The following is a 116,907-nucleotide window of genomic DNA, read 5'->3' as shown; positions in this document are numbered from 1 at the left end:
AGAGGGATAGGTTAAAAGAGAGAAGGTGATGGTCAGAGAGGGGGAATTGGCAATTGGAGTAATCAGAAATATCACAACGGTGCGTAAAGACCAGGTCAAGTGAGTGCCCACTCACATGGGAGGGTGAGGAGGTCCATTGGGCGAGACCAAATGAAGAGGTGAGGGTAAGGAGTTTAGCTGCAGAGGATTCTGTGGGAATGTCAATAGGAATATTAAAATCACCTAGGATAATGGAGGGAAGATCTGAGGAGAGAAAGTGAAGGAACCAGGAAGCGAAGTTGTCAAGGAATTTGGAGGGAGAGCCAGGGGGACGGTAAATGACAGCTACTCTGAGGTTTACTGGTTGGAAGAGGCATATAGCATGAACCTCAAATGTGGGGAATGTAAGGGATGGTTCAGAGGGTATTAGCGGGTAGGAGTAACTGGTGGATAGAAGGACCCCAACACCACCACCATGGCGACCCCCAGGCCGGGGGGTGTGGGAGAAGATGAGGCCCCCAGAGGATAGAGCAGCAGGAGAAGTGGTGTCAGAGGGTGAGATCCAAGTTTCAGTGATGGCTAGGAGATTCAGAGAGTTGGAGATAAAAAGGTCATGGGTGGGGACCAGTTTATTACAGACTGACCTGGCATTCCAGAGGGCACAGGATAGAGAGATAGCATTTGTGGGGGAGATGTGAATAAGATTATCCGGGTTGCTGTAACGTGGAGGTAAGCTTAATTTGGAGGACCGATATGAAGCGAGTTTAGTTGATGGGGAGATGCTGCTGTTGCCAGAACCAGGTAAGTGACCACTGGGCCCCCAGGGATATTAAGTTGAATGTGACTGGATGTCCTCACTCCGGCAGGTGATTACAGATTTTTGACATGATAGAATAGAGGGTGGTTACTCCACTTCTCCTAGGGATTCCCTGCTACTCATCAGTGACCAGGGCTGCCATATAAATTGAGGAGCCTGGGTCTGACAAATAGTCAGCCCCCACCCTCTTCCCCAGCCCACTACAATATCCCCACACAAAAGATTTTTAGTCAAATATTTTGACCAAATACTTATCTTCTTCTTTGGGTGGTCTTTCTGTCTTCTCCTCTGCAATTAAATCTTCAATGAGATTGGGTGACACCTGGCGTGAGGACAGTGCTCATATGGGGTGATGGCTGGGTAGGGGACAGCGCTCATATGTTGTGACAGCTGGAAAAGTGACAGTGCTCATATGGGGTGACAGCTGGGAAGGTGACAGTGCTCATATGGGGTGATGGCTGGGGAGGGGACAGTGCTCATATGGGGTGATGGCTGGGGAGGGGACAGTGCTCATATGGGGTGATGGCTGGGGAGGGGACAGTGCTCATATGGGGTGACAGCTGGGGAGGTGACAGTGCTCATATGGGGTGATTACTTGGTAGGGGATAGTGCTCATATGGTGTGACAGCTGGGGAGGGGACTGGGCTGAGATGGGGTGAGAACTAGAGAAGGCACAGTGCAAATAAGGCATGGAAGCTGGGGAGGGACTGGGCTGAGATGGCATGGAAGCTGGGGAGGTGACAGTGCTGAGAAAGGCTGTGAACAGTGCTGGAATGAGTTGAGAGTTGAGGATAGGACGGTGCTCTGTAAGGATGACAGCAGTGTTGAGATAAGATGAGGGCTGGGGAGTGAACATTGCTGACATGAGGTGAGAGCTGTGGAGGAGATAATGCTGACATGAGGTGAGAGCTGGGGAGAAGATAATGCTGACATGAGGTGAGAGCTGGGGAGGAGATAATGCTGACATGAGGTGAGAGCTGGGAAGGAGATAATGGTGACATGAGGTGAGAGCTGGGGAGGAGGACAGGGTTGAGATGGGATGAAACAGTGCTGGCTATGTTGCTGCTCTAGGCTAAAGGCACCCACAAGTATGTAGTCTGGGAGGTGGAGCTTCCTGTATGATTGACTAGTTGGAAGAGAAGGGATGGGGGCCTCTCTGTCTGCTGCACCAGGCATAAATAAATGATTGTGATGGGGCAGCCAGGCAAACAGACCAAGTAAAAGAAAGCCATGCAGGGATGGCTAACAAGATCCATGGCTGCCACAAACAGTAACTATGTAGTAGACCCGACCATGGGTGCTCCCAGTTTGCATTACACAGTGGAACACAAATCCCAGAAGTACAGCAGCCAACAGATAGTGTGAGCAGAGGGAACTATTGGTGGTCAGAGCCAGGGTTGGGCTCCTCCTCTCTATCCAGGCCCAGCACTCCAGTCCCGGCAGTCCCCTCCCTGATGGTGGCCCTGTCAGTCACCGCTCAATACTGACTCCACCTCCCACTGCATACCTGGTGGTAAACTCGATGCAACCAACAGGCTCCTACACGGGTACCTGTAAACTACTCATTCTACACAAGCTTCTACAACAGGTACCTGCAGCCACCTACTTCTGGGTATGTGTGGACACTGCTGCAACACTTACTGAATAATATTGGCTAAATCCCACTGATCTCTCATTATGTTCCAGTCTGCATGGGTTAGCTAGCAGGGGGTTTCAGACTGGAGACATTGAGGGCCAGATGCAGAGATGGACGCCTAATGCGATCACATTTTCATATGCAATGCAGCTGCGAAAATATCTCTGCAAAGATGACCTGAGCATAAAGACGCCCACCGCTGCCTTCATACTAGGGGTGTGCACCGGCCACTTTTCGTGTTTTGTGTTTTGGTTTTGGATCTGGATCTTTATTCGTGTTTTGGATCTGGATTGGTTTTGCCAAAACCACCCTTCCGTGTTTTGGGTTCTGGGTTTTGTGTTTTGGATCTGTATTTTTTTGAAAAAAAGCATAAAAACAGCTAAAATCACAGAATTTGTAGGTTTTTCTGCTCCTATGCTATTATTAACCTCAATAACCTTAATTTCCACTAATTTCCAGTCTATTCTGAACACCTCACACCTCACAATAGTGTTTTTATGTCCAAAAGGTTGCACCGAGGTAGCTGGATGACTATGCTAAGCGACACGAGTGGGCGGCACAAACACGTGACCCATCTAGGAGTGACACTGCAGTGGCAGACAGGATGGCAGTTTGAAAAACTAGGCCCCAAACTGTGCATAATGCAAAGAAAAAAAAGAGGTGCAAGATGGAATTGTCCTTGGGCCCTCCCACCCACCCTTATGTTGTATAAACAGGACATGCACACTTTAATAAATCAATCATTTCAGCACCAGGGTCTGCCACACAACTGTGGCTGAAATGATTGGTTCGTTTGGGCCCCCACAAAACAAGCTGGCAATTAATGTGTCCCTGCACAAACTGGCTCTACGGAGGCAAGATGTCATCCTCATCCTCCTCATCCACCGATTCCTCACCCTCTTCAGTGTGTACATCCTCATCCTCACAAAGTATTAACTCGTCCCCACTTGAATCCACCACCACAGGTCCCTCTGTACCTTCTGGAGGCTGGTCTCCCTGGAAGAGCTGATAATTCATTTTGATGAACATCATCTTCTCCACATTCTGTGGAAGCAACCTCCTACGCCTTTCGCTGACAAGGTTCCCGGCTACACTAAACACTCTTTCGGAGTACACACTGGAGGGGGGGCAACTCAGGTAAAATAGAGCCAGTTTGTACAGGGGCCTCCAAATTGCCTATTTTTCCTGCCAGTACAGGTATGGACTGTCTGACATGCCTACTTGGATGCAGTCACCGATGTAATCCTCCACCATTCTGTCAATGGTGACAGTATCATATGCAGTGACAGTAGACATGTCAGAAATTGTTGCCAGGTCCTTCAGTCCGGACCAGATGTCCAAACTTGGTCCTGCCTGCCCTGCATCACCGCCAGCGGGTTGCTTAGGATACCTAAGTTTTTTCCTGGCAGCCCCAGTTGCGGGAGAAAATGAAGAAGGAGCCGTTGACGTGTCACGTTCCGCTTCAGCTGACAGTGTGTTCACCAGCAGGTCTTTGCACCTCTGCAGGCTTGTGTCAGCCGGAAAGAGAGACACCACATAGGCTTTAAACCTAGGATTGAGCACGGTGGCCAAAATGTAGTGGTCTGATTTCAACAGATTGACCACCCTGGAATCCTGGCAAAGCGAATGAAGGGCTTCATCCACAAGTCCCACATGCCGAGCGGAATCGCTCCGTCTTAGCTCCTCCTTCACTTTCTCCAGCTGCTTCTGCAAAAGCCTGATGAGGGGAATGACCTGACTCAAGCTGGCAGTGTCTGAACTGACTTCACGTGTGGCAAGTTCGAAGGGCTGGAGAACCTTGCACAACACGGAAATCATTCTCCACTGCGCTTGAGTCAGGTGCATACCCCCTCCTTTGCCTATGTCATAGGTGGATGTATAGGCTTGTATGGCCTTTTGCTGCTCCTCCATCCTCTGAAGCATATAGAGGGTTGAGTTCCACCGTGTCACAACCTCTTGCTTCAGGTGATGGCGGGGCAGGTTCAAGAGTGTTTGCTGGCGCTCCAGTCTTCGGCACGCAGTCGCTGAATGGCGAAAGTGGCCAGAAATTTTTTGGGCCACCCAAAGCGTCTCCTGCACGCCCCTGTCGCTTTTCAGAAAATTCTGCACCACCAAGTTTATTGTGTGAGCAAAACATGGGACATGCTGGAATTTGCCCAGATGTAATGCCCGCACAATATTGGTGGCGTTGTCAGATATCACAAATCCCCAGAAGAGTCTAAGTGGGGTAAGCCACTGGGCGATGATTTCCCTCAGTTTCTCTAAGAGGTTGTCGGCGGTGTGCCTCTTACTGAAACCGGTGATACACAGCGTAGCCTGCCTTGGAACAAGCTGGCGTTTCTGAGATGCTGCTACTGGTGACGCTGCTGCTGTTGCTGCGTAAGGTGATACATCTACCCAGTGGGCTGTCACAGTCATATAGTCCTTAGTCTGCCCTGTTCCACTTGTCCACATGTCCGTGGTTAAGTGTGGTTAATTGTGTACAACGGCATTTTTCAGGACACTGAGGACACTTTTTCTGACGTTTCTGTACAGTCTCGGTATCGCCTGCCTAGTGAAGTGGAATCTAGACGGGATTTGGAACCGGGGACACACTACCTCCATCAATTGTCTAAATCCCACTGCACTAATGGCGGATACCGGACGCATGTCTAACACCAACATAGCAGTCAAGGCCTCAGTTATACGTTTTGCTTCAGGATGACTGCTGTCGTACTTCATCCTCCTCGCTAAGGACTGTTGGAGGGTCAATTGTTTAGTAAAAGTAGTGGTGTTCCTACTTCCTTTCTGGGATGATGAACGACTCCCAGCAGCAGCAACAGCAGCAGCGGCAGCAGTAGGCGTAGCAATGCAGGATCCTCCGGAGGAATCCCGGATAGGAGAGTCAGTCATGCCAGTGACATGACCTGCAGGACTACTTCCGATCCTGACTAAGGAGGAAATTGACGAGGAGGGAGTTGATGGTGTGGTTTGCAGGCGCTTGGATACAACAGGACAACGGGATTTAGGTGTCCCTGGACTGCTTACGGTCTTAGCCAAAGTTTCTGAACTTGACAGTAACTTTTTATGAACGCGCTGCAGGTGCCGTATAAGGGAAGATGTTCCTAGGTGGTTGACGTCCCTACCCCTACTTATTTCACCTTTACATATGGTACATATGGCAAGACAGTTGTTGTCCGGATTTGGATAGAAATATTGCCAGACCAAAGAGGTGGAATGTTTGGTCTTCTGCCCAGGCATGACCGTGATGGGCTTTTTCATCCCACGGACAACAACTGTCTCCCCCGGAGCCTGATTTAAACAAACCACATCACCATCAGAATCCTCCTCGCCAACTTCCTCCTCAGCGCCAGCTACACCAGTATCCTCATCCTGTTGTACTTCAACAGTGACATCTTCAATTTGCATATCAGCAAGTGGACTGTGGGTGCTCCTTTCAGCACTTGCAGGGGGCGTGCAAATGGTGGAAAGAGCCACCTCTTCCTGTCCAGTGCTGGGAAGGTCAGGCATCGCAACCACCACCACACTTGGACTCTCCTTGGGGATTTGTGATATCTTCTTAGAAAGCACAGTTCTTCGCTGTGCTTTTGCCAGCTTAACTCTTTTGATTTTTTTAGTGGGAGGAGGGCTTCCATCGTCATGTGAAGCTGAACCACTAGTCATGAACATACTAGGGAAAGACCTTAGCCGTTCCTTGCCACTCCGTGTCGTAAATGGCATATTGGCAAGTTTACGTTTCTCTTCAGCTGATTTAAATGTCTTTTTCAAGGTCATTTTCCTGAACTTTGCCATTTGGGATTGTATGTGCCCTCTACTATGACATTGGGCATCGGCCTTGGCAGACGACATTGATGGCATGTTATTGTCTATGTCATGACTAGTGGCAGCAGCTTCAGCACTAGGAGGAAGTGGTTCTTGATCTTTCTCTATTTTATTTTTATCGGAGAAAGTTTGGTCCTCCATTTATGTTATATCAATTTGATATATACGTGCGGCTAAACACAGAAAATAATTTTTTTTTTGGTTTGGACTGGAGTGTACTTTCGGGGGTTACAGCACCCTTAACGGTCAAGCCAGCCGGCCCTTTACTTATGACACAGGCGCACGCTTGGCACTACTTTGTTGATGCACGTGCGGCTACTGCGCACACAATTCACAAACACAGAAAATAATTTTTTTTTTGGTTTGGACTGGAGTGTACTTTCGGGGGTTACAGCACCCTTTAACGGTCAAGCCAGCCGGCCCTTTACTTATGATACAGGCGCACGCTTGGCACTACTTTGTTGATGCACGTGCGGCTACTGCGCACACAATTCACAAACACAGAAAATAATTTTTTTTTTGGTTTCGACTGGAGTGTACTTTCGGGGGTTACAGCACCCTTAACGGTCAAGCCAGCCGGCCCTTTACTTATGACACAGGCGCACGCTTGGCACTACTTTGTTGATGCACGTGCGGCTACTGCGCACACAATTCACAAACACAGAAAATTATTTTTTTTTTGGTTTGGACTGGAGTGTACTTTGGGGGTTACAGCACCCTTTAACGGTCAAGCCAGCCGGCCCTTTACTTATGACACAGGTGCACGCTTGGCACTACTTTGTTGATGCACGTGCGGCTACTGCGCACACAATTCACAAACACAGAAAATAATTTTTTTTTTTGGTTTGGACTGGAGTGTACTTTGGGGGTTACAGCACCCTTTAACGGTCAAGCCAGCCGGCCCTTTACTTATGACACAGGCGCACGCTTGGCACTACTTTGTTGATGCACGTGCGGCTACTGCGCACACAATTCACAAACACAGAAAATAATTTTTTTTTTGGTTTGGACTGGAGTGTACTTTCGGGGGTTACAGCACCCTTAACGGTCAAGCCAGCCGGCCCTTTACTTATGACACAGGCGCACGCTTGGCACTACTTTGTTGATGCACGTGCGGCTACTGCGCACACAATTCACAAACACAGAAAATAATTTTTTTTTTGGTTTGGACTGGAGTGTACTTTCGGGGGTTACAGCACCCTTTAACGGTCAAGCCAGCCGGCCCTTTACTTATGACACAGGCGCACGCTTGGCACTACTTTGTTGATGCACGTGCGGCTACTGCGCACACAATTCACAAACACAGAAAATAATTTTTTTTTTGGTTTGGACTGGAGTGTACTTTCGGGGGTTACAGCACCCTTAACGGTCAAGCCAGCTGGCCCTTTACTTATGACACAGGCGCACGCTTGGCACTACTTTGTTGATGCACGTGCGGCTACTGCGCACACAATTCACAAACACAGAAAATAATTTTTTTTTTGGTTTGGACTGGAGTGTACTTTGGGGGTTACAGCACCCTTTAACGGTCAAGCCAGCCGGCCCTTTACTTATGACACAGGCGCACGCTTGGCACTACTTTGTTGATGCACGTGCGGGTACTGCGCACACAATTCACAAACACAGAAAATATATTATTTTTTTAGCACTTGGGGGGAGCACCCCTGATGGACAATGCACCCCCTGGACAACACTACAGCACCCCTTTAGGACTGGGACACAGCACAGGACTTTGGAGTGGACACAGCCCCTATGGAGAACTGACTGCACAACACAGTCCAGCCAGCCCCTATGGACTTTGAAGTAGTGGACACAGCCCCTATTAACAACAGCAGCACAGCACAACACAGCCAGCCCCTATGGACTTTGAAGTAGTGGACAACAGCAGCACTACACTACACTACACTACACAGCCCTAACCCACCCTCCCTCTTCACTGTCCACAGCCGAGTGAGAAAATGGCGCCGACGCGGGTACCTTATATAGGATCCAAAACCCGCGAGACTCGGAAGGCGGGATGATGACGTTTTGCCTCGATTTCAGATCCGAGTCAGGCGGGAAAAGTCGAGCCTGACTCGGATCGGACTCGGATCGGTTGGCTCGGGGGGGTTCGGATTTCAGAAATCCGAACCCGCTCACCCCTACTTCATACCTGCGCACAACATGGCATACCTGCATAAATAATAGTAACATTGACGCAAAACTGTCAGTCATCTTACCCTTGCAGTAGGCCTGACCTGCCGGAACCTTGGGGGCCCTCCTGACATTCACAGCTTATACACACACACATGATACGGTGTTCAAATGGAAAGTCACATCTGTGTTTTTCTGACCACCCCCAAATGCTAACAACATGTCACTCAATTTGCAATGGATTCCTATATGCATGTGCAATCGCTGAGCATGCGCAGTGCAGCTTATACACATGAGCGATGGCAAACAAACTCTCGATCAGCGTGAAAATCGCATTAGCGTCCATCTCTGATTCAGGCCCTGAGAACAGAGTGGCATGTGGCGTTCCTCTATCATGCACAGGATACAAGCAGATGCAGGCATCTTAAGTAAAGAATTATATTGCTCATAAGTCTTTGGAAAGACTAGTCCCTTTGCAAAATGTGCTTGTCCCAGCTGCAGCGGCTCTGTGCTCCCGCTCCTCCAGTGCAGCGCATCAGGGGTTAATACCTGCCTCAACGAGCTCATCTGGGGCTTGTTACATTGATTTGCTGCACGTTAGCATTTCACCCATTTCTACATTGACATGTCACTCTAAAGCGTGTCGACGTAACATACCACACCATAATAGCTGGCCTCATCTGATTGGCTGATTGTGTACTGACTCCACTAGTTGAACTAATTCATTATCACTGCAGCTACATCATATGAAGTTGTGGATCTCTATTCACATTACTTACAGTATCTGCCCTTTCTGTGTGGACTACTCCATTTGTAGTTACTCTATATTGTATTATGAATTTGTGCTTTTGTTAAAAAAACATTTTATACAGAATATATGACTGCAATGTTGTTACAGCATTGTTAACAAAATGTTATCTCTAATGTATATGACATTTCATTACATTACTTATAAAAATGACAGCTTTTCGGAATAGATAGGTATGGGGAGGAGGAATGATGAATTCCTCCGGTAATTAGGTAGAACTCCATGCCAGTTCTAAACCTAATTACCTCCCTAGATATTTTAGGTATGATGAATAGGCCCCTGAGTCTCCCATATCTAAAATGATTGGGACCAGCGGTATTTTGGATTTCGGAATATTCTGTATTTTGGAATATTTGCATATCATAATAAGATATCTTGGGAATAGGACCCAAATATAAACACAGAAAGCATTCACAGTATGTTTCATATATGCCTTATACACACAGCCTGCAGATAATTTTATTCAATGTTTTCAATAATTTTGGGCATCGAACAAAGTTTGTGTGCATTGTACTTTCAGAAAGCAAAGGTGTCACTGTCTCAGTCGTGCTAAAAAAATTCTGTCATTTCAGGAATATTCCGTATTTTGGAATATTTGGATATGGGAGACTCAACCTGTATTATTCTTTTTTTGTAAGACAAATACAATTTTTTCTCTTTCTCTGAACAACAGTGCAGTCTGCCACTTCTTGCCCCAGGGCCCTGAAAGACAGTGGGGTAAACGCATCAAGCCTTGGAGATATATAAACTAGAGAAGTTGCCCAAAGCAACCAATCAGCTTCTAAGGCTGGGTACACATTAGAATGATATCGGTACGATGTGCCATATCAAAATGACAAATCGTGCATAGGATCTAATGTGTATGCACAATTGCGCTCTCCCATGGACAATATATGAGTTTTTTAAAAAGTGAAGAGGTGGTACCCAACAGATGGCCCTGTGGTTGGAAATATAGAACTGCTACAATTGCTGAACTTATTGAATCTTTAGATCTCTCCTGTATTGAAGATACTTGGATAGACAAACCTGCAGCACCTATCTTGGAAGCGCAGTGAAGGTAAAGCGTCCATCTGCTTTAAAAAAGCAATTATACTTAGGGTTCGCCCAGTGGAAATGACTAACTTACTTGAGTGCAGAATTCTACATGATTAGTGCCCCCTGCAGATAGAAAGACATTGTTGCTGGCCTAACTATGAGCATCAAAGATGGCTCATCCTTTGGGATTTCAATTCATGGGTTAATGATGAGCTCTTACACCTTGGCCAAGACCTACTGTACACAATGAATGTTCTTGGCCTCACACAAGTTATTCCTTCTGCTATACACTCTTGATCTTGTCTTCCAGATGGGATTAGAAGTCCCTGCCCTCAAAATAAATTTAGTTATGTTGTTAGACCACCACTCAATTTGATTATCAGTCACAACTCCTCAAAATGGAGTTGATGGAGTTAGCCCGGGTCGGCACCACGGTGTAAAATGGTGTCTGTCCCAGGTCTGATCCGGGTTGGAAATGTATTCCAAATCCCGGGTCAGACCTGGGACTTTGGTGTAAAAGCAGTATTAGTGAGCTCAAGAAAAGGGAATGTAGACTTGAAAGACAATGGTAGAAGTCTCACCTGGAAGAGCATAAGCTAAAACTAATCAAGTGTAATGAAGAATTCCAATACAGAGTCAACTTTCGAGTAAGATCATGGCAGCAAACAATAGGCCAGCTCAGATTTTTTGTACATTGGAGATGCTTTGCAAACCAGCATGCCTGCAGCCTGATAAAACCCTCTCCCAGTCAAGAAGCAATGAGTTTGTAAACTTCTTTGCCAATAAAGTATCCTCCATACACAGCATGAAATTCTCACCGTGCTAACAAATGAGTGGCAAGATTCCGAGTCTGCAAATGTGATCCCCCTGTCTTCATGGACTAACTTTTACACAATGGATTGAAAATACATTGCTGAAATTACCAGAATTGTTGCATGCACCCACTTGTGATGTGGACCCTGCCTCAACCAAGCTTCTAATAGGGCGTATGGACATAATTGGGTTTATAGTTGCAAAAATTGTACAATGCTCTATGCAGACTGGCATTTTTACTGAACCACTAATGAAACAATTGTTAGATCTCTCCTCAGAAAACTAATTGAGATCCCGACTGTATGACCAACAGGGCCGGATTAAGGGGGGGGCGACAGGTGCAATTGTCCCTGGGACCCCACATATGGAGGAGTCCCCACTAGCAGCTTGCACCCGCTGGTAGTGTCCCTGCCACTAGTTTAGACCACATGGAGCGCGGCAGAAGCTGTGTGTTTGTTAGAGCAGCCGATGAGAGTCAGACAGACTCTCATTAGCTGCTGCGTCAACGGAGGGTCTCACTCATGAGCTCCGCCTTCTGGCTCCCCCAGCAGTGGATGATGATGTGAGAGACGTCATGATGCTGATGTCTCTCCCATGGTGCAGTGGAAGAGCCGGGACTCGGAGCAGACAGCGGCAGTCGCATCAGGAGCGGGGATTCAGGTAAGTTGTGATTTTTTTTGTGTGTGTGTAAGGGGCACTACATAAGGGGTGCCGCTACAGGGGGGCACTGCATAGTGGGGGCCGGTACAGGGGCCACTGCATAGAGGGGGCCACTAAAGGGGGAACTGTATAGGGGGGCTGCTTCATGGGGGCACTGGGGGGGCGCTGCAAAGGTCAATGCATAGGGGGGACAACTACTGGCCCCACTGTATAGGGGGTGACTACTACTGGGGGCACTATATAAGGGGCACTGCATGGGGGGGACCACTACTGGGTCTGGGGGCACTATATAAGGGGCACTGTATAGGGTGACTACTACTGGGGGCACTGCATAAGGGGCATTACTACAGTGGGCACTGCATAGGGGGACCATTACTGGGGGGCACCGCATAAGGGGCACTGCTACTGGGGACATTGCATAATGGGGCCCCCACAAGTTTGTTACCCAGGGGCCCCCAAAGACCTTAATCCGGCCCTGATGACCAACCACAGACCAGTATCAAACCCTCCTTTTCTAGGAAAGGTTATTGAGAAAGTGGTTGGAACTCAACTGGAAACCTGTCTGTCAACTCATGATATTTCATATTCATTCCAGCCAGGATCAGGAGAAGACATAGCACTGAAACATTGTACATAGGGGGTGATTCTAGGTCTGACGCTTTAGCTATTCCAGCTGCTACCATGGTAGTAGCTGTGATAGTACTATTATGGTGTTGCAGCAGGAGGTGTTACGCCTCCTGCATGCATTGCTGTGCCGAGCTGCATCCATGAAACATCTGTGTGATCCTCTGCCAGCTTGAGTGACCATGGGGTAGATGCAGTGAACACAGTATGCTGCAGGAGGCACCATGTATTAATTATTCTGCCTGCTTGTCTGATCCTCTCCTGCGTTCCAGGATGCAGCACTGGATCACTTTTGAGAACATCGGCCATCTGAATATCTCTCAGGTTACTTAGAACGGCTGTCTCACATCCGTAGCCAAGACCAGTACATCTACATGGGACGATGCATTCACTAGCCCTCATTTCCAGGATCTCCGCCTGGTGCCACTCCCTGCCCACCCCCAAATGGCCCCAGCTAGTCAATCCGGCAGCAGCTTAGAGGGCACATGTGCAGAACGGATCATGCACATGCACAGTCACCCCACCATCGGAGTTTTGTGCAAACCATCGGGATTGTGTACAACTCTGAATCAAGCCCTTAATAGCTAACATTGGCCATACTAAGTCTGAGAATCTGCACCTACTGTAATGTATGGCCAGGGCCGTACCTAGGGTAGTGCGACCTGTGCCATGGCACAGGGCACCGCAGGTCAGGGGGCGCTGTTTGGGCCTGTCAATTTTCTGTTTATTATCATTCTCACTTGTAGCTTCCTCTTTTATCCCCAGCATCTCCTGGCCTCCCCTATCTCTTCCCTGGCCCTTCCCCATGAGGCCATGGCCCTCTCTCAGGTGCACTATATTATGTCCCTATTTATCCCCAGCATCTCCTGGCCTCCCCTATCTCTTCCCTGACCCTTCCCCATGAGGCCATGGTCCTCTCTCAGGTGCACTATATTATGTCCCTATTTATCTCCAGCATCTCCTGGCCTCCACTATCTCTTCCCTGGCCCTTCCCCATGAGGCCATGGCCCTCTCTCAGGTGCACTATATTATGTCCCTATTTATACCCAGAATCTCCTGGCCTCTCCTATCTCTTCCCTGACCCTTCCCCATGAGGCCATGGCCCTCTCTCAGGTGCACTATATTATATCCCTATTTATACCCAGCATCTCCTGGCCTCCCCTATCTCTTCCCTGGCCCTTCCCCATGAGGCCATGGCCCTCTCTCAGGTGCACTATATTATGTCCCTATTTATACCCAGCATCTCCTGGCCTCCCCTATCTCTTCCCTGGCCCTTCCCCATGAGGCCATGGCCCTCTCTCATGTGCACTATATTATGTCCCTATTTATCCCCAGCATCTCCTGGCCTCTCCTATCTCTTCCTTGGCCCTTCCCCATGAGGCCATGGCCCTCTCTCAGGTGCACTATATTATATCCCTATTTATACCCAGCATCTCCTGGCCTCCCCTATCTCTTCCCTGGCCCTTCCCCATGAGGCCATGGCCCTCTCACAGGTGCACTATATTATGTCCCTATTTATACCCAGCATCTCCTGGCCTCCGCTATCTCTTCCTTGGCCCTTCCCCATGAGGCCATGGCCCTCTCTCATGTGCACTATATTAGAGTCCCTGTTTATCCCCAGCATCTCCTGGCCTCCCCTATCTCTTCCCTGGTCCTTCCCCTTGAGGCCATGGCCCTCTCTCAGGTGCACTATATTATGTCCCTATTTATCCCCAGCATCTCCTGGCCTCCCCTATCTCTTCCCTGGTCCTTCCCCATGAGGTCATGGCCCTCTCTCAGGTGCACTATATTATGTCCCTATTTATCCCCAGCATCTCCTGGCCTCCCCTATCTCTTCCTTTGCCCTTCCCCATGAGGCCATGGCCCTCTCTCAGGTGCACTATATTATGTCCCTATTTATCCCCAGCATCTCCTGGCCTCCCCTATCTCTTCCCTGGCCCTTCCCCATGAGACTGGCCTTTTTTCAAGTGAATGTCTTATGTCCCTAGTTGAATAATAGGGGGGAAGGGGGGGCGCCACTGCTTCCCTGGTCCTTCCCCTTGAGGCCATGGCCCTCTCTCAGGTGCACTATATTATGTCCCTATTTATCCCCAGCATCTCCTGGCCTCCCCTATCTCTTCCCTGGTCCTTCCCCATGAGGTCATGGCCCTCTCTCAGGTGCACTATATTATGTCCCTATTTATCCCCAGCATCTCCTGGCCTCCCCTATCTCTTCCTTGGCCCTTCCCCATGAGGCCATGGCCCTCTCTCAGGTGCACTATATTATGTCCCTATTTATCCCCAGCATCTCCTGGCCTCCCCTATCTCTTCCCTGGTCCTTCCCCATGAGGTCATGGCCCTCTCTCAGGTGCACTATATTATATCCCTATTTATCCCCAGCATCTCCTGGCCTCTCCTATCTCTTCCTTGGCCATTCCCCATGAGGCCATGGCCCTCTCTCAGGTGCACTATATTATGTCCCTATTTATCCCCAGCATCTCCTGGCTTCCCCTATCTCTTCCCTGGCCCTTCCCCATGAGGCCATGACATCTTTCAGGTGCACTATATTATGTCCCTATTTATCCCCAGCATCTCCTGGCCTCCCCTATCTCTTCCTTGGCCCTTCCCCATGAGGCCATGGCCCTCTCTCAGGTGCACTATATTAGAGTCCCTATTTATCCCCAGCATCTCCTGGCCTCCCCTATCTCTTCCCTGGTCCTTCCCCTTGAGGCCATGGCCCTCTCTCAGGTGCACTATATTATGTCCCTATTTATCCCCAGCATCTCCTGGCCTCCCCTATCTCTTCCCTGGTCCTTCCCCATGAGGTCATGGCCCTCTCTCAGGTGCACTATATTATGTCCCTATTTATCCCCAGCATCTCCTGGCCTCCCCTATCTCTTCCCTGGTCCTTCCCCATGAGGTCATGGCCCTCTCTCAGGTGCACTATATTATGTCCCTATTTATCCCCAGCATCTCCTGGCCTCCCCTATCTCTTCCTTGGCCATTCCCCATGAGGCCATGGCCCTCTCTCAGGTGCACTATATTATATCCCTATTTATACCCAGCACCTCCTGGCCTCCCCTATCTCTTCCCTGGCCCTTCCCCATGAGGCCATGGCCCTCTCTCAGGTGCACTATATTATGTCCCTATTTATACCCAGCATCTCCTGGCCTCCCCTATCTCTTCCCTGGCCCTTCCCCATGAGGCCATGGCCCTCTCTCATGTGCACTATATTATGTCCCTATTTATCCCCAGCATCTCCTGGCCTCTCCTATCTCTTCCTTGGCCCTTCCCCATGAGGCCATGGCCCTCTCTCAGGTGCACTATATTATATCCCTATTTATACCCAGCATCTCCTGGCCTCCCCTATCTCTTCCCTGGCCCTTCCCCATGAGGCCATGGCCCTCTCACAGGTGCACTATATTATGTCCCTATTTATACCCAGCATCTCCTGGCCTCCGCTATCTCTTCCTTGGCCCTTCCCCATGAGGCCATGGCCCTCTCTCATGTGCACTATATTAGAGTCCCTGTTTATCCCCAGCATCTCCTGGCCTCCCCTATCTCTTCCCTGGTCCTTCCCCTTGAGGCCATGGCCCTCTCTCAGGTGCACTATATTATGTCCCTATTTATCCCCAGCATCTCCTGGCCTCCCCTATCTCTTCCCTGGTCCTTCCCCATGAGGTCATGGCCCTCTCTCAGGTGCACTATATTATGTCCCTATTTATCCCCAGCATCTCCTGGCCTCCCCTATCTCTTCCTTTGCCCTTCCCCATGAGGCCATGGCCCTCTCTCAGGTGCACTATATTATGTCCCTATTTATCCCCAGCATCTCCTGGCCTCCCCTATCTCTTCCCTGGCCCTTCCCCATGAGACTGGCCTTTTTTCAAGTGAATGTCTTATGTCCCTAGTTGAATAATAGGGGGGAAGGGGGGGCACCACTGCTTCCCTGGTCCTTCCCCTTGAGGCCATGGCCCTCTCTCAGGTGCACTATATTATGTCCCTATTTATCCCCAGCATCTCCTGGCCTCCCCTATCTCTTCCCTGGTCCTTCCCCATGAGGTCATGGCCCTCTCTCAGGTGCACTATATTATGTCCCTATTTATCCCCAGCATCTCCTGGCCTCCCCTATCTCTTCCTTGGCCCTTCCCCATGAGGCCATGGCCCTCTCTCAGGTGCACTATATTATGTCCCTATTTATCCCCAGCATCTCCTGGCCTCCCCTATCTCTTCCCTGGTCCTTCCCCATGAGGTCATGGCCCTCTCTCAGGTGCACTATATTATATCCCTATTTATCCCCAGCATCTCCTGGCCTCTCCTATCTCTTCCTTGGCCATTCCCCATGAGGCCATGGCCCTCTCTCAGGTGCACTATATTATGTCCCTATTTATCCCCAGCATCTCCTGGCTTCCCCTATCTCTTCCCTGGCCCTTCCCCATGAGGCCATGACATCTTTCAGGTGCACTATATTATGTCCCTATTTATCCCCAGCATCTCCTGGCCTCCCCTATCTCTTCCTTGGCCCTTCCCCATGAGGCCATGGCCCTCTCTCAGGTGCACTATATTAGAGTCCCTATTTATCCCCAGCATCTCCTGGCCTCCCCTATCTCTTCCCTGGTCCTTCCCCTTGAGGCCATGGCCCTCTCTCAGGTGCACTATATTATGTCCCTATTTATCCCCAGCATCTCCTGGCCTCCCCTATCTCTTCCCTGGTCCTTCCCCATGAGGTCATGGCCCTCTCTCAGGTGCACTATATTATGTCCCTATTTATCCCCAGCATCTCCTGGCCTCCCCTATCTCTTCCTTGGCCATTCCCCATGAGGCCATGGCCCTCTCTCAGCTGCACTATATTATGTCCCTATTTATCCCCAGCATCTCCTGGCCTCCCCTATCTCTTCCTTGGCCCTTCCCCATGAGGCCATGGCCCTCTCTCAGGTGCACTATATTATGTCCCTATTTATCCCCAGCATCTCCTGGCCTCCCCTATCTCTTCCCTGGCCCTTCCCCATGAGACTGGCCTTTTTTCAAGTGCATGTCTTATGTCCCTAGTTGAATAATTGGGGGGAAGGGGGGGCGCCACTGCTATTTCTGGCACAGGGCACCAAAAAGTCTAGTTACGGCTCTGCGTATGGCTGGTTCAAGTTTTCAAGGTACGACCGATGGTGGCTCCTAATGATGCACCAAGCGTAATTGCAGCATCAGATGATGCTCAAAGTGGGCGTCTCAGTTGTTGCACAGTCAGACCCATGGATGTACCCCAGGTATAGGCTTATAGCAGTATTAGAATAAAGGTACAGACGTGCAACAGCTAAAAGCCATAGACATAGACGATGTAGCGTCCAATTCAGAAACAGGCCCATTGTGTACATATGTGATACATTTTTATTTCAATATACAGTATTATGTGTACTTGTTTACCATGTCTTATATCATATAACTTTATCATTTGCATAATACAGTCTGTACATTGGATCAGTTTTCTTTTTAACTCATTTTTTACTGGTTTTATAATTACAACTGTAATGTAATGATAAACACATTAAACATAAATCTTAGTAAATACATACAGTACAGTGTCCAGTAGATGGAACATTATATAACATATTTATATTTTTTATTATAATACAGCAATAAAGTACAAATTGAACTGTTCATGTCCATTGATTTATGTCATCACCTGGAATTCCTTAAGCCAAAAGCAACATTTAAACATGGTTTGGATCATACAGATGAAGCAGAGTTTATTGCAGAGGATGATGCCGGATGGCCCTTAATACACTTTGCAATTAGTAAATTAAGTATTGTGGAAAAACATGTTTAATTTAAACTTCAGCACAAAGGTCAGGGAATAAAGGGACCATTTATTAATTATAGAGACCGCAGGGGTGTCATAGTATCTGTCACTGGGGTCCTGGTACTCCAGGAGGGAGGCCGCTGTGGCCTGGATATAATACAGACAAGGGATCTACAGAAAACTGTTTCTTATTCACAAAAAATAGACAACATAAAAAACTCAAAGATCTTTGAAAAAACAAAATGTAAAAAATGATTTATACATTTCATCAGATCAAGAAAGAAAATGATGAAGATATTGTGCACAGTAATCCACCGTGACCATGCTCTCACTGTAACTCTCTCCTAACCCTATAAAGCTAATACCCTAACCCACTCCGCAGACACCGGGTACCACTGACCATTGCTGGATGACTCAAGTCTTGTTGTGCAGCTAACCAATCAGATATACAGTATGTGAATGGATCCTCTGTGTGTGCGTAATCGCAAACCAATGGCTGCACGGTGCATAGTGCGGCTTACATGCATGTGCAGTGACAAACAATCGCTCAACCTGGGTAAAAATGGGCATTGCGTCTATGTGTGAATAAGGCCCTATGTCATATCTAGAACAAGTACTGTATTTCACTGACTGAAAAGTGTTAGTCTGCGTTACACAGATGTGTCCACGTACACCTAACCTCAAATAGCACCAAACAGCCCTGCTTAGCACGCACATGAAAACGCGACACAGCCGCGCCATATGTCCGGTAGCTCAGTTGTTGTTTTTTTACTGAATTCACACTGCGAATGTACTAAAAGCACAAGGTGCATTGTACATACCCTGTACGCTGCTAGTGTATGCTATAGCAATGAGACAAGAACGCTAATCTGAGGAATTGGCATGAGACCGTGAGCCGTTACTATATGAGTCACGTCATGCGTCCTGCCATGCATCCCACCATGTGTCCCGTCATGTGTCCTGTCATGCATCCCACCATGTGTCCCGTCATGTGTCCTGTCATGTGTCCCATCATGTGTCCCGTCATGTGTCCCGTCATGTGTCCCGTCATGTGTCCCATCATGTGTCCCGTCATGTGTCCCGTCATGTGTCCTGTCATGTGTCCCACCATGTGTCCAGTCATGTGTCCTGCCATACATCCCACCATGTGTCCCGTCATGTGTCCTGTCATGTGTCCTGCCATGCATCCCACCATGTGTCCCGTCATGTGTCCTGTCATGTGTCCCGTCATGTGTCCCACCATGTGTCCCGTCATGTGTCCTGCCATGCATCCCACCATGTGTCCTGTCATGTGTCCCACCATGTGTCCCGTCATGTGTCCCGTCATGTGTCCTGTCATGTGTCCTGCCATGCATCCCACCATGTGTCCCGTCATGTGTCCTGTCATGTGTCCCGTCATGTGTCCCGTCATGTGTTCTGTCATGTGTCCTGTCATGTGTCCTGTCATGTGTCCCGTCATGTGTCCCGTCATGTGTCCCGCCATGCATCCCACCATGCATCCCGTCATGTGTCCCGTCATGTGTCCCGTCATGTGTCCCGTCATGTGTCCCGTCATGTGTCCCATCATGTGTCCCACCATGTGTCCAGTCATGTGTCCTGCCATGCATCCCACCATGTGTCCTGTCATGTGTCCCGTCTTGTGTCCCACCATGTGTCCCATCATGTGTCCTGTCATGTGTCCCACCATGTGTCCTGTCATGTGTCCCGTCATGTGTCCCGTCATGTGTCCCGTCATGTGTCCTGTCATGTGTCCTGCCATGCATCCCACCATGTGTCTCGTCATGCAGCGTCTTGCGAATTACAGAACACCATGATTACGAGAACAGTACAAATTGTACGGCCACAGTGCATTATAACAATCCTGTCTGTGTGAGGCTGTGATACGAAAAAGACGCAATTCCACATCGATGCTGTATAGTATAAAAGGCAGAAAAATACCTATGTGTGGTGTCTAATTCACACTATGCGAAATGCAAGGTGCAAATTAGACACCACATATAGCGCAGGATACTGGTGAATGAGGATGCATCTGTCCTGTATGGAAGAAAATTATTTCTCCAAAGTATTTTGTAATAAAGATTTATTCAGCTTGGGCTGTAGTTTGTTTAAATACCATTTACTTTTATGAGAGTTGCTACATCGGTATGCAATCGGGAAGCCGACTGCCTAAATACCAGCAGCCGGCTTCCCGTCTGTCATATCCCATCAAGGGTGAAATGCCGGGCGTCTAGATGTAGACGCCTGGCATTTCCCCGACGCCGGGAGACCGGCGCCCGGCATCTCGATCGTAGTGATGCCGGGCGCCGCGAGCGGACAGCCGTGGGGGGGAGGGTTAGGTTTAGGGCTCCCGGTGGGGACTTAGGGATAATCACCCCCCTGGGAAGGTTAGGGATAGGCTAGGGGGAGGGAGGGTTATTTACCCTCGGGGGGTTTTAGAGTTAGGCACCCACCCGGGGGACTTAGATTTAGGCAGCGGGGAAGGGGGTGGTTAGGGTTAGGCACTTAGAGGGGGGATTAGGGTTAGGCACTTGGGGGGGAGGTTAGGGTTAGGCACCCCTAAGAAGGGTTAGGGTTAGGGGGGTTAGGTTAGTAGATACTCACCTATCCACTATCGGGATTTCCAGCGCTGTCAGGCTTCTGCTGCCGGGATCTCTGCTGATGTCGGGCTGCCGCTGCCGGGAATCAAATCATGCGGCCGGCGGTATTTCATACCAATTCCGCTACATCTTTCCCTTTACTTTAGTTGGGGGGAGAACTAGACACCATGGGCCAAATTTAATTCAGTGTCATGTTGAATAGCCGTGGGAGGGAGCTCCCAAAGCTGTTCAATACACAGCGATGTTTGGGGAGGTTAAAGGATTTCTTCTGACACCCCCTTGGGGATGCGTGGAGAAATCCAACAAAAGTACCGGGCGTGCAGCTGTTTGCCGGCTTAGCATGGCGCTAACAGCCGCATGCCCGGCACTTTAGTCAGAGAATACCGCCTAAACACCCAGGTTAACTTGCGAGAACCGGCATTCTCTGACTGAACCAATTCCTGACAAGGTACACAGCGCATTGTATTGAATAGCTACCGAATCTTCCTCCCTCAGCTATTCATCTTCGAATTGAATTGAATTTGGCCCCATGATGTAAATACCCCTTGTCTTCAGTTCAACTCTTTAAGGTGGCGTCCTCTTTGCTTGATGAGTACAAGTGTTTTTCAACATAGACAAGGTCACCTCGGTGGGGAAGGAGGGTGCGGGTGTTATTGACCATTTATAACCTCACTACTGGCTTTCTTGTTATACAGTATATGTTGTCTGGACTTGTTGTCTGGAGATAGGGCTGGTACATATTTCTTATTTTATATTTTATCTATTTCTATCACAGCACTGATCTTGTTACTGGAGCAAGACCAGCAAAGTGCTCAACATGTGGACAACACTGTTCAATAAACTACTCATTTGCAAATTGCTAAAAACAGTGAATAACTATAGTTGTTAACTAGACATCATAGTAAGGAGATAAAAAAATAAACCCCTATTAGATAAAGTCATTAAGGATAAACCAATGTGTTCTCTTTATGGTCACATTTTTATTTTACACCATTACTTTTTCATTCTGTAGACTAAAGCCAGTATCACCAGAAGGAGGATGAGGAGTTTGATCCCCGCATAAACCCCAATCACTACAGCTTGTGGACAATGATGTGATGGAAGTTGATCTGTAAGATATGAGAGAAAATTAGAGAACAGACACAATTTGCATCATCACTCAATCACCCCTGATGGGTTCCTCACACAAAAAATGCTGCCTCCCCACCTATCTATGGGCCACCTAGATGGTAATCAGCCCCAGTATGTGTGAAGGCCAGGTGTGCTATTGTACTGTTCACCACAACAAGGGTGGATTCAATCACAACAGTTACCATTTTGACATCCTTAATGTCGGCACCATGATGCTGACACAAGACTGTCGGCATGGTTCAACATGTCAATAGGCAACATGTTGACATCCTCAGAATGTCGAAATTAACGACATCTGAAATGTCACAATGAGAAATTAATGCTCAGAATGTCAACAAAACAAGAAGGGTTGGGGCGGCTGAAGTGGGTGGAGTGGGGGGCGTGTCCATGCAATTGCATCATTGCAGCCCCGCCCCCTGCTTTACAATGCTAATATTACCGGCATTAAAAAGCAGGGGGGGGCTACAATGATGCAATTCAGCGCGAATAGCGTAGTTGACCCCCAAACTGCCCAATTTAAGGTGGATCAGGGGGGCCGGCTGACAATGCAGGTGACTTGCCTACTCTTGCAGAGTGGCGGGAGCGGCACGCGATTTTCAGGAGGCTCCCGACAGTCCTGGGAGAGTAGGCAGGTATGCTCTAACACTTTGCAGAGCTGTAATTGATACAGATATGATGAAAAATATCAATTAAATAAATAACATATACATACACCATAACATATACTGGAAAATAAAAATATTATTATTACATCAATAGGATAAAATATCTGTTGCAAGTCACATATGTGAAATAAATAGATTCCTTATTGCCCCATAGCAAATGGATCCATTAGAGACCTAAGAAAATGATGTCTCAATAATTCATTAGAAGACCTAGTATAATTATATATTCTTAGATAATGTTTCTGTAAATTGGCATTGATGTTATGCCAAATACTGTAACTTAGTTTAATTAGATGAATACATATAGTGGTCAAGCTTTAAAAAGTCTACAGCATAGACGAAACGCGTTGCTGTCTCTGTTTTCTTTATGGTTTTATGACCTACAGTATATTTATGCTGCTATTGCAGCTTTTACTAAACCGACTGATTGCAGAGACTGTATTATTGCAGGCAGACCCATCGCAGAGTGATTGACAGGAAGTACCGTTTGGGGGTGGTGACGGGGTGGTGGTTGGCAAAACGCAGGCGTATCAGTGCGTTTCCACACGACTATAGGGGCATGAATAATTAAGCCCCTGCGACGGCATATGCAGCCTGAGCTCTAGATACCAACAGGAAGTTTAGCAGTCTGTGAGTTAGGTCTGACCGGCCGTAATTGTGTGTGAGGCTCTGATGGTACTCGATGGTACCAATGTTTTTGCAGACTTGCAGGGTATTACGGATGTGAGTAAAGGGAAGTGGGTGCCTTTATGTTGTGCAGCGGCGGCATTGCGATTGTATTAATTTGCATAATTTCACAGCAGAACTGTGAACATGCTTGCTGCAGCGATCGCATCAGCGATCCTTGCTGTATCAGGCCCTGTATGCAATCAGGACTGTAAGCGACCCGCACTGTATCCGATCTCCACTGTATCTGACCCACACTGTAACCTGCACTGTATCTGACCCACACTGTAACCTGCACTGTATCTGACCTGCGCTGTATCCAACCCACACTGTATCTGACCCACACTGTAACCTGCACTGTATCTGACCTGCACTATATCCGACCCGCACTGTATCTGGCCCACACTGTAACCTGCACTGTATCTGACCCGCACTGTATCCGACCCGCACTGTATCTGACCCACACTGTAACCTGCACTGTATCTGACCCACACTGTATCTGACCCACACTGTAACCAGCAGTGTATCTGACCCACACTGTATCTGACCCACACTGTAACCTGCACTGTATCTGACCTGCACTGTATGTGACCCACACTGTAACCTGCACTGTATCTGACCCACACTGTAACCTGCACTGTATCTGACCTGCACTGTATCTGACCCACACTGTAAACTGCACTATATCCGACCCACACTGTATCTGACCCACACTGTAACCTGCACTGTATCTGACCTGCACTGTATCTGACCCACACTGTAACCTGCACTATATCCGACCCGCACTGTATCTGACCCACACTGTAACCTGCACTGTATCTGACCCACACTGTTACCTGCACTGTATCTGACCCGCACTGTATCTGACCCACACTGTAACCTGCACTATATCTGACCCGCACTGTATCTGACTCACACTGTAACCTGCACTATATCTGACCCGCACTGTATATGACCCACACTGTAACCTGCACTGTATCTGACCTGCACTGTATCTGACCTGCACTGTATCTGACCCACACTGTATCTGACCCACACTGTAACCTGCACTATATCTGACCCGCACTGTATCTGACTCACACTGTAACCTGCACTATATCTGACCCGCACTGTATATGACCCACACTGTAACCTGCACTGTATCTGACCTGCACTGTATCTGACCCACACTGTATCTGACCCACACTGTAGCCTGCACTGTATCTGACCCGCACTGTATCTGACCCACACTGTAACCTGCACTATATCTGACCCGCACTGTATCTGATTCACACTGTAACCTGCACTATATCTGACCCGCACTGTAAATGACCCACACTGTAACCTGCACTGTATCTGACCTGCACTGTATCTGACCCCCACTGTATCTGACCAACACTGTAACCTGCACTGTATCTGACCCACACTGTATCTGACCCACACTCAGAGATGCCTACCCTCCCGATTTTAGCGGAAGGCTCCCGGTTTTCAATGAAGCCTCCCATTCCCCCGCAAACTTTACTTAAACTCCTGTTTTTCAGAAGCAATGGGACTGCGCATGCACGATTCCTCAATGTTGGGGGCGGGGCCTGCGGAGGGGACCTCATGACGTCATGACGGCCACCGCGGGTTGTGGGCAGCGGTGGCCGGTGCTAGTCAGCAGGGCGCACTGTGCACACAGAGAGTGCTTATGCGCGGCAGCATCAGGAGGAGCGGAGCCTGGTAACAGCAGCGCTGCACTGTTTGGGACAGCAGCTCAGGTGTCGGGCATCAGTGAGTGGTGTGAGGTGGCCTTTTCTCCCCTCCCACAGTGGCCTCACTAAAATGTAAGTCAAACAGAATGGTGTCATATATATATATATATATATATATATTTATATATATATATATATATATATTAGGGGTGAGCGGGTTCGGATTTCTGAAATCCGAAACCCCCCGAGCCCCCCCGATCCGAGGCAGATCCGAGTCAGGCTCGACTTTTCCCGCCTGACTCGGATCTGAAATCGAGGCAAAACGTCATCATCCCGCCTTTCGGGTCTCGCAGGTTTTGGATCCTATATAAGGTATCCGCGTCGGCGCCATTTTCTTACTCGGCTGTGGACAGTGAAGAGGGAGGGTGGGAGTTAGGGCTGGCTGGGCTGGCTGGGCTGGGCTGTGTAGTGTAGTGTAGTGCAGAGTAGTGTTGTGCTGTGCTGTGCTGCGCTGAACTGCTGTTGTCCATAGGGGCTGTGTCCACTACTTCAAAGTCCATAGGGGCTGGCTGTGTTGTGCTGTGCTGCTGTTGTTAATAGGGGCTGTGTCCACTACTTCAAAGTCCATAGGGGCTGGCTGGACTGTGTTGTGCAGTCAGTTCTCCATAGGGGCTGTGTCCACTCCAAAGTCCTGTGCAGTGTCCCAGTCCTAAAGGTGTGCTGTAGTGTTGTCCAGGGGGTGCTCTGTCCATCAGGGGTGCTCCCCCCAAGTGCTAAAAAAATAATATTTTTTCTGTGTTTGTGAGTTGTGTGCGCAGTTAGCGCACGTGCATCAACAAAGTAGTGCCAAGCGTGCGCCTGTGTCATAAGTAAAGGGCCGGCTGGCTTGACCGTTAAAGGGTGCTGTAACCCCCAAAGTACACTCCAAACCAAATAACAAAATATTTTTTCTGTGTTTGTGAGTTGTGTGCGCAGTTAGCGCACGTGCATCAACAAAGTAGTGCCAAGCGTGCGCCTGTGTCATAAGTAAAGGGCCGGCTGGCTTGACCGTTAAAGGGTGCTGTAACCCCCAAAGTACACTCCAAACCAAATAACAAAATATTTTTTCTGTGTTTGTGAATTGTATGCGCAGTAGCCGCACGTGCATCAACAAAGTAGTGCCAAGCGTGCGCCTGTGTCATAAGTAAAGGGCCGGCTGGCTTGACCGTTAAAGGGTGCTGTAACCCCCAAAGTACACTCCAGTCCAAACCAAAAAAAAAATATTTTCTGTGTTTGTGAATTGTGTGCGCAGTAGCCGCACGTGCATCAACAAAGTAGTGCCAAGCGTGCGCCTGTGTCATAAGTAAAGGGCCGGCTGGCTTGACCGTTAAAAGGTGCTGTAACCCCCAAAGTACACTCCAGTCCAAACCAAAAAAATATATATTTTCTGTGTTTGTGAATTGTGTGCGCAGTAGCCGCACGTGCATCAACACAGTAGTGCCAAGCGTGCACCTGTGTCATAAGTAAAGGGCCGGCTGGCTTGACCATTAAAGGGTGCTGTAACCCCCAAAGTACATTCCGGTCCAAACCAAAAAAATATATATTTTCTGTGTTTGTGAATTGTGTGCGCAGTAGCCGCACGTGCATCAACAAAGTAGTGCCAAGCGTGCGCCTGTGTCATAAGTAAAGGGCCAGCTGGCTTGACCGTTAAAGGGTGCTGTAACCCCCAAAGTACACTCCAGTCCAAACCAAAACAAAATATTTTTTCTGTGTTTGTGAATTGTGTGAGCAGTAGCCTCACGTGCATCAACAAAGGAGCAGCGCCAAGTGTGCGCCTGTGTCCCATAAGTAAAGAGCCGGCTGGCTCATTTCTTAAAGGGTGGTGTAACCCACAAAGTGCATGACTCTCCAGCAAAAATAAAAAAATATTTTCTGTGTTTGTGTTCGCCTTAGCCGCACGTATATATCAATATAACATAAATGGAGGACCAAACTTTCTCCGATAAAAATAAAATAGGGAAAGATCAAGAACCACTTCCTCCTAGTGCTGTTGCTGCTGCTGGGAGTTGTTCATCATCCCAGAGAGGAAGTAGGAACACCATTACTTTTACTAAACAATTGACCCTCCAACAGTCCCTAGCGATGAGGATGAAGTACGACAGCAGTCATCCTGAAGCAAAACGTATAACTGAGTCCTTGACTGCTATGTTGGTGTTAGATGTGCGTCCGGTATCCGCCATTAGTGCAGTGGGATTTAGACAATTGATGGAGGTAGTGTGTCCCCGGTTCCAAATCCCATCTAGATTCCACCTGCATCCTCAAAGCAGCAGCAACAAGCATGCGTCTGTCTGTTAAAGGATGGTGTAACCCTCAAAGTGCGCTCCACAAACAATAAAAATATTCTTCTTCTTTTTTCTGTCTTTGTGAATTGTGTGGGCTGTAGCCGCACTTGCATCCTCAAAGCAGCAGCGACAAGCATGCATCTGTCTGTTAAAGGGTGGTGTAACCCTCAAAGTGTGCTCCACAAACAATAAAAATATTCTTCTTTTTTTTTCTGTCTTTGTGAAATGTGTGGGCTGTAGCCGCACCTGCATCCTTAAAGCAGCAGCGACAAGCGTATGTCTGTCTGTTAAAGGGTGGTGACACCCTAAAAGTGTGCTACACAAACAATAAAAATATTGTTCTTTTTTTTTCTGTCTTTGTGAAATGTGTGGGCTGTAGCCGCACCTGCATCCTTAAAGCAGCAGCGACAAGCTTGCGTCTGTCTGTTAAAGGGTGGTGACACCCTCAAAGTGTGCTACACAAACAATAAAAATATTGTTCTTTTTTTTCTGTATTTGTGAATTGTGTGGGCTATAGCTGCACTTGCATCCTCAAAGCAGCAGCGACAAGCGTGCGTCTGTCTGATAAATGGTGGTGACACCCTCAAAGTGTGCTACTTAAACAATAAAAATATTCTTCTTTTTTCTGTCTTTGTGAATTGTGTGGGCTGTAGCCGCACTTGCATCCTCAAAGCAGCAGCGACAAGCATGCATCTGTCTGTTAAAGGGTGGTGTAACCCTCAAAGTGCTCCAAAAAATTTAAAACTATTTTTTTAATGTGTTTGTGACTTGTGTGAGATGTAGCTGCACGTGCATCAACATAGTAGCAGCGCCAAGCGTGCGCCTGTGTCATAAGTCAAGGGCTGGTTTGGACATCTGGTCCGGACTGAAGGACGTGCCAAAAATTTCTGACAAGTATACTGTCATTGCATATGATACTGTCCTCAAAGCAGCAGCGACAAGCGTGCGTCTGTCTGTTAAAGGGTGGTGACACTCTCAAAGTATGCTACACAAACAATAAAAATATTCTTCTTTTTTTTTCTGTCTTTGTGAATTGTGTGGGCTGTAACCGCACTTGCATCCTCAAAGCAGCAGCGACAAGCATGCGTCTGTCTGTTAAAGGGAGGTGACACTCTCAAAGTGTGCTACACAAACAATAAAAATATTCTTCTTTTATTTAATGTGTTTGTGACTTGTGTGCGATGTAGCTGCACTTGCATCCTCAAAGCAGCAGCGACAAGTGTGCGTCTGTCTGTTAAAGGGTGGTGACACCCTCAAAGTGTGCTACACAAACAATAAAAATATTCTTCTTCTTTTTTCTGTCTTTGTGAATTGTGTGGGCTGTAGCCGCACTTGCATCCTCAAAGCAGCAGCGACAAGCGTGCGTCTGTCTGTTAAAGGGTGGTGTAACCCTCAAAGTGCTCCAAAAAATTAAAAACTATTTTTTTAATGTGTTTGTGACTTGGTGCGATGTAGCCGCACGTGCATCCTCAAAGCAGCAGCGACAAGCGTGCGTCTGTCTGTTAAAGGGTGGTGACACCCTCAAAGTGTGCTACACAAACAATAAAAATATTCTTCTTTTTTTTTCAGTCTTTGTGAATTGTGTGGGCTGTAGCCGCACTTGCATCCTCAAAGCAGCAGCGACAAGCGTGCGTCTGTCTGTTAATGGGTGGTGTAACTCTCAAAGTGCTCCAAAAAATAAAAAACTAATTTTTTAATGTGTTTGTGACTTGTGTGCGAAGTAGCCGCACTTGCATCCTCAAAGCAGCAGCGACAAGCGTGCGTCTGTCTGTTAAAGGGTGGTGACACCCTCAAAGTGTGCTACACAAACAATAAAAATATTCTTCTTCTTTTTTCTGTCTTTGTGAATTGTGTGGGCTGTAGCCGCACTTGCATCCTCAAAGCAGCAGCGACAGGCATGCGTCTGTCTGTTAAAGGGTGGTGACACCCTCAAAGTGTGCTACACAAACAATAAAAATATTCTTCATTTTTTTTCTGTCTTTGTGAATTGTGTGGGCTGTAGCTGCACTTGCATCCAAAAAGCAGCAGCGACAAGCGTGCGTCTGTCTGTTAAAGGGTGGTGACACCCTCAAAGTGTGCTACACAAACAATAAAAATATTCTTCTTCTTTTTTCTGTCTTTGTGAATTGTGTGGGCTGTAGCCACACTTGCATCCTCAAAGCAGCAGCGACAAGCGTGCATCTGTCTGTTAAAGGGTGGTGACACCCTCAAAGTGTGCTACACAAACAATAAAAATATTCTTCTTTTTTTTTCTGTCTTTGTGAATTGTGTGGGCTGTAGCTGCACTTGCATCCTCAAAGCAGCAGCGACAAGCGTGCGTCTGTCTGTTAAAGGGTGGTGACACCCACAAAGTGTGCTACACAAACTATAAAATTATTCTTCATCTATTTTCTGTCTTTGTGAATTGTGTGGGCTGTAGCCGCACTTGCATCCTCAAAGCAGCAGCGACAAGCGTGCGTCTGTCTGTTAAAGGGTGGTGTAACCCTCAAAGTGCTCCAAAAAATTAAAAACTATTTTTTTAATGTGTTTGTGACTTGGTGCGATGTAGCCGCACGTGCATCAACATAGCAGCAGCGCCAAGCGTGCGCCTGTGTCATAAGTCAAGGGCTGGTTTGGACATCTGGTCCGGACTGAAGGACGTGCCAACAATTTCTGACAAGTATACTGTCATTGCATATGATACTGTCCTCAAAGCAGCAGCGACAAGCGTGCGTCTGTCTGTTAAAGGGTGGTGACACCCTCAAAGTGTGCTACACAAACAATAAAAATATTCTTCTTTTTTTTTCTGTCTTTGTGAATTGTGTGGGCTGTAGCCGCACTTGCATCCTCAAAGCAGCAGCGACAAGCGTGCGTCTGTCTGTTAATGGGTGGTGTAACTCTCAAAGTGCTCCAAAAAGTAAAAACTAATTTTTTAATGTGTTAGTGACTTGTGTGCGATGTAGCCGCACTTGGATCCTCAAAGCAGCAGCGACAAGCGAGCGTCTGTCTGTTAAAGGGTGGTGACACCCTCAAAGTGTGCTACACAAACAATAAAAATATTCTTCTTCTTTTTTCTGTCTTTGTGAATTGTGTGGGCTGTAGCTGCACTTGCATCCACAAAGCAGCAGCGACAAGCGTGCGTCTGTCTGTTAAAGGGTGGTGACACCCTCAAAGTGTGCTACACAAACAATAAAAATATTCTTCTTTTTTCTGTCTTTGTGAATTGTGTGGGCTGTAGCCGCACTTGCATCCTCAAACCAGCAGCGACAAGCGTGCATCTGTCTGTTAAAGGGTGGTGACACCCTCAAAGTGTGCTACACAAACAATAAAAATATTCTTCTTCTTTCTGTCTTTGTGAATTGTGTGGGCTGTAGCTGCACTTGCATCCTCAAAGCAGCAGCGACAAGCGTGCGTCTGTCTGTTAAAGGGTGGTGACACCCTCAAAGTGTGCTCCACAAACAATAAAAATATTCTTCTTTTTTTTTCTGTCTTTGTGAATTGTGTGGGCTGTAGCCGCACTTGCATCCTCAAAGCAGCAGCGACAAGCATGCGTCTGTCTGTTAAAGGGTGGTGACACCCTCAAAGTGTGCTACACAAACAATAAAAATATTCTTCTTTTTTTTTCTGTCTTTGTGAATTGTGTGGGCTGTAGCTGCACTTGCATCCTCAAAGCAGCAGCGACAAGCGTGCGTCTGTCTGTTAAAGGGTGGTGACACCCTCAAAGTGTGCTACACAAACAATAAAAATATTCTTCTTTTTTCTGTCTTTGTGTATTGTGTGGGCTGTAGCCACACTTGCATCCTCAAAGCAGCAGCGACAAGCGTGCGTCTGTCTGTTAAAGGGTGGTGACACCCACAAAGTGTGCTACACAAACTATAAAAATATTCTTCTTTTTTTTCTGTCTTTGTGAATTGTGTGGGCTGTAGCTGCACTTGCATCCTCAAAGCAGCAGCGACAAGCGTGCATCTGTCTGTTAAAGGGTGGTGACACCCTCAAAGTGTGCTACACAAACAATAAAAATATTCTTCTTTTTTTTTCTGTCTTTGTGAATTGTGTGGGCTGTAGCCGCACTTGCATCCTCAAAGCAGCAGCGACAAGCGTGCGTCTGTCTGTTAAAGGGTGGTGACACCCTCAAAGTGTGCTACACAAACAATAAAAATATTCTTCTTTTTTTTTCTGTCTTTGTGAATTGTGTGGGCTGTAGCTGCACTTGCATCCTCAAAGCAGCAGCGACAAGCGTGCGTCTGTCTGTTAAAGGGTGGTGACACCCTCAAAGTGTGCTACACAAACAATAAAAATATTCTTCTTTTTTCTGTCTTTGTGAATTGTGTGGGCTGTAGCTGCACTTGCATCCTCAAAGCAGCAGCGACAAGCGTGCGTCTGTCTGTTAAAGGGTGGTGACACCCACAAAGTGTGCTACACAAACTATAAAATTATTCTTCATCTTTTTTCTGTCTTTGTGAATTGTGTGGGCTGTAGCCGCACTTGCATCCTCAAAGCAGCAGCGACAAGCGTGCGTCTGTCTGTTAAAGGGTGGTGTAACCCTCAAAGTGCTCCAAAAAATTTAAAACTATTTTTTTAATGTGTTTGTGACTTGGTGCGATGTAGCCGCACGTGCATCAACATAGCAGCAGCGCCAAGCGTGCGCCTGTGTCATAAGTCAAGGGCTGGTTTGGACATCTGGTCCGGACTGAAGGACGTGCCAACAATTTCTGACAAGTATACTGTCATTGCATATGATACTGTCCTCAAAGCAGCAGCGACAAGCGTGCGTCTGTCTGTTAAAGGGTGGTGACACCCTCAAAGTGTGCTACACAAACAATAAAAATATTCTTCTTTTTTTTTCTGTCTTTGTGAATTGTGTGGGCTGTAGCCGCACTTGCATCCTCAAAGCAGCAGCGACAAGCATGCGTCTGTCTGTTAATGGGTGGTGTAACTCTCAAAGTGCTCCAAAAAATAAAAAACTAATTTTTTAATGTGTTTGTGACTTGTGTGCGATGTAGCCGCACTTGCATCCTCAAAGCAGCAGCGACAAGCGTGCGTCTGTCTGTTAAAGGGTGGTGACACCCTCAAAGTGTGCTACACAAACAATAAAAATATTCTTCTTCTTTTTTCTGTCTTTGTGAATTGTGTGGGCTGTAGCCGCACTTGCATCCTCAAAGCAGCAGCGACAGGCATGCGTCTGTCTGTTAAAGGGTGGTGACACCCTCAAAGTGTGCTACACAAACAATAAAAATATTATTCATTTTTTTTCTGTCTTTGTGAATTGTGTGGGCTGTAGCTGCACTTGCATCCACAAAGCAGCAGCGACAAGCGTGCGCCTGTCTGTTAAAGGGTGGTGACACCCTCAAAGTGTGCTACACAAACAATAAAAATATTCTTCTTTTTTCTGTCTTTGTGAATTGTGTGGGCTGTAGCCGCACTTGCATCCTCAAACCAGCAGCGACAAGCGTGCGTCTGTCTGTTAAAGGGTGGTGACACCCTCAAAGTGTGCTACACAAACAATAAAAATATTCTTCTTCTTTCTGTCTTTGTGAATTGTGTGGGCTGTAGCTGCACTTGCATCCTCAAAGCAGCAGCGACAAGCGTGCGTCTGTCTGTTAAAGGGTGGTGACACCCTCAAAGTGTGCTCCACAAACAATAAAAATATTCTTCTTTTTTTTTCTGTCTTTGTGAATTGTGTGGGCTGTAGCCGCACTTGCAACCTCAAAGCAGCAGCGACAAGCGTGCGTCTGTCTGTTAAAGGGTGGTGACACCCTCAAAGTGTGCTACACAAACAATAAAAATATTCTTCTTTTTTTTTCTGTCTTTGTGAATTGTGTGGGCTGTAGCTGCACTTGCATCCTCAAAGCAGCAGCGACAAGCGTGCGTCTGTCTGTTAAAGGGTGGTGACACCCTCAAAGTGTGCTACACAAACAATAAAAATATTCTTCTTTTTTCTGTCTTTGTGTATTGTGTGGGCTGTAGCCACACTTGCATCCTCAAAGCAGCAGCGACAAGCGTGCGTCTGTCTGTTAAAGGGTGGTGACACCCACAAAGTGTGCTACACAAACTATAAAAATATTCTTCTTTTTTTTTCTGTCTTTGTGAATTGTGTGGGCTGTAGCTGCACTTGCATCCTCAAAGCAGCAGCGACAAGCGTGCGTCTGTCTGTTAAAGGGTGGTGACACCCTCAAAGTGTGCTCCACAAACAATAAAAATATTGTTCTTTTTTTTTCTGTCTTTGTGAAATGTGTGGGCTGTAGCCGCACCTGCGTCCTTAAAGCAGCAGCGACAAGCGTGCGTCTGTCTGTTAAAGGGTGGTGACACCCTCAAAGTGTGCTACACAAACAATATAAATATTGTTCTTTTTTTTCTGTCTTTGTGAATTGTGTGGGCTGTAGCTGCACTTGCATCCTCAAAGCAGCAGCGACAAGTGTGCGTCTGTCTGTTAAAGGGTGGTGACACCCTCAAAGTGTGCTACACAAACAATAAAAATATTCTTCTTCTATTTTCTGTCTTTGTGAATTGTGTGGGCTGTAGCCACACTTGCATCCTTAAAGCAGCAGCGACAAGCGTGCGTCTGTCTGTTAATGGGTGGTGTAACTCTCAAAGTGCTCCAAAAAATAAAAAACTAATTTTTTAATTTTTTTGTGTCTTGTGTGCGATGTAGCCGCACTTGCATCCTCAAAGCAGCAGCGACAAGCGTGCGTCTGTCTGTTAAAGGGTGGTGACACCCTCAAAGTGTGCTGCACAAACAATAAAAATATTCTTCTTTTTTCTGTCTTTGTGAATTGTGTGGGCTGTAGCCGCACTTGCATCCTCAAAGCAGCAGCGACAAGCATGCGTCTGCCTGTTAAAGGGTGGTGACACCCTCAAAGTGTGCTACACAAACATTAAAAATATTCTTCTTTTTTTTTTTTCCGTCTTTGTGAATTGTGTGGGCTGTAGCTGCACTTGCATCCTCAAAGCAGCAGCGACAAGCGTGTGTCTGTCTGTTAAAGGGTGGTGACACCCTCAATGTGTGCTACACAAACAATAAAAATATTCTTCTTCTATTTTCTGTCTTTGTGAATTGTGTGGGCTGTAGCCACACTTGCATCCTTAAAGCAGCAGCGACAAGCGTGCGTCTGTCTGTTAAAGGGTGGTGTAACCCTCAAAGTGCGCTCCACAAACAATAAAAATATTCTTCTTTTTTTTTCTGTCTTTGTGAATTGTGTGGGCTGTAGCCGCACTTGCATCCTCAAAGCAGCAGCGACAAGCGTGCGTCTGTCTGTTAAAGGATTACATCGTTGACAGCATTGAAGTAGGCATGTCAGACAGTCCGTACCTGTACTGGCTGGAAAAAGAAGCAATTTGGAGGTCCCTGTACAAACTGGCTCTATTTTACCTGAGTTGCCCCCCTCCAGTGTGTACTCCGAAAGAGTGTTTAGTGCAGCCGGGAACCTTGTCAGCGAAAGGCGTAGGAGGTTGCTTCCACAACATGTGGAGAAGATGATGTTCATAAAATGAATTATCAACTCTTCCTGGGAGACCAGCCTCCAGAACGTACAGAGGGACCTGTGGTTGTGGATTCCAGCGGGGACGAATTAATACTCTGTGAGGATGAGGATGTACACAACACTGAAGAGGGTGAGGAATCGGTGGATGAGGAGGATGAGGACGACATCTTGCCTCCGTAGAGCCAGTTTGTGCAGGGACAGATTAATTGCCAGCTTGTTTTGTGGGGGCCCAAATGAACCAATCATTTCAGCCACAGACGTGTGGCAGACCCTGGCACTGAAATGATTGCTTTGTTAAAGTGTGCATGTCCTGTTTATACAACATAAGGGTGGATGGGAGGGCCCAAGGACAATTCCATCTTGCACCTTTTTTTTCTTTGCATTATGTACAGTTTGGGGCCTAGTTTTTCAAACTGCCATCCTGTATGCCACTGCAGTGTCACTCCTAGATGGGTCACGTGTTTGTGCCGCCCACTCGTATCTCTTAGCATAGTCATCCAGCTACCTCATTGCAACCTTTTGGACATAAAAACACTATTGTGAGGTGTGAAGTGTTCAGAATACACTGGAAATGAGTGGAAATTAAGGTTATTGAGGTTAATAATAGCATAGGAGCAAAAAAACCCACAAATTCCTTGATTTTAGCTGTTTTTATGCTTTTTTTAAAAAAAATACAGATCCAAAACACAAAACCCAGAACCCAAAACACGGAAGGGTGGTTTCGGCAAAACCAATCCAGATCCAAACACGAAGAAAGATCCAGATCCAAAACCAAAACACAAAACACGAAAAGTGGCCGGTGCACACCCCTAATATATATATATACACAGTACATGATGGGGGCTTGTGCTGAGTGTCACAGGCATTATTAACTGCACTTTGAAAGAGCACTCACTGACAGCCAATAAATGGATGGCTATCAGTGAGTGCCCTTTCAGAGTGCAGTTAATGCCTGTGACTGACTGGATATATCAAAATAAGGGAGCTCTAAAAATACAGCTGCGCCCTCTGAGCACATTTATTAAAACAGTAAACATTGACTACTATTACTAATGCTTTGGGGCTAATTTACATATGACTATAAGTGATTTTTATGGCACGCCCTTCAGATATAGCAGGACACGCCCACTTTACCGCCGCGCTCATAGGTGCTGCTTGCACAATCTCCCTGAAATGCTTTTTCAAAAGTAGGCAAATATGCCCACACTGTAACCTGCACTGTATCTGACCCGCAGGCACGGAACACTGTTTTTATGGTTGGGGAGATTTGATTGATGATATTACTAATTTGTAAAACATTTGTAAACAGAAATAACTGCCGTTAGTTTGTGCCGTTGCTCTGTTTCTTAGTTTAGCCAGCCTTTAGCCTATATTGGTGAACAAAATTGTGAGCTGTGACTGGAAATAAATGTTATTGAGGTTAATAATACTCTAGGCACAAAATCAGGCCCAAATGATGTGATTTAAGCAGTTTTTGTCAATTGCTGAAAAAAAGCCAATTCTAAAACCAAAACTGGACAACGAATTAGTAGATTTAGGGCCTGATTCAGAGAAGGACAGAATTGCAGAGTCACACAAAAGTATAATTGTATGAAAATCTGTATCACTATATATAGTAACCTAATCTTACTTTTTGCAGTCAGTGATGTCCGGCTCCCATATTGGATCACTGAGCTGATATTGTTAGAGCCAACACAGTATCTGAGCACCACAAAGCAGTAATATGTATCATAGTCTGTTTCTTGAACCCCCGTTATATGGAGATCAGCCAGTCCTCTCAGCTCTGTCCTTCCTCTGTAGCTGGGATGAACCATCTCTTTGGAGGGGTGGTAGGCATACACATCACTTCTATTGCCGACTCTCCAGTAGATTCCAATCCACATAGGGTCTCTGTCTGATGGGAGGGAGTACGAGCAGTTGAGGGTGACAGAGTCTTCTGTGCTCCCTGATGGCTCAGGCTGATGGGTTATTATTTCAGGATCAATGTTATAGGCTGAAAAGATAACATGAGAAATGATGACGCAGATTTCATTTATAATTACCAGCAAGAAATATTCACAGTTTTAACACTATAAGAGCTATATAAAGGGATGTTAGATGCTGGGAATCTATTTATAGCATTGTATACATCTCATAAGATCCTGTGATATATAACAGAGAATAAGGACTGCCTCACATTCAGCTTTCAATTTCTTCAAAGAACCACACAATATAATAATGCAGTATCCATATGTGCTTGCTGCATGCACAGGACCTCATTCACAATGCATTCTGTAAGACTAGATTTTGTGCTATGCACCAACTTACTCTCCATACTCAGGAAAACCACAGTAGAAGAACGCTTTTACACATTCACTATTTTCTTTTATATTATCTAACAAATGTCACCAAATAGATCCTCAGGCACTAAGGAAAACACTCCTTGAGAAATTCATGTTCTCCACACTGGGGGCTCTATTCAGACCCACTCGCTAGATGCGTTCGCACGCACCCAGCGTATGCAAATCTGGCACACACCCAGCATAGCAGGCGATCGCACGGTAAGGCATAAGCACGCCCACTATGTCTTGGCGTGCGATCGCCCTGTGTATGCAGACGCCCACCAGACTGTCTTAAGTTGCCCACTTGCGCACGTCATCTCCAGGAAGTGTATGCAACCATCGGTACATCGGGTACCATTGGAAGCGAACGCAGCGCTTGTGGTTGACTATAACCTACCGCAAGCACTGCGAGCACTTCAGTGTAAAAACCAGCCAGGTGACGTGTACTATGACGCTGCCTCTTAATTATGCACGCCTCTGAAACTGCATTAAGACGCTCGGGCACACTTGCGTTCGCACATCCACTGACCCCGTTTCCAGTGGCCAGCCCCTGGCACCACCCACAAATGGCTTCTCCTGTCACTCATTCTGCTGGGCTGTCTATGCCCAGTGTGTGAACGCTTCCCGATCGCTCAGACTGGTTCACACACACGCGCAATGCGATGCGTACACATGTACAGAATGCAAACATCGGCTGCCTACGTGCGAACGCTTCCAAGCGAGCGGGTCTGAATCAGGTCCTGGGAATCTTCCTCTTTAACGTGAAAAGACGTGTTTCCCCAGAAAAAAAATATATAAAACCACACAGGGTAATATAGTCAAACTTTTATCCACTTAAGACACACAAATATTCTAAATTCCTACCAGAAGATATGGTCTACATATTGCACAGTCTCCATATTGGCTCCTTAGGGAGGCTTCATTCCCTAAACAATCAGGACTTCTGAGCCTGCATGATGCCATCTTGTCACTGTGTTAAAGCGACATAGTGAACAATAGTCATGTTAAACTTAGTTTGCGATATATTGCAACCACTGCGGTGTTCACCTCTTGCATTCTGCACCACTTCCAATATACAGTCACCGGCTGGCGGTCTGTATGCTCCATCCAAGCTCTGCGCAATGCTAGGAGCATAACTTTGTGTACGGCTGTACATTCAGGTTACTGCCAAAAAAAACACTCCATTGGTTTAGTACTGGGCTGTTCAGTATCTGCAGGTGCTCTACCATCTGCAAAATATTCTGACAAGTGGTACATCTGTGCACCCAGCCTTCATTTATCAAAACAGTCCTCCATTCACCAAGTCACACACCTAGTACCCCCCATCAAAACCGACACACTGGTGTATACCACACAGATGCAGCCAACTTGTTGCAGCTATTTCTTGTTTAAATAGGTGAATTTGGGCAAAACAGGTGCATGATGTAGCAATACGACACATACTGTAGTTGCTTCAAAAACACTTATAGGAACACACACAGATTATTTGGATAAAGGCAGAGTTACATCCCGGCTGTCATCCAATCATGATGTTTGGTGAATTTTTGGTCTCTGAACAGCAATAATTTAAAAGATCTAGAGGTAGATGTACTAACCCGTGGATTGTCAAAGTCACCAAAGACCGGCAGTGATAACTAATGGGTTTAAAGTGGTAATAAAAATAAATGTTTAAGCATTTGTTTATGTTGCTGCTTTAATCCCATTGGTCAATGTCATCAATCAGTGATATAATTGTAGCATTATAAATGGAAAGTTGGGTAAAATGCAAAGAATTAAGTAAAAATTAAATTTGAAAAACATAATACACTGTAGTGTCAATATCAAAAAACCTTAGGGGCAAAATGTAATAGGGTCCGAGTTTGGAAAATGTGCAAGTATACTGTATGCCTTAGTGTGCGAGAACATGTAAACTCACATGTTTCTCATACCCCCGCAACTCACAATGCCAAAACATGCATCCAGATGTTTTGCCATTATGAGGACACAACTTTGCTAATGTAATAGAGTGCAAGTGTTTAAGTCGGACACTAGTACTGATTTAAATCTCATAAAAAATTACCTGCTTCAGGCTAGGGAGTCTAGCCTGAGCAAGTCCGAGTTACACAGAAATATGCACAGATCTGTGAGATCCATGCATGCTTCTTTGTGTATAAAAATAGTAAAATGGAAACATTAAAAAAAAAGACGTGGGTTTCTACCCTAAAAGCATAGCCAGCTGCGGCCTCTGTTGAGCCTGTCCTGGTTCTTAAAATACAGGGAAAAAAATATTTAGGGGTACCCCGTATTTTCATCGATCAGCACAAGGCTCAGTGAGCTGCTCCTGGTTGTGGAAATATGGGTAACAAAAATAGTAGGGGTCCCCCGTATTCTCCGCAACCAGCACCAGACTCTTTCTAGTGGGGGTGTAATGCCACAGCTGGGGAACCTTTTTACTTGTGAACCATTTTACTGGGTCCCCCAGCCAAAGTATTATACCTGACCTCTAGTCCCCTCTCCAAGGCTATCACTAGCACACTATCACTGGCACACCTGGGTGGTGGTTGCTGGGTTGATTGTCTATAAAAATGGCATGAATAATATTGTCTTTTATTGGAGAACTAGAGGTGCAAGCAAGCCTCCCTGAATGCTAGTACTTGTAGAGCCACACATATCACCATATGGGGCATTAAGGTGCCACCGGTACCTCTAGTTCACATTCAAAGGAAATATTAAAATAAAGACAAGACTCACACACCGTAAAAGTATAATTTCATTTAAACATACATGCACACTCACATTGACACTCAGGCTTACTCACCTATAATCCCTGTAGCCATTCACATGTACTTGTCCAGTAGCATCCACTGTGACAAGGACAGCACACACCTAACATGGTTATAGAACTACAGGATGTGAGATCTAGTAACGGTATTTTGGGTGTCCAAGTCTGAGCAGCAGCAGGCATGATTGCTGACACCTGTCAGTTTTTTTAAAAAAGGTTTCAGACACAGAATACAGGAATCCTGATGGTGAATTAGCCACCCAGGCAATAGGCCAGGGGTTGGATACTGTTAGGAGTCCTGGATCTGCTATTTGGACACTGCTGTGTGTGTGACTTCTGTGACCTGTGCTATAACCTGTGACTTACTTGTAACCTGCTAACATTTTGCTAAGAACTGCCTTTATTGGAAAACTGTGGAGAACTAAACCTTTCATTTGAAACTTCTACACTGGTGTATGTGATCCTTGTCACACTACGTAACCTGTAAAAATAATTCCATACTCACTTAATCCTAGTTTAGAACATGACCTTTTCAGTCCAATGTTTAAAGCTCAATATTTTTTCTTGGGACAGTAAGAGGCAATTAATTTTGAAAGATGTTAAATCGATGAAATTGTGTTTCTGGGGATGAATTACACATTTTTTAACAGTCAATTTTCTATTTGTTTTTTTTAAGTATTAGTAAATGTGTGATTTAGCCGCAGAAACACAACATCGCTTTTCATAAATTTTAAAATGATCAAAATTTATTAAAATCAACCGTTAGTAAATATTCCCCTTATTAACATCTAGGGCGGGATGCACCAAATGGAAAATGCGGTAAAACCCGTTTACTGCATTTTCCGTATGCAGCAATCTCCTGGCCGCCGGGCTGCGATGCGGAGGGTAACGCCAGCTACTGCTGACGTTACCCTAAAGAAGCCTATGGGCTTTTACCGCATTGCGCTGGTATGAGGGATCTGATCGGATCCCTCCCAGCATGCCCTGCGGCCGTCCCGTCACTGCACATGCGCAAATGGACTCCCGGGTCATAAACCCAGAAGTCCACTGTGCAGGAGAGATCGCAAAGGACAGCTCTTATCAGAAGAGCTGTCCTTTGTGCTACTGATCGCATATGTTAGTGCATATGCCAGCTGTACAATGGCGATAAGTATTACTACATCCCGCCCCTGTACTGTTAGCCAATCTTATTTTTATTTTTATTTTTTTTAGGGGGGGGTACAGGCTGAATTTCACATTCTCAAAAAAAATTAATGTGGGTTCCTGTTAGAAAATTGGTCGCTGTAATTTTTCCATTTCAGTTGGATAACATGTAGATCAGGACACGCATACGCATGTTAATGACAAAATGCTCGAGATGGCTGTGGTAATTTTTCCGCAAAAATCATGCACATAATTGGATATGGACCAGAGTGTCCATCACCCAGAAATGTATTATAGCAAATTTATCAGACAAAGGAGCTCATTTAGACTCACTCGCAAGTTGCCGCCGCTCGCTTGCAAAAAGGGGCCAGAAATTTAAATGAAGTGCTTGCACTGAGTCGCATAAGGACGCCCACTATGTTCTAGCGAGCTATGGCAAAGTGTGCTTGCAAGTGTATAAAGACGCCCCCTTGCCACTCGCAACACACGTCATCTCTGGAAAATGTATGATTAATTGGGACCATTGAGAGCCATCGGAGCTGCTCGCAGCCCTTGAGGTTGCCTTAGCCTGCCGCAAGCACTGCGATCAGCGCTGGCTGAAATACATGCAGGTGACGTGTACAATGACGCTACTTTGCTAATTATGCACACCCTTTAAACTGCATTTTGGCGGCCTGGCACACCTGCGTCCGCAACACCACTCCCCCATTAACAAGTACCTTCTCCAGTTACCACCCTCAAACAGCACTATCTGTCACTCAAAGTAGTGCCCTGATATTGGTTTACGAGCAACCAAAATCAGATCGCAAAGACTGGCTTGCGCACGCACACTGCGAATTATACGCATATGCAGATGGGCGAAAGTCGCTCAGAGCGAGTGAGCGCAACTTGGCGAGCAGATCTGAATCAGGTCCAAAGTCAGCAACAAAATATAATTTTCATTCTGTGAGAGATGGGGCTTGCAGATGTTCTCATAGTTCAGTGATTATTTGCCACTGCGCATGAGCGAGAAGTTCTGAAAACCTTTATAACGCAAGCGTCACACAGAGAGTATGCACAAATATGCTGTTGTGATTGGGACAGCCAGAATCAGAAATGGAGCGGCTAAGTGATGGGGGTTCCAAGATGTTGGCTGGGAAGTAAACGCAAAAATAGTCTGTCTAATGGGCGTGTTGTGAGTGTGTCAATGTGAGCTGCTACGTTCTCAGACACACAGCTACAGGGGCCATGTTCAATGGAGATACTGTACCTGCCATAGGGCTGGAGGAGGTGTAGATATTGCATGCGATGTTGGCGTGTCAGCAATAACCAGCAGTGTGAGAGCGTGCAGAGAAGCTGGAAGTGGACATCTCAGGGCTTGCACAGTCAGACGCTGGCTACTACACCAGGAGGAGGCGGAAACTAGCATTTGCTTATTATCACAGCTCCAACTCGGGCAACAGACAAAAAAGAGGATGCAGCAGTTCCCACCTCTGAACTAGGCCCAATGTGTTCTTCCCCCATCCATGGAAAACTATTTTACTGGGCATTATTATATGTGTTCACAGGAGATCACCAGACATCAGCCGCTAAGGGGGCCACATAATTTAAAGAGATTCCCTCTTTCAAATGTAAACAAAGACACATTTAGAGATGTACTGTATTATTGGGTGTTATAGGTCATGTAAGGCAATCCCACCCATATACAGAGACTATTTTCTATAGCACAGGGTAATATTGTCTGGAGATCACAGGTGATCACCACGTAATAGCTACTCCTCCCATATATATGGAAAATGGGATGCAGTCAGGAAGCTGATGGTCGAAATGCCGACCGCCGGCTTACCGATTGTCTAATCCCCGACAGCGTTCTAATGACAGGCGTCGAAATCCCGATGCCTGTCATTTAACCTACGCTTGGAGCCTGATGCCCGGCATACCAATCAAAGGTAAGCACGGGCGGAGGGTTATGTTAGCGGCTCCCGGGGGGGACTTAGGGATAGGGTTAGGCTAGGGGTAGGAGGGTTTAGGGTTAGGCATCCCCGGGGGGGAAGTTAGGGTTAGGCACCCCTGGGGAGGTTAGGGTTAGGCACCCCCCCGGGAGACTTAGGTTTAGGCTGTGGGGAAGGAGGGGTTAGGGTTAGGCACTTACAGGGGAGGTTAGGCACTTGGGAGGGAGGTTAGGGTTAGGCTCCCCAAGGGAGGGTTAGGGGGGGTAGGTTAGTAAATACATTAAATACTTACCTGTCGGGATCTTCACTGCCGGTCTTCTGCCATCAGGATTAGAACCGTCCGGCGGTATTCCATACTGATCCCCTGGAAATCATTTTTTAAAGTGCAGATTAAAATTGTCCAGTGATCATAGGTGATCACCAGACAAAAAGGACTAAAGGGTCATGTTATTTAAATGGGTGTCCCATATGGATGCCAGGTTGGGGGAAGACCATCTCCCATCCCTCGAGTCCATGATTTTACTTTAATACAAGAGCTTTTGTCTAGTGATGACACTGATCTCCTTGGGGGCACAGAGTATGAAAGAAGGGACTCCCATCTTTCAAATTAGAGTCCCCCTTTCTTTCTAGGTAGCAGGATTGGGAGGATAGCAATTTCCATATTTTTTTTTACAAAAGTCATTTGCACGCATGCATGTATGTGTCGATCACATGTCACAATCAATCCCGGCAGCTGCCAGCAGTCCCCATGGGTCATTAGGACCAGTAAGAGAAAGGCCTCTCAGTTCAGAGGATAAGAGGGACTCGACTTCTTTAGTTTAGCTGTATTCATTTATTTCCTTGTCACAAGCCGCTGCCTCAGCTTATTTCCTTCTCAGGTCCCGGTTGTTCCAAGCAACTTGGTACACTGTGTCTTCTGGCTGGAAGGTCTGATGGTCCCTAAAGCTGAAGAAGCAGGATGCTTGGTGGCCATGGGGGCTGCTGGGGCTGCTTTCAACTGACAGGTGGACATCCAGCACTGCAGCTGCTCCTAATTTGTATTAGAGTCCCTCCTTCCAATACTGTCTCAGAGGGATCTCCAGGATAATAAGTTACATTCATGCACCTTCTTCTTGGACGTTTTCTCCAGCTGAAATCAACTATGATGTTGGAAATTGGGAACTTTTTTCCATTAACATGTGCTTTTGAAGACTGGAGATACTGGTTGGAGGGGGCAAGCATATGGTCACTATATATACTGATCAGAAAAACTTTTCTTACATTGAATCCGCAAAAAGGCTAAATTCAAGACATGCTTGTGGGCATTATTTTTCACTCGTTTTAATTTTCTAATTGCCTTTAGACCCAGTGCTAAGTATGTGAAGGCTGATGCCTTATCCCATAGTTTTTTGCCAGTATAACATTCTGCATTCTCCAAAATTCTTATCATTCCCAGTACTTGCATTCATGCCGGTATTGCCCAGAATTTAACTGTACAAATGTGATTATTGCAGACACAAGCATCCTCAGAATCTCCTTCTGGACTTCTATTCATTCCTAGAAAACTTGGAGGAATGGTCATGACCAACTATCATACCATTAAGACTTCTGGGCAACCAGGTATCTCCATTACCCTTGAGTTGTTGTCTTGTTCTGTCCGTGACCTTTAATGACTCAAGATGTTTAGGAATTTGTACAAACCTGTGAAACTTGTGCTAGGGCTAAGACTCATCATGTAGCACTGGCTGGTCATCTTTTGCCTCTCTTTGTACCTTCTAAACCATGGTCACATATCATCATGAATTTTATTGTGGACCTTCCAATATCCTCCAAATACAACCTGATCTGGACTGTGGTTGATCATTTTAGTAAAATGGCTCATGTCATTTCATTACCCAAACTTTCCACTGCCAAGGAACTGGCTCATTGTTTATTCAACATATTTTTAGATTGCATGGTTTACCATAAGACATAATTTCAGATAAAGTTACCCAGTTCATTGCCCACTTCTGGAAGTCATTCTGCTCTGCCTTGAACATCAACAACAGCCTCTCTTCTAGATATCACCACACGGTCTAATGGGCAAATGAAACATGTTAATCAGTCTCTTGAATAATACCTCCGCTGTTACATTTCAAAGTGTCACATTTCTAAGTGTCACAATGACTGGGCTGAACATCTACCGCTGGCAGAATTTGCTTATACCAGCTCCTGTCATTTATCTTTCAAAATGTCTCCTTTAATGTCGTAACTAGACATCATCCGAGGGCTACTTCTTTTGAGCCCACACTATGAGCTTCTGATACACCCATCTCAGTCACCCATCTTAAGACCATATGGAAGAAGGTTCATCATGCTCTTCAGAAAGCTTCTTTCCGCTAAAAAACTGTTGCTGATAAGCATTGAAAACCTTGTAAGCATTGAAAACCTTTTATAGTAGGTGATATGGTATGGTTATCGACCAGGAACATTAAACTTTGTCAGTCTTCACAGAAGTTGGGTCTAAGATACATTGGTCTGTTGTTATACAAGACAATAATGTTGTCTTTCACCTTAAGTTTCCAAAACTTCTCAAAATCAACAATAATTTACATTGCTCCCTTATGAAACCAGCATTTTTTTCCCAGGAAATGCAGAGTCTGGTGCACTAGGATGCCTTCTCGAGTTGTAATTCTAGGCCATCATGAATATATCATTGAGAAGATCTTAGACTCAAAGTTTGCATGGGGGCAAGTGCATTTTTTGATCCATTGGAAGGGCGATGATCCAGAAGAGAGAGTATGAAAGATCTTTGCATGCACTGGAACTTCTAAGATCCTTCTTCAAATAATTCCTGGATAACCCCAGTTCGAGGAGTTCCTTAACCTCTTTTCAAGGGGGAGTACTGTCCCAAGCTGTCACTGCGGCTTGCTTTCTTCTCGGGTCACGGTTGTTGCCAAGCAACCAGGACACCGCATCTTCTGGCTGCAGGGTAAGATGATCCCACTGGTTGCTGGGCATCAGTGATGCTGGGCTAAGATGTGCCTGCTGTTGCCCAGAGACCAGGATGCCGAGTGGCTGTGGGGCTGCTTCCAACTGACATGTGGACGTGCATCACTGCAGCTGCTTCTAATTTATATTCGAGTCCCTTCTTCCCAAGATGCTGTTGATTAGTGGAACTTCCTGTTATAAGGCAGTCAGCCGAACTACTCTCTACCAGTTATACTGTAGCTTATACCTCGTGTGTTAGACCCTGGTCCTTGTCCATGTTTGTGAAGAATGTCTGCCAACCAGAATTTCTGGCCAGACCCTGTGGACTCCTTTTTCTGTATTCACCCTGTGGCCTTGCCGCTCCAGCCCACTATGTTGCTATATATTGAGCCTATGGCCCAGTTGCACCTTGCTTGTAGAGCCCACAAGCATCTGTTTCCAGTCTAGTCACTTGCCACACATACAAAAAAAAATAAGTTAAGCGCTTACCCTGAATTTAGTAGATGAATTAATTTACCCATTTATTTATGGGTCTCAGTATTTATCAATACAATCATAAATCAATTAGATCACAAATTCAATATAAAATATCTGTAAATAACACTCTGCATGGTGCAACAGAAAATTCAATTAGGGAAAATGTCTTTAGGTTTTAAATTGATCAAATAAGCATTGCACTAAGGGCCTGATTCAGACCCGGTCACAACACAGCGATCGCAAGCAGCCATCAGGGGTTGGGTATGCAAATCCCGTGATTGCATGGCCTGGCTTAAGGACGCCCTATATGTCTTAGCGTGCACTGGCAAAGAGATTGCAGGCTAGTCTAATGCCGCCACCGTTTCCCTTTGCAGCACACATCATCTCCAGGAAGTGTATAAGACAATCAGTAACATCGAGAACATCGCACCCTAAACCTAACCCTCCCAGGGGGTGCCTAACCCTAACCCCCTCCTAATGATGCCTTACCCTAAGTCCCCCCAGGGTTCACTAAAACTAACCCTCTTCCCCCGTGGCTACCCACTAAGACTAAGGCTTACCTTTGTTCGGTATGCCGGGTGTCGGGATTTTGAAGTGGGGCTAGAGATGGGCATCAGGATTTCAACGCCTATTTTTAGTCCCCTGATGGGCTGTCAGTGTCGGGATATTGGCGGTGGGATAGCGCCCACCATTATCCTGACTGCTTCCCTTCCATAATAAGGCAGTAACTTTAGAGTGTAAACTGTAGATCCATATGTGTTTTGATATAGTGTACTCAGTGTATTAACTCATATCCTGTAGACAACACTTATGAGGCCACTTGGCACATCTAGAGTATTACAGATGTTGGCTCTAGTCTTTGTTGTTCCCTGTGATATTTGACCCTCTTGTGGTTCTAAAGAGGGTTTCGCTGGTAATGGCCGTCCTGGGGTGAGCATCTGAGCGGACCGTGGTGGAGGCACAATTTTTAAGTGTGGCAAGAAGGTATGCTCACAGGCAGAGTCCCGATAAAGTGCATTGTGAAATCCTAAGTGTTTCTGTCTCCTTGACACATTTCTCTAGGTATGGCAACCCCAGGTTTCATCAGAAGGCAAGATATTGTGTGTGGAGCCGGAAAGAGGTATTTATAGCAAAACCTCTTCTCCCATTTAATTAAGGAAAAAATGATACTTGTGCTTGGAGGGAGTATTCATGGATACCAGAATATACAGGTAGCTTTTCACATTAATAGGCATATTGTGCACCATGCAATAAAATATAAAAATAGAACATTCTTATAGGTATATAGAAAACAGGAAAATACGATTAATGTTTGTAAACAATTCTGAGACTATTAAAAAATAATAATTTTAAAATTTTAAAAAGAGTGGAGCTGATGTTAGAGAGGGGGATTTATATATTACCCTAACTACATACACAATTCTCAAGCAGTGATTTGCAATTTGTTATTATTACCAGAAAGGCTGGATGAAGGAATGCGAGTGTGAACATTTAAAAATAACAAAAATACCAATAGTACCGTATATACTTGAGTATAAGTCGACCCGAATATAAGCCGAGGTACCTAATTTTACCACAAAAATCTGGGAAAACGTATTGACTCGAGTATTAGCCTAGGGGGGGAAATGCAGCAGCTACTGGTAGCTTCCCCCAGTAGTAATATCCCCCCCTGGTAGTGCCCCCAGTAGTAATATCCCCCCCTGGTAGTGCCCCCAGTAGTAACCACCCCCTGGTAGTGCCCCCAGTAGTAACCCCCCCTGGTAGTGCCCCCAGTAGTAACCCCCCCTGGTAGTGCCCCCAGTAGAAACCCCCCCCTGGTAGTGCACCCAGTAGTAATATCCCCCCTGGTAGTGCCCCCAGTAGTAATCCCCACCCCTGGTACTGCCCCCAGTAGTAGCCCCCCCAGTAGAGAGAGACGTAATAAAATAAATAAACACCTGAAACCCCGCTCCTGGACCCGACTCTGCTACCGGCTCCTCCGGCCGCTTTGCATTATGGGAGATACGTCATGACATCATGACGTCTCTCCCATTACCCTCTGTGGGAGCCGGAAGATGGATCCCGCAGTGGGAGCAGCAGCAGCCGATGAGAGTCTGACAGACTCTCATCGGCTGCTAATTACAACAAACACACAGCTGCTGTTGGTCACAGAGACACAGTCTGGACCGCGGCCCGCATGGTACGCAGCTGAGTGAGGCACCCTCCAATATGTGGTGCCCTACTCAGCTGCGTAACAGGAGAACTGGCCCTGGTCCTGGAGCATCACTCGAGTATAAGCCGAGGGGGGGCTTTTTCAGCACAAAAAATGTGCTGAAAACTCGGCTTATACTCGAGTATATACGGTAGTCCATAATTAACCAGTTATTTAGAATTATCCACATATTGAGCAATATAAAATAAATAAATGATAAAGATACCGGGGGTCATTCAGACCCGCTCGCGAGCGAAGGTCGCTCGCTAGTGGGTCGATGTTACCCCAATGCGCATGTGCACAACGGAGGGAGCTCCGTCGTGCGCATGCGTGAGACCCGGACTGTGACAGCCAAGCTGTCGCTCTGGGTCTCGCACCAAAGGGGGCGTGCTGTCGATGGTGACTGACAGCATGCCCCCTATGGTGGGCGTGCCGGGGGCGTGGCTGCCAGACGGAGGCGTTCCCATGGGAACGCCTACCATCTGAAACCGGCCCCACTGACATCAGTAATGATGTCAGTGGGAGTGATTTTGACTCTGATAGAGCCAAAATCACTCCTGGGCTTACGGCAGCGAGACCCTACTGCAGGGTCTCGTCGCAAACGCCCGATGGTCGCGATGGTCAAAGACCATCGCGACCATCTTTTTGGCCGCTCGCATATGCTGTGGGTGGTCTCCCACAGGTATGCGAGCGGCCACGAGTCCGCTCCATTTTCAGGTAGGAGGGCACTGATTCAGAGCGAGCGCTCTGGTCAGAGCGTTCAGCTCTGAATCAGGCCCACAGTACATATGAAAATATGAATGCCAAAAGAAAGAAAAAACAATAAATAAAATAATATATATAATAAAATATAATAATTTATAAGAGACTGGTAATATTAATAATAAAAATATCATTACAGAACCTTAAGTGAAATAATACTCCTATCAGAAGACTAATTCCACTACATCATTAAAGCCATCTGTGGTCAGAATATGAAGCATATGGATCCAGTATGCTTCTCTTGCACATATTTTGTGGTAGAAATCCCTCCCTCTCTGGGTGGGTGGTATAGGATCTACTATAACTGCAGAAAGCAATTATAGGTTCAGCATAATGTATTTGTTTGAAATGGCAAGCAATACTGGATTTCAAATTGCTATTTTTAATATTCCTGCGGTGTTCCAGGAATCGATTTTAAACTTCCTGATTGTTCGGCCCACATATTGCTTTAAACAGGGACATGAGAGGACATAACTCACATAGTCCGTCTCATAATTCAGAAATGATTTAATGGGGAAACGTTGTTTTGTAACAGCTGAAATAAACTAATTCTGCCGATGATTAATATATTTACATGTAGTGCATCTAACATCCCAATGGTTTTGATGGTAAAAATGTCTTTAGTGTTATGGTCCCACTGTCAGTCTCTCTAGTTTAAAGTAACTTTTCTTATGGAGATTATCTGCCCTTTCGAAAATAATCGTAGGTTTGTCCTTTATTTCATCCTTTATTGAGGGGTCTAATTTAAGAAAGGGAAAATTTATATTTATACTGTTTTTAATCTTGTGGGCCATGCTGTTTAGTTTGGTAATAGTAACAATAACTTGCTCTGAAGTGTTGTATTCAATAATTCCATCATTGTGGTAGCCTGTTCATGACATTTATTGAGATCGGTAGAATTACGCCTTAGCCTGCGTAGTTGTCCATGGAGGATGTTAGTTTTCCAACTATTCTGATGGTTACTCGTAAAATGCAGGTAATTGTTACTATCAACCTCCTTTTGGTATGAATATGTTGTGATTTTGTTATTTACAACTTCCAGCGTAATATCCAAAAAATTAATAATTTGATGATGTGAAGTGTGTGTGAAAGTGAGATTAAAACTTTTTAAATCTAAGGTGCTAAACAAAATGTAAAACGTCAGATAAACTCCCTTTCCAAACAAAAATAAATCACCTACAGTATGTACCGGGGCGAAGAAAACCAGGTTTGCGCCACTGGGGCCATTCCATATATATTGTTCTTCAAATGCCCTTATGTAGATATTTGCATAACTTGGCTCAAACCGGGTCCCCATCACAGCAGAGGAAAGAGTGAAGTTACCCCTGTTCCAATGATATCCCAAGATCCATTTTTAGCATATTCTCAATGGCCAATAGGCCCAAATCATGCTGTGTAATTGTGTAAAGTGATGACACATCACAGGAGACAAATAGATAATCCTCCTGCCAATTTAGATCAGAAACCAACTGTAGTAAATGACTGGTGTCTTTAACATGTGACTTCAGTGGAACAGCGTAAACTTGAAGAAACTGATCCAGAAAGTGGGAAAGATTGGAAGTGAGGGTCCCTATTCCTAAATGATGGGACACCCAGGTGGATTGTGAAGTGTTTTGTGAATTTTGGGTAAGTGATAATAGGTTGCCGTGATTGGATGATTGGATGTGCTAAATAAAGGAACAAAAACTCCTCCTTGGATATAAGGAGTTTAGTCAGTGCATTATGTAGTAAAATGAATAGTTCATTTTGGAATTGTTTTAGTGGGATCACTATATAGAATCCTATAAAATTTGGAACCTGAGAGCTGTCTTCTGGCCTTCATTAGATAATCACTAGATAAATAAAGGATAATAATAATAATAATAATAATAATAATATACAAAACTAGGTGCCTCTGACAACTGAGGGCTTCTGTCTATTCCCTAAACTGAAACAAATAGAAAAACAAACAACGTGTCTACGCCAGCATATACACTCAGGATTCCCCGAAGCTGATATTAATTGTCAATTTATAACTGACTAGTAGTTCAAAAATAAAATAAATCCAATATCATAAATAAAACACACATTTATGCATATATATTACAACAATTGCCTCAATACATTGCAATGTATCAATTTTATCAATGGTATGTGAATACGTAAGCAGGGATCTGCAAATGATCTCGGTGCAGATAAGCGCTGTAGGATTGTGGGGATAGTGTGTTAGAGTTGTTCGGCTATCTGTAGTACACATGAAAGGAAGTAATGATTAGTGTGTCAGGGAACAGTGACTGCAGGAAAACGCAGGGTTAAATGTGGAATTTCAAGACAAGGGAGGTCCAAGGGGCATGACAGGGGAGGCGACTTGGAAGGACAAAAGGCTGATGCACGGATCCAGCATCCTCTTTTACAAGAAATCTTTCCAGAAACAGGATCACGTGGGACAGGATAAGTAACAATCGCTGGGGCCTAGTTTGGGCTGATTGTTTAAATATTCCCTGTGGGCTTACACTGTTTTCTCTAGGGGTTTAATCCTTACCTCTGCGCATCTGCATTCTAAGCTGCCCTACCACAATTCTCAGCTTTCATTTCTGTACCTTCCAGCTCTCAATCCTTTCCAAAAAAAAAACATTTAAAAATATTTAGTCTTTCCTTCTACTTTTCATCCCGTAACCCCAGTCTCTTTCTTCATATCTATTGCATACTGTCTTACATTATCAGGGATATTTGCATCTTATAACATCAATTGCTGTTGTTTCATTATTGCTGGGGATTGCATTTTAAATTGTTATAAGTTAGGGTTTGCATTTGGTAACATCAATTGCTGCATGTTTGTTATATAATCTCTGTATATCGTGGTTTAAATTGTTAAACTGAGGTTTGCATCGTGTAACAGCAATGGCTGCAAGTATGTTTGAGAATAGCTGTGTATTGTAGTAAACTTTTAACTAAGGGTCAGATTCTCCCTAGTTACATAGTCCCAGTTGGTTAGGTATGTGAATAGATCTTTTCACATACCATTGATAAAATTCATATGTTGCAATGTATTGAGGCAATTGTTGTAATATATATATGCATAAATGTGTGTTTTATTTATGATATTGGATTTATATTGTTTTTGAACTACAGTTCAGTTTTATATGTAACACATTGACAATTAATATCAGCTTCTGGGAATCCTGACTGTTTATGCTGGCGCAGACACGTTGTTTCTTTCTCCACAAAAGTTAATGGTGTGCTCTGTATTAACTTCACAGACCACTAAACCAGGTAGCTGCTAACACAGTGGGACCTGCCCCCCACAAAACTTGAACATAGAAAAGAAAAAAAAAGAAGCACTTACCCACACATACCTCCTGTGACCCTCTGAACTACTGTAAGCCTGTACTGTTCTGAGCATAAGACCAGGTGGCAACCTAAGTACCAATGAGTGTATACAGCTCTAAGGGAGCAACAGGAGTCTGTTATTTACTTGAAGTCCTTGCCAGTGTGACTCTAGAGAGCTCACACAAAGTAGTTTAGGTAGTCGTAACGATCCAAAGGACAATCACACTTTCCCTCTGCAGTGAATAATTTATCTTAATCAGAACTAGCACTTAAGACTAGGCTGGATTGGAAAAATAGGGAGGTACAGTAGGTGAAAAGTGTGTGGTCCTGAATGGGACAAGTTGCTTTGTATTTGTGTTTTTTATGCCAAGACCCCGTGGAATTCCTACTTGGACCAAAGATGACTATTTCCTATGGATTAACTGAGTAATAACTGGCTAAATGATGGTGTGTAGGAGAGTGAATATTATTATTATTATTATTATTATTATTATTATTATCCTTTATTTTTGTGCCACAAGGGTTGTAGATGCCTTACAAATGAGCGAAACAAGAAAACAGTGACTTCGATTACAAAGAAAATGCAGGACAAGGACATGGTTTATAAACATTGTTGCATCCATGATCATAACACTCTAATAAGCAGCAGGGCGGCAGCAACCAAGGGTTAGGTACGTTATTATGGAGAATATCATAGTTTAAGTAAGGGACAGGACATGCACATGAGGCAAGAGGGCCCTGTTTGTGAGAGCTTACACTCTAATGGTGACGGTTAGCCAGACAAGGGTGACACAGATGGGGTAGACAGTGAGGAAGGAGCAAGTATCAGTGTGCTAGAATGAGAACTGGATGGTTTTGATGAAGAAGTGGGTTTTGCAGGCCCATTTGAAGTTTAGTAGAGAAGTGGAGTGTCTGATTGGGTGAAGGCTATGTAAGTGAGTGTGAGAAGCTTGAATGGGGTTCTGAAGGGGAAGGGAAGCCAATGTAGGGCTTGTAGGAGAGGGAAGGCAGATATGCTGTAGAATGTTTGGAAGATGAGCTGGGTAGCAGCATTGAGGACAGATTGGAGTTATGAGAGGAGGGAGTCAGGGAGACCAGTAGGCTACAATCTCGAGATGACCAGAGAGTGGATGAGGGTCTTAGTTGCCTCCAGAATGAAAAGCCTTATCTTAGAAATATTTTTGAGATGGAAATGGCAGGACTGCAAAAGGTACTGAATGTGTGGTTTTCAAAAGAGGGAGGAGTCAAGGATAACTCCAAGACAGTGTACTTGGGGCTAGAACAGATGGTTGTTCTGCCAATTATAATTACATTTTGGAAGGTGAGGTTATGTGGGAGGCTGGGAAGATGATCAGCTCAGTCTTAAGCTTGTTAAATTTAAGAAAGCGCTGAGACATCCAGGAATGAGATAGCAGTGATATAGTTGAAGATAGCGGTGAGTAGAGAGGGGGAGAGGTTGAAGAGAAAAGGAAGATCTGAGTGTCATCAGCATAAAGATGATATTGTAAGCTAAAAGAGCTGATGACCTCACCTAGAGAGACTGTATAGAATGAGAACAGGAGCGGTACCAGGACAAAACCTTGGGACGCACCTGCTGTTAGTGAAAAAGTGGACGGGAGTGAAATCATGAGAGGAGATAGATAAAGAGCAGTCAGAGAGGTAGGAGGACAGCCAAGAGAGGGCAGTATCTTGCAAACCAAGAGAGTGAAGGATTTGTAGGAGGAGAGGGTAGTCCACAGTGTCACAGCAGCAGAGAGATCAAGAAGAATAAGCAATGAGTAGTGGCGCTTGGTTTAGGCCGCAAGGAGGTCATTGCTAACTTTAGTAAAGGCTGTTTTTGTGGAGTGGAGAGGATGAAAGCAAGACTAAAATGGCTCAAATAGGAAGTTGGAAGAAGGAAATTCAGTTATGTTGTTGTAGGATAAAAGAGAGAGATGGGGCAGTAGTTGGAGAGAGTGTTCAGATCAATGAACAGGCAACAGGATAGAGGTAGTGGAGGATGTGTGAGGGGATCAGGTCAAAGGGGTAGTGGTAGGAGGGGGAAACTAAATGAGGGTCATGACTTCAGATACAGGGAAGAAAGATATCAGAGTTGGTAAGATGAATAGGGAGGGGTTGCCTGAGATGGGAGTGAAAGGGGAGCAGATGGTCTAGTGGGATGAATGTCCTGATGTATGGAGTCAACTTTAGATGTGGATTGGATGAAAAAATCAAGGGCAGAGAGTAAGAGTAAGGAGGGCAGATGAAGGCAGAGGAGGGAGCGGAAAGTGGTAAAGAGACAAGATAGGTTTAAAGGACTGGGAATAGATAAGAATCTTCAAATATGACTGTTTAGAGAGAGAGAGAGAGAGAGAGAGAGGGCAGCACTGAGAGAGAGAGAGAGAGAGAGAGAGGGCAGCACTGAGAGAGAGAGAGAGAGAGAGAGAGAGAGAGGGCAGCACTGTAGGTTGAGAGCATAAATTTGCAATGGAGGAAGTTTGCTTAGGAGTGGGATTTCCCCCACTGTTGCTCGGCAGGCCCTCTGGACTACTGGTATCTGGGCGCTTGACATGGTCCTCCAAATGCCATAATGCCCTGGCAAGCCCACCCCCCTCCAGTTCAACAACTAACGCACTATTACATCAGTTGACTTGTAATTTGAAGATTATAAACATCTGGAGGGTGGGTTGTGTTGCTCTGAAAATGGTGGAGTGAAGACATTGGCTGTATACACATTTACTTAATAATCTCACCTAAAATAACAAACTACAGTATAACATCCCTCCCCATATCTGCATTTCCTGCTGTTTATACCCTGCACATGTTCCTGTTGGTTAATAAACCAATCTCTGGGAAAGTTATCATCATGTGAACTAACCTCTGTTATACATTTACTAAAACATATCAACAGCATTACGTTATAACAATAAATCTGTCATTATTAACATAACTGCTGCCCACATTCATTTTATGTGAATAAGTCTGAGTCATTTTCTAGATTTATCAATTCTGTTACCTGCAACAACTAAATCGGTGCCACGTGTAGATCCAGGGAGAGGACTTCTGACCAGTGTCCTCACCTCACAGCAGTATCGGTTACTGTCAGATGATGTCACATCTCTTATATGTAATGAGAGGTCCTCAGGGAAATTCACTACTGACCATCGTCCAATCTTCTGTGTCTTATTCTCCTCCTTCCATCTATTAATAATATTATTCATAGAACACAGTTCACTTGGTCCCATTCTCCAGATGACCTCTCTTATATTGCCAACAGATTTTTTGTTAACAAAACATGGTATAGTTACATTTTCTCCCACTGCAGCAGGAACAACATCCGGCTGTTCTACAGAGATATTATCTATAGAGAGAGGAGAGAAAAATAATCACACAGACAGAAGGGAGCTATGAGCCTGTCCCTCCCCCTGCAGGGTGACACAGTGACACAGACAGAATGGAGCTATGAGCCTGTCCCTCCCCCTGCAGGGTGACACAGACAGAAGGGGGATATGAGCCTCCACCTCCCCTTGCAGGGTACCACAGACAGAAGGGAGATATGAGCCTGTCCCTCCCCCTGCAGGGTGACACAGTGACACAGACAGAAGGGATATATGAGCCTATCCCTCCCTCTACAGGGTGACATAGTGACACAGACAGAAGGGAGCTATGAGCCTGTCCCTCCCCCTGCAGGGTGACACAGTGACAAAGACAGAAGGGAGCTATGAGTCTGTCCCTCACCCTGCAGGGTGACACAGTGACACAGACAGAAGGGAGCTATGAGTCTGTCCCTCCCCCTGCAGGGTGACACAGTGACACAGACAGAAGGGAGCTATGAGCCTGTCCCTCCCCCTGCAGGGTGATACAGTGACATAGACAGAAGGGAGCTATGAGCCTGTCCCTCCCCCTGCAGGGTGACACAGTGACACAGACAGAAGGGAGCTATGAGCCTGTCCCTCCCCCTGCAGGGTGACACAGACAGAAGGGAGCTATGAGTCTGTCCCTCCCCCTGCTGGGTGACACAGTGACACAGACAGAAGGGAGATATGAGTCTATCCCTCCCCCTACAGTGTGACATAGTGACACAAACAGAAGGGAGCTATGAGCCTGTCCATCCCCCTTGCAGGGTGACACAGTGACAGAGACAGAAGGGAGCTATTAGCCTGTCCCTCCCCCTGCAGGGTGACACAGTGACAGAAAGGAGCCATGAGCCTGTACCTCACCCTGCAGGGTGACACAGTGACACAGACAGAAGGGAGCAATGAGCCTGTCCCTCCCCCTGCAGGGTGACACAGTGACACAGACAGAAGGGAGCAATGAGTCTGAACCTCCCTCTGAGGGTGACACAGACAGAAGGGAGCTATGAGCCTGTCCCTCCCCCTGCTGGGTGACACAGTGACACAGACAGATGGGCGCTATAAGCCTAAGTACTCAAAATTAATTTTTGGCACATTAGTGACAGAAAAGATGTTCAGGGATATATTTATTCGGAGTTGTGATTGTAATGCTTGCACTTAAAGTATTTTATCCATTATTTTATTATAAACCTTCTATTGGATGAGGTATGTCATGTGTGCAAACCACTTATCATACGAACATAAAATAAAGACACTGAGACGTGGATTTGGCAGATAACTTGATGGCGATTTATTGGATCAATAATAATTTATTATTTATTATTTATTTAAGGATGTATGGTGGCAAAGAAAGGACGGCCAGAAATCAGCCAAATCTGCTATGCCCACACACAAACAACAAAAGGCATAGCAGGCATAGATCGCCCAGAGTGCATACACATAACCATGTAAATCATATCAACAACAAAAGGTAACGCTCAGCCTCTATCTTGACTTCCCACCAATTTAGGTGATGATACTGTCCGCCGTTAGGTTGGTACAGCCAACTACCAGTCAACAGAAGGGAGCACCCTTAAATCATAATTGCACCCGGACTGGTGACCTGCCATTCTTTCCCGCCACAGAAAGGTTCTGCTGATAGAATTACAGCACTGCCACCATACCAAGGACTACTCCAATAACGCCAACTCCTCAAAAAGATCCCCAATAAACAATGACAAACCCTCCTCTGTTAAATGTACTCCGTCAGCCCTATATAAATCAATAAAACAAAATTGAATGTTCTTATAGTAAATGACATGGCTATAATTGGCCATCACAAATGGCTACTGCAAAGTTAAGTTTCTTCCTAGCTTCGTCAATAGCAGGAAAACTCCCAACCCCACGCCAGACCTGCCGAGGTACAATGCAAGACCAAATTAATTTACACGAGGGCTAAGCCGATAGTACCCTCGCCAAATCGTTGACAATATCAACTAGTAATACTACAGTGGACCTCCGCCCTAAGTCGTTGCCTTCTAAATGAGCCACCAAAATACGTGGCCTACCAAAAAACCTTGCACACTCTAACAGTCTAGGATAAAAAGAATGCCATCTCAAACCTCTGAAACCTATCCAAGGGACCCAGCTGAATGTTCAAAAGTTGGAGCTTGATCTGAACTCATAAACCTAGCAGCCCAGAAAATATATGAGTGGCCTATAACCCAAATGTCCTGTGTGTCAAAGAGCAATCCTAAAGGTGGAGGAAAGCAGTAAAGAAAAAAATAGTAATTGTCATAAAACAAAAACAACAAAATTTTATGGTGTATTAGTGGGATCTGATAGAACATAAGTGAATATCTGCCAAAAAGAAACATTTTCTATTGGTCGCTGACTTTACAATTTAAAGTGGCTAAGATAAACAAAAGACACAAAGGGGAAGAATGGGTGGGGGGAAACTGGGAAAAAACAGGTGAACTCGGCAAGAGGTAAAATAAAAACCTGCTTAGGGATGGACTATGAATTAAATGATTTAGAATAGCCGAATTGAATCCGTCAGTTCAGGTAAAAATTGTTAAATCCCTCAAGACTCCCATTGCCAGCAATGGCGAGTAGCTAATCCCGAGTAGGATAGACAGGGGTAAGAGACAATACAAGACAGGACAGTACATGAGACAAGACAAAAAACCAGGCAAGCATAAAATATAAACGTCACAAGAACACACTGAGATATGACTTTAAACAAAGGACCTTAACGCGTAGGTCGAATGTAACTTTTATAACTATGATGCCGAGAAACCCGCAGCAGACGCCGAAGTTGCGGCTCCGATCCGAAACAAGTGTGTACAAAAATCCTGAGGCGGGAGGCCAAAAACTGATACACACCTCTTCAAAAACCAACCAAACTGGTATTTGAACAGCTGCAGCTGGGAATTGTCTGTGGGTGGAGACATCCACAACCGGACGCCATTAAAATCCTGAAGAAATGAGAGCCAGACAGAGAGGTCCCGCTTAATCTCTGAGGACAAACAGATCAAATGTCTCGGCTTAGTGACTCCAGCCGTGGCCCTCTCCAGCCTACGCAAAAAAACTCAGCCCATTGGTATGACCTTACAAGCAAAGTTTAACAGGCCCAGGAGAGATTGCGCCTGCCGCAGGGTAATTTTTACTGGAAGCCGTGCACTCCGCTATGGCATTGCGCAACTTGTGGACCTTATCAAGAGGAAGGCGACAAGCACCCGCCAAAGTATCGATCTCGATACCTAGGAATGACAAGCAAGAGGAAGGGCCCTCAGTTTTGTCCGCAGCAACGGGAACTCCAAAATGAAAAAACAGCGCTTGCAAAGAAAACAACAAATAACTACATCTATCTGAACCGGAATGGCCGACACACAGAAAGTCATCAAGATAGTGGGCTATCCCATGACCACCGCAAGAAAACTCCACACACCAGTGTAGGAAAGTGCTAAATCGCTCGAAAAATGCACATGACACAGAACATCCCATAGGCAAATATCTGTCTATGTAATATCCATCGTCCAAGCGAAAACCCATAAACCAGAATGACTCTGGGTGTAAAGGAAGTAGGCGAAAAGCTAACTCAACATCTATCTTAGCCATCAGTGCGCCCGGACCATAACACCTAATGATGTCCAAAGCATCGTCAAAAGACTGGTACACCACCGAGGAAACCTCAACTGGTATGGCATCATTTACTGACGAGCCTGGCGGATAACACAGATGCCGAATGAGCCTGTATTTTCCTGGAATTTTCTTGGGAACCACACCCACCAGGGAAACAACAAGACCCCTAATGGGGGGTTCAGCGAAGGGCCTGCCATACGTCCGACGCCAACCTCAGCAGCCACCTTATCCCTAACAATGTGAGGCAACTCAAACGCAGACTTCAAATTTCTAGGCGAACCCGTGTCGACAGCCCTGCAAATAGGTAAACCAAAACCAAAACCCTTTAACAAAAATTCTGCATCCTGCAAATTCGGGTACCAATGCAACCATTTTGCCATCACTTTAACACGGACAGGGGATGGGCTTTACTTAGCACCAGCTCCTTTTGCAGGCTGTGCAGGCTGCTGCTGGGCAACCAGCTTCAAACATTTGGAAGCTGGGTGGTTGCCACTACATCGCAAGCAGAGGTGATGAAAATTACATTTTCGTCCCTGCGTACACGTGGAATTAGTAAAAGCGAAACATTTGCCAGACGCCTGCTGTTGGCCTTGACAAACCGAACTAGTCGCTTTGCTTGCGCTAAGCCCTTCATAGATAGGACTGCCAGCCAGACCTCCACGTCCTTCCACCCTAGATCCTTCCCCTGTCTGCCATCTTGCTTGCGACAAAATTCTTTGTCGTAAGCGCAAAAAAGCCATGCCCCTTGCGGATAACTGCATGCTGTGAATTAAATGCAGATACCTAATGACGTTCAGGTGCTCCTCTGGATGCCGAGAAAATGCAAAAACCGGCCAACCAATTATTGTAAGACTTGAACACTTCCAAATCTATACCGCCTTTTGCCCTAGCCGCTTTAAATGTCTTCTTAGTTTTCTCAGTAAGAGCAAAAATATCCACATAGTCTCCCTTGCATATCTTACTGCGGCAAGTCGCCCTTAAACCTCGCAATACAGCGGTGTTGTCACAGTGAACCCCTGCAGAACCTTCCAACCCCTTCTCTATCTGCTTACGCTTAGGGTTGCGATGCCTATGCCTCGAACGTCGCCTTGCCTCCAATTTTGCATATTTTGCTGCTCTCTTGCGCGCTGTGCCAGCGCTGTCTGCGTTAGATATAGAGGAAGCAAAAGAAGACGTCAAAGAACTAGAGTCTGAGAAAGACCCACCTGAACCTTCCGATATCATGGTATCAGAGGAAAATCCAGACGGCCCTTCTCTGACATCCTCGTCCACAAGCTCCCCTTCTTCGACGACATCTAAAAAAGGAGAAAGGACACCCACTGCCACCTCCGTGGCAGGCAACCTAACATCTGCACCACCCTTACTAGTGCCCTGACTCAACGGAAGGGAGGGTGCTGTAGTGACTACACTTTCCTGGACCAAGCTAGGGGCAATAGCTCTCAATGCTTGCACCAACTGCTCTACCTCCGACCCCCCTTGCGCCCCTGCGGGATTAACGTTAGCAGGCGCGACATTTCGGCTAGGCAAAGAAACTGCTGGCTGAGCTGCTAAAATTGGGGCAAACACAGCAGCTAGAGTTGAAAAGGCCGACACGATGGCTGAGGGTTCTAGCTGTGCAGCAATGGGGGGAGGGGTGGCAATACAAAAAAACTACAGGAGCTGACTGATCTTGCGCCATCCCACTAGCACTAGGGCCCTGAGCCCCAGACCCGGTAACAGGAGCTGGAGACAAACTGTCTGTAAAATGGCTGCCCCCTCGACTAAGCCCCGACCCTGCTCACTAACATGGTGGGCGCCCCGCTGTGAGCGGGGAACGGGAAGTCCTCCAGGTAAGGATGACCCTCTATGTACACTGGGCTCTGCCCTACCTCCCTGCCTGGACCTCCTCCTTTTACCGGAGGTTATGTCCAGGGTGTCGGACGTGAGAGTGCGCCCGCATGCAGCTGACGTGGCGCGCTCCCTCCTGCGACTAACTGCTCGAGCAGTAGGAGCCACAGCTGGGCCCGGGCTCAGCAAAGCCGAGCACCGGTGCAAACTCTGCCACCTATAAGCAATTGCGCTGGGGTCACCACCCGCCGCAAACGCGGCAGGGGCCACCCCACAACGCCGATCCCCGGCAAGAGCAGTGAAGGGAATGGAATCCGCCATGTCCGCGGCAGATGCGTTTCCCCTACGCTGGTGTGAGCCCCGCGTCCTATCAGCGTCCTGGATTAACATCGGCCACGTCCGCAGCAGAGGCTGCTCCACGGCACCGGCGTGAGCTCTGCTCACATTCTGGCTGAACAGAGCGGGCATGAGGGGGTACACAGCGGCGGGGACGGGGCATGATTCAAGATGGACAGGGCCAGCAACAGGTGCTTTAATCAGTGAAGGAAAGAGAGAGAGGAAAAATAAATAAACTTTGAAGAAAGAAATGACAGCAGAATAGGGAGAGAGAATACAGCAGGGATAGAGATATACAATAAGAAATAAAGCAAAACAAAAGAAAACAATCACCAATGTAATCAGACTTATACACTGCTAATCTCTGTTACTGACCAGAATCTGGAACCTGGAAGAGGCTTTGGCCCACACTTCTAGCCCTTTATATAATATTCCTGTTACAAACCCGCCCCTGCTTGCCATAGGCTAACTCCAACAAGTAATTTGCATACATGCCGGCCCCCATCCTAGAGGTTTAAAACACCTCTATTCTTATGTAATCTTTCGGTAACTCTTATTTTTATTATTATTATTATTATTAATTTATTTATTTGATTTTCCTCTTTTTTATTTTTTCTTGTGCAGCAACATACTGTATATCATGTGTGACAAATCTAAATTTAAAGCACATTTGGGAATTAATGGATGGAGAGTGTCCCTTGTCTAGGTGTCATTATTATGTATTGCTCCCCTACTTCATACTTACCTACCTTTAACAGTGTCTTCCCGGGAGAAGCCCGGGTAAGAGAAGCAGCAGGGGGCCAATGGGGGCTGGGCCTAATGATTTGCGTCATTAAGCCCCGCCCCCTCGTGGCAAAACTGCCGCGATTGGGTAAAATTTACATAGGGGGCGGGGCCAGATGCGGTGATTCATGCAGAATCACATCTTAAGCCCCGCCCCGTTCACGGAGACCCGCGATCGCCCCGGGTATTCTCCTTATTCTGCCCACTTCACTAGGAAGTGGGCAGAATGCGGGAGAAATGCCTACCCTTCCGGTGGTGCGGGGGGTTACTCGAAAAATCGGGAGCCTCCCGCGAAAACCGGGAGGGTAGGCATGTATGCCCTACTTTCTTTTTTTTCTAGGTTAGGATAAGTGTAAGGGGTGTAGGTATACCAAAGTTTGGGCTAGGTATTCAGGGTGGGCGTTTGAGAGGTACTGTAAATGGTGTATGTGTTGGTTTATGTGTTTTGTGTTTTTTTTTTCCTCTCTATCTCTCCTCCTCCCTCGTGTCAAGCATACTGCTGTTTTAAATTTGTAATGTGGATGTTAGGTCTCAGACTAAGGCCCTGAATCAGAGCCGGACGCTCTTTGTGAGCGCTCGCTCTGAATCAGGGCATTTTGTTTTCCCCCCAGCCTCCAGGCCGCTTGCTAAGCTGTGGGTGACCACCCACAACTTTAGCAGGTGGCCTGGTGATGGTCAGGACCATCGCGACCATCGTGCTTGCGCCGAGCCCATGTGGTAGGGTCTCATCCGCCGCAAGCCCCAGTGAACTTCCTACTCTAATAGAGCAGGAAGTTCACTACTGACATCACGTGTGATGTCAGTAGGGCCGCACCCAAACGGCAGGCGTTCCTGCATTTGGCCAGCCACCCCTGACCCGCTTACAAAACGGGACGAACTGTCGATCAACATCGACAGCCGCCCCGTTTTGCTGCGAGCCCTGAGCGAGTAAAGTTCTCACTCACACCAGGGCTCGTGCACGTACAGTGTGCATGCCACGCGTGCGCATTGCCCGGCCATTGAACTGCTATGCGCTCGCTAGTGGGTCTGAATCAGGCCCTAAAAGTTTTTAAGTTGGAATGTAAGAAAACTTAATGATAAGATTAAGAGATCTCTGTAAAGCGGATATTACAGTATATGCCTTCCAGAAACACTTACTAGGTGGTAAGCAGATGTCATTAAAAAAATCTTGGGTTGGGTTGGCATTTCATTCCTCCACAATGGCATTGTTATGTATGGCCGCTACGGCTCGTTACAGACTATGGGCCTGATTCAGACCCGGACGCTAAGCCGTGATCACTCGCTCTGAGTGATTTTTGCCCGTCTGCACATGCGTATAATTTGCAGTATGCGTGCACAAGCCAGTCATTACGATCGGGTATCACGCGCTCGTTGAATACAGACTGAGCACTACTTTGAGTGACAGATAGTAACATTTGTAGGTGGTAACAGGGGAACAGGGGAAGGTGCTTGTGATTGGGGGAGTGGATGTGCGAATGCAGGCGTGTCTGGCCACAAAAATGGGTGTGTCATTGTACACATCACTTGGGTGCATTTCTGTCCACCGTGATTGCAATTCTTGCAGTAGGGTATAGTCAACCACAAGCACTGCGATCACATCCGTTGGGACCCGATGTACCGATGATTACATACACTTCCTGGAGATTACGTACGCAAGTGGGCGTCTGGTGGCCGTATATATATATATACAAAATGATCGCGCACCAAGACATAGTGGGCGTGCTTATGCCTTGCCGTGTGATCATCTGCCTTGCTGGGTGTGTGCCAGATTTGCATATTTTGCGAGCGATTGCCCGCATCTTGCAAACGGCTCTGAATTATGCCCAATGTTCTGACTGTTTCCTAGATTCCTAGGGATGTGCGCCGACCCCCGTATTTTGGTTGTGGATCTGTATCTCCTTCAAGGTTTTGGATCTGGATTTGGTTTTGCAATCCACCCTCAAGTATTTTTGGTTTTGAGTTTGGTTTTGGATCTGGATTTTTTAAATAAAAAATAGATAAAAACTTTTTAAAAACAGCTAAAATCATGTAATTTATGCAATCCAAAACCCGAAATTCTGATTTAAAATCCGAGTTCCGAACCATGACCCGGATTTACCCGGATCTCCTCAGGAGATTAGAGCCGCAACTCGGATTTACCCGGATTCTGTAAAATCGGGTGGATTTCGGATTTCTGGAGAACCAAACTGCACATCTCTATTTCCTAGTAACTAATTTGCTGGATGCTGGCTGCTATGTGCAGCAACTCACCTGTTTGGAATACCATGTTACCTGACCCCAGCCTAATGAATCCTGTGATTGGTCTATTTCCTTTTCATTAGGGATTCTGGTTAGTTCCTGCCTGCTGGTGATATTGCTAAGTTTCTGCACCTAGTGAACAGTCACGCAGTTGATGCACACTGTGCAGTTCCTGTTCCTGAACCCTTGTCTGTGTATAGTTGCTTTGCCATTGTATATCTGCATCCTTGAACCCTGCCTCAAGACCTGATTCTGAGCCGCTCACAAGCAGCCGCTCGCTTGTACGCGGCCGATGGTAAGCGACCGCGCATGCTCACGCTTCGTTATGTGCGTGAAGTACTCGCAATCCGCTTGCTCGCCCAGCAACGACAACCCAGTGTAATGAGTGACAGGAGAGGCTGTTTGACGGTGGTAACAAGGGCAGGACACTAATAACGGGGGAATGGAGGTGTGAACGCAGGCGTACCTGAGTGTTGCAACGCCATTTGTAAGGCGTGCATAATTATCAGCCAGGTCATAGTACACGTCACATGCTTGTTTTTTACACTGAAGTCCTCGCAGTGCTTGTGGTAGGGTAAGGCAACCACAAGTGCTGCGAACCCTTTTGATGGTCCTTGATGTACCAATGTTTTAATACACTTCCTGGAGGTGACGTGCGCTAGTGGGCGTCTCTACATACGCTAATGGTTGTCTGCATACACAGAGCGATCGCTTTCACAGACAAAGTGGGCATGCTTATGCCTTTCCGAGTGAGCACTGAATCTGGTCCTCAGTCCTTTGTGTGTAGTCCCTGCCAGTCCTGCTCCTGTGTCCTGCTGGATTCTACCTTGTACCCATGTCCTAACCAGCTCTGTTCTTGTGGAATCCAGTTAATTTTTATCATTATATTTGTTTTTTTTAAATGGGCTCAATAGCTGCTAAATAGCGTTTTTCTATATGTGGTGCAGAATAGTATTCAGGAGTATTTTTTCCCAGAAAATAAGTTATAGCAGCAAATTTGGGGTACTTGAAAATGGGGGGCAAAAGTTGCTAAAGTGAAGTTGAAAGAATCGTGAAAAATCCACCTACCGCAAGCAGCTGCAATCAAAAAAACACCTTGTGCATACTTGGGACCCCCCAGAGTCAAGTTCGCTTGTTTTTGCCTCTGTCCCCCAAATTTTTTCTTTACGCCCCCAAATTCAAAGTCATTTTTTGGGGTGTTCTTCAGTGTTTTTTTTTTTTTAATTTGACACAGTTTACCTTTGGGGGGCTGTCTGAAGGCTGCATGGAGGTTCCCGCAACGTTGCACCCCAAAACCCCAATTCTGCACTTTTTTCCGCCTTCTATTCATATTTCAGCCTTCTATTCATATTTCGCCTATTACATTGCATTGACTTTTCGCCTAGGCGAAAAGTCTTGCAAATTGAATACGGAGTAAAAGCAAAACAGGCGAAAATGACGTCATCGCCGAAAAGTTTCCGACAAAAACACGCTGAAATGGCTTTTCACCTCAAATTGAATACGGGCCATAGCTGGCTCAGCTATTTTACATTATATACTACTAAGCTGGTACTGCTTTACTCCACCTTGCTATTACAGACTAAAGCTGGCCACACATCTAAAGATTATCTGTCCAACCAGCCAACTGACCAACCGTCCAACTTGTCTGTCCAACTAAAACGCTTCCCCACACATCTAACCAACTTTTCATCCAACCAGGCAACCTGCCAACTTTTTCAACAGACCAGCCAACTTCTGTCCAACTTGTGATGTCACAGAAGTAGGCGGAGAGTGCCTGCCTACTTCTTCATGATTTAAATAAATAAATATATTGATTACACATATATATGTGTGTATGTATGTGTGTATATATATATATATATATATATATATAAAATTGAAACTGGACAGCGCTGAATGAGGGGAGGATAGTTGGGATGGATCGACAGGTGCGGAGCTGTGATGATTGGGGGGAGGGTGGCCAGATGCAGTAGAAGTTGGGATGGTCATTGAAAATATATAGGGGCCCATTTATTTTTCAATATTTACGGTGTATTTCTCAAAAGCCCCCATTTTCGGCGAATAGCCACAGATATTAAGTATTCTTAATGTAAATGAATATTGCAACGCCTGCCTTGAGAAAAGGGTCTTGCATGGCCCTGAAATGTTGGCTGAGTGGCATGCATTAAAGCAGGCTTGACCAACCCGCGGCCCGCGGGCCGCATGCGGCCCAGGTCGGCTCGTAATGCGGCCCACATACCTCTCAAGTGTCCCGGATTCAGCGGGACATTCACGATATGTCCCGCTGTTTCGGGATTGCTCACTGTAGTCCTGGCGCCCCCAGACCACGCCCCCACGCTCTCCTTCACTCACTGTGCCGCCAGCGTAATTGCGCATGCTGGGCGGTCACAGTGGCGTAGCAGTACTCTGTGGTGGCCGCGGCTCCGTCGGGTGATTTCTGCGCTCTGCTTACAAGTGATACTGCCTGGTAAGCAGAGCTTGGTACAGTAGCTGTGTGGGGGTGTTTGACTGGGGTACTCAGCTTGATGCAGGGGATTTGTGGGGTGTTGGGGTAGCTTGGTACAGGAGCCGGGGGGGTGGGGGACTCAGCTTGATGCAGGGGGTGGGGGATGGGTGAGAGAGCTTGGTACAGGAGCCGGGGCACTGGCATGGCATATATACTGGAGGGGGCACTGGCATGGCATTATATAACTGGAGGGGGCACTGGCATGGCATATATACTGGAGGGGCACTGGCATGGCATATATACTGGAGGGGGCACTGGCATGGCATATATACTGGAGGGGGCACTGGCATGGCATATATACTGGAGGGGGCACTTCCATCAAAGCAAATATGGATGCATTGGTGGCTGAGAAACAATGTCAAACATCTCACTAACTTCATTTCTAAGTAAGTTTAATATGTTAACTATGTTTTCTATGTTTTTTTTGGATGATCAGGTATCGTTACTGTTATTTTATTTTATGTGCGGCCCAAACCAAATTTTCATCTTCTAATGTGGCCCAGGGAAGGTGAAAGGTTGGACACCCCAGCATTAAAGCTTTTTCTACTATGATACAAGTCCGGGAGTGCCGCTGATCTTTTGTTTGGATATTGGATTTCTACAGAAGGCACCCTGGCGCATACATATAGTAGCTTGAGTGCCGGTTCTTATTTGAAATACATATACTTCTGGGATTGAAAGGTCCCGCTTGAAACAAGGCACCACTGATCGTTGATTGGCAGTTACATTTCTACACTTGGAGAGCATTAATCACAGAATGGAACAGAACAGTTCTAACCTGCAGAGTGGTCATGAGAATCCTGCAGGGTTTACAGGAATCACCCTACCTAAGGGCATACTACATAGCTTCACTGATGTGGAAGCCAAACATATCTTATTTAAGGAACATTGGCCCACCACAGACAGAACAGAGGATGCACAGGACTATTATCACCACATTTTGAAACTCAAGAAAAGAGAAACAGAATATCTTTTGCACGGAATAGCCCTATCAGTATACTACAGGGATCAAATGATCCGTGTGAAAAATGCTCCCACTATTGGAAGACATAATCCTGAGTTTTGTAGGAAGTGGGTCGGAGTGGTTAACAAATGTAGTATGGATCTCATGTTGTTGGTTATCAACGAAGCTGGGCTTGAACTGGCTAAAACCAGGGAGAAAATTGATTCATTGATTTTAACATCAAAAGCCATTTTTGAACATGAGGGTAATGCGGATCTACTCCAAAAATTGCAGAAACAGAGCGACGTTTATCGCCAAGAACTAATTAAATTTAAACACAATAAAAAATTGGGTGTCTGCGATGATTATGAAAATAATCACGTATATCATTGGTTAACTGGTGGAGACACCAGACCTCAGCCCTCTCAATATCAAAGGAAGCCGCGTCAAGGGTGGAGAGCTAGACGGGAAAATAAACACATTGATACTATAACGTCTAACAGCGATAGTGAGTTTGCCATCCGTGATTCAGATAACAGTGTGGATATACAAGCTGTCGCTTTAGAAATAACAGCCATGGTAACAGGGGATACCGCTATAAAAGGACTTCCACCCACCGGGGGCGGGGGTCAAAACGAGAGGAATAGCAGGACAGTCCTCCAAAAAGAAAACTTAATATGTAATTTGTCATCAAGGACATTATCGGACATTGATGTCAGTGTCCTTAATAAAGGCCTCTCCTTTGTTCCCACCAATGTCCATAATGATTTAACATGGCAGGTTGATCTGCACCGGTTTTCCCGTAACTTGAGATTGAAAGAATTTTTCCAAACTAATGAACCAACAGAAATTAGCAACCCATTTAAAACATTTCTGCAAGCACATAGTAGGTCCGTGTTTAACCCTCAATCCACCAATTCTTTGTTGAAGACTTTCAACCGATTAATCGATGATTCCGTAACTAGATATTTCAATGCACCTACTATTCAACATTATAATTTGACACTGAAAGAGAAATTAGCATTAAAGAATTTGAGTGCATATAGGGACATCATTATTCGCCCTGCCGATAAGGGGGGCGCGATAGTGATACAGGACTTGAAGGACTACATGTGTGAAATTGAAAGACAACTAGGGACCCCACTAGTGACTATAAAAGGGAGTTGGATCAGATTCTTGCGCAAGCAGAACTTGATGGCTTAATTAGTGAAAAAGTGAGGCTGGCTTTGACTCAGGAGTTTCCAGTTGTACCTATAATATACTCGGTATCCAAAATCCATAAGAATTTACAATCACCTCCGGGTCGACCGATAATATCGGCGAGGAATTCTCTGTACCAGCCCATCTCCATGTTCTTAGATACGATCCTTCAGCCACTCATTTCTGCACAGCCATCTTATATCAAGGACACCACAGCCTTTCTATTGTCATTACAAACTGTTACAGTGGTTCCACAGAATACTCTCATCTGTGTAATGGACGTTTCAAGTTTATATACGTCTATCCCTCATAGTAAGGGATTAGAGACTATGAAAGTGTTTATAGAACAACAGCGGATGACTATCTTAGATAGGAACCTTTTTTTACATCTACTTGAATTAACTTTGTCACGTAACTATTTTATGTACAACAGAAACATTTTTCAACAGGTGTCTGGCTGTGCCATGGGCAGTAACGTAGCCCCGAGCTACGCAAACGTCTACATGTTCAGAGAAGAAACGGACATGTTTTTTGCAAATGAGGAGATCAGCAAACATATACTCATTTATATGAGATACATAGACAATCTGTTCATGCTATGGACCGGTGGTATAAATGCGTTTGAGATGCTGATTCAACAAATTAATGATCGTGACTCGCCCATTAAACTCACTTATCAATTTAGTACATCCACATTGAATTATCTGGACGTACAAGTAACAATTGAGGATGGCCATATCAAGACTGGGATATACTCCAAACCCACCGACCGTAATACTTTGCTTGCGGCTAATAGCTACAATCCAAAATCACTAGTGAAGGGTCTCCCTAAATCACAAATGTTAAGAATTTGACGTATTTCGAGTGACCCCTCTCATACTCAACTGGAGTTGGAAAAAATAATAGATAAATTTGTGACAAGGGGGTATTCGCTATCTCTGTTGAGGAAACAAAGAGATGAGGTATTGTTACTCCAACGTGAAACATTACTACATTCTAAAATCAAAGATAACAGCAACATTATTCTTTGGAAACTCGAATATCAGACCAGTAGCCCTGTGATCCAGCGAGCCACATGGGCATTATGGCCAATAGTTCCATCAGACAAGGATTTATTATGTTTTAAAGGTAAACGACCGATGGCTTGCTTTACAAGAGGCAGGAATATTAAGGACATGGTGGTCCATACGTATATCACTGGATTTAGTCAATCTAATCAGGAGGGCCAATTGTTGCGTGTGAAAGCACCTGGGTGTTACAAATGCACAAAATGCACCACGTGCCAATATATGCTGACAGGATCAACTTTCAAACATCCGCATCGGGACCATACGTATCATATAAACCATGTCCTAACCTGCACTTCATCTTATGTAGTTTATTTAATAATGTGCCCTTGTGGCTGTTATTACGTTGGAAAAACCATCAGGACTGTCAGAGAACGGATGGCCTTACATCGGTCGGCCATCAAATCAGCCCTTATGAAAAAGGTAGCTGAACAACCTGTTGCATGCTGGACACCCCTTGTCTGCTTTAAAACACATTTTAATCGATCATGATCCAACTTCACTACGTGGAGGAAACAGAGCTGATAAACTTTTGCGTCTTGAAGCGACCTGGATACATAGGTTAAATACTATTCACCCTGCAGGGCTTAACGAGAAATTGTCCCTGAATGCATTTCTGTAAAGATATTTATCTTGCCTTAGTGATGCATATTCTTCATATTGAGCGTTTAGGCTCATTAGAATGCCTTATGGATAGGTTAGCGCAACTTACATTGTAGATGTAGGACTCGCAACTAATTGTTGGATAGATGTACTGTCGTTCTGTTTGTGTTGTATTGTGTACATTTTTGTTAGTTTGTATTCATGTTTTAATGTAACAATTTTTGGTGTATGGGCACTTAAGTAGAATGTATAGTTATTGCTATTGTGGCAGTAGGTTTTAATGTGTGTTGTCCCTCTCCTTGTATGTAGCTGCCGCGGGCCGGGGAGACAGTATACCCGTCTGGTGGCTTGTTACTATGACAACCCACAAGCATCGGAGAGACGTCATCAGTGGAGGACAGTGGTCGCTGCGTGCACGCATCTCCTCCCCCTGACTGCCCCGGTCGGCGCCAGCACACAGGAAGGATCCTGCTATTTAAAGGTAGGCATCATTATTGGTTTTGTCTGCTGTTTATTGTGTAAATGAATATTGCAACGCCTGCCTTGAGAAAAGGGTCTTGCATGGCCCTGAAACGTTGGCTTGGCTGAGTGGCATGCATTAAAGCTTTTTCTACTATGATACAAGTCCGGGAGTGCCGCTGATCTTTTGTTTGGATATATATTATATATATATATATATATATATATATATATATACTGTATATATATACTCCAAACAAACAATGGCAGCACTCAGCGCCTTAGATAAATGCAGAAAGGTGTCCTTTGTTCCTCCTACGATTCGGGCCTGTAACCCGTCATCAGGGACAAAGGACACCTTTCTGCATTTATTTAAGACGCTGAGTGCCGCCATTGTTTGTTTGGAGTACATAGGGCTTTGCACCCAACGAGGGCACCAGTGCATTTTTAATCCATTGCAAACAAGGGAGTGCCGGGGACTCTTGGACTGATTTTTTATATATATATACATATATATATTTATATTATCCATAAGGTGGCACTCCGTAGTAAGAAAGACATAAGTCACCTTAGCTCATAATGCAACATTTCAGCACTGTAATGTGCGCTTTTGTCAAATAAAAGTGCGCATTAAAGCGCTGAAACGTTGCAATATGAGCTAAGGTGACTTATGTCTTTTTTTATTACGGACTGCCACCTTATGGATACAATTTACAGATCACCTGTGGAGGGCGCCCAGCTGGTTTATGCTTACACCTCATGAGTATATATATTGCAGCTATGACACCAGAGGGAGCGGGGCAGCAGGAGGATCCCCCCCAACCACACGCCGGAGATAGAGCTGGTGAGTACTGGGAAGATAGTCCTGTAGTGGTAAGCTCTTGGGCTCAGTGGGTATTCAATCGGGAAACCGGCTGACATAAGCCCGACAGCCTGCTTCCCGATCGCTTTATCCAAGCGAGGGTTAAATGACAGGCGTCTAAGTCTACACGCCTGTAATTTTTCCGATGCCGGGAAACTGGCGCCCTGCATCCCGATTGAAGGGATGCCGGGCGCCGTGAGCGGACAGCCACGGGGTGGAGGGTTAGGTTTAAGGCACCTGGGGGGGACTTAGGGTTGGGCACCCCCCCGGGAGGGTTAGGGTTAGGCTAGGGGAAGGGGGGGTTAGGGTTAGGCACCCCCGGGGGCAGGTTAGGGTTAGGCACCCCCCCAGGGGACTTAGGTTTAGGCAGCGGGGAAGGGTGGGTTAGGTTTAGGCACTTAGAGAGGGGATTAGGGTTTGCTCAGAGCCAGCTACAGGGGGGGTTCTACTCACTTGCCAGCTGAACTGGGTGGAGGGGGGATCACAGTGCCAGCTTTACTTTAATGGGAGGGAATAACATGTGCAGTGCAGCTTGTCTTGTTAGGGGGAGGGGGTCTGAGGTGCAGTGCCCCCTGTACTGTGGTGAATTCGATGTGCAGTGCTGCCTGTACTGGGGCGGTAGAGGGGAATAGGAGGAGAGGTGCTGCTTGTGGGGATCAGAGGAGAGTCAAAATTTTTAGGAGGTGGGAGGGGGGACATCGGAGGAGAGGTGCCGCTTGTACCATATGGGGGATCGGAGCTCTGCTTGCATGGGGGGGGATACAGGAAGGAGAGGTGCTGCTGGCAGGGGGCGATCAAAGCTGAGATGCTGCCTGCACGGGGGGGGGTTGAGGTTTAGTGGTGCCGCTTGTATATCTACTGGGGGAGAATAGGAGCGCTGAAGTGGCACTTCCTCTGCAGAGGCAGCTAATGGCAGCACACAGTTCCCGGATATGTCTCCCTCCAGCAGAGACACAGTGGTGGCAGCGGTACCGACGGATCTCCGAGGGGCAGTCATCAGAGGTGAGTGACAGCAGTAGGCGGACACTCCTGGCCAGTGTCCGCCTACTTATCGTTCAGTTGAGGGGAACTTTCCCCCTACACTAGAATGATACTTGGTGAATATCAAACATGTTTGATTTTCCCCAAATAGTTGGAACGACCGTTTTTGGCCGTTTTTCAGCGTGTGGGAGCAAACGGCTAACTATCGTTTGCTCTCACACACTAGACGATTATCATTCCAACCAGCCAGCTGGCTGGAATGGTATCGTTCTGATGTGTGGGGGCCTTAAGCCTAATCACACAGTATTTAACTGGCTAAAATTTTTCAAAAATGTCACCAAAATTGATGATTTTTTTTGATTATTAAATGATGTAAATAACAGCTATTTAAACCTGATTTAATATATTTTTTTTTTAACAAAAATGCAAAATCAAGTTTAAATAGCTATTCCTGCTGCTATTTAATGTGATATTTTTTTTTAAAGATAGTTTTAATTGTTATTGTATTAGAGACGTAGTGTGTGGAGCAGGCGGAATGAAGCAAGGGGGGTGGGGATGAGGGTTTGCGGTGTGGAGTAGCAGCAGGACAGATTGGAGGGCGGAATGAGGGGCAGGGATAAATGCTGAATATACTGTACACAGACACAGAGTGCACATACACCCAATGTATGACAGTGTATACATTATATTATATTCAGTGGCGTAACTAGGGTATTTGGAGCCCAGGGCAAATTTGTAAATGGAGCCCACCCCATGTGCGCGCCCGGTGAAAAATGGGTGTGGTCACACGGGGCGTGGCCATTTAAAATGGGGCGTGTCAACATGGCACACACCCCTTTCTTGTCACTGGGAACATTTCTTTCCATTTGCACCTTAATGAAGTGCCCCTTATACAGTCCCCCCTATCCAGTACCCCTAGTAGTGGTCCCCCTTATGCAGGCCCCTTATATAGTACCGCCAGTATACAATGCCCCCGGTAGTGGTCCCTCTTATGCAGGCCCCCAGTAGTACCCCTTATATAGTACCCCCAGTATACAATACCCACAATATTGGTCCTTACACAGTTCCCCCTGTAGTAGTCCCCCCTATGCAGCCTGCCATTAGTTCCCCTTATACAGTGCCCCCAGTAGTGATCTCCCATATGCAGCCCCACAGTAGTGATCCCCCATATGCACTGCCCTTTATACAGTGCCCCCAGGAGTGATCCCCCTTATGCAGGCCTCCAGTAGTTATCCCCCCTATGCAGTGCCCCCTGTAGTGGTTCTCCCTTTTCAGTGCCCCCTGCAGTGGTCCCCCCTGTGCAGTGCCCCCAGTAGTAAGCCCCTTATATAGTGCCTCAGAAGGAGTCCCCTTGATGCAGTGCCCCCAGTAGTAGTCCCCCCAGTAGTAGTCCCCAGCAGTGGTCCCCCCAATGCAGTGCCCCTAGTAGGAGTCCCTCCTATACAGTGCCCTTTATATAGTGGCCCCAATAGGAGTCCCCCTTGATGCAGTGCCCCCAGTAGTGGTCCACCCCCCCAATGCAGTACCCACAGTAGTATCCCCCCAAAAGCAGTGACCCCAGTAGTAGTCCCATCCTTAGTAATAGTGTTCCCCCCAGTTGTGGTCCCCCCCAAAGCAATGCCCCCAGTAGTAGTCCCCTCCATAGTGTTCCCCCCAGTAGTGGTCTCCCCCCCGAAGCAGTGCCCCCAGTAGTTGTCCCCACCCCCCCCCCCCCGATAAATACACACTGACATTAATCAATAAATAAAAGTAAAATACTTACCTGAATCCACGCTCTGGCTCCCGCCACCGTCCGCACGTCAATCCTCCTGGGCTGGCGCCGTTTGCATTATGACATCTCTCCCATTACCCACTGCAGGAGCCGGAGGGGAGCCAGCTCTTGTAGTGGGTGCTATGGTTGCAGCAGTCAAGGAGAGTCTGTCTGACCTCATTGGCTGCTGATTCACACACACATCAGTGCCGCTCGGCAGTGATGTGTGTGCAGTAGCAGCAGCAGCAGCCAATGAGGGTCGTCTGACTCTCATTGGCTGCTGGTTAGCACACCCTTCGCCTGCAGTGCTGGCGGCAATGTGTGTGTGTTAGCACAGCCTGAGCCCGCCTGCCACCCTCCTCCTGGCACTATTGGGCAAGTGCTCAGGGGGAGGGAAGGGGCTCAGCAGAGCAGCACAGGACCGGCGCTGGGAAGCCTAGCGCCGGTCCTGTGTAAATGTGTAGCGCTGACCGCACACACTGCGGTCGGCACTACACTGGCTAACTAGGGCAGGCCGGTACCGTGGCCGGTGGCACACACACACACCCTGGCGCCCAGGACACGTGCCCCGCTCGCCCTGCCCTAGTTACACCACTGATTCTATTATTTCAGCTTGAAAAAGGCTACAGTGGTAGCTGAAACTAGTTGCTGCTCTCTTTCCTTGGATTTGTGATCTTCGCTCTCCATGTACACTCCACGCTGACAGCGGTCCTTTGCTAAATACAGCTCAGACCATTGCGGTTTAGAGACTGGTGGCCATTCCTGAGATGTGGGTGAGTCACTTTGCTAATGCCACCTGGAACTGCCAATTAGAGGCAATAACCAGCATTGGACGGCTAATACTCGCACAGGCTCCGTGCAATTAAGGTGATAAGAAAGAGATGCTCCGTATTGTCGAAGATGAATAATTGGCTGAGACAAGTTCAGTTTAAAATTTAATCGCAGCGACGCCATCTTGCAAATGGCCGCAAGACTCCATTTTAGAAATGCGATCGCAAGACGCCATTTTGCGAATAGCCGCCTAAGTGCCATTTTAGGCAAACTCACAATATAGTACATGTGGCGATATTTATAATAACACTATGCGATCGCTTCTTTCATCATTTCTCATACACACAATGATACTCACAAGAGCGCTATTAACTAGTCGCATATTAGCGAATGCATAGGACTTTGTATGTAACCGCTGAAAAAGTAGCTTTATGCGCACGCATTTGTCCCAAGTTAACTAGCGTCCTTATACCAAACCCTGAACACCCACACATTTCATATTCACTCATAAGGTTCAATAAGCATCAAATGTATGATTCAAGTTGTTTAAGTTAGTTTAAATGCAGAGAAATAAAGGTTTTTGATAACTAAGGTATTATACATGATAAGCAAGTTATGTTTGGTCTTGTTCTGATGCATACGCTTTTTACAGCATCCCGGTGTTATCGGTGGAGAGATCGCATCATGCAAACTCAAGTTACGGATCGCAGAACTTACAAGCAACTAAATGTTTAAACTGTTGGAATGTACAGAAGGTGTTACTAGAAAGATTCCCCTGCTGTTAGAGGCAGGGGGAGTCTATTTGAAACAGCCTGTTAAATGTGCTGTAACATATGCTTCTCCTCTGGGACCAATGACATCAGCAAGAAACTTCCCTTTGTCCTTTTTTTAGTCTGAGGGGTATAAAACATGTGCCTGAATACTGGTTTTCTAGTCCATGCTGAAGGTTGTATGAATTGAGGGCCTCTAGTCTGAGGTCTATCTCTGGGTCCAGAGGCGCAGCGTATGTATAATGTTACTTGGGGTCTGTATAATTTCTTTTTGCACCTAAAGTGTGTCTCTCTCTCTCTCTCTCTTTGTCTCTCTCTCTCTGTCTCTCTCTCTGTCTCTCTCATTGTATTTATTTGTGCTTATTGTAAACAGATCATAGCATGTAACTGACTGTACTTTTACCTGAATAATACTTGTGCGTTGGAACCACAGATTCCACTCCTGTCTTTATTTACGGTCAGACTGCATACGCAAATTAGCGTTATTCTTAGAGGTTTGTAGGAAGGATTTAAGAAGGTATAGGCAGGGGTATATAGAGGTTCATTTTAAAATCAACAGATGGGGGCTCATCCAGTGAAGTCACTTACCTACTCACACGGCACATACGGCTATCGATGTCTCAGCAAAGGGTGGAGTGGCCACATGCAGGGTTTTCCTGCAACCGCTTTGTGCTGAAAAATCGCTATCCGTTTTCGTGTGAGCAAAGGAAGCTGACTAGAATCCAAGGACAAGAGAGGAAAAAGTTTGTTTTCCTTTGTTGATAGAACCTAGCGTTTAAAGGGGTGCCGAAGTATTGAGTATGCGGCTGAGTCGCAGTTTTGCGAACAGAAAAGATGCACTTTTGAGTATGCAGTTAAAAAGTCATTATACGGTTGTGTGGTAGTCGCATTAATGTGTATGCGGCTGGTCACACAACAGCGTATACGTACTTCTGGTTGTGCTCCCACGTGTTTGAACAAAGCCATTGAGGTTTACATTTTTTTTTCTATTACCAATATCTGGGTTAACGTGTATTTTTCTGCGCAGGAAAAAAGTGTGTAACAGTGAATATTTGTTGAACAAAGTTAAGGGTATCGTATGATACTTAAGGGCTAGGTGCAAGGGTTAGCCTAGTAGCTCGGTAAGCAGCTTTACCGTTCTATACACAGTAGCAGGTGTACATGTTGTCTTTGTTGTATAGAGGTGCGTGAGAGTGGCCGACATATAAACTCTCATAGGTCTGGAAGTTACCTTACTAAAGCTTATCCAGGTGTGGAAGTTGCCTGCTTCAAATCTTATCCAGGTGTGGAAGTTGCCTTACTAAATCTTATCCAGGTGTGTGGGCGCCGCCGACTTAAATCGTCCACAGGTAAGTGAAAGTATCTTGATTGTCTTTCACCAGTTTAAATTTTTATTGAAAAGCGTAGGAGTTGTCTCAGAATGGGAGCCACGCAAACAGTAGAGATGTTAAGCAATGATGTGCTGCTAATGGAGGCTCCGATTGGATCGGCCCGTCGTATTATGCATACTAAGTACGGTACTTATGCAATTAGGTATTGTGATTTATGGTTTAATATGACGAGGAAGAGTGTTAGACCGTTTCCCAGAATTGGTAGTTTTGCTAAAAATGTGTTAGACAATGTCCAGGATCACATCAGTATGTTGCGATCCTGAGAGAAAAAGATTAAGTATTTTGAATGTTTAAAACTATGGCAGCATGAAGGGGATTCTTGGCTTAAGAATGTGCAAACGACGCAAACTAGCATTACGAGCGCATTGCCAGAAAATACATCCACGACGCTGATTGCAATACGGGCGAGCTACAAATTGGTGTGCACGTGCGGCAAGGTAGCGTAGTGGAGAGTATTGCCAGCAGTTCGCGCTCACCTCCCCCACCTTATGTGGATGGAGGTGCAAGTACAGTTACAAAAATAAAAACCATAAAAATGTAACAAGCAACTTGTACCCTCTCTTAAGCAACTATAAAGAAAATGTTTATGATGTGGATGATGAGCCTATTGTAATGTCTGCCATTTCCCATGCTCTGCAGATGATAGATGCTGCATCACCACAATCACGGGTGGTGCCGCCATCTCCATCGGTTACAGCAAGGGAAGTTTTAACACACTCTGCACCCATAGAGGAAGTTGTTAATACCATACGTAGCAGATTAAACCCCCAGCCAGTTAACCAGGTAAGAGGTAGCAACGCTGGCGGTCTGCATCCCATTCGGACAATAACTGTTCCGAATGGAAATGCGGATGCAAATGGTATAGTGCACATGAGGGAAGTAGTAATGCATTGTCCATGGACAAGGGCAGAACTAAATTCCATCATAAATGATTTCCCTGATCCAAAAAAGGAATTAGCCAAATGTCAAAGATTTTTGAGAAATTTGGGTAGTTCTCATGAGCCCACTAATAAAGATTGGCATGTGGTGTTAAGGGCCTGTGTACCACGCAATACCGACGTGACAAAATTTGTCACGGACTGTGTATTGGATGGCGACGTTCCCTTAATAGACCAAGTAAACCAAGGTAACATTTCCCGCATTGTGACTCAATTGGGTATATATTTTCCAGTAGTAGTTAACTGGAACAAAATCTTCACAATCAAACAAAAGGAGAGTGAAACTGCAGAAGACTATTGCGACTGGGCTCTGCAGGCTATCACCCAGTACACTGGGATAGAAGATATTAAAGATAGCACTCACCACAGGGGAATGATAGTCACGATACTCATGGACAGTGTGAAAGACGATTTAAAGATTCGGGTTCAGACCTCACAACCTGGCTGGAGGGGACTCGCAATAGATAACCTCATAGAGTCTGCCATAGAACATGATAAAAATATCACAAAGAAGAGAGAGACCCAGAGCGAAAAACTAATGGCTGTCAGTATCCAAGCTCTGGAAGGAATGACAATAACATCACAGCCAACCGACGCACCTGCACCCACACACACACCTGCACCTGAACAATTACATGTCCTCACCAATCCCACACCACAGCAAACACATCCTTACCCCACATATCATACACAATCACAGGTCACATACTCATATCCCCCACAATATCCTTACCCTCCCTATCCTTACCCATACCCACCACCTTTCCCTCTTGCTCAAATCCCACAACAATCTTTTCATCCACCCCATTCAAAATTATGTTTTAACTGTCACCAAGTGGGACACGTAAGTAAGTACTGCAAAATGAAGAACACCACACAGGAACACGAGTTTCCCATGGGTTCATAGGTAACCCCAGTATCTTCTCCCAGGCCTTATATGACTGTTTATAATCTTTTCAACCTATCAATGGATCTGTTCTAATGTAAAATGTGGATGATTTATTGTTGTATTTTAGGTCATGTTTAAATTATATTAAACTGTTGTGCTTTATCTCCCACTCATAGGACATAAGGTTGCTGAGGATAAACGGCAACCATGCCAGGCTGAGGTCGACTACTCGGAATACTATCCAAAACAGTGGCACAGGCATTATTTAGAATAGTAGCTATTAATAACAAGATTTAATTGCAGGAACCTGTATGCAGATACTATATCCCTAGAATTACTAAAAGTGATAGGGGGACTTATTTTACAGGTGACGTTTCCAAGAACATATGTAAGATGATGGGTAAAAACACTGAGATTATCCCAGACTGTCTTTTCCTTTGTTTGTCCCCCTTTGAGATACTGTCCAAATAGGCAGCCTCATGTGAGAAATTGATAATGAGGTTACTGTGCAGGGTCTCACGAAGATGAATGAGAATAACCGAAATTGAAAGTGTTATTAACTAACATGTCTAATGCAAACTGTCATGATGTCAAATCTGGAAGAATTTGTTATGATCCAAATTTTTTTAGCTCAGGTCGTTTGACTGATCGGTGGAAAGGTCCGTATCTAACGATACAGCATCCTCAAAGGGTGGCCGGGGAAGATACGTGGGTCCATTCCACTCACTATAGGGAGGTTAACCAACCGGTGGAGATACAAGGCAGAGACAAGGCCGATAACGTGGACCTGTCAATTGCGAGCTTGTGCCTGAAGGATTAAAAAGGTGACGGTGAGATATCTGAGCTAAAGAAATGTGTAGATCAGTGCTTCCAGCAATGGAGTGGTCTGCTGTGGTCATCCTAGTTCTTTTCTTTCCAGAGTTTTTGTCATGGTGATCTGTTTGGGGATACTCAGTGTCTTTGATGGGGGACCGATAAAGGAGATGTGAGCTGATGGCGGAGCTGATGGAGTGGAGTCAGGAGGAGTGCAATGCCAATCAGGGGAGTTTCTGACCAATTTTAGTATTGTAATTGTTATGTTATTTGAAAAAATACTTCCAGAAGTTATGACCCTCACACATGTTGAAATGTTGGGAATACATAAAAACACACCGTCACCATATCTTCACCCACAATATGAACACAGAGGCAAGAGAAATATGATACTTGGTGATATGCATAAAGCCGCTCAGTTAATCAGTGAGACAACTGGCTTCCAAGTTTTAGTCGCCCTGGATCCCACCAGAATTGCTAGGGGTACATTAAATTTTAGATATATCCAGGAACTTGCTAAATTAATAGATAATATCACCGAGATGTACGATGACACATTCAGGTACACAGGGAGAGAATTGCAAGCGTACAAGAAAGAACTAGTGCAACACAGGCTAGTGTTGAATTATTTAACTGCTGTTACTGGAGGGTATTGCGTAACGTTAGCCACCCAATTTGGAGTAAAATGTTGCACTTATGTCACCAATGATACCAGCGACCCTAATGAGGTGATAGACCAGAAGATGGATGAGATTCTGCAGCTAAAGTAGGAATTTCGTAAGAACCATAACGCATCAGTGGCTGAAGCAGGGGAAAAGATAGAAGGATGGGTGTCATGGCTGAACCCAGTGAAATTGTTCTCAGGTCTAGGGGAATGGGTCCAGGAAGTGATCGCCAGCATAGGCAAATTCTTGATCCTTATACTGATTGTCATCATAGTAATTGGCATATGCATCCGGTGTGTTCCTATTGTGTTGAAGTGTGGAAAATGTAAAAATAGAGTAAAATGAAAGAATGAAATTATGATAGTGGCCAGTATGAATATCGAGGTAGACACAGAACTGCATTACAACCCTGAGCTAGGAAGTACCATCATTTAAATGTATAATATTTAGACATGCATAGAATATATTAATGAAATGTTATTTATAGAACAACTCAGATAATGTAAAGTCTCAATTCCCCTTCAAGACTGCTGTTATAAGACTGGTGCATTCCCACACCTGTCACATGATCTTCCAAGATCCGCGGTGTGCGTATAATAGTAGTTTTATGTCCCCACCCAGAGACACATTATTGATGGATTAAGAACCACCTTGTGCCATCCCATAATAACACCAAATAATATGTAAATGTAAGCCTAAAATAAATTTATATAGCAGATTGTGATAGCATGTTGTTTGCTATCAAAGGGTGGACTGTCGAAGGTGAATAATTGGCTGAGACAAGTTCAGTTTAAAATTTAATCGCAGCGACACCATCTTGCGAATAGCCGCAAGACTCCATTTTAGAAATGCGATCACAAGACGCCATTTTGCGAATGGCCGCCTAAGCGCCATTTTAGGTGAACTCACAAAATAGTACATGTGGCGATATTTATAATAGCACTATGCGATCGCTTCTTTCATCATTTCTCATACACACAATGATACTCACAAGAGCGCTATTAACTAGTCGCATATTAGCGAATGCATAGGACTTTGTATGTAACCGCTGAAAAAGTAGCTTTATGCGCACGCATCTGTTCCAAGTTAACTAGCGTCCTTATACCAAACCCTGAACACCCACACAATTCATATTCACTCATAAGGTTCAATAAGCATCAAATGTATGATTCAAGTTGGTTAAGTTAGTTTAAATGCTGAGAAATAAAGGTTTTTGATAACTAAGGTATTATACATGATAAGCAAGTTATGTTTGGTCTTGTTCTGATGCATACGCTTTTTACAGCATCCCGGTGTTATCGGTGGAGAGATCGCATCATGCAAACTCAAGTTACGGATCGCAGAACTTACAAGCAACTAAATGTTTAAACTGTTGGAATGTACAGAAGGTGTTACTAGAAAGATTCCCCTGCTGTTAGAGGCAGGGGGAGTCTATTTGAAACAGCCTGTTAAATGTGCTGTAACATATGCTTCTCCTCTGGGACCAATGACATCAGCAAGAAACTTCCCCATTGTCCTTTTTTTAGTCTGAAGGGTATAAAACATGTGCCTGAATACTGGTTTTCTAGTCCATGCTGAAGGTTGTATGAATTGAGGGCCTCTAGTCTGAGGTCTATCTCTGGGTCCAGAGGCGCAGCGTATGTATACTGTTACTTGGGGTCTGTATAATTTCCTTTTGCACCTAAAGTGTGTCTCTCTCTCTTTCTCTCTCTTTGTCTCTCTCTCTCTCTCTGTGTCTCTCTGTCTCTCTCTTTGTCTCTCTCTCTCTCTCTCTGTCTCTCTCTCTGTCTCTCTCATTGTATTTATTTGCGCTTATTGTAAACAGATCATAGCGTGTAACTGACTGTACTTTTACCTGAATAATACTTGTGCGTTGGAACCACATATTCCACTCCTGTCTTTATTTACGGTCAGACTGCGTACGCAAATTAGCGTTATTCTTAGAGGTTTATAGGAAGGATTTAAGAAGGTATAGGCAGGGGTATATAGAGGTTCATTTTAAAATCAACAGTATGTATAACTGACATCATCTCACATTGATTGTGTGATTAGCGTGTAAATGCACGCTATCTTTCTGAAGTGGAACGTATACACTTTTTGCTATATGCTTTCTGGAGAGCTGAGCTGCTGTTTTGGATTACATATGACAATAGCACTGGACATATAAAACAGCATTTTTCTAGATTAATAAGTTTATAATTTTTCTCCTTTGCCTGAGTACACAGATGTGATAATAGGAACTGCAATATTTGGGTTTTTGACTCATTTTGGACATTTCAGGCTGTGGATACTTTCCCCTTTTTTTAAGAAAGCTAAATTTTTTACCAATACAGAGCCGTATTCAATTTGAGCGGACCCGCGATTCTTTTTTGCCTCCCGGACTTTTCGCCTACTTCGCATGTTTTGCAATTGGAAAAGTATTGTGCACGTGCCCGCATATCCCCGTATTCAATTTGAAAGTATGCGAAAACAGGACCCGGCGAACTTGAACAGGCGGAAAGTACTGTCAAATTTGGGGAAATCAGCCTGACACCCCCCAAAAGATGCTCTGACATGGGGGTTCACTATGGTACCCCCAGATTTGGCTTGCTGAAGGTATTTGGTGTTTTTAAACATGCTCAATAGCTGCTAAATAGCATTTTTGTGTACGTGATGCAGAATAGTATTCAGGAGATTTTTTTGCAGAAAATAACTTATCCCAGCAAATTTGGGGTACTTGAAAATGGGGGCCAGCATATTTTAAAGTTGCTAAAGTTAAGTTAAAAAAATCATGAAAAATCCACTTACCGCAAGCACCTGCAATGAAAAAAACACCTGGGGCATACTTGGGGACCCCCCCCAGAGTCTAGTTCGCTAGTTTTTAACTTTGTCCCGCAACATTTTTTTTTTCGCCCCCAAAATGAAAGTGATTTTTTTGGGATGTTCTTAACTCTTTTTTTTCTTTGGGGCACTGTCTGAAGGCTGCACAGGGGTTCCCGCAATGTTGCACCCCAAAACTCCAATTCTGCACTTTTTTCCGCCTGCTATTCATAGGCAAAACTTTTCCGCCTATTACATTGCAATTGACTATCCACCTCTTTCAAATTGAATACGGCAATACTTTTCCGCCTGGCGAAGTGACATCATCTGTGAAACTTTTTCGCCGATTCTGGCTTTTCACCTCAAATTGAATATGGACCACAGTCTGATCAACTCTTTCTAACTATTTTTCATAAAATATCTTCTTGTTCCTAGAAATAGAATATACTGTCTGCTTTTTAGTTTTTTATTATGGTTTATGTGCAATTAATTTTTTGATTGATATTAATGTGGTTATTGTATTAATAAAATTTAGAGAAATTTCTGTATGTGACTGTATTAGTGTCTCAGCAGGGATACCTAAGCACAGTATATACATTTTTTTAGTTTGTTACTTGGGAGGTTGTCATCTGATTCCTTGATTGGGGTAAGCACTTTTTTTATTTATATGTATTATTATGCTACCCAAGTGGTAAGGCGTTTCAAAATAACATTACTCTTATTTCCCAGGAGACTCGAGTTTGGGAATATGCTCGGAAGCTGTTGGGTGAGAGAGACTTAGATCTAAGTACATCTCTTTAGCAGTCCAATATGTTGCCTGAATTAAAGGGAATTCAAGTCCATGAGGTTTGGAGTAAGTGGGGAGTGGTCTCAGTTGGTCAACCATTCTCTTCAGGGGTCTGCAAATCATTCTCCCAGTTACAATGAGAATTTAGCATTCCCACTGCCTATTTTTTTTAGTTAAGGCATGCCTTGTCTGCTCAATTTTCAGGGGGTCCCCCAGTAATTATTATTGACTCCTCTTTAAAAAAGCATATAATGACTTCTGACTCATGTAGATATTTATCCAAATGGTATTCTTAATTGCTGGATGCTTATCATTCAAAGGAGTTATTAGATCTTAAAACTAAATGGGAGAATGATATAGGGGCCCTATGCAAGGATGAATGGACACTAGCATTGAATTGCCCACAGGTATCTATGGTTTCCATTAGTTTTCAACAAATACAACTGTTTATATTGCATACTGTAGTTAATATTACTCCAATACGTTTGTTAGGTTTCGGTCTAGGATCAGCCATTACTCACCTCGCAAATCTGAGGATTACACCTGGGGTTGGCTAGGATATCCATGTGATCACTCTGCGATATGGTTCCTGCGGTTACCGTCATGGATGAAGCCATGATAGTCTATATCACCTGATTACCTTTACCAAATGGTAGCATTGTTTCCTGTCAGCAGACACTATCTTCCAATAGACTGCTACCTTAGGGTATTTAGCCAGGCTCTGGACAACAGGAAGTTTCCTGTATAACATTGTTACTGTAGTTCCAGTGAATACTTGCTTTTGCAGCATTCCAGGTTCCAAGCTCTGTTCCTTCTAGTGACTTGTTCTTAGTGTTTATCCATGGTGTCTGCTCAGTACGTCTTCTGACTACAATCTCCTAGAGTCATCTCCTGTGCCAGTTCTGCGTCTGGAGCCACAGTGTGTGTGCTTAGTACCTCATCTAAGTTAAAGGGCACTACTACATGGGGCACTGCTACTGGGGACATTGCATAAGGGGCACAACTGCAGTGGGCATTGTAGGAGGGGCACTATTATTCAGGGAATTAAGGTGCATATGTAATGGAAAGGAATGTTCCCAGAGTGATGAGAAAGGGATGTGTGTCATGTTGACACGCCCCATTTTTCAATGACCACCCCCCTTGTGGCATATGACCACACCAATTTTTAGGCTTGCAAGCTTTTGGCACGTGCACCTAGGAGGGGTGGGGCTCCATTTTTCATCTTGTCCTGGACTCCAAATATCTTAGTTACGCCACTGCTGGCTGATAAGAATTATGCAATAGTGGATCAAGAATTGTTGGCTATGAGAGTGGCACTAGAGGAGTGAAGACACCTTTTGGAAGTTGCTAAATTTCCTATTACAATCATCACTGATCATAAGAATCCTCTTTATCTCAAGACAGCTCATCGTTTGAATGCCAGACAAGCTCTCTGGTCTCTTTTTTTAAGGTTGATTTTAAAGTTCAATTTCGACCTGGCATACAAAATAAAAAGGCTGGTGCACTCTCCCAGTCCTTTCTACCTCCACAGGAAGAAGAAGAACAACCTCAAGTTTGTCCTATTCTAGGTCCTCTTGTCTTTTCTCACACCAAGTTGCTGTCTCCTCCTCCTGGCAAGATCTTTGTGGCACCTCAGTTGCCTAAGAACCTATTAACTTGGGCTCATGCCTCCTTATTTGCTGGTCACTTGGGCATCCTCAAAACTTTTAAGTTTTACAGCGCTCCTACTGGTGGCCCACTATGAAGGAAGACATCCTGAATTGTATTGCTTCCTATGCCAAGTGTGCCCAGCAAAAATCCACTTGCAACAAAGTTGTTGGTCCTTTGCCTTTCCCTTGGACTCATCTGTTGATGGTCCCTCTAAGGGATATAATGCTAACTGGATGGTAGTGGACCAAGTTTCAAAAATGGCCCATTTTATTCCCTTGGTGGTGCTTCCTTCTGCTCTACAGTTGGCCAAAATGTTTATTCATGACATCTTCCGTATACATGGTCTACCCAAGGATATATTGTCAGATCAAGATGTGCAATTTGTGGCAAAATTCTGGAGGCTTTTATGTGCTTCTTGTGGAATTAAACTGAAGCTTTCCTCCCGCAGACAAGTGGCCAAACTGAGAGGGTGAATCAGGAATTGGAAACATTTCTTAGACTTTTCGTTGACTGGGTTGATTTATTGCTGTGGACAGAGTTTGCCCACAATTTTAGATATCACTCTTCTTCAATTTCTACTCCATTTTTTGCAGTATATGGAAGACATCTGCATGTTCCAGAGTTCAAAGATTTACCTCCCATGGAAGTACCTGCTGTCATTGAACTTGTGAAATTATTGTTTGATACATGGAAAAGCATCGTCTTTTAAAGCTTCTAGTAAATACAAAAAGTTTGCAGATCGAAAACATCTTGCCATTCAGCTTCTGAAGACTTGGAGATAGTGTGTGGCTGTCAACTAAGAACATTCGACTGAAGGTTCCAAGCATGAGATTTGCTCCACGCTTCATTGGATCATATTGTATTCTTAAAATTATCAATCCAGTGGTGTATAAACTGGAGCTACTTCCTCAGTTGAAAATTTCCAAAACATTTCATGTTTCTCTTAATCAACTAAGGTGTTCTCCACCCAAAGGTCCTCAGCTTCATACTCATTTGGGAGTCAAATTTGAATTTGAGAAGATCCTTGACTCTGGGCACCGATCGAATCATCTTCAGTATCTCATTGCCTGGAAGGGGAACAGACCTGAAGAACGAGCATTGATCATGGCATTTGATGCCCATGCTCTGCAGCTGTTCGAGCTTTTTATAAGAAGCCACAGTATGTGTACTTAGTACATCATCCAAGTACAATCTCCAAGTACTAGTCTCCTGTGCCAGCCTTGCATCTGGATCAACATATTGTGAACTCAGTACATCACCCCAGTACAAATTTCCTGTATCTTTCTTCTGTGCTTTCCCTGTAATACTGTTCTTCCTTTTCCCACTTGCACTGGATACCTGACCATAGGGACATGACCTGCTTGCAGGGTGCAGCTTAAACCCAAATCCCGCTTGGAGGGGTCACTGGTGAACACTTGCCAGTAAGTTAGACTCCGTGCCTTTAGTCAGGTCTAGCTAACATCCAGTACTTTTGGAAGAGGAAGCAATTTATCCAGGCTTCTCGCTTCATGTTCCTTTACCAACCTGAGTCCACATCTTCTAATACCTCAGCAGAGAATCACAATAGCCTGAACATGACAATGTTTACATAAATTTGGTGGTAAGACAATTTCTAAGAGGTCAAAATGTAGGGCCGATGAATGTATTTTCTTGCTTTTGGTATCGGACTGTCCACAGGTTCTACATTTCTGGACTCAAGTTTTAGGGGCTATATCAGATACTGGAGATCTGGGGCTGTTTTTTCAGCAAATGTTTGTTTACTGGGCATAGTTGATGAAAAAGGGCAGAATAGACACACTAAACAATATATTGTGAATCTATGCAGCCTAGTTAAAGTATGTATAGCCCATATGTGAATGGCCCAGGAAGGTCCAGTGTTTAAACAATGGATATCATTAGTTAAAACCATCCAGGCCCATGAGTATTCATATTTAGTCAGGCAAGCGGAATCCAAGGTTGATCAAATCTGGCATAAATGGATTCATTGAAAATATTTTTCAAATTTCTGAGTTAGATTCATCTCTACTGTGTCCATATTGTAGTTAGGCCCTGATTCAGAGCCGGACGCAAGTCGCTGCTCGTTCGCTCCGAGCGATGTTTGCCCAACTGCGCATGCGTACGGATCGTAATACGCATGCGCGAACCACTCAGTGCGGCCAAAATTCATGTGCTCGCAAAATAGCGAGTGCCTGATAATTTGAGTGACAGAAAGAGGCGTATGTGGGTGGTAACAGGGGAAGGTGCTTGAAAACGGGGTGTGGAGATCCGATCGCAGGCGTGCTTAAAGGTCAAAATGGGCGTTTTATGGGTGTGCATATTTAAAACAGCAGCGTCGTTGACCACGTCACTGGGTTATTTTAGAGCCAGAACTGCTCGCAAAATTGAGGTAGCAAACACCAGCCCCAAGAATAGCGAGCAGTTCATACCCTGGTTGATGTACTCGATTAATCTAATAAATAGCGGACATGACGTAGGAAAAAAACGAACGCAAGTTTTGTTCGCTCGTTCAGACCTAGAGGCGTGAACAGACCGCAAACAGCGAACGGTTCATTTGAATAGCCACAACTTGTTTTAGAACGAACGACCGCAAATAGCGAGTGGCTCTGAATGAGGGCCTTAGTTTGAATTAGTTGAGGGGTGCAGGGGGGAAGCAAAAAATAAATAAAAATAAAATATATATATAATTTTTTTGTTTTCTTTTGTGTTTTTGCTTTGCCTTGATCTGTTCCTGTGTTTAGGTACAAAACTGTATAGAGTGTACCGTTAACACCTATGATGTGCAATGTGTATGTATTCTTCTGTATATGTTGTCTGAAATAATTGAATTTGACTTAGTCTTTTGAAATAGGAAAATTAATAAAATAATATAGAATTTATAAAAACAGCCTGTTTCTCCTCTGCAGGTTGACATAGTCAGAAGGGAGCTATGAACCTGTCCATCCCCCTGCAGGGTGACACAGTGACACAGACAGAAGGGAGCTATAAGCCTGTCCCTCCCCCTGCAGGGTGACACAGTGACACAGACAGAAGGGAGCTATGAGCCTGTCCCTCCCCCTGCAGGGTGACACAGTGACACAGCCAGAAGGGAGCTATGAGACTGTCCCTCCCCTGCAGGGTAACACAGTGACACAGCCAGAAGGGAGCTATGAGCCTGTCCCTCCCCCTGCAGGGTGACACAGTGACACAGACAGAAGGGAGCTATGAGCCTGTCCCTCCCCCTGCAGGGTGACACAGCCAGAAGGGAGCTATGAGCGTGTCCCTCCCCCTGCAGGGTGACACAGTGACACAGACAGAAGGGAGCTATGAGCCTGTCCCTCCCCCTGCAGGGTGACACAGTGACACAGACAGAAGGGAGCTATGAGCCTGTCCCTCCCCCTGCAGGGTGACACAGTGACACAGACAGAAGGGAGCTATGAGCCTGTCCCTCTCCCTGCAGGGTGACACAGACAGATGGGAGCTATGAGCCTGTCCCTCCCCCTGCAGGGTGACACAGACAGAAGGGAGCTATGAGCCTGTCCCTCCCCCTGCAGGGTGACACAGTGACACAGACAGAAGGAATTTATGACAGGCATTGAAAAATTGACACCTATCACAATACCAATGGCAGAACGCTGAGGACACCATCCCGAATGAAGGTAAGTCTGGGGTGCCCTTAGCATTAGCCGCTGGGGGAAGGGTTAGGATTAGGGAGTCTAGCAGGCTTAGAGATAGGTTTGGCTGGGGGAGATTAGGGTTAGGCACCCCCAGGGAGAAGTTAGGGTTAGGCACCCCCAGGGAGAAGTTAGGGTTAGGCACACCCAGGGAGAAGTTAAGGTTAGCCACTCCCCCAGGAGGGTTAGGTTTAGGGAGATATAAGGGGATGTTAGGGTTAGGCAGCCCGGGAGGAGGTTACAGTTAGGCACTAGGGGGGAAGTTAAGGTTAGGCACCACTACGGGAGGGTTAGGGTTATGGGAGGGGATATGGGAGGGTAATGGTACTGTCTGGATTTGAACTGGCGGTTTAACAGCCACTGGTATTTCAATCGCATTCCGGCTGACACAGATAGAAGGGAGCTATGAGTCTGTCCCTCGCCTGCAGGGTGACACAGTAACATATACATAGCCCCATTCAACAACGATCTTAGACACCAGTGGCATATTTTGTTTAGTATTGCAGTAATACAAATGAATATGCCACTGGTATTAAACATTACTTATCTCACCTGCGAGGTCCAGGAACAATGCTTCTTGTCAGCAGGGTCCTCTGTTAGCTGCTGGCAGCCTATTGCTGCCAGTGATGGGCTCCTCCATCATGCATGACTGTCAGTCTGTGCATGTACATGACTGTTTAACCTGATGGGGACCCAGCATTGTCTAAAAGGCTTTGATAAATGCCAGAACGACTGCTGCCAGGTCACCATTGCCGGCAATAGAGACTTTATTGCTCTCGCCATCTAAAGATGGTGACAGTGATGCAGACAAAAACAGTGGTAATCTCAGATTACAGTTGTTTGTTAAATACTGATAGCATGACATAACCCCTTTAGTGAGTGCTAAGGTTTATGTATCGTTGTTAAACGGGATCCAGAGTGTTTTACCTTTGAAGTATATAAATGTTCCTGGATGATTTTGCCATTGTTGTGCTGTATCTGGGATTCTTCTGTTATTTTTTATCTGGACCCGGCAGCAGAACAAGGGACCATCTGTCCTCCTCAGGTCCTGGATTCTGATAGTTGCTGTCCTCTGTTCCTTGGGGTTTCCTACCAATGAGATCCGTCCTCTGTAGTTATTATGTGTCCAGCCTTCTGTGTGATTGTAAATGAACTCTCCATTACCACAGGGGCTGCTGTTTCCCTGTCTCCAGTACACTCTGACCTCTGTGGAGCTGTCCCAGTGCTTGGGATAACTGAAGGTGCATGGAAGAGTCACTGATCCCCCTTCCTCCACCATTATTGTTCCTGGTTGCTCTATGCAATATGCTTTATCCGGGTCACAGTAGGCGCCTCCTAGAGGGAGAAAGAATTATTTTAGTTTCTAAAAATGGCAAAAAAATGTTTACATCACAACTTTTAAACTTTTTATTTGTATCACTTATTAGTATTACTACACTATGGGGCTGATTCTTGGACACTGCAGCCTCCTTGTCTGTGACTTTTGGTGGTCGTCCAGCTGCGACTTTTTGCTAGTGCCGGTACAAAGCCCTTCCCTGGTATACATTAATACGTATGAATGTGCAGGTCTGTGATGCCCACTATCAGTGTATGCAGACACTGTAATCATGCTGAGTGCATCCATATTTGCTGCCATTGGTTTCATCTTTGAAACTTGGACCAGCCCCTGGGCAGGTGCAGATGCTCCCTGAGAGTTTGGCCTCTTAACTGAGTGTTTAAGCATCCGTGGGCCTGATTTAGCAGAGGACGTTAATGCGATCTTAGCTGCGATTTCACATGGAATGCAGCTGCAAATACTGCTAATAGATGAAATGCTTCCCCTGACCTAGGGACGCCCACTGCTGCCTTCTCATCTGCGTCCCATGTCGCATACCTGCATAGAGATTGGTAACATCACAGATCAGACAGCCATGAGGCCATCGTGGCAGCTTTGACCGCAGTCCTTCTCATACGCAGAGAGGTCTCGTGCTGCAATCACAATGGCTAATTTAGGCTCGCCCATGGAATGGTGTTTTAATGGTCAGACATGCCGGCGTTCACCTAACCACTCCATAGATACCTCCCTGAAATGCTGACCACATGACATTAAATTTGCAAATTTTTCCTAAGTGCGTGCCTAATAGCAAAACGATCAAGACGTGTGCGCAGTGAGACTTCCCCCATGCACAATGGCAAATAATCACCCATTCTGCAACCACTTCAGCAACGGGCCTGTGACTCTTCCATAATACATCAATAAGAAGCTCATCTCTGTGCTTCTGAATAGAAACATGGAATTTGACGGCAGATAAGAATCACTTGGCCCATCTAGTCTGCCCTTTTTTACCTTTTGGTAATCTCAACCCTATGTGATCCTTAGTTTTTTGTAAGGATATTTTTATGCCTATCCCATGCATGTTTACATTGTTCTACTGTCGGCCTCTACCACCTCTGAAGGGAGGCTATTCCACTTATCTACTATCCTTTCTATGAAGTAATTTTTCCTCAAATTTCCCCTAAACCTACCACCCTCCAGCTTTAGAACATGTCCTCTTGTTTTAATAATTCTGTGTCTTTGAAGAATGTCTCCTTTCTTTACCTTGTTAAAACCCTTTATACTGTATAGTTGAACATTTCTACCATGCCCCCCCTTAAAGTCTTTCCTGGTACATTTTGTGGTGTAGACCTTGCACCATTTTAGTTGCCCTTCTTTGTACAGTCTCTAATGTATCCTTCTGGAGATGTGGCCTCCAGAACTGAACACAGTATTCGAGAGATTGTAAAGAAGAGGAGAGTCTGCTAGGGAGAGGGAGAGAGTTCCAAAGGTCGGGAGCAGCATGGGCAAAATCTTTGAGGCGGGAGTGGGAGGAAGTAATCAGTTGGCATGAAAGGCGGCGTGCTATGTCGAGCGAAGGGGGCGGACAGGAGAGTGGAGGGAGATGAGATCAGAGATGTAAATGGGAGAGGAATGGGTGAGGGCTTTGTAAGCAAGTGTGAGAACCCTGAATTGGGTTCTAAAAGGGAAGGGGAGCCAGTGGAGGGCTTGTAGGAGAGGGGAGGCAGATGTAGAGTGTTTGGAGAGGAAGATGAGTCGAGCAGCAGCATTGAGGACAGATTGGAGAGGAGAGGGATGGGAGTTGGGGAGGCCAGACAGAAGAAGGTTACAGTAGTCAAATCTGGATATGACCAGTGAGTGTATGAGGGTTTTGGTGGCATCCTGGGTGAGAAAGGGTCTAATCTTGGAAATATTTTTGAGATGGAAATGACAGGACTGTGAGAGGCTCTGGATATGTGGTTTGTAGGAGAGGGAGGAGTCCAGGATAACTCCAAGACAGCGCACTTTGGGGCTAGAAGAGATAGTTGTGCCATCAATTGTTAAAGATTTAGTGGGAAGTGAGGTTATGTTGGAGCATGGGAAAATGATCAGCTCAGTCTTAGACATATTAAGTTTAAGAAATCACTGGGACATCCAGGAAGACATAGCAGAGAGACAGTTGGAGATATGAGTGAGGAGAGAGGGGGAGAGTTCATGGGAGGAAAGGTAGATCTGAGTATCATCAGCATAGAGATGATAATGGAGGTCAAAAGAGCTGATGAATTCACCTAGAGAGAACATATAGAGGGAGAATAGTAGAGGTCCAAGAATGGAACCTTGGGGAACACCTACTATAAGAGGCTGTGGTGGGGAAGAGGAGTCATGAGAAGAGACAGAGAAGGACTGGTCTGAGAGGTAGGATGACAGCCAGCAGAGAGCAGTGTCACTTAAACCAAGGGAGTGAAGGATTTGCAGCAGAAGAGGGTGGTCAACAGTTTTGAAGGCAACAGAGCGGTCAAGGAGAATAAGCAGAGAATAGTAGCCCTTGGATTTGGCAGCAAGGATGTCATTGCTGACTTTTGTGAGGGCAGTTTCAGTGGAATGGAGAGAACGGAAGCCAGACTGAAAAGGATCAAGGAGGGAGTGGGAGGAAAGAAAGGTGGTAAGGTGGTTGTAAACAACACGTTCAAGGAGCTTGAAGGCAAAAGGGAGGAGAGAGATGGGACAATTTAATACACCATTGTCCAAACTCTCAAGTACTTTCCATGCAAAATATACAACTCAGGAATTTACCAAGAATCATGATTATAATTACATGTGTAATTGTAGCAAACTTGGACTTAAATAGAAATTTCAAATAGACTGAGCTGTGAGTTTGGCAGAAACACACACAGATCAATGTGATCTGTTTGTTTCTTCCTCTAATTACTATCTAAAAGGGTTAATGTAAATAAAAAAATGACTTAGGGTTCCCCCCCAAAAGCATAATCATCACCAGGCTCCTGAGCCAGTCCTGGTTCTAAAAATATGGGGAAAAGAGAGTTCCCCCATATTTTAGGAACCAGCACTGGGCTACCAGTTGGGCTGAATAGCTTGGGGTGTTATTGCTTTGGCTGGGGAGACCCAGTGAAAGGGTACCCTGGCTGTGGCATTATACCCTGGCTAGATTTGAGTCCGGTGCTAGTTTTACAAATAGGGGGCACCACACGCATTTTTTCCCCCTAGTTTTTAAAACCAGGACTGGTTCTTGGAGCCCAGTGCTGGTTCCTAGAATATAAGGAAACCCTACTTGTTTTTTCCCACCATATTTTTAGAACCGGGACTGGCTAAGGAGCCTGGGACTGGTTATGCTTTTGGGGGGGGGAACCCTACATCTTTTTTTTTCACATCAACTCATTTCTTTTTTAAACACAGAAGCAGTCTGCACCTATCTCACTATCTGTGCATGCTGCTTCTTCGAGTGAGTTTGACCGTGGTTAGACTCAGGGAACATGGCAGAGATATCTCGATCACATACACCATCAGAAAACACGGTTTCAGCAAATTGCATGTCTTAGTACATTTGAGAGTTTTAGCAGGCAAAAATCACCCGAGTTTCTGCTATGCTAATCGAGTTTATACTCTGCCAATCTCAACCAGACACGGTTTACCCCTTGGAATCCAATCTCAAGTTTTCAGTCTGCGATGAGGTACTGTGTCAAAAGCATACTGTGTCAAAAGCATAAATAAAGTCTAGATAATCTACATCTACGCCCCCGCCCACTTAATCTTTTACACACGGGACGATGTGCTGTATGAATAATATTGGTGACAAATTCCCTTGAACTTTCTGTAGTGTAGGACAAATGATATAGGGTGTACACACTGATAGATATCTTTAAGTGCTGTCATCCTGCCACATCTCTGAACAGGCAATTCTTGACTATATTGTTAGATTGGCCGGCATGTACGGATGACAAAAGATATTATTAATGACCCATTATTATATATAATTATTTATATTATATAATTAAATATTATAATTATCATTCATAAAAATCATCTTGTGTATATGCGGCTTAAATCACGCAATTAAAAAATGTCAATAAGATTTGTTTGGCAAGATCTCCCCCTGGTAAACCCATGCTGTTTGGGATTCTATAAATTGTTGGATTTGAGATGTTCTACAACTTTCTTTTAATATTGATTCCATTACTTTTCCTACTACTGATGTCTCCCAGCCACCACCGAGGAACTTGCAATGCATTTTAAATTCACTTCTGTGTGCATGCATCTGAATTGCAACTAAAGGCCCCAATACATCAGAGTTTGATTGCAGCAATCGTGCAATTTGCAATCGATTGTGTATAAAAATATTTCCCTTTTTCAATCACTTGTGGCAATTCTGCAAACTGCAATCGATTGAAAAAGGAAAGATTTTTATACACAATCGATTGCAAATTGCACGATTGCTGCAATCAATCTCTGATGTATGGGGGCCTTTAGACTGGTGCAACATGCATGTGCAGGAATAACAATATAGCTGCACTATATATGACATCGACACAGTATGTGAGACAGGATCAGGCCCATGTGTCCGCTAATGAGGAGAATTATTTCCTTCAGGACCATGCAAAGTTTGGTTGTGTTTATTTAGTTGGTAATATATTTTATATATTATATTACTCTAGTGAAATTAATATTGTTGCTATGGTTTAATAATATCAATGTAAATTAATTTCTTAGTCTACTAAATACTTGGGATTATAATTTTTACAAACCTCTCTATACCCTACACTACATTACTGACCACTTTATACCCAACACTACATTACTGACCCCACTATACCCTACACTACATTACTGACCCCTCTATACCATACACTATATTACTGACCCCTCTATATACTACACTACATTACTGACCCCTCTATACCCTACACTACATTACTGACCCCTCTATACCCTACACCACATTACTGACCCCTCTATACCCTACACTACATTACTGACCCATCTATACCCTATACTACATTACTGACCCCTCTATACCCTATACTACATTACAGACACCTCTATACTCTACACAACATTAGAGACCCCTCTATACCATACACTATATTACTGACCCATCTATACCCTACACTACATTACTGATCCTTCTATACCCTGCACTACATTACTGACTCCTCTATACCCTACACTACATTACTGACCCCTCTATACCCTACACTACATTACTGACCCCTTTTTACCCTACACTACATCACTGACTCCTCTATAACCTACACTACATTACTGACCCCTATATATCCCACACTAAATCACTGACCCCTTTATACCCAACACTACATTACTGACCCCTATATATCCCACACTACATTACTGACCCCTACATACCCAACACTACAATCCTGACCACTACATACCCAACATTACATTACTGACCCCTTTATACCAAACACTAGATAACTGACCCATTTATACCCCATACTACATTACTGACCCCTATATACCCTGCACTACTTTATTAACCCTATATACTCAATACTACATAACTGACCCCTATATACTCCACAGTACATTCTGACCCCTTTATACCCAACACTACATTACTGACCCCTTTATACCCCACACCACATCACTGACCCCTATATACCCAACACGACATTACTTATCCCTTTATCATCATCTGCATGCTGCAGCAGCTCGGGCCACACTGGGGGCGGGTAGGGGGTGTGACCTAATCAAGGGAGGCATGGCCACGCCCCCTTCGAGAAAAAAACAACACATCTACGACGCAGCGCTGCTCACTGGGGAGGCTCTCAGCCTGGCACACAGCCAATGGGGTTGCTCAATCAGCATGATCGCTCCTACCTTTGGCATAGGAGACTGCTCGGGCTGCTGCTTTAGCAACCTCGAATACTCTCCCCGTGCAGCCCAGCACACACTCTGGATGAGGAGCTGTGCCAGACTCGGGTAAGTAGTACCCACTTTCAGCTCCCCCCTTTCTGTGCACCCCTGTGTATAGGCAATCGACTGATTGCCCGTACATACTTGCTGATGGACAGATGTGTCTGCAGACATATCCATTCATTGGCTGTGCAGCACAGCCAATGCGATATGTCTGTGACAGACATTGTTCACAGACATATCGTCTGTACACACTGGCCAGTGTGTACTCAGCATTTGAGACAGAGCAGCAGTTTTCTCAAACTAATTCCTCAAACTACTGTATATTGGATAGTTATCTCTGAATACATTTAATAAAAACTATTTAAAGTCTAAATTACATGTAAAGGCTCAGGAGACACATAAGGTATGTGAATAATTTAGAATAACTCATATAATTAATAAAAATATTTCTTGCAATGACTCATTAGACACTATAACTAGATTTTATATTGGGCCATTGGATCTGAGCTGATAGTTTAGGACAGAGGAGGATGGAAGCAGCAGCTCACACAGTAACTACATGATACATCTCCGAGTACTACAGCCTGATTTACTCTCTCTATGGCTGTACCTGGAAATAAAGTAGGATATTCTATATAAAACATAAGTAATCACTGACCTTGGATAGAGAGTAACAGCAGAAGGAGGTCGGTGACTTCCATGTTTGGGCAAATGAAGCTACTGACAGATTCTGTATTTCTGAGGTGTAATAAACTAAAACTTATTTCCTGGACATCCGTATCTGTGGTCAGATCGTTCTCCTGACTAGTTCTTCTTTCTTTAATTACAAATGTGACCACAGTGACATACTGTACGGCAGCTGGAGTAAGAAAAAATTGTTTAATTTTGAGTTGTTACTGCAGCTTGTAACCGAGCATTTATATTAGATAGACAAACGCGACAGCACAATATTTATCTAAGACCGATCAGCTTTGTCTTTATATCACTTTAAGAATCTTAGACACCTAAGACCCAAGGCCTGTCCCCGCATGTGTCTCCCAGCCATGGACGGATTAAGGATTGTGGGGACTTCAGGGCAACAAACTTGTTGGGGCCACTACCAATAAAATTTTATACCGGCAATGTTATTAAAAAGTATAAAGTGTAGATACTCCAAGCACTGTAATGTGTATAACTGATACTGATGATAGACTAGTCGGCTGGTGTCCACATGGCAGAACGTGCTTTGTGACTGGATTTTCAGTAGCCCCAGAGGACAATGCTTGATGAATAGAGCAACGATGGTTAGCTTTACGTTCCCGAAAACTGCGGGTTGTCATTCATGAACCAAAACCAAAGAGGGAGGTGATAACGACTTTCTGCGGAAGAAATTGCAGGCTAATAGGATTTTCTTCCTGAAAACAATTACACTCAAAGGCCTTAATGAAAGTAATTATTTAAACATTATAAGCATTGGCTTAAATACATTGATCAATCCATGAACTATGGCCCTCATTCAGATCCGGACGCAAGTGGCCGTTCGTACGTTCGGCGTACGTACAGAAATATGTTAATTCAAGCACTCGCTCGTAATTTCGAACGCATCTAAACATCCTCCCCAAACTCTACCAACCCCTCCTCTAATAAACGAGTGTGCCAAATACCGAGCGTACATCCCCAATGTGGCTTGCAGGGAACAAGTACGCACAAGTACAAACCGGAAGTGGGCCTGTCAGATTCCGATTACCTGCTCCTTTATTCTGCCTACCTCCCTCAATCGTATCATGCAATCAATATATCAATTATCTTAATTGGTCGTTTTTTTTTTTTGGCAATGCAATAAACTTTACTCTTGTCCGTGTTTGTGTTTACCCGCAGAATACGTATGGCTTAAATATTCGCTTTTAGTTGTCAAAATACATGTTTGAGCCAATTAAACATTTGTTTTCTTTGTTTTTAACCACGCATATTTTACTGGGTTCATTTCTTTATTTAAATTTGCTTACGCATGTCACTGCATCAAGCCTATCCTAAGTCGCAAAAGATTTGTGGCCCTGTCGAACACATGACTCATACACTAACCAATAGAATTTGTCCTGTTAATTACCCAAATACATTAGCCAATCAAATTTATTTTCGGGTCTTTATTAAAAATGATTTTTATAAAAGACACCATTGCCATCATGAGAGCCTCGGCATTCACCAGGCGCGAGCTGATGGTGTTAACCGAGGTGATGGACAGGCGGATCACCAGCCAGCCTCCCCCCATCATCAATAGGGAAAAGCGTTCCGCATATGCGGAGGTACGTGGCCGCCTGCGTTCCTTCGGCTCATGCCGCCAGATTGGCCAGCTGGAGCGCAGGTGGTCCGACCTGCAACGGCGGAAGCCCCACTTGCTGGCATGCTTTCGCATGCACATCGCGGAAAGTAAGTTTTTGTGAATGTGGTTTTCATGTTTATCTTTGTGGCCCTATCTGCATGTGCATGTTTTCATGTATGTCCTATTTATTCTTTGTACTCATATCTGCATGTGCATGTTTTCATGTATGGCCTATTATTCTTTGTACTCATATCTGCATGTGCATGTTTTCATGTATGTCCTATTTATTCTTTGTACTCATATCTGCATTTGCATGTTTTCATGTATGACCTATTTATTCTTTGTACTCATATCTGCATTGTCATGTTTTCATGTATGTCCTATTTATTCTTTGTACTCATATCTGCATGTGCATGTTTTCATGTATGGCCTATTTATTCTTTGTACTCATATCTGCATGTGCATGTTTTCATGTATGTCCTATTTCTTCTTTGTACTCATATCTGCATGTGCATGTTTTCATCTATGTCCTATTTCTTCTTTGTACTCATATCTGCATGTGCATGTTTTCATGTATGTCCTATTTATTCTTTGTACTCATATCTGCATGTGCATGTTTTCATGTATGGCCTATTTATTCTTTGGACTCATATCTGCATGGGCATGTTTACATATTTGTGTTGTCAAAAATTAGCGTTTAACAAGGTCAGGGTCGAAAATAACCACAATTTGTTTCCCATCTTTTAGGGGCAGAGCGAAGACTACGGCGTCATCGCCGTCAAAGACGGCACTCTCGGCCCCTCTCCCCAACCCCCAGCCAAACCTCCACACCCCAAAATTCCCTTATTTCCCCCTCCTCCCCAGCCTGCACAGACCCTGTGGAAAATGTGTCGGGGCTCCTTCCCCTCCATCCCAATTCCCCCTCCCCTCCAACCACCCCTCTCGTAACTACCCCCTCCCCTGAATCCCAAATCACCCCTCCCTCCTCGTTGGGGAATGTTGGCACCTCCGAGGAGGACGAGGGAGTTGCTTCTGGCCCGGGCGTGATTTTGAACGGTATGTTTGCCTTTTTTTTTTTTTTAAATGTTTGTATGTAATCCTGTGTCTGTGCCTTTTTTTTTTTTTTGGTTTGTCTGAATTTGGTGTAGATTTCTGTTTGTCTTTACCTTTTACTGCTTATTTCCCCATACACATATCCCACCTGTCAGAATCTGATGTTTTTTGGTGCAATTTTTTGGGTGTCCATTTTTGGGTCCTTGGATTTTTTGGGTTAAATGTGCTTTGGGTCACAATATTGTCATTTTTGGATAGCTTTGTTTGGCTTGTTTTTTTATGGGGTTTCATTAATTATGTATTAAGCCCCACACTTTTCTAACCCACAGAGGAACAGAGGCGTTTGGCGGACTTAGCCGGATGCGTAGAAAGGATGCGGGGCTACGTCATCGGGCTGCTGGTGGTCCTTGACCATATGTCTGTGATCCTGCGTCCCTAATTTTTTTTTTTTTACAAAAAATAGTTGTATTCATTAAAAATTTAAACTTAACGTTCTGTCTCATTCCTTGTCTCCAAATCTTAGATTGTTTACACTGACATAAGTAGACTCTTCCAGCAAGTATTTGCAATTAATGTCACTAAGATTGTGTGTTGTATTTTTTAGGGAAACAGGCACATGAAATACCTAACAGTAACAATCTGCCTGGCCTTTTTTTGTGTGTGACAATTTATATATTACTACATTTTACATGTTCCAATTTGGGGGGCAACCTGCTTAGGCCGAGATTACAAAGCCTACTGATTGTACAGAATTCCTTTTGGTGTTGGTTTTGACCCAGGAAGCATATTTAAATTTAGATCAAATTGCGTCATTACAGGATAAACCCTTAATAAATTTTAAAGTGGGTGAATCTGGTTACACTTGCTTGTAAGGGGCAATAACATTTCCAAAATTACACTCTCAAAACATTTATTCACAACATAACTAAAAAAACAAAGTGTTGACTCACAAACAATACACACAGTGAAAACCAAAAATACAACCCATCAAACACCATATGAAAAAATAAATGAAAAATCAAGAACTGGTTGACGAAGGAGCATGCCAACATGATTCCACAAATGTTGCATTGCAATATGGGTTCCAGAATATATATCCAATGTGTCCCCTTGAAGGTTTTTTTTGGGTAGCAGGAAGTAGTCATCCTTTGAGTCCCAAAGATTATGAAATCAAACAGAAGATGGGAAACAAAAATCAAATTAATTAGATGTTCTCCAAAAATCCTTACCACATTGTGTCTAAAAACTTTTGTGTTGCCAATAATTACCTAAAATATCTGGCCACCACATCATCGCGTATGGCCCCCCCACATACTGACCTCCGACCAACCTCGGGGGGCCATCCTCAGGCAAGGCATCCTCTGGCTGCATTGGGACACCACTCCTTATGGCGATGTTGTGAAATATCCCACACAGGACTACAATTTTCGAAACCATATCCGGCAAATACATGAGCTCGCCACCAGAGCGGTGAAGGCATCTGAATCGGCCTTTTAAAAGGCCGATACAGCGCTCCACCACTTGCCTGGTGGCTATAAGTGTGGCAATAAAATTACTTTGTGGCCCTGGTGTGGGAGCCAAATAAGGAGTGAGCAGCCAGGGCGTGCAAGGGTAGCCACTGTCTCCTGTGAAAAAGAAGTGACAACATCAGGATCACTGTGTATCAAGCTTAACATTGTTATTTACTAAAGGTCTCCACTTACCCAGAAGCCACGCATCACTAGCTTGTAGGTTGTTTAATTTGAGCCATATCCCTGATTGCCGGATGACGAATGAGTCATGTGCACTTCCGGGTAATTTTGCATTCAGGGACAGGATCTGGAGGGAGGCATCACATACCACCATTACATTCAGGGAGTGATAGTGTTTCCGGTTGCGAAATATGGCCTCCAGCCGTGCTGGAGGCTGAAGTGGTATGTGAGTACCATCCACAACCCCTATGATGTGTGGGAAGCCAGCTATTTGGTAAAAATTGGCCTTGGCCACACTAAGGGCACCCATATCCAAAGGCATTTAAATAAATTGATGGAGGTGCTTGAAAAGGGCCTCCATCACTGCCCTCAGGATCCGGGAAAAGGAGGATTGTGAGATTCCCGCCACTATTCCCAACGTTGTTTGAAATGATCCTGAGGCACAGAAATGTAACACCGCCATAAATTGCGTAAGTGGTGGTATTGCTGTTGGACTGTCAATTTGCCGCTCAAGATCACTCTCTATTAATGAGAGAGTGTCTATGATGATTTAGGGCGGAAGACGGTAGCGTCTTAACACCTCATCATCGGGCATTCCAAAAAGGGTGACACGTGTTCGATATATCAGGGGCCTTGCACGCCTACGATGCCTACGCCTGGGATGAGATTGAGGTTGGTTGGATTCCGGGAACATGGCCAGAACTATCCGACCAAGATCAACCTGAAATTGCAAGAATTGAATGAAAGGTTTTTTTGCACAAAAATAATTGAAAAATTACTTAGCTTGACGATACAATCCAATGATGCTTACATGCCGGGGTATTGTCATGATTTTACCAACCTATAAATAATAACAAATAAACAATGCAACAATTTAGGGTGGGCATTTAGTAATCTAAATTGGGTGCAAGACAAAACAGAAAAGGGGAGAAACACACATTTGGGCAAAGAGCAAAACGACAGTGCGCAGACTACCTCAATTTGGGCCCAAATGTTTTAAAAAATTGCTAAAGGGAAATCTCAACCAATTTCACAGTACAAAATAAGCAGATAAAAATGCGCTAATTAATTCGCAAATACAAGGCAACACATACGCAGATAAAAATGCGCTAATTAATTCGCAAATACAAGGCAACAAATACGCAGATAAAAATGCGCTAATTAATTCGCAAATACAAGGCAACAAATACGCAGATAAAAATGCGCTAATTAATTCGCAAATACAAGGCAACAAATACGCAGATAAAAATGCGCTAATTAATTCACAAATACAAGGCAACAAATACGCAGATAAAAATGCGCTAATTAATTCGCAAATACAAGGCAACAAATACACAGATAAAAATGAACAAATTAGTTCATACATTTTCGGAATCACAAAACCAAAGTTTACAAGTGTAAGGTCAAACAAAGTTGCGTTAGAAAAAACATGACCATTTAATAAACAAGGGAAAATATAAACTTACCAATAGAGGATATATAAGTCACCGGATAAAAAGGTCGTTGGGGCAGAGCCAAAAAAAACCTAACAAAGGAGATTTGAAAAGAAATTAACAAGTCAAACTTCACAAAAAGAAGGAGACACAAAGTGAACAAAAGTAAGACGGGCAAAAACTTACCAAAAAAACCACGAAATAAAAAACAACCACAGCAAAAAAAGCGAACGGAAAAAAACAAGACAAACCAAAAACCACTCCAAACAATGCCAAATCCAAAACCCGCCAACAATCCACTCCGACCAATGTAACCTCCAACAACCAACAACCGCCACCTCGACTCGAGACGCCCCAAGCCATAAATAGTGTTTATTTTCCTGCACAAATTAAGGAGGGATCATAGGAGCGCACAATGAATGATGCTGACGAAAAATAAGGGCGCATGTATAAATACGTCACGAGCCAACAAAAAAATTCTGGTGTATTTCTTGTTGGGAGATAAGAAATGGCTACAGACCAGGGAAACAATGGCCAAGAGTCTGCCGGTAAGTATTTCATGTATTTCCGAACAAGGATTATTTTGAAACATAATATAGTGAAAGTTGTCAAGCTTAAATTTCTCAACGTTTAAACAAATAGGTGAGGAGGATGACATGGAAGAGGCTGCTGGGCCCAATATTCCGGGCAAAGCAGGGGAAAAAAAAAGGCAGCCACAATTCACAAGAAAGGAGATGGAGGTTTTGGTACAGAAGTGTGTGGACATCCTGCCACAGGCAGACAGGAATATGGGCGTAAGCCAGAAGTGGAAAATGTGGGAGGAGATAGCCAGTGCTGTCAATAGGGTGGGTGATTATGTCCGTCTAGCCCGGGATGTCAAATGGCGGTAAGTAAAAACTTGTCCCCCCTAAAACCAAAACCCCCCAAAAAACCAGATTAATGGTTCCTTTTTCACCCACAGATGGAGCGACTTTAAATATCACCAGAAACAAAAAATGGCGGACAGGGCTAGGCATGCAAGGGGGACAGGTGGGGGTCCCACCCCTGTGTCATTGGAGTTGAATGATTTAGAAGAGCTGGCACAGGGGTGTGTGCAGGCTGTGGAGGTGTTTGGCATGTCCAACATGGATACGGACATGCCAGACTTTGCTGCTCCTCATGTTGTCCCAGGTAAATATTGTGATGTCACCAACTCTGAAATGTTATTGTGCCAATATGTAGATTCTAATGTGACTCTTTTCTCATTTTTCAAACAGAGACACAGGCGGATGAGTCTGCTCCAGAGGGGAGCCTTGGCCGCAGAATTTCTGCTGGCTCTGCAGGGGAGGAACCAGTACATCCGGCTGAGGACCCTGCAGAAGCCAGTCCAGGGCAATCCCCCTCGCAGGCAGTGTCCCTCCTCACAGAACTCAATTTTAAATCGGATTTCCATATGGAGATTCTGCAGAGGATGGACGCCAGTCTGGTACAGGTGGCTGAGGCCCTGGAGCAAAATGCTTCGGCCAACATGACCATTGGTCAGGCCCTGGCGGAAAATACCAGGGCCAACATCCGCATCGCCAATGCCCTGGAGCAGCTCATTCGCCAGCACATGGTGGAGCCGACCTCCCTTCCTGCCGGAACATCAGGATCCTCCACTTCTGGCACAACATCAGCCAATCCTCCTAATGTGCCTAGCCCTGTGCCTAGTCCAGAGGCCACAACATCTGCCTCTGGACGGGCCAGCCCGATGACATCCCGGACCCGGTCTGGCGCCCTCCCTCCCCCAGCCAAATGGGGGAAAAAACGTTGACAGCACTGGCTACTTTTCCCACACTCCATCTGTGCTTGCCCCATATTCCTTTCTGGCCAAAACTTCCCTCTTCTTTCTTGTGAATTGTTTTTAATTTTTTGATTTAAGTTTCCATACCTTTTATGTTTGCACAAATTATATTTTTTGTAGGAATAACACTGCCAAAAATGTTTGGGCCAAAAATGTGCAAGAAATTGATATTATTTTCCAATAAATTGTCAAAATATGTTCGACATTGTATTCTGACATTATTTTAGAAATGGTTTACATTTAATCCTGGCCCACAAGGCAAAAACGAGCCCCCAAAAAATTAAAAGTTGAATTAAAAAAAAGGGCACTTTAAGGAACACTTTAAAATTTACATAAGGATGCAAATTCGGCCGACAAATTCAAATTGGAATAATACACCCAAACATGATGACATTATTGTTAGAATAGCACAAAAACCAAATATCAACCCCAAAAAAAAGACCAACAAATGTACGCTAATTGGATTGTGTAATCCTGAAATTAGCAGCTATGATTTCCAACTGCGTACGGTTTTGTGGTAACCAAAAAAACTGTTTTCAAAACACATTACAAGCTGGTTTTCAATACAAAACTGATTGTTTTTCTGACAAGCCGTGAATAATCGATGAAACATCGTGGAGGGCCGGGACGGAGGAGAAGGCCATCGCCAATGTGGTCGAGTAATCCAGACCCCAAGCTGTGCGAGCAGTTTGAACGGAAAGAGGATCATCCAGTGACGTATGACTTGGTACGAACACATTTGACGTTCGCATCAGATAATGTATGTACGCCCAAAAAACGCCTCGCCACGCCTGCGTTTTTCCATCTCCACCCCCGTCAACGCCCAAAAACGCCCTGTTCTGTCAATCACATTTGACATGTCACTTCCTGTACGCATTTTGACGAACGAGACAAAAAAACCTCGCAATATGCCATACGCACATGCACAGTGTTACACCGACGCACATGCGCGCTTTCTCAACATCGGAACGCAACGTGCGTACTGCTGTTAACGTGCGGCTCTGAATGAGGGCCTATAACCCCATTATTCATGTATTATGGTGAGTGATTTAACAATGGTGAGTGCTGAGTTTTGTGTTTTTAATTATTTATTTAAGCAGTGTGGTCACAGGCCACTTGCACCCCTTGCCTGGGATTGGCTATTGCAGGTTTGCACCCCAAATCTGGTGGTGAGTGCAGTGGATGTCTGACTTTATTTGGTTAATTTTTAATTAACCTTTTTGTGATCACATCTTTCTCATGCACCCCTGTGAAAGCTCATTTATAATAAACGGTGTCAGGTGTCTTTTTGGTAACATGATAGAAGCTATGTTTGGGGACTGTCTTTACCTTTAAAAGCCATAAGTTATACCCCTTATCCTCCTAAATTCCAGTACCGGAGGGCACACTTTTAAAAAAAACTCTTGCAGGAAAAATGCAATCCTTTTAATTGTTCTAACAAACAGTACATCGTCATCACCACCCAGTGAAAGAAACTTTTAACTCCTGGCACATGTTGGTAAAGTGCCAGTCAGATAACAACACCACAGTGAGACATGATTTCAATATCATAGATTTGCATACTAGCTATTTTCTCAGCACAGAGTCCAACATATACTCAAGTGGTATATATATATATATATATATATATATATATATATATATTAGGGGTGTGCACCGGCCACTTTTCGTGTTTTGGTTTTGGATCTGGATCTTTCTTCGTGTTTTGGATCTGGATTGGTTTTGCCAAAACCACCCTTCCGTGTTTTGGGTTCTGGGTTTTGTGTTTTGGATCTGTATTTTTTTTTAAAAAAGCATAAAAACAGCTAAAATCACAGAATTTGTTGGTTTCTCTGCTCCTATGCTATTATTAACCTCAATAACCTTAATTTCCACTCATTTCCAGTCTATTCTGAACACCTCACACCTCACAATAGTGTTTTTATGTCCAAAAGGTTGCACCGAGGTAGCTGGATGACTATGCTAAGCGACACGAGTGGGCGGCACAAACACGTGACCCATCTAGGAGTGACACTGCAGTGACAGACAGGATGGCAGTTAGAAAAACTAGGCCCCAAACTGTACATAATGCAAAGAAAAAAAAGAAGTGCAAGATGGAATTGTCCTTGGGCCCTCCCACCCACCCTTATGTTGTATAAACAGGACATGCACACTTTAACAAATCAATCATTTCAGCGCCAGGGTCTGCCACACAACTGTGGCTGAAATGATTGGTTCGTTTGGGCCCCCACAAAACAAGCTGGCAATTAATGTGTCCCTGCAATAACTGGCTCTACGGAGGCAAGATGTCATCCTCATCCTCCTCATCCACCGATTCCTCACCCTCTTCAGTGTGTACATCCTCATCCTCACAAAGTATTAACTCGTCCCCACTTGAATCCACCACCACAGGTCCCTCTGTACCTTCTGGAGGCTGGTCTCCCTGGAAGAGCTGATAATTCATTTTGATGAACATCATCTTCTCCACATTCTGTGGAAGCAACCTCCTACGCCTTTCGCTGACAAGGTTCCCGGCTGCACTAAACACTCTTTCGGAGTACACACTGGAGGGGGGGCAACTCAGGTAAAATAGAGCCAGCTTGTACAGGGGCCTCCAAATTGCCTCTTTTTCCTGCCAGTACAGGTATGGACTGTCTGATATGCCTACTTGGATGCTGTCACCGATGTAATCCTCCACCATTCTGTCAATGGTGACAGTATCATATGCAGTGACAGTAGACATGTCAGAAATTGTTGCCAGGTCCTTCAGTCCGGACCAGATGTCCAAACTTGGTCCTGCCTGCCCTGCATCACCGCCAGCGGGTTGCTTAGGATACCTAAGTTTTTTCCTGGCAGCCCCAGTTGCGGGAGAAAATGAAGAAGGAGCCGTTGACGTGTCACGTTCCGCTTCAGCTGACAGTGTGTTCACCAGCAGGTCTTTGCACCTCTGCAGGCTTGTGTCAGCCGGAAAGAGAGACACCACATAGGCTTTAAACCTAGGATCAAGCACGGTGGCCAAAATGTAGTGGTCTGATTTCAACAGATTGACCACCCTGGAATCCTGGCAAAGCGAATGAAGGGCTTCATCCACAAGTCCCACATGCCGAGTGGAATCGCTCCGTCTTAGCTCCTCCTTCACTTTCTCCAGCTGCTTCTGCAAAAGCCTGATGAGGGGAATGACCTGACTCAAGCTAGCTGTGTCTGAACTGACTTCACATGTGGCAAGTTTGAAGGGCTGGAGAACCTTGCACAACACAGAAATCATTCTCCACTGCGCTTGAGTCAGGTGCATACCCCCTCCTTTGCCTATGTCATAGGTGGATGTATAGGCTTGTATGGCCTTTTGCTGCTCCTCCATCCTCTGAAGCATATAGAGGGTTGAGTTCCACCGCGTCACAACCTCTTGCTTCAGGTGATGGCGGGGCAGGTTCAAGAGTGTTTGCTGGCGCTCCAGTCTTCGGCACGCAGTCGCTGAATGGCGAAAGTGGCCAAAAATTTTTTGGGCCACCCAAAGCGTCTCCTGCATGCCCCTGTCGCTTTTCAGAAAATTCTGCACCACCAAGTTTATTGTGTGAGCAAAACATGGGACGTGCTGGAATTTGCCCAGATGTAATGCCCGCACAATATTGGTGGCATTGTCAGATATCACAAATCCCCAGGAGAGTCTAAGTGGGGTAAGCCACTGGGCGATGATTTCCCTCAGTTTCTCTAAGAGGTTGTCGGCGGTGTGCCTCTTACTGAAACCGGTGATACACAGCGTAGCCTGCCTTGTAACGAGCTGGCGTTTCTGAGATGCTGCTACTGGTGACGCTGCTGCTGTTGTTGCGTAAGGTGATACATCTACCCAGTGGGCTGTCACAGTCATATAGTCCTTAGTCTGCCCTGTTCCACTTGTCCACATGTCCGTGGTTAAGTGGACATTGTGTACAACGGCATTTTTCAGGACACTGAGGACACTTTTTCTGACATTTCTGTACAGTCTCGGTATCGCCTGCCTAGTGAAGTGGAATCTAGACGGGATTTGGAACCGGGGACACACTACCTCCATCAATTGTCTAAATCCCACTGCACTAATGGCGGATACCGGACGCACGTCTAACACCAACATAGCAGTCAAGGCCTCAGTTATACGTTTTGCTTCAGGATGACTGCTGTCGTACTTCATCCTCCTCGCTAAGGACTGTTGGAGGGTCAATTGTTTAGTAAAAGTAGTGGTGTTCCTACTTCCTCTCTGGGATGATGAACGACTCCCAGCAGCAGCAACAGCAGCAGCGGCAGCAGTAGGCGTAGCAATGCAGGATCCTCCAGAGGAATCCCGGATAGGAGAGTCAGTCATGCCAGTGACATGGCCTGCAGGACTACTTCCGATCCTGACTAAGGAGGAAATTGACGAGGAGGGAGTTGACGGTGTGGTTTGCAGGCGCTTGGATACAACAGGACAACGGGATTTAGGTGTCCCTGGACTGCTTACGGTCTTAGCCAAAGTTTCTGAACTTGACAGTAACTTTTTATGAACGCGCTGCAGGTGCCGTATAAGGGAGGATGTTCCTAGGTGGTTGACGTCCCTACCCCTACTTATTTCACCTTTACATATGGTACATATGGCAAGACAGTTGTTGTCCGGATTTGGATAGAAATATTGCCAGACCAAAGAGGTGGAATGTTTGGTCTTCTGCCCAGGCATGACCGTGATGGGCTTTTTCATCCCACGGACAACAACTGTCTCCCCCGGAGCCTGATTTAAACAAACCACATCACCATCAGAATCCTCCTCGCCATCTTCCTCCTCAGCGCCAGCTACACCAGTATCCTCATCCTGTTGTACTTCAACAGTGACATCTTCAATTTGCATATCAGCAAGTGGACTGTGGGTGCTCCTTTCAGCACTTGCAGGGGGCGTGCAAATGGTGGAAAGAGCCACCTCTTCCCGTCCAGTGCTGGGAAGGTCAGGCATCGCAACCACCACCACACTTGGACTCTCCTTGGGGATTTGTGATATCTTCTTAGAAAGCACAGTTCTTCGGTGTGCTTTTGCCAGCTTAACTCTTTTGATTTTTTTAGTGGGAGGAGGGCTTCCATCGTCATGTGAAGCTGAACCACTAGTCATGAACATACTAGGGGTCGACCTTAGCCGTTCCTTGCCACTCCGTGTCGTAAATGGCATATTGGCAAGTTTACGTTTCTCTTCAGCTGATTTAAATGTCTTTTTCAAGGTCATTTTCCTGAACTTTGCCATTTGGGATTGTATGTGCCCTCTACTATGACATTGGGCATCGGCCTTGGCAGACGACGTTGATGGCATGTTATCGTCTATGTCATGACTAGTGGCAGCAGCTTCAGCACTAGGAGGAAGTGGTTCTTGATCTTTCTCTATTTTATTTTTATCGGAGAAAGTTTGGTCCTCCATTTATGTTATATCGATTTGATATATACGTGCGGCTAAACACAGAAAATAATTTTTTTTTTGGTTTGGACTGGAGTGTACTTTCGGGGGTTACAGCACCCTTTAACGGTCAAGCCAGCCGGCCCTTTACTTATGACACAGGCGCACGCTTGGCACTACTTTGTTGATGCACGTGCGGCTACTGCGCACACAATTCACAAACACAGAAAATAATTTTTTTTTTGGTTTGGACTGGAGTGTACTTTCGGGGGTTACAGCACTCTTTAACGGTCAAGCCAGCTGGCCCTTTACTTATGACACAGGCGCACACTTGGCACTACTTTGTTGATGCACGTGCGGCTACTGCGCACACAATTCACAAACACAGAAAATAATTTTTTTTTTGGTTTGGACTGGAGTGTACTTTCGGGGGTTACAGCACCCTTAACGGTCAAGCCAGCCAGCCCTTTACTTATGACACAGGCGCACGCTTGGCACTACTTTGTTGATGCACGTGCGGCTACTGCGCACACAATTCACAAACACAGAAAATAATTTTTTTTTTGGTTTGGACTGGAGTGTACTTTGGGGGTTACAGCACCCTTAACGGTCAAGCCAGCCGGCCCTTTACTTATGACACAGGCGCACGCTTGGCACTACTTTGTTGATGCACGTGCGGCTACTGCGCACACAATTCACAAACACAGAAAAAATATTTTTTTTGGTTTGGACTGGAGTGTACTTTCGGGGGTTACAGCACCCTTAACGGTCAAGCCAGCCGGCCCTTTACTTATGACACAGGCGCACTCTTGGCACTACTTTGTTGATGCACGTGCGGCTACTGCGCACACAATTCACAAACACAGAAAATAATTTTTTTTTTGGTTTGGACTGGAGTGTACTTTGGGGGTTACAGCACCCTTAACGGTCAAGCCAGCCGGCCCTTTACTTATGACACAGGCGCACGCTTGGCACTACTTTGTTGATGCACGTGCGGCTACTTCGCACACAATTCACAAACACAGAAAATAATTTTTTTTTTGGTTTGGACTGGAGTGTACTTTCGGGGGTTACAGCACCCTTAATGGTCAAGCCAGCCGGCCCTTTACTTATGACACAGGCGCACGCTTGGCACTACTTTGTTGATGCACGTGCGGCTACTGCGCACACAATTCACAAACACAGAAAATAATTTTTTTTTGGTTTGGACTGGAGTGTACTTTCGGGGGTTACAGCACCCTTTAACGGTGAAGCCAGCCGGCCCTTTACTTATGACACAGGCGCACGCTTGGCACTACTTTGTTGATGCACGTGCGGCTACTGCGCACACAATTCACAAACACAGAAAATTATTTTTTTTTGGTTTGGACTGGAGTGTACTTTCGGGGGTTACAGCACCCTTTAACGGTCAAGCCAGCCGGCCCTTTACTTATGACACAGGCGCACGCTTGGCACTACTTTGTTGATGCACGTGCGGCTACTGCGCACACAATTCACAAACACAGAAAATATATTATTTTTTTAGCACTTGGGGGGAGCACCCCTGATGGACAGAGCACCCCCTGGACAACACTACAGCACCCCTTTAGGACTGGGACACTGCACAGGACTTTGGAGTGGACACAGCCCCTATGGACAACTGACTGCACAACACAGTCCAGCCAGCCCCTATGGACTTTGAAGTAGTGGACACAGCCCCTATTAACAACAGCAGCACAGCCCAACACAGCCAGCCCCTATGGACTTTGAAGTAGTGGACAACAGCAGCACTACACTACACTACACTACACAGCCCTAACTCCCACCCTCCCTCTTCACTGTCCACAGCCGAGTGAGAAAATGGCGCCGACGCGGGTACCTTATATAGGATCCAAAACCCGCGAGACTCGGAAGGCGGGATGATGACGTTTTGCCTCGATTTCAGATCCGAGTCAGGCGGGAAAAGTCGAGCCTGACTCGGATCGGACTCGCATCGGGGGGGCTCGGGGGGGTTCGGATTTCAGAAATCCTAACCCGCTCACCCCTAATATATATATATATATATATATACAAATCAATATCACCCGGCACTCCTGAGGCAGCTGACACCTTAAGTATATATGCTTGGGTGCCTTCCTTAAAGAGTATACAATACCCCTTTCCGCATCCAAATAAATGAGGAGGCACTCCGAGTCTTGCGTGAAAAATGTGTATTAGGAACAGTCAACTTTTCGGGGACAGTCACCCCTTCGTCAGGATATATATATATATACCCAAGGGAACGCTGGTGTAATGGTTAGCTTTACTGCCTCACAGCACTGAGGTCATGGGTTCAATTCCCACCATGGAGTGGAGTTTGTATATTTTCCCTGTGCTTGCGTGGGTTTCCTTCGGGTGCTCCGGTTTCCTCCCACACTCCAAAAATATACTGGTAGGTTAATTGGCTCCCATCAAAAATTAACCCTAGTGTGTGAATCACAGGGGATTTCCCTAACACTTGTACTATCTGGGGACTTTGCCTTTGCTCTGGATTTCCCTAAGAGTGGTGAGACTATATGGATGCAAATCATACTAACACACTGGCTCTGCTAATCAAGTTTCTATACCACTAGTGGATTTCCACAGGATCCTTTGAATGACATTTTTCAAGTGACTAATATTTGCCAGTCATCAGTGATATATCTCTACGAGAATATGTTGATATAGGATACTAGTTATACTGTATATTTTATCTTCATTTTATAGAAGTTATTAAATGTAATGTTAGATATGCATTAAATTTATTATCAATTAATCCAGCGCTCCCTTGGGTGTATATATATATATATATATATATATATACTCATTTGGTTTATGTTGAGCTTTAATCCAGTTAACATATTTTCAATTTAAACTCTGTGATAGCAGCTACCAGGTTTCCATGGGTGTGACGGATAGTGTAGGACCTGCAGAGAAGTGGGGTCCGGTGATGTGGGCTGAAGGCTTAATTGCAATGATCAATCCATGAACCAAAACCCCATTATTTATTTATGTATTATGGTGAGTAATTTAAAAATAGTGAAGTGCTGAGTTTTGTTTTTATTATATAAATATATATATATATGTAATAAATAACCCTACCCAGGTTATGTACAAGTGATCAGGTAAGTGTATGTATGTGGTGGCCTTACCTTTAGCAACCCTTCATCCGACAATTGGATACAAATTGTGACATTGTTAACACTTATTACATCAAGACAATTGGTACAATGCACATTGGTATTTTATTCAACAATGTCAATTCGGTATAGTACAGCATTACACATTAGCGATTTACAATGCAATTTGTCATACACACTTCAAGACAGAAAAAATACACTGCTATCCGGCAATTTCATTATAACTGGAACTCTGGATTCTTGATCCAACTTCTGGAATAATAAGTTAAAAGCAAACATACATATAGCATCACATTCATATGTATAGTGTAAATGAAGAAAACTATGACCAACATCTACTTGGTGCACCAAAAAAGAAAGAGAACAAAATACAATAGTATCTAGTCCTCCCTGCATGCAAGGGTTTATCTATCTAGTGTTCAGTATTTGCAAATGTTGCCCGGGTTGAAAGGTAATATTGGAGGATAAGACAATGGGCCTGATTCAGACCCACTCGCAAGCGGCTGTCCGCTCGCAAGTGGGTCGATGGTGTGCACTGCGCATTCGCACGAGGCGGGAGTTCGTGGGCTCGCGTTTTTGCATTTTTTTTTGCCAAGACCCTGGATTGCCTACTATTGAACAAAGAGGACAGATCCACGCATAGGAGGAGGTGAGTATGAATTTTTTATTACAAGTACGCTATGGATAATTTACTGGAGAAGAGGGCAGATTGGCTACTGGGATACATAGGTGAGTATGTGAGATAGTGTGTGCATGTGTGTGTACATATGTGTGTGCATGTATGTTTGAATAAAATTTAAGTTTTCTATGATGTTTGTGTTCTATGGTTTTTTAATATTGCTTTTGATGTGGAACTACAGGTACCAGCAGGCATGTAATGCCTTGCATGCTGATACTTGTGGTTCACCAAGTACCAGCATGTTGGTGAGGCTTGCTAGGAGCTCTAGTTCTACAGCAAAAGCCAATATTTTAACTTTAATTGCACCACACTTTACATAATCAACCAAGCACGCACCAAACCAAGGGTGCCGGGGATAGCCCCGGGCTATCAGCCTGGGCCTGGGGTGCCCAGGAGAGGAGGACCCCTTTATTGGAGGATCCCCAGCTCCCCAGGGATCCCCGACCTGGGCTGACTAGCAGTCAGGGGTGATGCTGCAGCTGGGGGGCCCGGTAAAAGGGCTCTCCTGGCTGTGGCATCACTTCCCCACTAGAAAGGGTCCGGTGCTGGTTCTGGTAAATACAGGGAGACCCTATACATTTTTACACCTGTATTTCCAGAACCAGGTCCGGCTCAGAGCCCAGTGCTGGTTACTCTGATTACGGGGGACCCCTACATCATTTGTTCCCCGTATTTTAGCAACCAGGACTGGGCCAAATGAGGCAATTCTAGTGGTATCACATCATATTGGCTTGGCCTCCTCAACAAATTTCAGCATTTTCCAACAAGGGGGTGGGGCTTTATAACATGGTGCTTTCTCTTGCATTTGTCCGGAGGGAGCTTCTAGGTACTCAGAACCCCTCCTCCATGTGCTACTGAGTTTGCATTGATGACATGGACACTACAGTCTTTCCATCATAATTAACCCCCACCTACATTTAGATAATTTTGAAATGTGGATAACTCTAACCACAGTGCAAATAGATTGCCCATCCCTGCAGTTGGGGTAGTTTGGATGTATGTGGAGTTATGGGGTTCACCTTTAGGGAAGAAAGGGATCCTGTTGGTCACTGAGTCTGGAATTGGGGGAAATGCTCTGGAGAAAGGATTTCTGGAGAGACATTACTGCCATGCAACTAGTACAACAAGTCTTACAACATGTGGTACAGCACACAAATATGCACAGACCTCACTGGTTGGTGAGAACTTGGGTTATAAATTCATACCAATTACCGGCAAGACATGTTGATTGCCCCAGACAAGAAGTAAAACTCTCACAGGATGTGTGGACCAGATAAAGACAGGAGGGTGTGGAGGTCATGATTGTGTGAGAGTACTCTGGAAAAAGAGGAGATCCCACGTGTGACTTGCATATTGGCAATCATCACTGATGGAAAGGTACCCATGAGATTTTGTAATCTGGAGGATCAACCCAAATGGATTCTCCCAGCCAACACTCTTGCCAAAGTGGTGAGTGTAGTCCCAGTGGTTGTAGGGAGGATACAATATGAACTGGAACCACTGTCCAACCAACTATCATCTATGACAGTTAATGCTTTACCAAAGAACCCACCCCTGAGTGGAATGGACAATTCAAAAGTTAACAAATGGGGATATCAGTTGATGAATTATCTGCAGAGGATATAACTCAAAATGAGAGCATGTTGTGGAGATGGCAATGGGCATTTTCATGACATGAGAATGGTTTAGGGTGCACTGATTATAATGAACATGATATGAACACTGGGGATGCTCCTCCCATCTGGTAGATGTACAATGATTTGACAGATGTTGGATAATCAGGTGATTGCGGGACATAAGAGTTCTTGGGCAGCGCCAATAGTATTGGTAAAGAAAAAGGATGTATTTCTGCATGGACTACAGTTGACTAAACCAATTTTCCATTTGAGATCCCTATCCACTACCATAAATAGAAGAGTACATGGTGGCAATAAAATAAGCCCAATACATTTCAACATTGTATATGGCCAGCAGCTATTGGCAAGTACCACTGTCAGAACAAGACCATGAAAAAACAGCTTTTGTAACTCTCATGGGACGTTTTGAGATCTGTTGACTGACATTTGGTCCCTTCATTGTTACTGTCACATTTCAATGTGCGATGGAGCATTGTCTGGTTCAATTTTGATACTACTCTTCTTTGTCTGAACTATA

At 45.2% G+C, this 116,907-nt stretch overlaps 1 protein-coding gene across 1 annotated transcript; it reads right to left on the bottom strand.

Moving 5' to 3' along the window:
* Positions 1-18,939: 18,939 nt before the first annotated feature.
* LOC148506843 (uncharacterized) lies at positions 18,940-97,978 on the bottom strand. The gene is made up of 6 exons (XM_088446089.1): positions 97,936-97,978; positions 91,016-91,423; positions 55,450-55,794; positions 36,241-36,603; positions 21,724-21,803; positions 18,940-19,887 (listed from the first exon to the last, which is right to left on the bottom strand). The coding sequence occupies exons 1-6, from the start codon at positions 97,976-97,978 to the stop codon at positions 18,940-18,942; spliced, it is 2,187 nt and encodes a 728-aa protein (XP_088302215.1).
* Between the last annotated feature and the right edge of the window lie 18,929 nt (positions 97,979-116,907).

The sequence above is a fragment of the Taudactylus pleione genome, unplaced genomic scaffold (assembly GCF_031769625.1).
Source record: "Taudactylus pleione unplaced genomic scaffold, aTauple2 ptg000393l, whole genome shotgun sequence".
Lineage (NCBI taxonomy): Eukaryota > Metazoa > Chordata > Amphibia > Anura > Myobatrachidae > Taudactylus > Taudactylus pleione.
This window is presented reverse-complemented; position numbering and strand designations above follow the sequence as displayed.

Bases quoted from the DNA above. Each gene is read 5' to 3' on its own strand.
- LOC148506843 (XM_088446089.1), bottom strand. From the start codon at position 97,978: ATGGAAGTCACCGACCTCCTTCTGCTGTTACTCTCTATCCAAG. The intron at 91,424-97,935 runs GTCAGTGATTAC...TTCTCCCTCTAG, and splicing joins GCTGTTACTCTCTATCCAAG to GAGGCGCCTACTGTGACCCG. The intron at 36,604-55,449 runs GTAACAGAATTG...TTATCTTTTCAG, and splicing joins CACCGATTTAGTTGTTGCAG to CCTATAACATTGATCCTGAA.